This window comes from Phacochoerus africanus, chromosome 5 (assembly GCF_016906955.1).
Source record: "Phacochoerus africanus isolate WHEZ1 chromosome 5, ROS_Pafr_v1, whole genome shotgun sequence".
In the NCBI taxonomy this organism is placed as follows: Eukaryota; Metazoa; Chordata; class Mammalia; order Artiodactyla; family Suidae; genus Phacochoerus; species Phacochoerus africanus.
This window is the reverse complement of record NC_062548.1, coordinates 48,349,221-48,493,399: the sequence shown is the minus strand read 5'-3', so window position 1 is coordinate 48,493,399 and position 144,179 is coordinate 48,349,221. Positions and strand designations below refer to the sequence as shown.

The following is a 144,179-nucleotide window of genomic DNA, read 5'->3' as shown; positions in this document are numbered from 1 at the left end:
GTGTCGCACAGCTTAGGGACATGTGGTTACACCTTCAGGGAACTGGGCCTGGACCACAAGCCAGAGGCTGCCTTCACTGGGCTCGACTGCAGGTTGTAAGGTTGTCTGTTCCCCAGCACTTCCCCAGTTTGGGGTGGGGGGTGGGGTGGGCACTGGGATCCCTGACACATCAGAGTCTCCCTCCAGGGGCTGAAAAGAGCATGGAGGTCACAGCAAGGACAGAAGAGGGGACAGGCCCACCTCCACCTGCCCTCAGGCTGATTCCAGCTGTGGAAGGGCTGGAAGAAAGACCTCGGTCCTTGTCTTGTTTGAAGAAAGAAGTCAGCAAAGAGACCAAGATTGTGAAGGAGAGAGAGTGTTTATCAGAAGCAAAGTAGTGAGAAAGAGCACACAGGTGTGCATGGAGCGAGTCATGTGCAACAGGGGCCGTTTATGTTGCTAGCATGGGGGCAGTTTTCCAGGTTGTCTGGCCAGTCATCTCACTTGTAAACCAGCTGCAACTGCTTAGCCTGGGGCCCATCTCTCCCACCACAGGCCCAGCGCTGCCCTTGGGCCTCTAGACCTTCCACCTCTGGCCTTGCTGTGCCTATATCTGGCCAGGTCTGCCCCTCCCCAGCCTGCCTAGCCCTAGGGACCACCTCCACACCTGAAAGCTGACCCACGTCGCAGGGTGCCTCCAGGCCAATGTTGCGGCTGGAACTCAGAGAAGATGTGAAGGGGCGGCCTGGGGCCCCGGGGTGAGGAGGGACTGGGGGTCCAATGCCCACTTGTAAGGTTGTCTGTTTCCTCTGACTATGCTTGAGGAAAAGTATCTCCCCCAGAGGTCTCTCCATGTCCTGGGAACCCCACCATCAACTGCCATCTGACCCCCAAAGTGGGTCTAGGATGTTGCCTTTGCTTCTCTGTTGATGGGTCTGCAGGAAGAGTCACAAGAAAGGAAACACTCACCCAGCACTTTCTCAGTCTTTTCACTATATTCCCAATATAAGATCACAACCAACTTAAGAGACAGGAGGTTTAGCTCTGTTTAGGGATGAAGAAGCTGACACCGAGCGAGCTGATGTAAGGTGTTCGGGGCCACATAGGTGGCAGTTGGAGGCGCGGTCCAATCCATCATCATCAGATGCTGCAGCTGGTGTTCTGGGGGTCACATGCATGTGACAGGAGGAATGCATGGTTTCTCACTTTCCTGCCGCACCTGGAAGAGGCCAGTTCCCTGGAGAAAGAGGATCTGGAGGGGCTGATTGTAGACCCTCTGCCGCAGGGTGGTCCTTGGCACCAAGCGTCTCAGGGAAAAGAAGGGGGATTGGTCCAGAGGGGCTGTGCCCCTGAGAGCGTCTTTGGGCAACTTCACGGGGCGCCATCCTACATCTGGCAACAGCATCACAAACATTGGCTGGTGTACCCCTGGCTGCACAGGTCATGGTTTTAGCTAAGACATTGCTACAAATCTTTTTTATGAGTATTTAAAAAAAAGAACCTTAAACTGGAGAACCATCATATTTCACTTCTCCCACACTCAGAATCTATCACCCCTGAGGCTCTGAACCCAGCTATTAGCGGGGAAAAAAAGGTCCTCTGAATCAGAAAGAAAGAGAAAAATCACTTCAGAAAGCCAGGAACCCTTCTCTAGACACCCTCAAGACTGCCTCTTTCAGAGTCTACACACTTAGAACGGTGTGTCAAGTGACAATTTTGACATCCCTCAGAAGGGACCGTCCAGCCCGGCCCCAGATGCCCAGGATGGGCTGGCTGGTGATCAGAAACAGAGAAAAGCCAGAAGTAACAATGGCTGGTGTCCAGGGGTCTGCACGCCCACTAGACATGACTGTTTATCACAACTTGGGCAATTTAGATGACTTACCTAGACATACAAAGTCTTTAAAAGCTGGTTGTCCCTACAGGTAAAAATAATAAAGATTTTAGTGACAACTTAAGGAAGCCAAAAGAGTGTGTGGCGTATTCTAGAAAAGACTTCCTCCCCAAGCTTCCTAATTCTTCTTGCTGTTGTTTCCACAGGATGGGACACAAGGTAAATTCTTAGTATTCATTCATTTTCTTCCTCCTTTTTGGCCTCGAGCTGTTTAACTAACAAGTCAAATCTTGACCTGTCTTTGCCTCACAGGTGACAATAAGTAAAATGTGAAAGGGGCCCTTCTGACACCTCCACTGTCCCCTGCTGACATTGCTGCAAGCTTTGCCATCCACATTTGGAAGAACCGTTCTGGAAAGCAATTTGGCAATCTGCATTAAGAACCTTTTTTTTTTTTTTTAACAATGTTATTTTTATTTTTATTTATTTATTTATTTTTGTCTTTTTGCCATTTCTCGGGCCGCTCCGGCGGCATATGGAGGTTCCCAGGCTAGGGGTCGAATCGGAGCTGTAGCCACCGGCCTACGCCAGAGCCACAGCCACGCGGGATCTGAGCCGCATCTGCAGCCCACACCACAGCTCACGGCAACGCCGGATCGTCAACCCACGGAGCAAAGGCAGGGACCGAACCCGCAACCTCATGGTTCCCAGTCAGATTCGTTAACCACTGCGCCACGACGGGAACGCCTAAGAGCCTTTAAAAAGAAGCTTATACCCTTCCACCTGGCAGTGACTCTCTAGCTATCCGTTTGTAGGAACGAGTCAGAAACTTGGATTTATTTGCAAAGATGTTCACTGAAATTTTATATACAGTTGTAAAAAGTTGGCACCAATATATTGGTCTCATGACATGGGAATGGTTTAATAAATTATGGTATATCCATAAGATGGAAGAAATAGCAAGTCCAAGGCAATGTTTCTCAAGGCTCTTTAACGATGTGAAAATGTGGGTATGCTCTAATGTGAAGTGGAAAGCTCTAGTTATACAAAATTACATATGCAACAAACACCAAAAACAATAACTTATATATACATATAACTGGAAAGAAATATAACAAAATGTCAAGGGCGGGTATCTCTGTTATGGAGAGATGAGAGTCCATTTTTTATTTTCTCCTGTGTCCCTTCATTATTTCCTATACATTGCCTTTAGAATTTAAAAAAGCTATTGAAATTACCACCAAAAATGACAAGAAAAAATTTTCCATTGTCAACAGTGCAAGTTTGGAATAGAAAATTTTTCTACATGAAACTTCAGTTAAATATTGCCCAGTCAGAGTTCCCATTGTGGCTTAGCAAGTTAAGAACCCAATAGTATCTGTGAGGATGCAGGTTTGCTAAGGATCAGGCATTGCCGCAAGCTGCACTGTAGCTGGCAGGGGCAGCTCGGATCCGGCATTGCTGTGGCAGTGGTGTAGGCCGGGAGCTACAGTTTCAATTCAACCCTTAGCCCAGGAACTTACATATATGCCGCAAGTGTAGTCATGAAAATAAATAAATTATTAATTAAATAAATAAATACTGCCTCGGTCTGCCTTTGCCCTGCAGAGATGGGCTTGGCCTGCAGTGCTGTCCTCTTGTCCCCTGTTACCAAGAAGGAAGTGGCTGCAGAGCAAAGGCCAGGCAGAAATACTTGAAACTCACCACAAAATGTCTGGTACACCCGACCTAAAGCATTCAGGATTCTTTGCATTTTTTAGGACTTTTTTGATGCTAAAATGAGATGCAGGAGAAGTTATATAATTGTTTACATTGGGGAATCTTTTTTTTTTTTTAAAGAAAGATGTCAGGTGTAAGCCACAGGGTACATGAAGGTGCTAAAGACACTCAGTCCATTCCAGAGTGAGGCCTGACCACGGCCACAGCTGCACTTTCCCAGGACAGCTCTGATCAAGGGGTGGTCCACACAGGATGCTAGGGGATGGTGCCTAGGCTGCCCTAGCTGCACCAGACAGACAAGCCCACGTCCACAGAGACAGACAAGGCAAGTGTATGCTCCCTGTTAGGATGTGAGCAGCACTGAAGACCCGTACCTGAGGTGGCTGCACGAGACTCAGTGTAATCACCTGCAGGCCCCTGAGCCTCACATCTGGCTTCCTCCACTCCCCCTTCAAATGTTTAGATAATAAAATCTGCTTCTACAATATAGGCCGGAGAATTTGGCTTCAGAATCCTGCACACTCCCAACATCCTAAGAGACACCAATGCTCCCAATAGGAGGCCAAGTGTCCCAGGCAGGATGTTCTGCACCCTGCTCTCCCAAGCCTTTGGAACAGAGGACAGAACTTTGTGTGACCAGCCTGGGGGCCAGCCCCCAACAGGCAGTGGGGCCCAAGGGCAGCCTTCCAGCTGGCCTGGATGCTCCAGCCCTTGGAGTGGGCCACGTCGCTGAGGCACACGGGGCCTGAAGGAAGGCCATTCGGGACCCCTATCGCCTCCAGGACAGTGTGATGGACACCCTCAGGACCTTCTGCTCTCTGGCCTTCAGGGCCCTACAGACACATCTCTGATCACTGCCCTTCCAAACCTTTGGGTTTGAGACAAGCACAGGGACTCGGTAAGGTGCAAATCCTATATAAGTGCAAGTTTGTTGTTATTGTTTTATTTTAGGTTAAAAAAAACCCAAAACTTTGTTTAAGCCTATGTCAGGCAAGAGTTGGAAGGATGCTGCTTCAAGCTGAGGCTGCAGGATGGGGAAGCAAGCAAGACAGGCTCTTAGAGCAGGGCAGGCATGGGGGCGGGGAAGGGGGCGGGGAGAGGCTGGGGCCAGCCAATGATCTCCAGGGGGAGGGCAGAGGGGGCGGGGCCTACAAGGGCAGCTTTGTGGAGCCTGGCACTGAGGACCCAAGGTGGTGGGGAGCAGAGGGAGAAGGCAAAGGGCCGCTGGGCGTGCAAGTCTCCCTGACAGAGGAAATGACTGTAGGGGCTCTGCTTTCCGCCCCGCCCTCACCAGGGGCCTATAAGAACTTCAGGTGCTGGGTCTGAGCCTGGAGCTTCTCTGGATGCCAAGCTCTGGGAGGCTGGTGGGGGCGCTGAGCTACGTGACGCTACGTCACCACCACCACCCCAGCCAAGCCTTTCCTTCCTAAAGCAGGTGTGAGCAGAGGCATGCTCCAGGCCCTAGCATCAGTGTGCACTGTGCAGGCAACAATGTTTGCCAGTTTGAGAGCAGGCATTTCCTGATATTTCTCCCCATCACCACCATCACCACACAAAGGGGTTTTTGTGGTCCAAAGCCAGGGATAAACACCTGGGTAGTTAGTTTTCTTCCTGTAGCTATTTGCAAAGTCTGAAATAGGTTAACCAGTTTTGTAGCCGAAAGGATGGGAAAGTCAGTGCTTTTCACTCGCACTTGACCAAGGAAACTTCTCAATGAGACACCTACTAGCATCTGGAACACCGTTTACTGTTCCTCACATTATTTTTATTTATTTTTTAATTGTTCCATTTCTCAGGGTCTCGGGTACTTTTTAAATCTATTCATTGATTGATTTTGCATGTGGAAATTCCCTGGCCAGGAATCAAACTCGCACCACAGCGGCAACACAGAATCTTTAACCACTAGACTACCAGGGAACTCACTGTTCCTCATTTTAAAGAAGAAAGAGAAGCTAAGAGGTCGAGGACTCAGCTGAGGCCACACACAGCATGGAGTCAGAAGCTGCCCCGCATCTTCTACTTCCTCCCCTCAGATGTACCTAGCCCACGCTTCTTGTCCCCCTCAGGTGACCTCCCAACACTCCGCCATCTTCCCTTCATGCAACCTCCTTCCCTATCTCCCCAAACCAATACTATGAAGGTGAATTTCATAACTGAACCATAAACCATGTGTCCCAGTGCTAAATGTACGTTATATTGATCATGTACTGCTTGGAATCACACTGTTGCTCACTTTAGCATGAATTTATGTGAAGGGTCCACCCATTAGGAGCCGACAGAACAGGAACATCTAACCAAAACAGTGGGCTTTTAAAACCACGTGGCATCCCAGCTTATCCCACTGCAGAGAACTCTTCACTACTCACCCTCGATGGCTCACAGCAAGACTAGAGCAGAGGGACCCAGGACTAAACCCTGCCCTGGAAGAAAGTGTTTTGTTTTGCAGCCTTACAAGAAGGCTGGTGGGTGTGAGGGTTTTTTGGTTTTTTGTTTTTGTTTTAACTTGTCTGGGAAGTCTCACTGTGACTCAGCAGGTTAAGAACCCAACTAGTAACCATGAGGATGCGGGTTTGATCCCTGTCTTTGCTCAGTGGGTTAAGGATCCGGCATTGCCCCAAGCTGCGACACAGGCGGCAGATGCGGATCAGATCTGGCAATGCTGTGGCTGTGGTGTAGGCCTCAGCTGCAGCTCCAATTGGACTCCTAGCCTGGGAACTTCCATATGCTGCAGGTGTGGCCCTAAAAGGAAAAAAGAAAAAAAAAAAAAACCTTGTCTGGGTATAATTAAAGCACCATGCACCATGGGCCTCTCCCTACCTCTCCTTTCTTTTTTTTTTTTTTTGTCTCTTGTTGTTGTTATTGTTGTTGTTGTTGCTATTTCTTGGGCCGCTCCCGCGGCATATGGAGGTTCCCAGGCTAGGGGTTGAATCGGAGCTGTAGCCACCGGCCTACGCCAGAGCCACAGCAACGCGGGATCTGAGCCGCGTCTGCAACCTACACCACAGCTCACGGCAACGCCGGATCGTTAACCCACTGAGCAAGGGCAGGGACCGAACCCACAACCTCATGGTTCCTAGTCAGATTCGTTAACCACTGCGCCACGACGGGAACTCCCTTACCTCTCCTTTCTTGTCTCTGGACCAGAGAACGAAAGGAACCATGAGATTTCCTTGTTGAACAGATATCACCTTCTGAGCTCCCTGTTGCTTTCATGGTGGCCCTCAGCCTCAGGATCACCAGCCACTAAGATGAAGAACACAGGAGGGAGTTCCCGTTGTGGCTCAGCAGAAACAAATCTGACTAGCATCCATGAGGATGCAGGTTCAATCCCTGACCTTGCTCAGTGGGTTAGGGATCTGTCGTTGCTGTGAGCTGTGGTATAGGTCACAGACAGGGCTTGGATCCCACATTGCTGTGGCTGTGGTGTAGGCTGGCAGCTGTAGCTTTGATTCGACCCCTAGTCTGGGAACCTCCACATGCTGTGGGTGTGGCCCTAAAAAGACCAAAAAAAAAAAAAAAAAAGACCAGGAGGAGAGAGGAAAGGTCCATGGGACTGCTGGACTAGAGTCAGGGATGCAAAAATATGAGAGGAGGAAAGGCAGGGCCAAGAAAGAGCTCCCCACCAAGTGCATCCACCCCTACCACCTCCATGGGGGCTACAAAGGCCAAGACCAGGATGCCTGGAGCTTTCAGCCACAAATGGCCTCACCCCATCAGTGCCCCAGTGTGTGACACAAATGTGCTCTCTGTGTGGACCGGGAGGAGGTTGGTGACTCTTGCAGGGGATGTTCTCTGGCCCCTTAGGACTGGGTTAGCCTCCTTCCTCAGTTATTGCCAGTCAGATGCCCTGAGCTGACCTCTCCCCAACAGCCCTTCCTGGGCTGAGCTTGCAAGATGGGAGCTGCCGTAGGCCTCAGTCCCCACATGCCCAGGGCTTTCTGGTTAATAGAGTCAACACCACTCTCACCAGATGTTAGCTACATGTCAGGCACTGTTTAAAGCACAACGGAGCACTAGCCTAAATGCAAGGTGCAGGCACATGGTTAACCCCCATTTTAGAGAGGTGAGGAAACCGAGGCTCAGAGAGTTTATGTTACTTGCTCAGGATCAGACAGGTAGAGTCAGACTTCAACCCCAGGCAGTTTGGCTACAGAGGCTGTGTTCTCAAGGAATGTGTGCTGCATCATCAGTCAAGGCTATCAGTCAAGGCCATCAGTTAAGACGTGTCAGAAACCGCCTCTTGCCAAATATCATACTAGCTGTTTGGCCCCAGTGTCAAGACAGGAAAGTAGGAAGGAAAGAACCACGGTGCTGGGCAGTTCCCACAAAGTCATGGCTAGTATGACCGCATGTGAGCAACGAGCACGAAAACATTGCCTGCACAGCAAGCAGAGGGATGTTCCTGGAAGCGTGAGCAGTGCTTTTCTCTGGGGCTTTATCTCAGCTGAAGTGGACGTTCTTCCTTGCATTTTCCTGTTTGAATTATTTTCATTTATAGTGAGTATGGTTTCTGTTAAGGAGCTCCTTTGAAAAGGTCAGGGCTTGACCTGATCCAGTTGGGTCAATCTACCATAAGCTAATAAAAAGGAAGATGTTATGCACCCCAGTGTTCATAGCAGCACAGTTCACAGCAGCCAAGACATGGGAGCAATGTAAGTGTCCATCGACAGATGAATAGATAAAGAAAACGTGATACACACACACCACGGAATATCACTCAGCCATAAAAAAGAATGAAATAATGCCATTTACAAAAACATAGATGGACCTAGAGACTATCATAAGTCACAAAGAGAAAGGCAAGTATCATATGATATCACTTACATGTGAATCTAAAGTAGAGCACAAATGAACTTATCTATCTATGAAACAGAAACAGAATCACAAACGTTGAGAACAGACTTATGGTTGCCAAAGGGTAGGCGGTTGGGAGGGAGAGTTTGGGAGCTAGAGATTAGCAGATGCAAACTATTATATCCATTAGAATGGATAAACAACAGGGTCCTACTGTATAGCACAGGGAACTATATTCAATATCCTGTAATAAACCATAATGGAAAAGAATCTGAAAAAGAAAAGAAAAAAAATGGAGTTCCCATTGTGGCTCAGTGGTAATGAACCCATGAACCCAATAGTATCCATGAGGATGCAGGTTCAATCCCTGGACTCTATCAATGGGTTAAGGATCCAGTGTTGCTGTGGCTGTGGTGTAGGCTGGCAGCTGTATCTCCAATTGAACCCCTAGCCTGGGAACCTCCATATGCCACAGGTGTGGCCCTAAAAAGCAAAAAAGAAAAGAAAGAAAAATATATACATATATATGTCACTGTGCTGTATACCAGAAATCAACCCAACATTGTAAACCAAATATACTTCAAATTAAAAATTTTTTTTAAAAAAGGCTGTAAAATACTCATGACCAGTGTGGCGGGAAGCACTGTGGCCAGCGGCTTGGGGAGGACTCTTGAGCAGGGAAGGCCTGTGCCCAAGGCGAGTGTGAGCAGGGCTGTGTGCAGCACCTGGGGTCTAGGGCACCAGCTGTTTCTAGAAGGTGATTTCAGCCGAAGGTCCGTTCTACTGTGGCGGTGTTTTTATTCAATTAAAAATGTTCAAAATGAGGCAAAAGAGCACATGGCTCTCCTTTTCTCAACCGCTAGGAAACAGCACCCCCCACATCCAGAAGTTTTCCCTGGAAGGTCAGGGTGAGGTGAAGGGCCGGGCAGGGCCCACCCAGCTCCTCAGGAACCAAAACACCGCAGAGGAGCTTCTGGGAATGAAAACCACAGGTGAGTCAGCTCGGGGGAAACGTGGAGAGGCTTCATTCCACTCCCAGGACATGAAAAGAACTTTCCAAGGAAAGGAAAAGCTCCCCACCCCAACCAAGTGGGGTGGCCACAGGAGTCCTAGAGTCCGAATACGGTCCCTCTGCCACCTGCCGCCCCGGTCCCCACCCCCATGGGCTGACAAGGTCAAGTGAACCTCTCCCACTGGAAGGAACTTGCAAGAGGCATAGCCTGCTTCACCGCGGACCCTTCTAAGGCCTGGTGCCCACTCACTCATCCCTTCGGGAAGTGACTACAGAGTGACAGAGCGGCCACCACGACATCTGTCATCACTGGGTTTAATAAAGAGCTTTGTTGGTGCCTTGCACTTAATTCCTTATTAGGAAAAAGCACACTTCAGAGGTTTAAAGGAAAGGTCCATGTCTAGTGATGGGAGGGAAGGGGGCAAACTGAGAGGTAATTTTGCCCAGGGAAGTGGGTCAGAAACACACCTGATCCCGTCCTACCCTAAACCCACATGGGAGGGGATGACTCGAGTGCTTGTGCTGTAACAGCCATCTCCTCTTGTCCTTGGTGACCTGATGCCCCCGTACCCTAGCTTCTGCCATTACCCCGTTGTGCTGATAAGGAAACTGAGCGCCAGGGAGGTTAGGAAGTTGTGGGTGACCAGCTGGCAGGCGAATGGCAGAGCTGAAATGTTAGCACAGGCCTGGCTGAATCCAATTCCTGGGCTGCTGCCTGACCCGATCCCCATGAAATGTTGCAGCCTTGAAGTTCCCGTCGTGGCTCAGTGGTTAACGAATCCAACTAGGAACCATGAGGTTGAGGCTTTGATCCCTGACCTTGCTCAGTGGATTAAGGATCCGGCATTGCCATGAGCTTTGGTGTAGGTCGCAGATGTGGCTCAGATCCCGCGTTGCTGTGGCTCTGGCGTAGGCCGGCGGCTACAGCTTCGATTAGACCCCTAGCCTGGGAACCTCCCAGGCACCCGTGGCCCTAGAAAAGACAAAAAGACCAAAAAAAAAAAAAAAGTTGCAGCGACTGACAGATGCACAAGGACAGTCCAGAGGCCCAGGCTCAGCACAGAAAGAAGTCCAAGCTGGAGTGGCCGCCCACCAGTGGGTCCTGTCACTTCCAAGGCCAGCGGCCTGGCTGGGGAGAAAGGTGGGCTGTGCAAGGTGCCTTCCAGGCCCTTTCTGCCAAATGCTGACCCAACGCCTTCAAGAATTTCAGTACAAAACTGAGGGTATGTACAACTCCTGCGATGCAACAGCAACCTAGGCTGGAGAGGAAACGGGGGAGAGGGAGAAAAGGAGGTGAGGATGGGCAGACACTGTCGCCCAGAGTCTGGACGCAATGGTGAGGTGCCCTCCACAAGCCGATGAGTTGCTATCGGCAGGTTGGAAGTTTCAGCAGAAGCATCTAGCGTGTGTAGGAAATGCCTGGCCTCTCTCAGCCATCTCAGCTGGGTGTTCAGGGGGCCCTTCTCTGTGTTCTTGGCTCCCTGTAATTCTGCAGTCACCTGGGGCCCTGCCAGCAGTGGCCACCCAGCAGCCCATGCCAACTTTGGGGCCCAGGACCGCCTTCCCCCAAGCATTCCCGGTCCCACTTTCTCTTGCTGAGCATTCACAGGTCCATATGCCAGAAGGAGAACAGAGGGCAGGTGTCACTGCTCAGGGAGTAGACACTTCCCTAAGACACTGGCTCTTTACCCAGGCCCACAGGTCCAAGATGTCAGGCCAGCTGTGTAGACCCACTGCCCCTTCAATGGGAGCTGACCCAATGCTTTCCTTGGGTTCTCAGAAAAGCCACCAGGTTAGGTGGGTGAGTCTAGGAGGAGAGATCTTAAGGAACAACCTTCCTCTGGCTCCTCAGCCAGGTTCTGTGAGATCCAGGGCAGTACCAGCATCAGATTCTCAGCAGCTCTGAGCTCAACATCTCCAGCAGTGACTCAAGGCAAAGCAACCTTCTTAAGCACACAAGGCCAACTCCGAAAGGGGACCCATTCAGGGCCACTTGAACCTCTGCTGGGCCTGCTACATAACTCTCCCTTTATTCTTGTACTATTGTTTTCTTTTTGTGCAGTTATTAAATATTCAATATTCCCTAGCCCTTACTGTTGCAAACGTTTACAAAAGTCTGCAGAGCTGTGCTAGGTCACGTGCACACCCAAAATCGTGTGTGTGCTGTTGTTCTAGTTAATGCTGGCAGAGACCAAGCTGACCCCCAAGAGCCCAGCTGCCTGTAGACAGCGATGTCCAACAAACAGACAGAAGAAGAGGGAGGCCAGAGCCTGCCCAGGGCAGCCGGAGGGTGCCGAGGAAAGCCTGATGGCAGAGGCAGAGGATGCCGAGGACACATCCAGTCCCAGGCCCCTGAACACCCCCAGCCTGGCTGCACTGCAGAATTTCAGCCTCCATCACCCACTTAGCTTCTTAGGAATTAATTATCCTATTGCTCCAGGCAGAATCCAGGAGCTTGAAGGAGGCCGCGGGCGATTTGCAGAAGACTGCAGAGTGAGGGGAGCAGCGTTTTTGATGCCGAAGATCGGCAGGACCCTCAGAGGGTGGATTTTGCTACTTTAACATTTACTACAGCTCTGCCTGCATCTGAAGTTACAGTACTCTGATCAAAAAACTTGGTTGTGATAAGTTTGTCAATAGTGAACAGTTAAGAGACGAAACTACTTCAAGAGAACCTCTGTGTTCAGGGCAGTCATATCAATCTGGTAGCTTGATTTTTTTTAATCAAAGTTTATGTGAATAAGGCAATGCACAGATGAAAACAAAGGAAGCTTATCATGAAAAAGCATCGAAAAAGATGGGGAAAAAAATCAAAAGCCTCATAAGGCTCTAACTTTCTTTGCGTTTGTATTGATCTAGATCCTTTCCCGTGCATTGTGGACAGTGTCCTCCAAACTGCTCCACTAAAATGTAAAGGAAAGTTTTGCAACTTAAGAAAATTGCCAATGATAAAGTCCATGATGACAAAAGAAACTAGAAAATAATGTTGATAAGAATAAGGAATATTAGGCCTGGAAGTCTATAGAGGAAAAAAAACCAAAGTTTTCAGGATATGTGCTTTCTTCATGTCAGAGTCAACAGAAGTTTGGTTTTTTTGTTTGTTTTTTGTTTTTTTATTGTCTTTTTAGGGCCACACTGGCAGCATATGGAGGTTCCCATGCTAGGGGTCGAATTGGAGCTGTAGCTGCTGGCCTATGCCACAGCCATGCTGGATTCTTAGCCCACTGAGGGAGGCCAGGGATCGAACCTGCACTCTCACGGATACTAGTCAGATTCATTTCTGCTGCACCATGAAGGGAACTCCCTCAACAGAAGTTTTTGGTGTGGGTTGGTTCTATGTTTTCTGAGGCATTTCACATGGTAAGGAAAGTACATATTATATACGTATTATAAGTCATGTTTTTAAGAATATTGGAAACTTCCGGGCAAAAAAAAAAGTCTAGAGAGGAAAAAATTAGATTCTAACGCCCTTCAGGGCTGAGTTAAAGGCAGATGCCTCCAGATAGAGTCCAAACATTGTCCAAGGGGTTTCAGCCTTGAAGATCCCACCCAGACACAGAACTGGCAGTTGGAGCCCACAGCTGTGGCCAGGGCACTTCCAGATGGGAGGCCTCGCCCCTCGAATCTCACCTGCTCTGCATAGTGCACAAAGCTTTTCCCAAGTCTACCTCGGAAGGATTCTGCAGAACAGAAACAGACTCGGACTTTGAAAAACTTATGGTTACCAAAGGGAACAGGCTGGGGGGCATGGACTAGGGGGTTGGGATTGGCCTATGCACACTGAGGTATGAGAAATGACTGCCAGTGGGGACCTGCTGATAGCACAGGGAACTCTACCCAATATTCTGTGATGATCTGTGTGGGAAAAGAAGCTGAAAGAGAATGGATGTGTGTATATATATGACTGAATCACTTTGTTGTACAGCAGAAATTATCACAACCTTTTAAATCAACTACATGTCAATAAAAGTTAAAAAAAAAAAAGTACTCTGCTAGAAGGCTGATCCGGTCACTCATGAAATACAAAAGTCCCTTGAGACAAGAGAGGCAGGACTAGCTTTCTAGGACCCACCATGTATGACCCACAGAGTCAGATGACACAACTCAAAAAAACTAAGTAGATGGAAGACAGCATTAAAAAAAGAATATATATATATATATATATATATATATATATGAAAAATAAAAATAACTTCAAAAAAAGAATTATGTGTATGCATGACTGGGTCACTTCGGTATACAGCAGAAATTGAAGGAACACTGTAAATCAACTATACTTTAATAACAAAAATTTTAAAAACCAAAAACAACTAAGTAGTTCACTCACTGATTTCAAAACTCGAGGCAGCAGGGCCTGTGTTTCCCTCCCGCCCCCTCTTTTTATTCCAGCCTTTCCCCCTAGTCATCCTCCACCACAGAGTGGCTGCTCAATCCCGGGACCCTGACCAATCTGGAAAGAAGAGAGCACGCACATGCACCAGGCTCCCAGTCTCCGCTTCTCCCTGCTGAAGCAGAGGTTGGGAACACAGTTCCCTCCATGCAGCCTCAGTGCCAGGTCTTCCTCTGGGGCCTGCTGCACCTTGCAAACCATCCCCAAGCACATCTCGGGCAACACAATAGTCATGATCTCTGGCGACTAAATGCCCCTTCCCAGGAGCCAGACCCAGGGCTCAGGGCTTTCTTTGTGGAGCAACCAAGGGCCACAGGCATGGCCAGTGTTTCAGCTCATGCCAGCCTGACGTCCAAGTCTGGCCCTCCAACCACAGAACCTACAAAGTCAGCCAGCTCTCATCCTATGATGTTACTGCATTCCTTTCAAAAACAGGAGAGAAAAATGATCAAAACCCAGGGATGTGCCTTTTTCACTGAATCCACAGTTTCAACAACACGGCCTCCTGAGACTCACCAATAAAATGTAACTTAATAGAGTCCTAGAGGGATGGCGAGGTGGTGAAGGGCAGGAGTGGAGAGAAACACGCTAGGCTAAGGTCAGAGCAGCATTCCGTGTTCACAGTTCTATTTGGTGCAAACCTGTCTGGCTGGCCAGCCATGTCACCAGGCACTCTGCCACCAACAAGTGGGGAGGGGGTAACAGTCCATCTCTGTTACTGGCAGCTTGTCAAGCATCGGAGTCTAGATGGATTCACAGGACCATCCTTTACTTCATATAGGGCCATACGTTCCAGCACTTACAGAACCCACAGGGAAAGGGTTGGGGGCTGGAAGCAGTCATCGCCCCACCAGAGCCAGGCTCCTGTGGTCACCCTCTCATGGGTTATGGGGGAAAGCTCTTCTTTTGTTCCCCGTGGCCCCTTCCCCCACTTTGGTGTGGTCGGGTGGGAAGGGGGAGCCCTCACTGTGGTCTGGCTTCAGGGTAGAGTAACCACAAGACAATCAGGCTGCCAAAATTAAACTCACTGCAGCAGAGTTCCTGTGCACTCTTATGCTAAAAGGGTCTCTTTGTAGTGTTGAGTCGCAGTTAAAATCCTCTGTGTGTGCATTGTTGTTGTTGTAGATACATACACATAAATCCCAGGAAGGAATGGGGAAGAGGAGAGAAATCGTTGCCACTGCATTTATCACATTAGGTGTAAATTTTCAAAATCCATATGTGCTTAATATGGAAAACTGCATTCTACCTGAGCAGGGGAATCTATAGAGTTATTTCAAAAATGGCAGCCCTGTGTCCATCCCCACCAGGGTACTATTTTCCACCAAGCCAAGTCAGTTATGTAAAGGAAGCCCATTTTCCATGAGGGAAATAGCACAGCAGGTGAGAAACGCAGCATCCATGGATTTGGCTCCTAATAAAGGCACCTGATAAAAAGGAGCATTTCCATGAGACTCAGGAGGCAGATCCCATTAAAAGTTGCAATACTGAAACAGAGAAGGCGTCTGCGCAAAACAGCATGCTCCCCGCTTCCCCCAAATTTCAGGACCGACTGCTCTCAGAGCAGAGTCTGCCATGCACTCGCAGCGTGACCCCATCCACCCCGCCTGGTTCAGCCCTGCCAGCACCAGGCAGCAGCACTTCCCCACCAGGAACATCAGCTTCTGCCACCGCCCCTACCATCTTCAGGGCCAGAGAAACTTAAGCTCAAGGACAGAAAGCATAGCCCAGTCCCGTCAGTTTTTTCCCTATTTATTTTTTAATGTTTGGTAACTGGTTTTAGAAAAACAGAACCACTTTCAGAGGTTCTTAGAAGAGAAAGTTATTTCAACTTTAGACCCAAGCAGATATGAAACGGATCTGAGGAGATGCAAAATGAGGCAATTTCTGGAATGCGGTAGGCCCTCATCCTCCTGCTTCCCACCCACCTAAAGGTAAAAGGAAGGTCTTGCTGATGAGGACCCCAACACTGAAACACCATTATTCCTCCTGTCCAGAATAATGATACTTACAGAGCAAGTCTTTCTGGCAGGACATGGAAAGGTCATGGAGTCATCCTTTACCCTTATTTCCAACTTTGGGGTAATTTTTCAGTTTTTTCCACATAAGTTTTCTTTCCCTCATTTGTCTCCACACTTCCGGCAGGGAGATAAAGGCGGTAAGCTTTTCTTTCCATACTGGCCCTTACAGGGAGACTAAGGTTCACAGAGATAGGCAGTCATTTGCAGCCTTCCTGTGAACTGTAGACAAAGCTAGAGCTGGGGCAGAACTGAGATTCCTCTCCAGGGGGCGCCTATCCCAGAAATGGCGGGGTGTTTAGGATACAGGGTAGACCACTGCCTCTGCGCAGCTCTGCTGAGACCTGCCCTCCCCCCCGTGCTTAACTGACTGAAGATGGGAGGATTCAACACTCCTGGTTCCCAGCCCATCAGCTCTGCCCACAAGCAAACCCAAGATCTGGTTTGGAACCCACGGGCGGTGGTGGAGAGTGCATCCCAACCTCAATTACAGACAGACTTGGCAGAGCCCTCTGCTGGGCCACGTTCTTCATGTTTTTTGTTTGTTTTGCTTTTACTGAAGTACAGTTCATTTACAATGTTGTGTTAGTTGCAGGTGTACAGCAAAGTGATTCGGTTTTATATATATATATATATATTTAATATATATACGTTTCATAGTCTTTTCCATTATAGGTTAATACAAGACACAAATGATACAAACGAACTTATTTACAAAACAGAAACAGACTCACAGACATAGGAAACAAACTTATGGTTACCAAAGAGAGAAAGGGGGACATAAATTAGGAGTTTGGGATTAACAGACACACACTACTCTAAACAACAAGGTCCTGCTATACAGCACAGGGAACTACATTCAATATACCATGATCAACCATAATGGAAAAGAAAAAATAAAAGAATAAAGGAGACCCTTTCTCTGTTCATTCCTTCCTTTACATCCCTGAAGCCACCGCTCTAGCCTACATCTTTTTCATGCCACACGGAGATTAACACAATAGCAGACAATGTCTTTCCAAGTCAGTCTCCCCAACACCTCTGACAGATTCATTCATTCAGCAAATACTCACTGAATAGCTTCCAGATGCCAGAAGTATTCAAAGTCCCGGTGATAATCAGAAAATAAGACAGGTTAGGAGTACCCATGATGGCTCAGCAGTTAACAAACCTGACTAGTAACCATGAGGTTGCAGGCTCGATCCCTGGCCTCACTCTTTGGGTTAAGGATCTGGCATTGCTGTGAGCTGTGGTGTAGTTCGAAGATGCGGCTCTGATCCGGCGTTGCTGTGGCTGTGGTGTAGGCCCAAGGCTATAGCTCCAATTTGACCCCTAGCCTGAGAATCTCCATATGTCTTGGGTGCAGCCCTAAAATAGAAGAAAAAAAGAAAAGAAAAGAAGACAGGTGAAGTTCTTTGCTCTCACATTATTTCCTTAAGAGCAAAGAGACAAACAATTCACAAGAGTAATGTCAAGCGGTGATAAGTAAAACAGAAACAAGCAGGGTTAGTTAAGGAATAAAAGAATGATAAAGGGTTATTTCACCGCAAATGCTCACGAAATTTCTTAAATAGCAACTGGCCTCTTAAACTCATCACGACCAGTGAATCTGCAAAAGCAGATTAAATCCTTCTGTAGACTCATGTGAACTAGAAATTTATTTTCAATGCTTGAGCATGTCCCTGAAATAGAAATATTTTGTTAAAAGTTTTCTTATGTTTTTGTGTTTTAATAAATACCCCATGATATGAGCTTATTTCTTGGTTGTTAAAAGAAAAAAGAATGGGGAGTTCCCTGGTGATCTAGTGATTAGGACTCAGTGCTTTCACCGCTGGGGTGCAGGTTCACTCCCTGGTCTGAGAACTGAAATCCCACATTAAGCCACCGCATGCTACAGCCAGCTGGAAAAAAAAAAAAAAATGATGGGGGTGGAGCTACTTTCTTACACAGAGTGGCTCAGGAAAGCCTCTATGATAAGGGACCTGAAGGGGATGAAAAAGCTAGCCATGCAGATATCAGAAGGCAAGTGTTCCAGGTAGAGAAAACATCTGGTGCAAAGGCCTTGGGGCAGAGGCATGCTCGCTGATTAAGGGATGTTGAGGAGCTTGGTAAAGGACGAGAAAGGGAGCAGAGTGATCTGGATCAGAGATGAAAGTACAGAGGGACCACAGACCAGACCATGGAGAATCTTGTAGGCCAAGCAAACACCTGGAATATTATGCTTAGGGTAATGGGGAGCCATTCGATGGTTTTGAGCAGATGAGTAAAATGATCTGACTTGTTTTTAGAGGATGCTGAGGACAGCCTGCAGTGGGGGGAGGAGAGAAGCACAGAGTCCAGCTGGGCAGTGCTTGCAGTGGTCCAGATAGGGGGTGGTGGTGGCTGGGAGTGCCAGGTGGTAAAAAGTGAATGGATTCTAGATGTATTGGGGGGAGTGTCGGTGATGGGATCAATGATGGATAAGGTGTCAGATATGAAAGAAAAAATAAATCACCAATGGCTCCAGAGTTTTCACCTCGAGCATCTGGGAGGATGGAGTGCAGGGAGAGGGCCAGGGATAGAGCTCCATCAGGGGTGTGCTGCACTCACGATGACTGGGAGGATCTGCTAGAGGTGAGAAGCAGGTAGTTGGCTACATGTCTGGAGTTGAGAGACTCCAGACTGGAGACTGACACAGGACAGTGAAGAGCATGTAGTTGGCATCTGATGTATTTGCATGTGGGCGTGCACACACGCACACGCTACATATAGTACAGTTGACCCTTGAACCACACTGGTTTGAACTGCTTAGGTCCACTTATATGCAAATTTTTTCTAATAATTACATCCTACAGGATGACACCATCTGAGGTTGGTTGAATCTGAGGACACTGAGGGCCAAGTGTAAAGTTAAACATGGAGCCCCATCCCCTTGTCATTCCAGAGCCAACTGCATATGTGTTTGACATACAGACAGCTGACAGAACATCGATGTTGCTGGAGGACCTATGGAAGCCCACAGCCTATAGAAGGAATCTAAAGACAGACACAACCCTTCACTTAGGGGGTGAGCAGAGAAAGAGGAGAAAGTTCTGTGAATGAGCCTGGGACTCTCTAATGTGTTTGTCTAAAGCCAGGCTTCAGATAAACACCCTCCAGAACCAACTAAGACACCTTGTCCAAGAACCCACTGAATTGCATGGGGAACTAACTCGATATTTTATAATAACCCATAAAGGGAAAAAATCTAGAAAAGAATATATATATCAATATATATGTATGTATAACAGAATCACTTGGCTGTACACCTGAAACTAACATAACATTGTAAGTCAATTATACTTCAATTGGAGAAAAGACCCAAACGCTGTGAACTGATCTTCTCAGGGCAGAGTCTGGCCACCCTCCAGCCTCCCAAGTCCACTTCCATTCCTCCTTCATGGAGCCTCCGTCAAGACCAGTGGCAGCCTCACTGCTCTCCACACACCATGCGGCCCCCCACCCCAGGGTCTGACTCACACCATGTGCCTCTGAAGGGAGAGTCTACCCCAGCCCCTCTGTTCTGATAGACTCATTCCTACTAAACTATCTAAGGCTGGCTGTCTAAGCCCTATTCTTCCCAGAAGCATTTCTATAACCACTGCCCCAGGCAGCCCCCATGATACTCCCCCCTCCCAGCCAGGCCTAGATCTCCGACCTTGACCATGAACCAGGCACCAGTCCTATATCATCCAGTAACAGGGCCTTTCACTCTCTCCTAGCAAGGGAGCTGCCTCAGTCTGCATGGCTGCGTCCTGGCTTTCCTATAGCACTGGGACCTCGTGGCTTTCAGTAGACTTCGTTCCTCATGCCGGTGAGAGCTGGGTGGGCAGAGAGAAGGACATCCATCATGGCACCCTCAGTGATCCCCGCCCCAGTGTGGACCCACCCGTGGGCAGCCTTTCCTCAGCAGCCAGCTTCAGGGAAGCCTGCCGGCAGGGCGAGCTTTCTCCTGATAATATGTACACAGCCTGGCATCCTACTGCTTCTTATGAGAGAAAAAACAGGAGCCTTTTCCTCCCACGCTGTGACTTTCCACCCCACTTGGCCGCACTGGAGTTAGGAGAGAACAAGTTGGAAGGTTCACCTGGGGCCGCCTCCCCCTACTTCCCCACCCCCATCATGACCACCCTTCCAACCAGGAGAAGCGCTCCCCCCTCGGATGAAAGAGCCTTCTTCCAACTGCAAATTATTTCCAAATTGCATATCTTATTGAATGGGTTTCAAAATTCAAAAGAAAATACTTCTCCCACAATTATAGTCATTCGGTAACTAAACCCCACAGTTTCCCAGCTCCTTCCAAACCTACTTATTTTAAAAACAGAAAAATACTGCTGTTTCCCAACACGTTCTTTATTGAGTAAGCCTGGCCTGGCCACTTTCCTTTCCAGGACTATCCTAGGACTAGTGGATTAAAGACAAATTAGGTAGGAGTTCTCTTGTGACACAGCGGGTTAAGGAGCCAATGTTGTCAGTTGTCACTGCGGTGGCTCTGGTTGCTGCTGTGGCATGGGTTTGATCCCTGGCCCCAGAACTTCCACATGCCTCAGGCACAGCCAAAAAAGAAAAAGAAAAAGAAAAATTAGGTAATATTGCACATTGTTTTCTTTCAGAGAGATTTTGAAAGCCGGGTTTTCAGAGGTAGGGGGCACAGCAAAGCACAGACCAAGGTGGGCAGAGACCTTGTCACTGAGACCAGCAGAGGTGACAGGAGAAGCTGGCCCCCAGGAAAGACTTGGCACCTGAAGTTTGGAGAGCTGTGCATGCTGGTGACAGCCTCCCACTGGCCACAGGGCTGATGGGCCTCCAGGACCTCCCAACACTGGGAAAGGACCCCCTAGCCTCTCAAAAACAAGCTGTATTCCAGAGGTTCATGGTGTGACCTTTTCCAATATCTGGTCCCTGTTCTCAATGAAAAAAAAAAAAAATGGAGACACCCATCCCCCCAAACAAGGCTTCACATGGAGTGAACCTCACCTAAACCTGACCCTGGGCCTTACCCTCACCGCGTGCCCCCAAATAATGCCTGGATTCCCACTGCCAAGTCCTAAATAAATTAGGACTCTACAGCAACCCCAGCCTCAGAAACTGGTGAAAAAGCAGCATCATGAGAATTTAGGACAATGGGAAAGAGCCTTTTTTTTTTCCCTCCGGAGGCCGAATTTTACCTAGTGGTAAATAAGCAACACTGTCTAAATGCAGAAATCACATGAACTGGGGACATAATAGCACCATAGACACAGGACATGCCTGCCTTGAAATATGCAAGTTCAGACTGGCAAAACTGACTCCCTGAGGAGGCCAGAGGGTCCAAGAGAAGCAACCTCAGAAGGTACAGAGGCCCCAAGAGCAAGGGGCTTCCCCGTGACAGTGGGGACTCACTTGCTACCCCAACACACAAAAAGGACAAAGCTGAGTCAACACAACTCTTTTTTTTTCTTTTTTTCTTTTTATGTCAGCACCGGAGACATATTGAGGTTCCCAGGCTGTGGGTCAAATCAGAGCTGCAGCCGCCGGCCTATATCACAGCCACAGTGACACTGGATCCAAGCTGCATCTGTGAGCTACACCATAGCTCATGGCAATGCCAGATCCTTAACCCACTGAAGGAGGCCAGGGATCCAACCTGCGTCCTCATGGATACTAGTTGGGTTCTTAACCCGGTGGGCCACAATGGGAACTCAACACACCCTTTTTTTTCCAGGGATCCAACCCGAGTCCTCATAGATACTAGTTGGGTTCTTAACCCGGTGGGCCACAATGGGAACTCAACACACCCTTTTTTTTACTGGGAGTCAGTTTTCACCAGGTGTGAGACATTGACCCAGGCAGGCACTTAGCACAAATCTTGCTTAGCCTCAGACACTTGTCATCTTGGATTCCAGCTTGACCTGGCCTGCCCCTGCCGCATGTGAGATAAAGGTCAGTGAACGAAGCCGTTCAGTGTGCCACACAACCTCCTTGATTAATCACTTCCCACCTGACTTGACAGCCAGATTTTTTTTTTCTCTCGCCCTCAGGCATGATCTCAGCATAGGATGAACTTGAAACTTCCATTTGAGGCAAACATGCGGAACGGACACGTGACAGCTGGGAGGACCCTCAGGAGGCCTGACTCACACCCGGACAGGGATGGGACGAATTTGGTTTCCCCAGGGAGAACGACACAAACCTTTGGGCACCACTGGGAGTTCAAAACCAGGGTCATCTCATCCACAGATATGTAATCATCTTGTGCCTTAAAAGCCATATACCTTAATTACATGTGGGAACCAATATACTTCTCAAAAATCATTGCACAGAGACCTGTGGATGTCAGGAAGGTCACTTGTTATGTCCCGGACTAAAAGTCCCCATTTTGGAAACAAACTGCTACAGTCACCTTGAAATATAGGCAGGATCTTACAAAGCTGAACATACACCACCCAGCGGACCCAGAAGTGAAAACAGAAGTCGGCAGAAAGACCTGTACGTGAGTGCTCACAGCAGCTTCATTCGCAGTCGACCCAAGTAGAAGCACCTGGAGTGGCCATTGACTGCTGAGTCCCGTCAAACTGTGGCGCTTGCGTACAAGCCTCAGATAGACTGCTGCGTGAAAGAAGCCAGATGCAGAGACTATGCACTGATTCCATTTATCTGAAAGGCAAAGCCACGGTGATGGAAAACAGGTCCCTGGTTGCCTGGACCAAGGAAAGGGCGTGACTTCAAAGAGGTTCGAGGATGATGGAGGGTTCTGTATCTCGAAGGTGGTGGGGGTTACACAACTTCATGTAATCACCAACATTCATTAAGGGTGTCCTTGAAACGGGTTGATTTTCTTTTACATAAATTAAATCTCAATATGTTTTATTGAAGTATTGTTGATTTACAACATTGTGTTAATTTCTGCTGGATAGCAAAGTGATTCAAAGATATATATATACTTCTCTTTTATATATTCTTTTCCATTATGGTTTATCATAGGGGTTTGAATACAGTGCCCTTCAGTAGAACCTTGCTGTATATTCCCTTTGTGTAAAATATCTCAAAATTTTTTACAAAAAAAAAAAATGGAGTTCCCATCATGGCTCAGTGGTTAACGAATCCGACTAGGAACCATGAGGTTGTGGGTTTGATCCCTGGCCTTGTTCAGTGGGTTAAGGATCCAGCGTTGCCATGAGCTGTGGTGTAGGTCACAGACTCAGCTTGGATCCCGAGTTGCTGTGGCTCTGGCGTAGGCCGGCGGCTATAGCTCCAATTATACCCCTAGCCTGGGAACCTCCATATGCCGCGGGAGTGGCCCAAGAAATGGCAAAAAAGACACACAAAAAAAATTTAAGTCCCCTACCTCCATTCTCCAAAGCATCAGTGCACAGACTCTGTCCCTGAACTTCTCTACCAGCCTTGCCATTGGCACCTCTGTCCTGAGGGAAAGCTATGGTTACATGGAACAGGAAGCAGGGAGGGAATCCCTCATCCCACCCTTTCTAGAACAAGGTGATCTATGGCAGGACATGCCTTCAGGAAGCCAGCATGGGATCCAGGCTTAGCCACTGATATATCCCAAGAAAAGCAGGCAGACATAAAGTGTTCCACCCAGGGGCAATGCCTTTCAGCCCCCCAGAAAAGAGGGGCGTCCTGGGTGATGGAGCACAGGCAAGGTTGGAGGGGACCACCACCCCGAGGAGTAACTCTAAGTTCCTGGAGCACTAAAGAAAAGGCCAGCATGATCTTTAGAAATTTGCCAGGGGTTCCCATCTGGCTCAGCAGGTTAAGAATGCCACTAGTATCCGTGAGGACACAGGTTCAATCCCTGGCCTCGCTCAGTGAGTTAAGGATACGGGCTTGCCACAAGCTTTGGTGTAGGTCAAAGATACAGCTAGGATCCAGTGTTATTGCGCCTGTGGCTGCAGGCTGGCAGCTGCGGCTCCAATTCAACCCCTAGCCTGGGAATTTCCATATGCCACAGGTGCAGCCCTAGAAAGAAAAGAAAAAAGAAGAAAAAGAAATTTGCCATGAAGGATCCCAGGGTGTATTAGTCACAAGTATCTGCAGTTCAAAGCAATAAGATGAGTCTGTAAAAGTCAGAGGGACAGGAATCTAGCAAATGTAAGTGCTGAGACCCCTCACCCCCTAGAGCCCAGCCAGATTCTAGAGAACCCAAATTCTCTCTTTCTTCCTCACTACAAAACAGCCCATGAAGCTGCTCCTTGAGGGTCTAACGATGAAGGTCATCTGTGTTGTTTTTTCTCACTGACACACACCCTGAGCCTGGGAAAACTCTTGAACAGGCATGTGAGGCACCCACGGTTGGCATCTGCTGGTCAGCAAACTGACCACACTCCCTTCCCGCCCCTCACTGTCCTGGAAAGGTGTTGGGCAAACAGAATAACCAGCGCTACCACATGACATGCCAACCCATGGCCACCAATTTCTGTGAAATAACAAAGACATCATCACAGGTTTTCTTGAAGCCGAAACCCTGAAAAACACCAACAATACCACAAGAGTCCACAGATGAAAGGTTGCGAGGGCCGGGTGTGGAAGGAGGTTGGGGCGCCCCCGGCCAGGGCCCTGGGTCTCTGTTGAATGCTGCCCACATTCCCAATGTCAACAGCCACAAGAAGGCGTCAAGCCATTTGCAACCAAACTCCAATGAATGTGCAAAAATAGAGGTTGGCTGGCTGATGCCCCGACTCAGCAAAGAATCTGCAACCTTTGCGTTTCCAGCCCCAATGAGCTGACCCCACTTCCTCTCCTTCTTTCTCCCAAGAGCTGTGCTCCTCACCCTTGGAGAAAGGAGGGAGCTCTGCAGCTTCTCCAGAAGAAATGGCCCATCATATCCTGCCCTTGGTAACTTAACAGAGAAGCAGTGTGACAAGAGGAGAAATTTAAACTACAGGGAAGACATGAACAGTCAAGTGGGCCTGCACTCATAGACCTCCCGGGTTCCACATCCACAGATACAACTGGTTGTATTTTAAATCCCCTGCCCCAAAGCTGAGAAAAGTGAGCTTCTCTCCTGAAAAGTGAGCTGCTCAAACAAGTGGTAACTAAGAATTATAAAAAATAAACAGAAACCTGAATTAATTAGAAAAATTCTATTTAATATCTATTCTAAGAAAAATTGGATAATACAAATAAAAGAAGAATTTCTTTTTTTCTTTTTGGGCTGCTCCTGAGGCACATGGAAGTTCCCGAGCCAGGGACTGAATCTTAGCTAGAGCTGCGACCTATGCCACAGCTGCGGCAATGCTGGATCTTTCACCCACCACACCGGGCTAGGGATCAAACCAGCAGTGCCATAGAGACAAGTCAGATCATTAGCCCATTGCGCCACAGCAGAAACTCCAAAGAAGAATTTTTCATTGGGAGTTGCCATCGTGGCACAGTGGAAACAATCCAACTAGGAACCATGAGGTTGCAGGTTCAATCCCTGGTCTCACTCAGTGGGTTGAGGATCCGGTGTTGCCGTGAGCTATGGTGTAGGTCACTGATGCCGCTTGGATCTGGCATTGCTGTGGCTGTGGTATAGGCCAGCAGCTATAGCTCCAATTGGACCCCTAGCCTAGGAACTTCCATATGCCATGAGTGTGACCTTAAAAAGACAAAAAAAAAAAAAAGAATTTTTCATTACAAAAATACTCATAGAAAGAATACACATTAAAAACTCAGTCTAACCACACTTCAATATTCTTTGTGTCAGCCATAATACTTAAATAATTCTAGGCATTACTGCAGCTTTTCACTATGTATCTTTGTGATTATAGTCAAAAAATGTTTTCAACTTCAGGTAATCATGCCTCCCTCAAGGAAGACCACCGTTACATCAGACTGTTTCTCGAATCTTTCTAAGCCATTGTGTCATTTCACTAATACTTCTCAGATTTTATAGGGCAGCTGATTCTGAAGAATATTTGTAGGGAAGTTGACTAATTAAACAGGAACCTTGCAAGGTTTTCAATACTTTCTAATGATTAAAGTTAGAATTCTTTTTTTTAATGTTTTCATTGTAAATTTATCATAAAATATATTAAAAAAATTTTTTTTGCCAAAAAAAAAGAGAGAGAGTGAAAGAGAGAAAGTTGGAGACCAGAAGGGGGAGCTCTCACACCCTGTGACCAAAGCCTAGCCCAAAAGGAAGAACAAAGACTCCTCTTCTTTCCTGGAAAAGACTCAGCCAATGAAAAGCCCTGGACTGCTTGTTTACCACTGTCCTCCCCACTTCCTTTTCTCCTCTATAAAAGCATCCTCCTTCCTTTGCTGTGGGAGGACTTATATGTGGCTCACTATAGTTGCAGACAGATCCCAAATTGCAATTTTCTGCTGATTCCTAGTAAACCCATTTTTGCTGGGACACATCTGGCAGTCTGTTTATTTCAGATCAACAGAAGTACAGCCAAAGACAAAGGCCAATCAACCAGGGTTAGGGATGTGTGTGCTAGGGGAAGCCATGACCAAAATGAGCCTATTCTTGAGACCTTCTGGAGGTCCTCGATACCCCTGGCAGTCAGCTCCAGCCACCCCATTAGTGCCTTCCTCTGCCTCTAGCCTCAGCCTCCATCTCCCCATCTGGAAAACTGGACATGCTGCTGTCACATGGCTGTGTGGTAAATAAAGAAGGAGAGGAAGTCCTCGAAAAGCAAACTGTACACTATTAATCAAGGTGATTACTGGAACAACCTTCCAAAAGTTATAAGTTTCCATTTGATAAAAAGCCATTATCGATGAACAGCCCATTATATATCAGCCAGCAAATGTCTTAAAGCTTTCAATGCTCAATGAATGATGGGATTTTGGTTTTTAATAATAAAACTGGAATTCTCCTGCACTTGAATGTGTAGTACCTGCCTCTGGGCAGCGTGGCCGTTGGCTGACTTGCAGAAACAGCAGAAATCTGGGCAGAGCCTTCACTTGGAAATCTGAGTCCTTCTGAAGTCCAAACCCCAGTTTAACCAGAGGGTGGCACTTACTGTGAAGGGACTTATCCCTGACCAGGCAGGGGATGACAGAGAGGCCCTGGTGGCCTAGCAGTTAAGGATTCAGCATTGTTACTGCAGTGGCTCAGGTTCAGTCTGTGGCCTGGGAACTTCTGCATACTATGGGCGTGGCAAAAAAATAAAAAATAAAAATAGAACTGTTGCATAATTCAGCCATCCCACTTGTGAGTACATACCCAAAAGAACTGAAAGGGGGTCTCAAAGACATATTTGTCCACCCTTGTTCATAGCAACATTACTCACAATACCAAAAGGTGGAAGCAATCCAAGTATCCAACAACAGAGGAATGGATAAACAAAATGTTGGCTATACATACAATGGAATATCATTTACCCTTAAAGGGAAGGAAATTCTGACACCTGCTACAACATGGGTGAACCTTGAGGATGTTATGCTCAGTGAAACAAGCTAGATACACAAAGGAAAACTACTATGTGATTCTACTTATATGAGGTATTTAGAGTAATCAAATTCATAGGGATAGAAAGTGATGTGATGATTTGCAGGGAAAGGGCAATGAGGAGTTAGTGGGTTTTTTGGGTTTGGTTTTGTCTTTTTTAGGGCTGCACCCATGACATATTAAGATTCGCAGGCTAGGGGTCGAATCGGAGCTGTAGCTGCCAACCTATACCACAGCCATAGCAACACAGGATCCAAGCCGCGTCTGCGACCTACACCACAGCTCACAGAAACGGAAGTTAGTGTTTAATGGACATGGTGTTTCCATCTTACAAGAGGAAAACCTATGGAGATGGATGGTGGTGATGGCCACACCATATGAATGTATTAAATACCACTGAATATACACCTAAAATGGCTAAGATGTAAATTTTATGTTGTATATTTTGCCACAATTTTTTAACTTGCCACAGATGTTAAAAGCACCCAATCCTTACTGCCCCATCTCTGACTAGATCACACTTTGTTTTGCTGTGATGTGTCTGCTCTTCAGCTCCACATCCATCTGGTGCCAATTTTATTAATGGCAGAGTGAGATCAGATCAACTTTCCTCCAGGGAAAGAACAAACCCAAGAAACAGGCAACTTGCCAGGACAAAAGAATAGGAAAATAAGCCACCATTGGTTCAGAAGGTGCTGGCTCGGCCCTGTAGCCGGGACCTTCTGAAATCTACCATTTGGGGGGAGGGGGAGGGGGTAGGATGGAAGGAGAACCAGGTTACAATCCAAAAAATGTATGATCACTGTCCTTCCGGGTTCTAAACGTTTCTTTCGATGAGTCACAAAGGTTAGCTGAGAGGCTCTTAAATTAAAAACCCACAGGGTTTTCCTTTTATAGACTGTCCTCAGGAGACCTCTCACTGCATGTTCCCTCTGTCCTCAGCCCCAACTGGCAGCTGCTCTAAGCATGCATGTTTACAGAAATACCAGTAGTTATTGCATGTTCCCTTCCATGTGATTAAGCGTTGCCATAAAGCCCGGGCTGGATTAGAAATAGATCTTTTCCTTCTGAGAAAGGCTGAATGGGGCAAAGCCGGCAGCCATGGTGTGTGTCTTGTGCCACCTACTGGCCACTCATGGGATCACATAGAAAACGCCCAAACGGTGGACAGGGCTTGGCATATTATGGTGGTCTGTCCTAAAGAGAAAGAAGAGAAAACACAGTCTGATCTCACCGCTGCTCATGGCATTTCAGCATTTGGGTTTTGTTTTTTGGGTTTTTTTTTGTTTTTTTTTTTTTTTTTGGCTGCCCCCATGGCATGTGGAGGGTGGAGGTTCCCAGGCCAGGAATCAAACCCACACCACAGCAGCAACCTGAGCCACTGCAGTGGCAATGCCAGATCCTTGATCCACTGCACCACCACCAGAGAACTCCCGCCTCACCATATTTAAAAGCATGTCTTACTCCAAAGGAGAGCAGCCTCCTGTCTACTGTGAGGTTGGGTAGCATTGCCTCCTCATCACATGATTGATTTGACAAGGGCAGGGAGCTTAATGTAAGGGCAGCTGGGAGTGAAACCCAGATTTTGAGAGAGAATCAATTACTTGTTTTAGGTCTCCTTATCCTCAGATTACTTGTTTTAGGTCTCCTTATCCTCAGATTTTTCTTGGAGGCTATGGCCTGCCTGCTGCAAAGATTAAAAATAATACCCACATTAAAAAAAATGAAAAAATAATAATACCCACATATCTCTATTTAGCACTTTTGTCTTTCTAAGCTCTCTGGTAGCTGTTTTCCTGTCAGATCTCTGTTGCTAACCCCTGAAACAGAGGGTTTGGGCTGTTTCCCCCAAAGTCTGAGGCAGAATCGGGACAGAAATTCCATGTGCTGACACCCTTGTCATATACGCCCTTAGGAACTGAGCCACCTGAAAGAAAGAAGCTGGGGTTCACAGGAAGTTGGAAGCTGGGACTAATAAAAAGTTCTTGTGAATGGTCCCCATCCTGATAATTTCCTTTCTCTTTGACTTTAAAACAAATCTGGGAGTTCCCACTGTGGCTCAGCATGTTAAGAACCCAACATAGTGTCCAAAAGGATGTAGTTTTGATCCCTGGCCTTGCCTGGTGGGTTAAGTATCCAGCATTGCTGCAAGCTGAAGCATAGGTCATAGACGCTACACGGATCTGATGTTGCTGTGGCTGTGGTGTAGGCCAGCAGCTGCAGCTCTGATTCAGCCCCTTGCCTGGGAACTTCCATATGCCACAGGTACGTACCTAAAAAAAAAAAAAAGTGTTCCCAGCTGGTGCCTGATGGGGGAGAGGAGGTATTGGGAGGAGGACAAAGGCTTGAGATGGTGGCTTGAACGGAGTGGAGTAAACCCATCCAAGGATGACAGCATCTGGGGATGCCAGAGACCCACAGAGGAAGCACCACGGAACAGCACAGGTATTTGGAGTCTACACTGAAGCTCAAACAGAAGTCCCCGCAGTTCCTCCCTCAGTGTATCATCTATTCATTCACCAAATATTCATTGAGTGTCTGCTTGCTAGCAGCCCTATGGATTCACCAGTGTGAAGTCCCAGCCAGCCCTGGTGGCACTTGCAGTAAAGGGGGGGGGGGAGGGGTGCAGACATAAACATGACCAGGAAGCAACAATCAGAGTGCACTGATCAGCAGGGGTGCTTGGGCAGGAGGACGGGAGGTTCTTGGCAGAGGGGCCAGGCAAGAAGCAGCTCCAGGGAGAAGGCAAAGCCCTGAGTCTGAGGGATGCCGCTTATCAGCCATCGCGTGGCAGGCCAGGGTGGCTGGAACAGAAAGAGAGAAGGGGAAGGGGGCAGGGATGACCATCCCCATTATAGGTGTCACACTGACCTCAGAGCAATGGGAACTTGTCAAAGACACGATTGGATGTGAGCTTTGCAAATCCCATCCCCCCCAGCTTCAGGGTAGGGAGTAGTGCAGGGTGCATGAGGGAGTGAGGGGAGACCAGTGTAAGGAAATATTAGGAGTCAGGGTCAAGGGAATGTGCTGACAGTTTGGACATGAGGGGATATGATGGGCAGTATCAGGACTCCCTGTCCCCTGGGGGAGGGGGAGGGGAGGATGGTGGTGATGTGTCGTGAAACAGGAAACACCAGAAAATGGTACATTTGCTCTGGAAGGTGTGAGTACTGCTGGGGTGTATTAAGTTTGAGAAGCATGAGGCCACTAAGGAGGTAGAAAAATGGTGTCCTCAGCATGTCCTCACCATAAATAGCCAACAGAGATGTAGGAAAGAATGAAATTGAAGGAAAAGAGAACACAGCAGGAAAATAAAGCTCTCTAGTCCCCAGGACATTCGGTGTCTGGATCAGGGAATGGGAGGAATGGAGAGGGGTGAGCAGGGAGGTGGGGGAGCCAGCAGAGCCTGGGGTCATCAAGGACAAGGGCATGATGGTCACAAATGACAGAGGCTAAGAGGTGTCCAGGGGATTTTGCAGGATAGCCTCAGAGGGCCCTTCGCTGACCACTCCTCCAAGTCAACAAGTTAAACACAACTGAAAAAAAACTAACCAGCAGACTAGACAAATTATGATCTGTGCACCATTCTGTGGATATGTTTTACATCAATAAAAAACATAAAAACCAATTTTTAAGAACCCTCATCTGTACTTCTCTGTGTTTCCATAAGAACTTTTTCCTGGAGTTCCTGCTGTGGCGCAACAGGACTAGCAGCATCTCTGGAGCGAGCTGGGATGAAGGTTCGATATCTGGCCTGGCACAATGAATTAAAGATCCAACGTTGCTGCATCTGCAGTGTAGGTCACAACTGCAGCTCAGATCTGATTCCTGGCTGGGGAACTCCATATGCCACTGGGCAGCCAAAAAAGAAGCAACAACAACAGCAAATTATTCCTTCCCAAGATTGCCACTTTCTGAAGAAATTGAGCAGTTAATTTTTTCTGGTGGCTTTATATGGTTAAGAAGGCTGAGGATCCATTCATTCATTTATTCACAAACTATCTACTGGGGTCCTATTAGGTGCCAGGAACTGTTCTAGGCAAGGATACCTCAGTGAACAAGAGAGATGAAGATGCTTGCTGTTGAGGAGTACCTATTTCAGAAGAGGGAGATGGAGCATAAGCCATAAACATTACATAGCAGAGTAGAAACAAAAAGCGTATGGAGGAAGAAAAAGTAGAACAAAGAGAATCAATCTGGAAGGGGGGGGCTCTGATTCAATTTTGCATAAATTGATCAGGATTGGCATCATTGAGAAGGTAACATTTGAGCAGAGAAGGGCCTGGGGAATGCTGGGCCATGCAGGGCACAAGGGAAGCAGAAGAACAGAAAAGTTGGAGGAGCCAGAAGATTCTATCAACAGGATTTCTTATGAATTCATCAACAGAGTTGGGCACAAATTTAGGAAGGGTGACCAGCAAGCTCCCCAAGATGTGAGACTTTTTAACCAAACATGATTGTGATGAAACAAGGAACCTGCACCGGGGGTCCCACAGGATTAGGCTTTTGAGTGGCTTTAACCAAAGCTGGGAAGGTAACAATTCATGACCAAGTAAAACACCACAAGTGGTGTCAAGCCCCAACTGGCAGAAACCTACAAAGCTTCAACAGCAGCCTCTGGGTCATGTCCACATGCAGTGATGGAGGAAGAGGGGGAGTGCTGCTCCTACCAAAGTGGGGCTACTGCCATGTGATAGAAAGGAGAAACCCTTCAGAGTCTAATTCTCCTTTGGGCTGTTTCTCACTGATGTGAAAAGGGCGAGCCTGATTCCAAGAAGCCAGCTCCTCTGAACAAGTCCATATGTCCTGGCCAAGTGAGCTCCATCCCTGGCCAACCTCAGAACCCACTGAGCACCATGAAGACAAGACTGCAGGTGAGGAAATGTCGTTCCAGACTGCACCAAAGAAGGTATAGAACAGGAGTAGAAGGTGGAAGGACCTGGCTCCTTCACCATGCTCTTCTGCTGAACCGCAGGCCCTGGGCCACCTCCTCTGGGCCTCCTGTGCTTTCCAGGCTTCTTGATGTGGAGGTTTTCCTTTCCTACAGCTAAAAGCCAATGCACTGGTCAGGGCTCTAGTTAGAGACACTCGAATCCCCACTGGCTAGTTTAAGGAGTAAACAGTTTATTACAGGTAAAGACAGCACACCAGATGATTGAGTGCTGAGAGAGACCCAGCAACGCCCTGTCATAGAACTGACCCAGCCAAGGGCAGCCCCTCTGACACCATCTCAAATCAGAAAACCACTGTACAGGGACAGCCCCGTTCCTCTCTACCACTGTTCACACGGGCATCTCACACCCCTATGGCTTCATATTCAGGTCCTCTCCACGGCCCCGTGGTGAGAGGAGGGTGTTTCTGGTACTGGAAATGTGGTGATGGCCTGAGACGTGCAGCCTTGACAGAGCCAAGGATCGCCATGGGCCTCCACAGACTCTGCAGAACACACTCTGCTCTGCCCTGAGGGGCGTTTTCTACAAAGGGTTGTGGTCATCACTGCATCTGGGAGCTCAGGGCCATCGTCATTCAGAGCAAGTTTGGGTTCAGAGATTGAGTGTGACTGGGCACAAACGCACTGCTCTAAGTAAAAAATTTAAAGATAATTTTGTGCTGGTCTGAGCACTTTGGCCACAGCAGCAGAAGTTGAAATTCAAGTAGGATACAACCTGTCTCCCTGTTTCAAGAAGAAACAGTTGTAGAAAAAATCAGGAGTCCCTCACTGAGAAAATGAACATCCTCAAGTAAGGCCCTGAGAGAAGCAGGCCAACCTCTCCTATGTGACCACCTGGAGGGGAGAGCCAGGGCCAGAGCCCAGGGAAGCACAGGCTTCCTGGGGTGGTAGAGAGTGGAAAGATTTCAGCCCAGGTCCTGAGATAGGATGGTGCTGGCACCATCATCCTGCTGGGCTGATATCCTGAAATCCAGCAAGACCCTGGGACTTCCAACCAGGGGAAAAACACATGATGGGGCCCTGGAGTCACCAGCCTCCATCTGCGCAGCCACAGAGACCCCAGGCAAGGCTGCACAGACCCTGCCCAGGGCAGAGGATGCTGAGAGGAAGGAGTCTCGGGAGGAGGGGGTCAGGGGGTGTGTGAATGGGGGGGTTGCTCTCATTTTCTCCCCGCACCTCCAGGCCCACAAGAGGCCACTTTGCTGCCTTCTCAAGAGCCAGGCACGGGGATGTTTGATCAGCCCCAGGGCCAGGCCCGGGAGGATGAGGACAGCTGCCCTCACCCGCAGCCCAGCTCTCGGGCCCTGGCCACCTCTGACGGCCCGAGCCTCCCGTAACCTGCCTCCCACCCCATTCCTCCCCCCAGAGCCCTGGCAGCCCTGCTGTGTTCTGGGCCATCTCTACCTTCACCTGGCAGTTCCCTTCCTTCCCCACCCTCACAGATCTCAGTGTCCTGTCATCCACCCCAGAGGTCTGCACCTGCCTCATTTTATCTGCACAGATCCCGTGCTTACTACCTTTTTATTCCCTATTCCACATACTTGAGGCCCCTCGTGGGAACTCATGCTAAAAGCCATCTTGAGGATGGTGATTTGTTTGTGTGGGGGCTTCTGTGTGCCTGCCTAAGTTCTCTTTTTCTTTTCTAAGAACCCAGCATGGAGGAACTGAATTTATTTCATTCATCCCAGGAACTTGACTAAATTATTGTGATGAATAACAGAACAGAGAAAAATAAGAAAATGGAAAATGAGATCAACTCCTCAAACAAATGTGTTCTTTGCAGGGGTGGATTGTTTGTTTGTTTTGGCTGCACCCGAGGTATGCAGAAGTTCTCAGGCCAGGGATCAAACCTGAGCCACAGCAGTGACAACATGGAGTCCCTAACTGCTAGGCCACCAGGGAACTCCAACAAGTGTTTTCTTAATTTAATAAATAAAGGACAAAATAAACTAGAACTTTGGTTTTCCTGTCTCATCATTGCTAAACAGTAGCCAGAGAGAAAACAATTTTGTATTTCAGAGAGTGACGTCCTTTTTGGCCATAGAACTTCCAGCCACAACCATGACTGTCAATGGCCCTTTCTTTGGCCCTGCTCACTGACCCAATAACTAACTCACTGACCCTCTGAACTTCTGCACCCACTATGCAGGAATGCTGGACTGCATGGCCCAGTCAGTGCAATCCAGCAAAACATCATGTAAGTTAAAAGCACACTGAAGAGGGAATATTAGCATGGACCCAACCTCTATTAACAGGATAAAGAATATTTAACTTCTCTGAAAGAGAAATGGCCCCTAGATTAATTAACATCCATCCATATATTTGAGCTTCCTAATAAGTTATCCTACAAATACTGCACATTAATTCTAATTAAAACAGTCTGGAGTTCCTGTCGTGGTGCAGTGGTTAACGAATCCGACTAGGAACCATGAGGTTGTGGGTTCGATCCCTGGCCTTGCTCAGTGGGTTAAGGATCTGGTGTTGCTGTGAGCTGTGGTGTAGGTCGCAGACACAGCTCGGATCCTGTGTTGCTGTGCTCTGGTGTAGGCCAGTGGCTACAGCTCCAATTTGACCCCCAGCCTGGGAACCTCCATATGCCGAGGGAGCAGCCCTAGAAAAGGCAAAAAGACAAAAAAAAAAAAATTCTAGGAGTTCCCATCATGTCTCAGTGGTTGACAAATTCGACTAGGAACCATGAGGTTTCGGGTTTGATTCCTGGCCTTGCTCAGTGGGTTAAGAATCCAGCATTGCCGTGACCTGTGGTGTAGGTCACAGACACGGCTGGGATCCTGCATTGCTGTGGCTCTGGTGTAGGCTAACGCCTACAGCTCCGATTAGACCCCTAGCCTGGGAATCTCCATGTGCCATGGGAGTGGCCCTAGAAAAGGCAAAAAGACAAAAAAACCAAAAACATTCTAAATTCCTCACACTCAGGTAACCCTCTACACTGTCAAAACACCCTCCATATCATGGCAGCCCCTTGAGAACCACATGCAATCTCTAAGCTAGTAGCTTATTTTACAATGATAATAAATACAATTCCTATATATTAACAATTTAAGATGATGATATTTTCACAATAGTATTAAAGTACAAATCCCCTAAAGCATACATGTCCTCCCTCTGAAGCCACTGAGTACACTGTCCCAGAGACTGGGATGCTCTGTGTTGCTGTTCAGGCATCCTTCACTAGGGGGCACTGTAAGCCCACCTAAGCACGTCCACTAGGCAGTCTCAGTGCTTAACACACCCTAATGGTTTACAAACCCATCACACATCAGCCAGTCCTCCCAGCATCCCAGAAGGCAGGGATTGGACAGGCTGGCCATGATCCTATATTCAGTGCCAAAGTGTCCATAAGGTTACATCCTAGAACAGGAGACCATATTTGGAACAATGCTTTCTCCCTAAGGCGCTCTCCAGCCCTCAAAGCCCTTCAACCCCAAACCAAGGAACACATCAGTTTTGTTTCCCTCTCACAGACTTATGAGGGGAAAAGGAGAGGAGGCCTCAGTAAGACCAGGCCTGTTCCCTGTGCTGGGGAGACCAGCCAGCCTGTGGTCACAGAAACAGAGGGAGAAAGGCCTTGGTGGTCTGCGGGGGTCCTCAGACAAGCTGCTTGCTGTGGGCACTTCTCAGCCTCCTTTGAGAAAGAACAAGCAGCTGTTCCTAGAAGCACGATCAAGGGGCAACAGAAGTCTCCCCCAGCTGCCATGACCTCCAGCACCTTGGCCCTCCAGTGCACCACACCTCTCAGTGTCAATAAGACACACCTTCGTGTGAGCTCTCTCCCACACTGACTCTGGGGGCATGGCTATGTTTTTCCTTTTCCACTCTTTTTTTTAATGGCTGCACTGATGGCATATGGAAGTTCCCAGGCTAGGGATTGAATCTGAGCTGCAACTCGACCTATTCTGAAGCTGCAGCAACTGCTGGATCCTTTAACCCACTGGAGGGATTGAACCCCCGCCTCCACAGCAACCAAAGCCATTGCAGTCAGATTCTTAACCCACTGAATTACAGCAAGAACTCTCTTTCCCATTCTTTTATTTATGTAATGTTGTGTACACTCAGTGTGTATGTTATGCATGCTCTTACATACAGAATGGATGCTCAATGGGGATCTGCCATATAGCACAGAGAAATCTACTCAATGCTCTGTGATCACCTATATGGGAATGGATATACGGATATGCACAAATGAATCACTTTGCTGGACAGCAGAAATTAACACAACATTGAAAGCCAATTAAATTAGACTGATAAAATTTTTAAAAATGAAAAATAATAAAATGTATATTAAAGCATGTCTTATTTTTTTACACAATCTGGCAATTTCTCCTTTGAATTTCTACCATACCACTTTACACCTAATGTAAGAAACTCAAGTGGCCCAGTCACAGCCCCCTACCCTGCTGCCGTTAAGGGACTGATTGTTTCCTTGTGATGGGCAGGAGAGAGGGGTGAGTGTGGGCTCACCTGTACAGTCACCTCCTGCAGGGCTTGGAACCTAAGCATCGCAGGAATGGATATTCTCTCTGCTGACCAGCCCCTTCTCCAATCCTACCTTTCCAGCAAAATTCCAGGGAAGGGGAGCAAGCTGTTGGCCTGTTTTCTTCCTCAATGTCTTCCACGAAGTAGAACTTTCAGACCCTGCTCTCTCCCCAACACCCAGGATGCTTCTTTTTAGCCTGTGAGCACCCAGGCACCTGTACCCGGGGAACTCTAGGGCTCTCTGCTCACCTGCAGAGGGGGTGTCTCTCTGAAGACCAGCCCATCAAGTCTTCCTTACATCTACCCATTGTAGAAAGTCCCCCAGAAACGTATGCTTTTTTTTTTTTTTTCTATGTAGTTAATTCTTATTACCTACAAGGGAAGAAAGTGTTTATATCTTTCTACATCGGAACTGGAAGCCAACAACCCTATCTTACCTAAGCCACTGATATTTGTGTTTTCAGTATACACAACCAAGCTTAATTCTTGGTTCATGATATAGAAAAGTCAATCACAACTAGTACTGAAGGTGTCCAGACAGCAGGGGCTTTCAAGGACACAGACACCATCTCCCTGGAATTGTCCCACATGTCTGCAAGCAGCTGCTGGCCAGCACAAGGCTCAAAAATTGAATTTGAAATTATTTGTACTGAGTCCAAGGTCTCTAGTGTGTTGGCAATACCCCACCCCTCCTATTATTATTTATCCACTTACTTCCTATATTTTTCTTCTGGCCCTTATTGGCATTTGAGTTTGAAGGCCCTGATACTCAATGAACACTGAGAAATGCCAAGAATTTCCCCTGGCAATCATGCCTACTCTGCACTAAAATACATACGTGAGGGTATTTTCTCTGCTTTCCATGCAGATATTTTGCACCTCAAGGCAAAGTTCCCATAAGGTCATTCATTTTCTTGCAACTCAGTTTCTACAAATACATCAGTTCCTATTAAAATCAGATGATACCATTCAGTAACCAGAGCTACCTAACCCAGCAGGTAGACCCATAGCTGACCTTTAGAGTTGGAAGAGTGCTCAGAACAGCATGAAGCATCTCACAGATCTAGGCTCTAACTTCATTCTCTTCCTCAAAGTCATGAATGTTGTCTAGCTCATGGGCACCTCTCTTGCCCCTGGCATCACAAGAGAAACCTTGAGGCCTCGTCTGCCTGCAACAATGTCTTCCATGAAGACTCAAATGTCTTCTGCTCTCCACTAGCAGGAGGGGCCACCGAGGCCACTGGGAGGGTGGTAGCCTTTAGCATCTTTGTGCAGAGCCAGTCTCAGGGGACGGAGCCTCAGGACTGCACAGAGGGAGTATGTGAGCTGTTCAGGAGGGCCTGAAGAACACAAAGAAAAGAACAGCTATGCCTGCAGAGGTCAGTCCTCAATCCTAACTCCACCTCACCCCATCAAAACCCAAACAACAGCTCATCAGGAAACACAACCTGCCCTCACGCTGATGCGAAAATGGGGTTTTTATGCACATTAGAGACCACCAAGCAGAAACCAAATTAAGCCATCCATCTCTTCTTTGCTTGTGTCACAAAAGGAGAGGGTAGTCTGCACAGGAAGAACATACGAAATAGCACAATTTCTTTGCTTTCTTAAATTTTTTATTTTGAAACTATCGTAGATTCACATGCAACTGTAGGAAATAATACAGAAAGCTCGTATGTCCTTCACCCAGCTCCCCCTGGTAACAGTTTACAAAACAACAGCACAATATCCTCAGCAGGAGAGGGGTGTGGAGGTCTCTGGGTAGTATCCGGCCTCAGCCACAAAGTAGCCTTAACACAATCCATCCACTTTTACACTTCACCGCTTTTACATTCACTGAGGGGTGTGTGTGTGTGTGTGTGTGTGTGGTTCTCTGCAATTTTATCACATGTGTAGATTTGTGCACTCTCCCCCAGTCAAGAGACACAACAGTCCTATCACAGGATGCCTCATGTGATCTAACAGTCATGGCCACCTCACTCCCTATCCGTATCCATAATCTCTAGCAACTACTAATCTATTCTCCATCACAGCCAGAATGGTGTCAGACAAGGCTGACAGGGAGCCCAGGATTTTCATCCACACCTAGTAATAAGAGGCATGCCCTATCACTTGCAGTGCCAGAGGAAGCCACGTGGCGATTCTGGACCCTTAGCCCCTCCCAAAAGAGCAACCACCAAACATCTGATTCAAATACACTTACAAGCACTGTAAGCCAAAATGGAATTATAAAATATATTCAAGCAACTCACAGGAAGGCAGGAAAAAGAAAACAGGGAAAAAAACAAAACAGAGAGAACAAAAAGAAAGTCAAAGAGAAAATGGCAGGCTTAGCCCTAACATATAAATACTGACATTAAATGTAAATAGTCTAAATATACCTACTAAAAGACCGAGATTGGTAGAGTGGATTAGAAAACATAACCCAGTAATATGCCATCTACATGAAATTCACTTCATATAACAGAAGAGGTAGGCTAAGCATAAAAGAATGGAAAAAGATATGCCATGTAAACAGCAGTCAAAAGAAGAATGGCTACATTTATATCAAATAAAGTAGATTTCAGAGCAAAGAAAATTTCTCAAGAGATATATACAACATTTAGATATTATCTAAGTGTTCCTAAAATATCCCGAGCAACTGCAGGTTCTTTCTCAAAGCCAACTCCATGATAATGCTACTTGGGTATTTCCTCTAACTGCCCAACTGAAATTTTGTAATGGTGATGTAAGGGATTAAGCTTACTTGCTCTTCTCCCCTAAATGGAAGTATGTGAGCACCCAGTGCACAGAAGCAGCTCTTTGAGGAAAAAGGGCTGGCAGCAGATTTGTCTCACCAAGAACCCCAGCCAGACTCCAGCTAAGTGAAGAAGCAAGACATGGGGTGAAAGGGAGTGCCCCTCTAGGCTCCCCCCCTGCCCCCCGGGGGTCATACATTGAGAGATGTTGGTCTCAGGTGCACCAAGATAGGGGGCAGAGGGAAATGGGGAGGGTTTAGTTAAGACTTGAGAATAAACAGAGGTTTCCCCAAATCTGTCACAAGCTCCTCCATCAGCTCTGGTCATCCTGGGGCAGCCTGTTGGGAGTGCCCGGCACGGGGAGAGACCAGACTGTGTAATTGGGATCTCTTCCTTGACTGCAATAACATCCAGGCGGATCCAATATATCTCCATTCACAATCTAAAACAGTCTCCAAAAAAAAAAAAAAAAAAGAGTTCCCGTAGTGGCGCAGCGGAAACGAATCCCACTAGGAACCATGAGGTTGTGGGTTCAATCCCTGGCCTCGCCCAGTGGGTTAAGGATCCGGTGTTGCCACGTGCTGTGGTGTAGGTTGTGGACAAGGCTTGGATCCCACATTGCTACGGCTATGGTGTAGGCCAGCAGCTATAGCTCCGATTGGACCCCTAGCCTGGGAACCTCCATATGCCGCGGGTATGGCTCTAAAAAGCAAAAAAAAAAAAAAAAAAAAAAAAACCCAAGTCTCCAAGTCTTGCCAAAGCACCTGGCTTACCCCACCTATGTACTGTAAGGAATGAATTTACAGTATTGTAGTGGGTTCCCAGCCACATTCCAGAGTGAGATGTTACTCAGCTTTAAGGCAAAGGAATAAATTTTACCCTCCTGGTCTGAGCTGTGGCTTCTACCTTTGTTCTGCATCTTTATTCAAAGTCATTAAGACATCTGTCCCTGCTGGGAATGGTACATCCATGCACTGCTATGTGGTTCACAAAGGTATCTTCATGGTTACTATAGTCCTGTACCCTCAGAATCACAGGCATTACCAAACCCATGCAGAGCTACTCAGACTAGTCAGAACGGCTTGTCTCTAGGACCCCTACCCCTTTTCACTCTGGGAAAAATGGCAAGTCCCAAGGGTTCTGTTCCCATTCACCCTCTGATGCACCTATGGGAGGGCGTGGTTTTTTCCTCTGTTGCTGATGGTGTAACCCTAACAAAGGCTTCCTCTATTTCCAGTAATCAAATACGACCTGGCCGGCCGAGAACATGGTGGGGATGTGCTCACAACCCCTGACAGTACGTCTCAGGAAAGTTGGCTGCCTTCTCAACATGCGGCAGGAGCAATAACCTCTATCTAACATGAATGCTGGCATCCATTCCACAAGCAACTGTTAAGAGTCCCTACTGTGCTCTCCAATCAGCCACGCAAGAGTCATCCTCCTGACCTCTGGATTCACAGCAGCAAACCCCCAGGGGGAAGAACGCCTAACATCCTACTGCCCACACCCACACCCACAGGGAAAGCCAGGTGCATTCACAGCTCACACCCTATCAATGATCAGGGAGTGGGGGAACCCACAGACACCTTCCCAGGATCAACAGCCAAAGACAGTCCAGCTGCTTTAAGAAAGAAGGGAACAGAGAGGTTGGTACCATCACCACCACCACCATTGCCACCACACAGAGAAAGAAGCGCATTTCCAACCCAGGAGGAGTGAAGATGGAAGTGACAGCTTAAGTGACAGACCAAGATAGTGTCTTCCCCCTTCAAGTAGGAGAGCAGACATCAGGGAGGGAGGGTACAGTTCACCAGAATGATCATAAAAAGCCATCACTGCCCTGCTTAACACCTAAGTCACTGAGAGGTAATGTTTTAAAGGAAAAGCATGAAAGCATCTTCGACTTAGGCCTGCATAGACACAGCCTGATGAAGAAAAAGAAGAAAACAGTTCTTGTCAAGCCCCTCATCACCCCGCCACCCTGGAATCCCCTGCTAGTGGTTCTTGGATTTAAATCTGAAGAGCACAGAGACCCTGGCCAGGCCCAGGGTGTGTGCTCTCTACACGGGCACCCTTAATTTTTTTTTAATTTGTTGCCATTGTTTAAAATTTGGAAGATTTCACATAAAGAAATCTGGATTTCTGGCTTCCTTTGAAATATCACAAGGCATAGACCCCCTATGAATCCATTGCCTAAGCCAACATGTGGAACTGGGGTGGGTGACAGCCGCTCCCCTTGGAGCCCTCTAGCCTCCAGGTCTGCGCTGGCTTCACCGTGGTGGTGCTGACTAGTCCCAGAAGACATCTGTTATGGAGTCGAGGCAAGTGACAATGCCAAATAAAGACTTGATAAAGAAGCTCCTGCTCCCCTCTCCCTTCACCACCTCCACCCCCCAAAAAATTGCCCTCCAAGAGTCTTATCTCATTGGAGAAGACTTACCTGGTACAAAATCTGAGGAATGTGGAAGGAGGAACTCAGCCAACAAGCTGAAAGGCAGCCCTGGTTTCAGTGATAACCCGCAGTGGGCTAGAACTAGAGACAAAGACCACAGACCCAACCTGAGTTGGGAACAGCATCTAGGAGGGAGAAGGGAAGATGCTGCCCCCCCTCCACCCTGTCTCCCTCAGCTCTGGACGCCACAGGGCACTTCCCATGAGACACCAATCAGAGGGAACCAAGGCAGAACATGTGGCTTACTCCACACTAAAGCTTGGCAACCAGGTCAGCAGTGGAAAGAATTCTTCTCAAGGGACCTGGCCTCTGCCTTGTAGTGCACGTGTGTGGTCTTGAGCTAGACCCTGGTGCTTTCAGGGCTACTGTTTTCTCATTTATCAACAAAGGGCTTAGGACTTCCCTGGTGGCTCAGTGGGTTAAGGACTCAGCATTGTCACAGTTGTGGTGCAGGTTCAATCCCTGGTTTGGGATGTTCAACTCTGTAAATACACTAAAATTCATTGAACTGTATGTTTTAAATGAGTGAATTTTATGCTATGTAACACACGCCAATAAAGCTGTTTAAAAATAGATGGGTTGAGGGAGTTCCCACTGTGGCACAGCAGAAATGAACCCGACTAGTATCCAGAAGGATGTGGGTTCCATCCCTGGCCTTGCTCAGTGGGTCAAAGGATCCAGCATTGCTGTGAGCTGCAGTGTAGACTGCAGATGTGGCTCGGATCCCAAGTTGCTATGGCTGTGGTGTAGGCTGGCAGATGTAGCTCCGATTCAATCCCTAGCCTGGGAACTTCCATATATTGCAGGCACAGCCCTAAAAAGCAAAAAAAAAAAAAAAAAAAAATGGATTGAAGAATGGACAGAGGGAAGGAAAGATAAACAGAAATGTATAATAAAGCATAAAAACAAATAGAAATGTAAAGGTAAAATGTTCCTTATAAAGTCTAGGTCATGTGCACACAGGTGTTTATTGTACAGTTCTTTCATCTTTACTGGATATTTGAAAGTTTCTGCAATACAATAGTAGGAAAATATTTTGGTGGTTTGTTTTTTTTTTAATTTTCTTCTGAGAAAGAATCAGATCCTTTAACATCTCCCCACCAAGTTTAGTTTTGGCTCCTCTTCCTCCAGCACATTTTCAAATATTTCCACTGTGGTGCAGTGGGTTAAGAATTCGACTGCAGCAGCTCAGTTCACTGTGGAGGCTCTGGCTCAATCCCTGGCCCAGCACAGTGGGTTAAAAGGATCTGGCACTGACAAAGCTGTAGGTCACAAATGTGGCTCAGATTCAATCCCTGGCCCCAGATCTTCCACAACGCCACATGCTGTAGTGCACCTACAACAATGAAAATAAAAAACGGGGAGGGGACTTCTTTAGTCTCCATTAGGTCTTGTAGTTTTCAGGCTGAAGGTATTTCATTAGCACAAATTACTACACTTTCTTCATTCTGACCCTTCATCATCTGTCCATCTGTGGCAGGACATTCCAGTTTGTCAAAACACTTCCCGGAACCGCAAAGGGATACACATTTTGGGTGTTTGTTTGTTTTGGATACCCCCTGTTACATGGAGCTCCCTGGCCACAGATCAGATCTGAGCCACATGTGACCCACTCTGCAGTTGCGGCAATGCCAAATCCTTTAGCCCACTGTGTTGGGTCAGAGATCGAACCTGCGTCCTAGAGCTGCAGAGATGCTGATCCCGTTTCGCCATTGTGGGAACTCCAGGATACATATTTTGCAAGGTGGCTCTTGGGCATATATCTGGACAAAACTCTACTTAAAAGAGACACATGCACCCGCATGTTCATTGCAGCACTATTCACAATAGCCAAGACATGGAAACAACCCAAATGTCCATCGACAGATGAATGGATTAAGAAGATGTGGTATATACACAATGGAATACTACTCAGCCATAAAAAAGAATCACATGCCATTTGCAGCAACATGGATGGAACTAGAGAATCTCATACTGAGTGAAATGAGCCAGAAAGACAGAGACAAATACCATATGATATCACTTATAACTGGAATCTGATATCCAGCACAAATGAACATCTCCTCAGAAAAGAAAATCATGGACTTGCAGAAAAGACTTGTGGCTGCCTGATGGGAAGGGGAGGGAGTGGGAGGGATCGGGAGCTTGGGCTTATCAGACACAACTTAGAATAGATTTACAAGGAGATCCTGCTGAATAGCATTGAGAACTTTGTCTAGATACTCATGTTGCAACAGAACAAAGGGTGGGGAAAAAAATGTAATTGTAATGTATACATGTAAGGATAACTTGATCCCCTTGCTGTACAGTGGGAAAATAAAAAAAAAAAATACATTTGTCTGTGTAACACTAAAAAAAAAAAAAAAAAAACTCCATAAACTGAAAAGGACTGAAATCATACAGAGTAAGTTTTCTGATCCTGTGGAATCAAACAAGAAATCAACAACAAAAAGAGAAAAACCTTCACACACTTGGAAAGTAAACAGTATAATTCTATATATTCCATAGGTCAAAAAGAAGTCTCAAATTTAAAAAATACATAGAACTGAATGAAAATGAAAACACAAGATATCAAAATATGTGGGATGTAACTAAAGCAGTGCCGAGGAGGAAATTTATAGCACTAATGCTCATATTATGAAAGAGGAAAGGTCTAAAATAAATTACCTAAGTACTTACCTCAGGAAACTAGAAAAAAAAGAACAAAGTCACTTGATGCAAGCAAGAGGGCAAATAGTTAAGATACAAGCAGAAATCAGTAAAACTGAAAATAAGAAAACAACTAAAGAGATCGATGAGAGAAAAAGCTGATTCTTTGAAACAAATCAATAAAATTGGTAAATTTCTAGTTAGACTGACAAAGAAAAAGGGAGAAGGCACGAATCATCAATACCAAGAATGAAGAGGGGAATGTCACTACAAACCCTACAGCCAGTACAAGGATAATAGCGAATACTATGTACAAGCTCAATAACTTAGAAGAAATGTACCAATTTTTCAGAACCACAAACTATCAGAACTCAACCAAGATGGAAAAAATCCATTAATCATCAAAGAAATCAAATTCATAATTTAAAAGCTCCTAAAAAAGAAAGAAATCTCTAGGTCCAAATGACTTCACTGGCAGGACCTCTACCAAACATCTAAAGAATTAACACATATTTTTAAAATTCTTTTCCAGAAAACATGAGGAGAAACATTTCTCAATGCATTTTATAAGGCTAGTACACCCTGATTTTAAAACCAGACAAAAACAGTACAAAAAAGAAAACTACCACATCATAGTAAATCAAATATACTTTAATTAAAAAAAGAGAGAAAAATAGGAATCTAATTTAAAAAAAAAACCTACACGTCAATATTTCTTATGAACTTAGATGTAAAAATCCTCAACAGTATGTCAGCAATAAATTATACATCATGACTCAGGGAGAATTTATTCCAGGGATATAGATCTGTTTCAAAATTTAAAAATCAATTATACCCACAGCCAATATAATATTCAATGGAAAAAAGTACTCAATGGAGTGAAAGCCTTCCCACTAAAATCTAGAACAAGACAAAGATGCCCACTCTCACCACTTTTTTTCAACATAGTATTGGAAGTCCTAGTCAGAGCAATCAGTCGAAAGAAATAAAAGGTATCCAATTAGACCCCTACCCTGGGAAACCTCCATATGCCACGGGTGAGGTCCTGGAAAGAAAAAAAAAAAAAAACAAATTTTGTCAAAGATGCAACATCATTTCAGTAAAGGAAAGAAATACTTTTCAACACATGGTAGTGGAGCAATAATACATTGCAGTCAAAAAACTGAACCTCTACCAAAACCTCACACTTCACACAAATTTCACATAATTAAAGTAGATAACAGACGCAAATGTAAAATGTACAATGATAAAACTTTTAGAAAATAAACATAGGAGAAATATTTGAAACCCTGGGGTAGGTGAAGAGCTTTTAGATTGACACCAAAAATACATTTTTAAAAAGGAAAAAAATAACAAACCTGATATCATCAGAACTTAAAACTTTTGCTCTGTGAAAGACCCTGTTAAGGGGATTAAAAGACACGCTATAGACAGGGAGAAAATATTTGCAAAGCACTTATCTTACAAAGCACTTTTTATCTGGGATATATATAAAAAGCTCCTAAAACTCCACAGTAAAAAAGTTAATTCAACTAAGAAAAACATGAACAGACATTTCATAAAGAGGATATAGAGATGGCAAATCAACACATGGAAAGATGTTCATCATTAGGGAAATGCCAATTAAAATCACAATGAGATATGGTTAAAATAAAAAACAGCAACAAACCAAATGCTGGTAATGTGGAGCAAGTGGATTACTCACACATTCTTAGTGGGGATGTCAAACGCTTGGGCCACTGAAGAGCATGGCAGATTCTTACAGAACTAAGCATGTAGGTTACCGCATAATCATGGATCATTACTAACAATAAAAAGGAATAAACTAGTGATTCATGCAACAAATTAAATAGTCCTCAAGGGAAATATGCAAAGTAAAAAAAGTCAAATCAGAGTATGATATACTGTTTCCATTTATATATTTTTTTGAAATAACGAAATTATATAGATGAGAATGGTGATTGCCAGGGGTTGTGGGTGGGGACACTATAAAACAGTAGCAGGAGGAATCCTGATAACAGAACTGCTCTGTATCTTGGTGGTGGTACACCAGAGCGTACACATGTGATAAAATTGTAAAAAAAAAACAAAAAACAAAGACAAAACAAAACAAACAAAAAAAACAACACACACATAAGTGACTGCATACAAAACTGGTAAAATCTGAATAATGTCAATGGATCATACCAATGTCAATTTCCTATTGTGAGACTGTGCTATTGTTATGCAAATATGTACCATTGGAGGAAATCTGATGAAAGGTATATAGGATTTTACATCATTTCTTACATCTGCATGTGAATCTACAACTATCTTAACATTAAAGTTATTTTTTATCTTAATACTAGCATGGCTAAACACAAATCAGACGAAACACAGTAAAAATAAACCACATTAATAACTTTATTATAAGATATTAATCTTTTTTTAAGGGCCACACCAGCAGCATATGGAGGTTCCCAGGCTAGGAGTACAATCAGAGCTGCAGCTACAGGCCTACACCACAGTCACGGCAACACCAGATCCAAGCCTCATCTGCCAGCTACCCCACAGCTTGCAGCAACACCAGATCCTTAACCCACTTAGTGAGGGCAGGAATCAAACACACATTCTCACATCAGGTCCTTAACCTGCAGAGCCACAACAGGAACTCTGGATATCAATCAACTTTTAATTTTGTATTTTCTCAACTTTCTGATATGTGGATATATCACTTTTATTAACTGATTAAACAAACACATGATGAGGTTCAGAGGTACTATTGGAATAAGAAGTGATCCCAGGGTAGAAGCTGGGACACTAACTCCCTCCCCCATGAATGGAATGGTGTGATGTCATCAGTGATTCACAGCAACGGCTCCAGAATCTTGGAAACCATTTGATCCTAACACTTGGCTACGGTCAGTGCTCTCTTCACGCTGTTGTGAAGCTGCATTCTGGGCAAGCTCAAGGGCCTAGACCTTGAAGGAGCCTTGAGGGCGTCATTCATTTCTGTACCAGTCTCGCATCCTGAAATAGGTTTCTCCAAGGAGTCCCTGGTATGTGGAAGGATCACCTGTGAATCTCCAAATGAGTGACTGGGATGCAGTAGGAATAAAAATAATTTTCTTGAGTTCGGGGCAAGGGAGACAGACTAGGAAGGGATGTGGGCAAAGGAGAGAACAAAGCAAATACGGGGAAGGAGGAGAGTAAAGCCACTGTGTAGAAAACTCGCCCTCGAGGACCAGGAGCAGGAGGAGCGAGGAGGGGGAGCTTCATCTCCAGTGGGGAAGCACTGCCCCTCATCAGCTTCCAGGGCCGCTTCAACAGGCATGGGCCACTCTGGTCAGATATCTGCCGGGCTTGACAGCCCCTAATTTTATAGTGCTTCCCAGGGATGTTTAGGCAGAGCTGATGACATAAGCACGTAAGGTCATCCAGCTCAACCCTGATGAAATGTGACTGAGGCTCAACTGTCGCTGCCACCAGCCATCGGCCATCCTTCCCTTGAGCACTGGTCAGACCCAAGTTCTAGTCTCAAGTCCAAAGAGCTCTACCTTGTTCAAGGTTTTCCAATTTGTAAACAAGGCAAGTCATACACCTCACCTCACAGATCACTACAAGGATTGAATGAGGATTCTTAATGCACCGACCAGTAACAGAAGTTCAATAAGCAGTCAATAACTGTTAGCCACTACCATCGCCATTTTAATTATGAGGTTTCACAAGAAGCAGGTAAAGTAAAAAGAAAGAGTCCGGCCAGAATCAAGTTATGTTTCCTTCCATTTTTTAACACCCAGAGAAGGCCGGATCCCTCTGAGCCCCTATCAGCTGCCTCAGAAACCGGTCCAGCCAGCAGGACCCAGCACAGAGGAGTCAGAAGAAAAGGGCGTGCATGGAGGGGAAGGCAGGTGTGTGTGGGCATTCGCCTTAATCCTGGGCTCTGCATGAATGAAGGTGATAGATCACCGTGCCTACAGCCTCTCTTCTCCCCTCAACTCGAGTGTGGGTCCGCAGGGCGGGGGCGGGGGGAAAGGGTGTCCAGGGCGAGACAGGAGGCCACTCTCTTGTTCACTTCCATAGTTATTAAAGTCACCCAGAGAACTTCACATGTCTCCACAGAGGTGTCCCCAGGGCAGAAAGATCCATGGAAAGAGGCAGAGGAGAGCAGCTTTTGCCTGGCAAATAAAGGTAAATTTCAAATCAGTTCCTATGCTCCTTCACAGACACAGGCAAAGGGTGGGTGGGGGGGTCATTCTTCTCCTCTCCCTTCAGAGTCAGTGTGCAAAGTCCTCACGGTGAGTGAGAAGGGAAGAGCCCAGTATTTCCCAGTTGGGTCCCTGCCTGGATCACAGAGGGTCCTTCCTCCCTCCACAGCTGCTCAAAAAGGGAGCCCCCTGGCCTCCAGTTCTGCCCCTCCAGAGGCTGTCCCTGAGCAGAGAACCAGGAAGACGAGAGGCCAGAAGAGGAAGAGAATGGTGGACGTCAGGGCCGGTACGTATGTATTGTCCTCGGGCTCCCTTTAGTACCCCTGGCCCTGGACGAAACATCCATGACTACTGGATGGTCATCTTGTCCTCACAAGGCAGGGCCCAAGGTCCAGTCTTCAGGCTGAGCTGCAGGGGAAGGACCCAGGACTTCCCAGGTGGCTCAGGTCCCTGCTCACACGGACTCTTGCTCCTGCAGCTGCCCCTGAGAGCAGCCCCCTGCCCTCCAACTCCTCCTCTGAAGCTGTCTCCAAGCTGAAGTCCTGGAAGAAGAGGGGGCAGAAGAGGAACATATGGACAGTCAATCATGTTGAGGGAACGAAACTCAGGATGAACAAGAGGAGAAGACCTAGTTACCGTCCAGAAGATCAAGAAGCATTCTACCGACTTCTGGGTGTGTGATCTGAGCTGTAGGGTCTCGGGCCCTTTAACTGAGGACCCCAGTGGCTCTGGGCTCATGCCCCAACCTCCCAAGGGGCTCGAAACTATAAGGAGTTGAGGCGGCACAGCCGTAGATCCATCTGCTTCCATGTGCTGGTTCGACTGTGGTGCTGACGGGTTTTTCTTCTGAGACAAGTTCTCGGAGGGAGAAGGGAAAAAGAGGCTCCCAGCTGAGTTCCGTCATCAAGACATTTCAGAACAAATCATGGGGGAATCCTCTGTCCACATTTACTTCCTCCAGTTAAGATTTTAGAGCTCAGTGATGAAAGGACAAACCAGGTATTCTGTCTTTATGCTCAAAATGGGAGGAGACCCATAAAATGTATAGAAATATAAGTTGCTCTCAGCCAGTGGCAAGCGCAGAGAAGGAACTTTTAAAAAGGCAATGACACCTAGAGGTGAGGTGTGAGCAAGAGCAGGAGTGCCTTTCCTGGGATACTCAGGAAAGTCTGCCGAGAATGTGGCATTGGGACCAGAGGCAGGACCCTGTGGGGCAGATTTGAGGACGACACAGAGCTAACACTGTCCACTAGCCACACAGAGCTTTTCAAATTTAATTCTAAATGGGTTCATCAACTTTTCAGATTCAGGCCTCAGTCTCACTAGCCATAACTAGACAGATGCTCAGGAGGCACACATGGCTAACAGCTACCGTGCTAGACAGCACAGTTTTTATCATCACAGAAAGCTCTATGAGATGGCACTCTTTCAAGAACCAGGCGACGGGCCTGGGAGGGCAAAATGATCCTCCTCTGTCCTCCCATCTGGACAGATGTCATTGTCCGGGACAAGGACAGGCAGGACCTGGCACTCTCGGGTAAACACTGGAAAATGGCACCTCCAGGGGACAGCTCTAATTCCAGATGAACCTGCTGGGGGCAGGCGAGGCCAGGTCATCACCTACAAGAAGTGAGAGGGTCCAGAAAAGGAGGGTAGGATGCCCAGTGTTGTGGGGCAGGGGTGGATAAATTCTCTCCGCACCCCCCCCCCCCGCCCCCAGAGTGCTCAGTTATCGGATGGGGAAGAAAAACTTTGCAGTCACAGCACAATTTAGTGACAAGGATGTGATGTCCAGAGGCCCAGGAGCCACATGTAAGCTTTGGCTTGAGGCAAATATGTTAAACATTGAGAACCAGGTCACATCTCTGCATGAAACACGCTGACCACCTCCCAAGTGTTGAAGATTAAATAACAGCAAAACTGAAGCCCCACAGCTGAGACTCAGGTATCTGTGCCAATGCAAAGAACAGCCTTTGTTACTGATGTTAAGGCTCTGAGCCCTGGTGGAAGAAGGGGTGTGGCCTCCACTTCCTGAGACTGAGGAACCGTTTTCCTCTTCCCTGTGAAACGTCCCACAGCCCCAGGTTCACCGCCCCCCCAGAAGGGCTGCTCCAAGGCCCTCATCACTGCTCCCTTCCTTTGCAGAGGATCCTGTTATCCAGAGCTTCTTGGAAGCTGACATTTTTCTGAAAGTGTCTGACAAGGTACCTGCAGCACTAAAACGATGGGGGATGGAGGGGTCTTCAGTGTCCCCACTCCATGGGGGTGGGGATGAGAACACACTGTCTGCACCCACCCTTGATGCCAGGAACAAAGGGCACAGTGCCAGTGCCCTGCCCTAGCCATCTCCTCCCTGGCCTTTTGTCAACTCATCACCACATGTCAAAGGGCCACCTTGGCTGGTCTGACCAGCTGGCCTTGGATGGGGGCGGGACACGACGGTCCCCTCACAACCCTCCCCTCCATCACACCCTGGCCACCCCTCCCTGCCCTGTCTCCACACAGTACCTGCTCGCCATGGTGGTGGAGTACTTCGGCCGTGTTGGGCTCCCTGGTCACCTCTACAACAGGATCCACTTCTTCCTGGCCCTGTGAGTGCTGCCTTAGGGCCCTGCTTTCACTTCTGCCCCGATCCCGCTTCCCTGCCCCATCAGACAGTGTGACCCAGGCACCCAAGGGCCCCCAGTGGTGATGCAAGGCCCTCAGGGCCCACGTGGTCAGAGGAGGGGAGGCGATGCATTAAGATCCTGGGACAAGTAGCATAGCCAGGAATCATCACTTGCTGCCCAGGAACTGAGGTGGAGAGCCCCAGGCTTGGTGCTAATGGCAGTTCTGCCCCCGCTGGACCCAGGGTCCCTAGCAGGTGGGGCTTCCCAGACCCTCTCCTGGACACACAGCCCCAGGCCCTGGTCCCTTCTGGTGACCTCTTCAGTGTCTCCGCATCGTCCCACCTCAGGCTGGGAGTCCTTCTCAGGGCTGGGACAAGCTTGTCCTCTTTCCTGGTGGCAGCTACATCGCCTCTGACATGGAGGAAGACAACCCTATGTCCAAGAGGAGCATCTTCCAATTCCTGCTAGGCAGGGAGCAGTGGCCAGACCTCTACAAGGAGTTCCTCAAGTTGAAGGTGGAATTCTTCAATGCAATGGGGCACCGAGCCTGGGTCACGCCAGAGCTGTGTGAGGAGGTCTGTCGGGGAGGAGGGTAGGGGGGCACCCCAGAGGTGGGGGGCTGGGCCCTTCCTCCAGGTGCCACCCTTCTGTGATTCTCTTTCAGATCCAGGCTCAGAACCCACATCATTGGGTCTGGAGTCGGGTGCGCCAGTGCGCCCCCTAGGTCCCCAAGGCATGGAGCAGGGGCTCCAGGTGGTCCAGGTGAGTGGGGGGAGCCTCCAGGGGCTGCAGGGTGAGAACAGATCCACCCTCTGAGTCCCCTAATACATTTTTAGCATAGTAAGGTCTCTGAGCACTCCCATGGTACAGAAAGTAATGACTGTGTTTACATCAAAATTCATCCGAGAGATCTGATTATGAATCATGCACAATGCTAGACAAAGCCCCAACCTGCGTATCAATTTCCTTCTTTTTTTTTTAAAGGAAAACTCTTGGAGATGCTGATCTAAGTAATGAAAACCTCTGCAGGGTTTTGACCTGAGTTAAAAATTTTAAATATGAACATATGAAAAACACTGAGGTCATCCTTTCTGGAAAAGGAACTGTTACCATGGTGGCTCTTGGGGAAAAAAAGAGAAAGATTAATTCCAACATGTCATCGAAAGTTCTGAGTGTTCTGCTCCCACCTGACACAAGCTATCCTGAGCTGGGTCCCTGAGGAAGGTGTCAGGGTCTAGCCTCACACAGACAGAAGGAGCTCCTAGGGCTCTCTAGGCCAAACAAATAAGACTGCTGGAAAATAAAGGAAACAAGCACACATAATGACTGTTCTCCTTTGTACAGGAGGGTTCATACGTATGCAAATAAGTCATTCTTCAATCAGAGAAAAGCTTACAAATTATACACAATTGAGAGTGAAGGGAACAACAGCCACCTACATACCACGTTCTTCATATCCTGATTCAAATCCACCATTTTATTCTTTTCCTTTTAATTAGAAGAAAAACTCTTTAAAGTGTGAAGGGGAGCACATTTCTCCCTCCTAGTGAGCCACCTTGGCCCTGCTTCGCAGGCAGGTGAACAGGGAAAGTGAGGAGAACCACTGCCTGCACACACCCTCAGACGCTAGCCTCCTCTGCAGAAACGGACGCCACGTGGGTTGTTGTCCAGATCCCAATGGAAACATTTCTATTTGCTTTAAGTGTTCTTTTAAAGCTAAACCCCACAATTCAGGATGTGGAAACGTGAAATCCCTGTGGACAGACCTTGCTGCTCCTACCAGTTTACGGTTCCACTGGCCTCTAGGAAGCAGGGAGCGCACCCACACTTGGACAGCAGGGAGCCGTCTTCTTCCTGCACTGGAGACACCTTCCTAGCAATACTTTTCATGATCATCTAGTTCAGAAACCCATACAGACATACGTTCTCTAAAGCCTGGGTGGAAATGAACTGTCTTTTGTTTTAAAATACAATTTCCAAAGGCCTCTCTACAGTGGAAACCCCTTGCTTTTTCTATTTAGAGCAAGCTTCGTGTTGCACACTTCTTCACCAGGGTCTAAGTCTCCTCCTGTTCAAGATGACTGATCAAACTACGAAGACGCCTGGCACATCACAGGATGTACAAACCTCCTTCCGCCAAGCCAACGGTCACACCTTAGGGAACGCTAAGAGCCTTTTTGTTACTGTAGAAAGTAAAACTTTATGACAGAACTTCTTTAAAAAACTTTGCGTTTTCGAGCATAGTCATGTCACCTGAACCACCACAGCTGAAAGACTTCAAAAACCAATATGCACCCCAGCCCCCACTGCTCTACTCCATGAAACCCCAAACTAATCAGAAAGAGTTCTGAAAACAAACCAAAAAATTTTATTTACAAAAGTAAATTTTAACTCACTTTTATGTATCCTATAATGTTAATGCCAAGAGCAAGAGTCTCTGGGATATTTAAATCACTTTGATTTTAAAATACACTGAAGTTTGTGTAGCTCGTTTCTTCCTAGTTATGTTATAAAATTTATAAATGTTGCTTTAACTTTGTTGTTTGGTCACATTTTTGTGCAGAAGTCACGTTTCAGGGCAGGCTTACCACCAGACATGATCACATAACCATTGGCTGTGGGTTTCCAAGAAGCAAAGGAGCCAATCTCAGCAAAGCTCGTACTGGCATCTTGAGCTGTTTAAATTTGAAAAGGAGTTCTGCAAAGCTCGTGCTCCCTGAAGAAATGGAATTGGAGGGAAAAGGTCACATCTCTAAATAAAGTCTGTCATACATCCTTTCCCAAGGAAACTTCAGACCCACAACCACACTTAAAACTGGCAGTCCTCCCTTTGAAAACAATTACCAAAAAACAATATTTAGTTATGAATTCCCTGAATGCAATGTAAAATATGACTTGGTATAAAATTTTAATTTATCTGTTCAGTACTTCATAAAGTGACCTTCATAAAGTAACTGTATGTGAAACTATCAATACTGTTTAAATACATATATTATTTAAATATCATTGATAAGTGCACTCATCTATCTTCAATCACCATAATCCATGCACTCATTACTTAATCTAAAAAAAAAAAAAAAAAAGCCAGGCTCAAAATGACTAACAGAAAAGTTAATCCAATGCCTCTTTCTCTAAGAAGCAATAGTTCTCAGCCTTGGTCCAACAGAGATTATGATTTAATTTACATAGAGAACAGCCTGGGCGTCTGGAGTTTTGAAAGCTGCCCAGGTGATTCTGATGTGCAGCCTAGGTCAAGAACCACTGCTCCAAGGGGAAGCAGGAAGTGTATTACCTACAAATTCTATTAGGCATCATTTTCCTTTTTGCCTCCATCCCCACTACATGCAACTGTCCACAGTTCCTTTCCTCAGCACCAACATATACACATACATGATCCCTATGAGTCTCTGAGCCCAACAAGCATCCTAGCAGTGTAGACAGCAAAGGCACAGGTGGGTGATACAAACCCACTTAGATGGACAGAGAAGAGTCTCATGTTATGAACTGAGTGACTTGCTGATAAAGACATAACAAGAAAGTGTTGTAATGCTGCATAGAATACAAAGAAGTATTTCTCCTAAATATTTCCTTATATCAGCTCTACCAGTCAGCTGTAAATTAAATCTTTAATAAACCTCAACAGAAATTAAGACAAATTTCCTATTTAATTGTTACTCTAGAGTGCTCCCAAGACCTGCTAAAACCCAAGCCTAGAGAACAACAAATACATATGAGCTATGAAAACATCTCCAATGTTCTGATATACTGTGGAATCCAACAGAACACCGAGACTCGATGTGACTATGGCTGTGGTTAGGTTTAAACTAAACACATCATCTTGCTACTTGTTTTCTATTTGCTCCATATGTTCTCTGTTCCCGCTTTCCTCTTTTTCTCTCTTGGACTGAGTATGATTCCATTACAGATCATTTCCTGCTTATTAGCTTTCTTTTCTTATTTTAGTGGCTGCTTTGTGATTTATAGTATCTTTATCACAGATTACCTTCAAGTAATCTTCACATGTAGTACAACAGCAGCATTTCCATTTTCCCTGGCAGTCTCTGAACTATTGCTGTTACACATTTTACTTTTCAGATTTTACAAAAAACATAGTAGACTGATATTATTCTTATAAGTCAATTGTTTACAAGGTATTTTTTAAAAGAAACAAACTTTAACGTATATACCCATGTAGTTACCATTTCCAATGTTCTTCATACCTTTGTGTAGATCCATATTTCCACCTGACATTATTTCCTTCTGCCTCAAGGACTTACCGTAACATTCCTAGTAGTTGGGTCTGCTGGTAACTAATTCTTTCAGCTTTGATTTGTCTGAAAAAGGCTTTATGTTCATTTCTTTCTTTTGAAAGACATTTTTGCTGGGTATAAAATTCTAACTAGATGGTGTTTTTTCTTTGCGTTCTTTACAGATGTTACTCAATTTATCACTTGCATTGTTTGCTATGAGAAATACACCTCCGTTCTTATTTTTGTTTCTCTGTAACAGGTCTCTTTCCTCTCACTGCTTTTAAGACTTTTTATCACTAGTTTTGAGCTATTTGGTTATAACATGCTTTGGTGTAACTTTCTTCATATTTCTCAGGCTTGGGATTCACTGAACTTTTTCAAACTGTGGACTGAGAGTTTTCATCAAATTTGGAAATTTCCCAGCCATTATTTCTTCAAATTTTTTTTCCTGTCCTTCCCACTCATTTTTCTCTTCTTCAGGGACTCCAATCTCATGTAAATTGGGTGCTTTAAGTCCCAGAGCTTACTCTATTTTTAATGCTGTTACTTTTTTTAATTCTTTTTTCTTTTTGCATTTCATTTTTGATAGTTTCTATTGTTATGTCTTCAAACTCACTAATTTCTTATTCTGCAACATATAATCTGCCATTAATCCCAGTCAAAGTATTTTTCATCTCAGAATTATTAGAACTTTTCATTTCTAAAAGTTCAATTAGATTTTCTACATTTTCTGTATCTCTTAATATTTTGAAATACGGGTGGAATAGTTATAATAACTTTTAATGTCCTTGTCTGAAAACTAACATCCATGTCAATTCCAGGTCAGTTGTAATTGATTTCTCACCTCCCTCATTATGGGTTCAATTTTGTCATATTTTTCAGTTCGAGAATTTCCATTTAACTATTTTTTTACTGATTCCAGACTTCTGGTGAAATTCTCTATCTTTTCCTCTATTTTCTTGAGAACATTAGTCATAGTTATTTTAAGTCTGAACTCCAATATCAGGATCATATATAAGCCTGGTTCTATTACCTTTTTTCCCATTCTATCCTGTAATTTTTGCCGCAATGCCAATACTACGCATTAAAAATTATAGAGGTTCAAGATATATTTTTTTCCTCCTATGAAGGTTAAATTTTCTTCTATCAAGCAGGTAGAATGCAAGCAGATGTCCTCAATACTGTTCAAGGTTAATTTTAGGTCTGGTCTGTTTCAGTTTGACCTTTACTTGTAGGGCTTGGTTCTGCTATCACTTCATCTGAATGGCTGGGATGCTTACCAGAGCCCATCCACCTTGGTAGGCCTTGAGCACCACTCTTGTCTCCTTGGCACTACTCTGCTGCTGAAATCTTTGCTCACATTTTTACCCTCCTGGCTTTTGCTAGATTTCTTGTTTTACCTGGTGCATATGCAGGTTAAGATTTGGTAAATACCTCAAGAGAATAGTGCATTCAGGTGTTTGAGTTATAATCCCTTTGGTTCCCTTCTATGTGAGATTTTGAGGCTCAAGTTCTAGGCCTGAGCAATCATGTACCCACCGTCTCCCCCATCTGCCCAGTGGGACTGCTGTTTCTTGCTGGGACTCTGCATCCTGTGCCACAAATTGACAAATGCCTTTGGGAGGAAGCCAGCATAAATACAGAGCTCCTCACCATACTTCCATTCTCTCAGAGACTGCTGCCCCTCAGTCAAGTCTAGCAAGGATGGTTGCTACCATCCTTTAGTTCCTTTAAACTATATGTAGTTTGTCCACTTTTATGTTTGTTTTTATGGAAGAGTCAATCCAATACAAGCAATTCCATTGTGGCCATAACTAGAAGTTTCTAAATAGACATTTTTATCTGAGGTTTTCAAAACAGCAATAAACTAGTAATGTCATTAAACTTTAAGTTTAAATGAAGAAACAGAGCAATCTTTGCCCTTCTCAAAAATATCTTTCACCCTCAATTAGGGGGCAATAGAAAGTGATATAAATAAAGGTGCTCAGAATTGATTATATTTTATTATTCAGCTTACTGAACAAACTTTGTATCTGATTCCATATTCTGAAAAATATAAACTGTATTAGGAAAACAGTCAAATACATACAAAATTGTTCATTTTTAATCCTCATAATATTTGGAATTAATATTATGTGATTGAAAAAAAAAATCCCAACTAAAAACTCAGAAAATAAAGAAAAACATAACAACACCCAAATATGAACGAAGCCAAAATCCTAACTAGAGAAAATAACTCATTAGAAATGCCTCCTACCAAGAAACTAAACCCATCAGTGGGTAATACAGATACTAAAGAGAGGATCTAGCCATGGGATTACCTTCTAGTCCTATAGCTGGCAGGTGCCGTGGGGCTGGTACTGAGTGGTAGACAAGGAAACAGGCCAGCATGCTCAGCTGCGACTCCTCACAGGGCTGCCCACTGAGGTAGGTATGCACACACACATCACCCCCAGCTGCAAGAGACACAAATGAACAGATCAACTGACTACAGAACTAAGAGGCACAAGGAATGCCCTCTTTTCATTATCTTCTCATAAGGAACTCCCTGAGCACTTACCATACAGGTCCTACGCTGGGCATTAAGGCTACCAAACAGAGCACCTGTCACTGTAGTTTAGTGTTGTAGGGACAGAGATATATGTACCTAATGATGCAAACAAATGCTAATCATGAATTACAACGAGCGCCCCAACAGTGCAGTGGTCACCGTAGTCCATTTAAAATGGGTCACCCCAAACCCCCACTTACCAACCTTCCCTCCAATCTGTAACATTTGAGGGGACTGATTTCAGTTCCAGGACTGGATCCTGATTAGTCTTGACTAGAGGTTCACAAAAATAACAGGCATCAGAATCACTTGGTGGACTCCCACCATTTCATGGATAAGGCCAGAAAACCTACATCACTTAAAGGTTCCCAAGTGATCCTGCTGCTGCTGCTGTTCCAGAGACCACACTGTGAGAACCACTGGTCTGGGGCAATCAATGCAATCCCATCCCCAACACGGTTCAGGGTCAGGCAGGCCTCTGCCACTCAGGAGACACTCTCTGCCACAGGGACTAGCTGAGGAATGTGCCTGAGTTCCAATTCAAGCCAGAGACGTGAGATGATACTGAAGACCATGGTTGCCAGAGGCTTCTGGGAAAGAAATTTCCTCAGTCTTAGGGCAAAGTTTCTAGAAGTAACTCTATACTTCCTCTGAGCAAAATGCTGAGCTTGAGGCAAGGAACTGTTACAGCTTACTGCCATCAGAAAAAAGTACTCTGAGGATAATAAAGCCATGGCCCATAGTGTCACTGATGGAACCTCAGAGAAATGGAGCTGAAGCTACAAGAAAAAGATGACCCTTCAGCCTGCTGTAACCATGGAATCCCAATTATATAAGCTTACGTGTGTCCTTACGGTTTGAATCATGCTGACTCAGGCCTTCTGTTACTTGCAGGCAAAGGCATTTTAATATAGAGGAAAAGGTTGAGAGAGAAATAAAGACAGCAGGAAAGCTGCCTGAGGTAGTGTGTATCAGAAGGCCTGTGAGGAAAGGGAATTTAATGGAGGCTGCAAGAGTGACTATGAGTTGAGCAGGTAAAGAAAGAGAGGAAAAGGTTCTTGGGAGGAGAAGCAGCATATTCAACAGTCCTGTGCTGAGAAGGAGTTCCGTGCTCTGGAGGGAATGGAAGAGCCCAGGGTGCCTGAGTGGAGTTTGTGGGGCTCAAGTGGTATAGAAAGGGGCTGTAGAGGGAGACTGGGACCTTGCTGGCCATGAAAGGCATTGTGGCCACACAGTACAGATTTTTTCACAACTGAGTCAGCAGCCTTTGAAAGGAATGCAGGAATGTTAGTTTACTCATTCTGTCAGTTGATTAGAGATGGTGAGAGAGAGAGAGATAAGAATAAAAATTAGGAAGACGTGCAGGAGGCTACAACAGTTGTCCAGGCAAGAAATAATCATGGTTTGTTCCAGGATAGAAGCAGCAAAATGTGGACAGATTTAATAGCTAATTAAGAGTCAGGATTAGAAAAAAGAATATATATGTATTTGTATAACTGATTCACTTTGCTATAAACCTAAAGGTAATACAACACTGTAAATAAACCATACCCCAATAAATACTTAAAAAAGAGGACTGAAAGGCTATGGCAATGGACTGGCTACCAAAGAAGAGAGGGAAGGGAGGGAGAGGAAGAATCAAGGGTGACGCCCAGAAAAACTAGTGGAGGACTGACAGAGAAACAGTGATGAAACAGAAAAAATGGCCAGAGGGTTTAAAAAAAAAAAAAAACTGAGAAAGTGGGATAAAATGCACTGGCACAGACACCAAGAGGGCCTGTTTCCCTAATAATGAGATGGAGTGACAAGAGCATCATCAGGAGTCCACTGGGCCTGCTGTGAGGATGTCAGTCTGGTGCGAGGTGGGACACTGGGGGTGGCAGCAGGAGGAGTGATAAAGGAGGCTAGAGACCCTGCTGTGACAGCCTGTCACAGGAAGGGCAGAACACAGTCGCCACAGTTCCTTATCGATGACTTGCTCACGCCTACTGGCTTTTTGTTTTACTGATTTTCCCTACTGTTTTTGTTTTCACTTTCATTGATTTCTGCTCTTACATGCTTGTTTTGGGTTTATTTTGCTTTTTTCCCCTAGTTTCTTGAAGTAAGAACTTAGTGATTTGAGACTGTCCTAGTAGAAGCCTTTAGCACTATAAATTTCCCTCTCAATACTGCTTTAGCTGGGGTACTCACACTACAAAACTTCCAAATTTACTCTAAACCAAAGTGGTTAGGAAAAGTGTAGTACTGGCCTCAAAGATTGACAAACAGATCAACGGTACAGAGAGACACACTTATACAGACCACTAATTTTCAACAAAGGCCCCAAAGCAATTCAATAAGAAAAAAGTCTTTGCACGAATGGTCCTTAAACAATTAGCTATCCATATTTAAAGTTAAAAAAAAAGAAAAGAAAGGAGTTCCTGTCGCGGCTCAGTGGTTAGTGAACCAGACTAGCATCCACGAGGACGTGGGTTGGATCCTTGGCCTCGCTCAGTGGGTTAAGGATCCGGTGTTGCTGTCAGCTGTGGTGTAGGTCACAGACACAGCTTGGAGCCTGTGTTGCTGTGGCTGTGGTAAAGGCTGGCAGCTGTAGCTCCTACTGGACCCCTAGCCTAGGAACCTCCATATGCCATGGGTGCAGCCCTAAAAAGACCAAAAAAAAAAAAAAAAAGGGACAACTCCTGCCTAATACCACATAAAAAGTTAGAGATGAATCATACAACTAAATATAAAAAATAAAACTACAGCGCTTTTAAATAGAAATCTTAAACAAAAACCTTCATGACCTGGGGTAGGAAAGAGTTCTTTGCACTCAGAAAGCAATAACCCTAAATTAAATCGATACATTTGACTTCATCAAAACTAAAAACTTCTGTTTATCAAAAACACTCTGAAGAAAATAGGCCAGGCATGAAATAGGAGAATATATCTGCAAACACACATCTAACAAAGAACTTGAAGCCAGAATACGGAAAAACTCCTACAACTCAATAATCAAAAGATAGCCAACTTAAAAACTCAGTAAAGTTATGAAAAGACACTTCGCAAAGAGTATATGAAAAACCAATAAAGACATGCAAAAATAATCAACATGACGAGTCATCAAGGAAATGCAAATTAAAGCTACAAAGAGACACCACTACGTACTCAGTAGACTCTAAAACTACAGATACCAAAAACTGCACAGCATTCCACTGCCAGCAGGAATGTAAAATGGCACAATCTGGAAAATAACTGAGCATGGCAATGAGTGAAGATACAGATGATACAAGAATGGCAGGATGCTGATACTCCTGAAGCTGCGTGATAGAATGTATTACATTATTATGTTCACTCTGTGCTATGCTTTAAATTTTATACAATAAAATATAAAAGTAAATTAAACTTTAAGTTCTTAAACTTTGAACCTGTTTTCTTTGTTCAAGATTAAAATCTAATTGAGGAGATAAATCACAAAATGACTATACAATATAATAATTCTACTGCATTTTCAGATTTCATGATTATAGTTTGGCTTACTACTGAGAGGCCCTAAAAATCCACATGTGTATCCACAATTTCCCTGAGACACAAATATAAAGGACATTCTCCAATGCTGCCACATAGCCTCTGCATCTTCAGTTAATTTATTGTTCTCCTTCCCAAAGGTAACAGTATCCATGAGAGAGGAGACCACATATTTAAGAGTTTTTTAAAGTGATGGTTCTTTTTAAATAAAACCATAAATACACATTTTTGTCAACCAGAGCAGCAAGTCAAATCTGGTGGAGGCTCAGAACAATGCTGTAAACCAGTGAATGCCCTAAAGAGCAGTGAGGAGACAGCAGTTCAGGCACTGTTTTAGAGAATGCTCCAGTCACTGCCAACGTTTCATTACATCACACAAAATATGCAAGTCAGAGAGTCTGCAAAGGTGTGAGGACTTATTTCTTATCAATAATAGCAAGGGTCTGCTATGAGTGATCAAATGCTAAACTAAATAAAAAGAAAATACTGACACCTATAAAATAATTTGTCTTTTTCCTCACACATGAAAACAAAAATGATGACCACATTTTTAGAAATTGCAACATTATATTACCTGGCATTCAAATTCCAAGAGGAAATAATAGAGCAGATGCAGGAGTTAAACACAAACACTGGGAGTCTGGAATTGCTACATGTATATTCTCTCCCTGGCTTATAAAGTATAGAGTTAAATGTAATTGTTAAAGAAGTTAAAGCTGCTACTCAGAGTCTAGTTTACCTAACTAGAAATATTAATCTATAGCCATTCTGGATTATACTCAGATTTATCTTGCTTACCAATTAAAAAATAGGTTAAAATAGAAACACCTGAGTCCCAACATGGCTTAAAAACACAAAGGGCACAGTGCTGTTGTTACCTTGTAGCCACTGGTCCAGAGTATTATCAATAGTGCATTTGACAACAGGGAGGAATTCTGAGTTCATAAAGAGCCCTCGCTTGGGGTGGTTCTGCAGCCTCTCCTGGTGGCTTCTCGAGCTGAAAAACTCTAACACCAACTTTATCTGCCAAAGTTCAGATGTCTCAGACATTTCTCTTCTCCCCAGTCTTCTTACAGCCTTGCAAAGAAAAGAGGAACAGCAATGCACTTAATGAAAGTGTGAAGGTGCTGTCACCTCCTCAGAGTTGTACACTTGAGGATTTTTTGTTTGTTTGTTTGTTTTGCCACTTTCTTGGGCCGCTCCCATGGCACATGGAGGTTCCCAGGCTAGGGGTCGAATCGGAGCCGTAGCCGCCAGCCTACACCAGAGCCACAGCAACGTGGGATCCAAGCCACGTCTTCGACCTACATCACAGCTCACAGCAACGCCAGATCCTTAACCCACTGAGCAAGGCCAGGGATTAAACCGGCAACCTCACGGTTCCTAGTTGGATTCGTTAACCACTGAGCCACGACGGGAACTCCCGTACACTTGAGGATTTTTTAAATGTGGTTCATTAGATTGATAAAAGGCAGAGGGGAACCTGTTCTGTGTTCTGATGCAGTTTACCACAGAGGGGCCCTTTATTGGCTCTAGATACATGGCCCACTCTCTTCAAAATGAACAAGAACAACCTTCAGGTAAAAGGCAGCAAAGGCAAATGATTCAATCTTGGTTCAATGGTTCTGAACAATGAAGACCCAATAGGTCTACAGCCAATCACCTCTGGGAATCCCACATGGGGTACAATGACATGGCCAGGATCAAAAGGCAAAAGCAGTTATTATTGATAATGCTGTTCTTGGGACCCATGTGCAAAGTTACCATGGCTGCAACCAGAGAGGATCATAATCCACAGATACCTGCCCATGACTGCCAAGGCGAAGGTTCAGAGTGTAAAAAGAGGACACACTCAGCCAGCAACTGAAAGATACAACTCATTACTGGGCTGCTGTACATAGAAGCAGTACCAGTATGGACCTCATGTGAGTGTACATACCATTCAAAAAAGGTAGATAACTGGAGTTCCCATTGTGGCTCAGCAGTAAGAAACTCAGCTAGTGTCCATGAGGACTTGGGTTCGATCCTTGGCCTCACTCAATGTGTTAAGGATTCACCGTTGCCATGAGCTGTGGTATAGCTTGTAGACAGCTCAGATCCTGCATTGCTGTGGCGGTGGCATAGGCTGGCAGCTACAGCTCCAATTCAACCCCTAGTCTGGGAACTTCCATGTGCCACAGGTGCAGCCCTAAAAAAAACAAAAAAAAAGAGAAAGAGAAAGAGAATATTACTTAACACAGATTTGGGGGAATTACCTTCTGCATTTTCCCACTCAGCTTTTTATTTTATTTTCGTCTTTTTGCCTTTTTCTAGGGCCGCTTCCTGCGGCATATGGAGGTTCCCAGGCTAGGGGTCGAATCGGAGCTGTAGCTGCCAGCCTATGCCAGAGCCACAGCAACTGCAGGATCCGAGCCGCGTCTGTGACCTACACCACAGCTCACGGCAACGCCGGATCCTTAACCCACTGAGCAAGGCCAGGGATCGAACCCACAACCTCATGGTTCCTAGTCGGATTCATTAACCACTGCGCCGCAATGGGAACTCCCTCCACTCAGCTTTTTAGCAGAGATCAGTTTCTCATTAGAGATTACTTCCTTTGTCTTTAGACACTGAATCCCAAATTCTTATCTGTGAACTCATTATATCATATTCACTCAAAAAGACGTTTAAAATTACAGGTCCTAGGCTTCACCTCAGAAATTCTGGCTCAGAGATGGGATTAAGATGGCGGAATAGAAGGACTGGAGCTCAACTTCTCTCCTAAAATCAACAAAATTCACAACTAAAGGCTGAGCAATCTTCAACCAAATGGACCAGAAACCTTAAAAAAGATACCCTACTCCAGAAGACAAAGAGGAGGCCACATCAAGAGGTAGGAGGAGCGATTACACAATATAAACAACCCCATACCTCCCCAGGTGGGAAGCCCCACAGACTGTAACTGGTTCACAGAGACTCACCTACAGGAGTGAGAGTTCGGAGCCCCACATCAAACTCCCACGTTTGGGGATCTGGCACTGGGAGAAAGAGCCCCCAGAGCATCTGGCCTTGAAGGCCAGTGGGGCTTGTGCACAGGAGCTCCATAGGACTGGGGGAAACAGAGACCCCATTCTTAAAAGGCGCACACAGACTTTCATGTGCACTGGGTCCCAGGGCAAAGCAAAGTCTTCATAGAAATTCTAATTCAGTCATTATGGAAATGGGACTCGTGGATCTGTATTGTTAAAATATCCCAGATAAATTTTAGCCAAATTAGAAAACTACTGGCTTAGTTTAACTGCAAATTTGAGTCTGAAAAATATGAAAATATCATTAAAAAGCCAGAAGTAATAACCTAAAGTGAACAAGTGAGTCCCATTCTTTAGGAAAGCCGCTATGCATTTTCTTCTGCATTACCCCCTTTCAGGCTCTTTTAAAATAGCATTAACACAAAAGAATTTTAAAATGAACTCCAGCTCCCTAAGTCCCTATATACTGACGCTGTGACCTCCACAAGCTTAACCATGCAGGTGTAAGTACACACCACCGCATCGCCAGGGCACTGTTCCTTCACTTAACTGCTCATACGCATAATCTTTGCCATGAAGAGGCTTTGCTGAGGGGGAGGTAAGAGCTCACATAAGGAGCTCAGGGAGAAAGGGAGGGACCAGTCAGAGGAAAAGGCCACAAGGGGAGTGTAGAAACCCTTGGAGTCAGACAGCCCACCAAGGTGCACTCCTGTCAGCATAAACTCTACACTTTTGGTAACTAAAGCACTTTCAACTTTGATAGGAATTCCCTTTTTATTTTTAGAGCTACACCTGCAGCACATGGAAGTTCCCAGACTACATACAGGGTGAATCAGAGTTGCAGCTGCCGGCCTACAGCACAGTGAGGCTAGGGATCAAACCCACAACTTCATGGATACTAACCATGTTTTTAACCCACTGAGCCACGATGGGAACTCCAGGAATTTCATTTTTGAAACCAAGAAATAAGAAACTAAATAGATGGACACGTAAGGAACCATAACTCATTGACCGGTATGTTACTTGAAATACAGGATAAATCTCATCAGAACTGGAATAGGTTTTTTGAGCCATACCTGATCCATGGCTATGTATGCAGGCAACATCTCTGGGGTCTCCTGAGTCACACATTCATAGAGAATTGAAGAAAAGAGATCCAGAATTTCCTGTTTCTGTGGAAAGTCAAAATCTTTTTGTAGCACCTTAATGTATATTCCAAAATCAATTCAAAAACAACTGTATAGCAACTATCATGGCCCATTCTTAAGTTCTGTAGTGAATGATATAAAAGGGTAAAATAGCTAAGTCTTTAAAAAATCATAGTGCATGTAACGCTAAACATCAATTTAAAAAAAAATCAAAATTAAGTCCCAATGAACAGTTAAGGATATAAATGCTGTGGGAGAAAGGAATGAACCAAGCCAGCAAAATCAGCAGACAGGACAACACAGCCATATGCCTTGGGTTGGGCTGGCAAGAAAAGGATTCAGAAAGGACACCCAGAATCCGCAAAGATGCAGTAGAACAGGTGGGAGAGGTAGCCTGGCCAAGCACTGCTGGGGTTAAGGCTTTCACCAGAGACCTGAGGCCTTGAGCGCAGGCCCCAGCTCTTACTGGCTGTGTGATCTTGGGCGTGTGCCATCTCTAAGAGGCAGTATCCTCGTCTGTAAAACTGGAACAATAAAGTTCCTACCCTCGGAGTCAGAATGAAATGAAAAAATTACAAAGAACACTGAGCAGAGTGCCTGATACAAAGTGAAGATTCAATAAATAAGGCAGGAAGGTTATTTCACTTAACTCTCAAGATAATAATGTAAGGTAGGTTCTATTATAATCCCACTTTCAGAAATAAGGAAACTACATCTCAAAGAGGTTGGAAATTTCTCCCAAGGCCACACACACATGCAGGCAACAGGGTATGTTTAATTCCTATATCCAATCCTAGCCATCTGAAATGATGTGCCTGAGGCATGTCATCAAATCAAAGATAAATATGAATATTAAAGATTCTTTTGGTGTCCACAGATAGAAAAAACAAACTCTAGTCCTAGAACTGAGCAAACCATATAATATATACCTGCCCCATGTTCACAGTTGGTTTGCAGAAATATTCGGCAAATGAAAGAAGTGCTGGATCAGAAGTGAATGCTGAAATTGTTTCAGGCTAAAAAATAAACAAACAACAAGTCTAAGTGAGATAATAAAGTTTGTCTGTTTTTCGCTTTTTAGGGCCACACCCACAGCACATGGAGGTTCCAACTAGGGGTCGAATCAGAGCTACAGCTGCCGGCCTACACCACAGCCACAGCAATGCGGGATCCAAGCCACATCTGCAACCTACACCACAGCTCAGGGTAACAAAGGATCCTTAACCCACTGAGCAAGGCCAGGGATCAAACCCGCAACCCCATGGTTCCTAGTCGGATTCATTTCCACTGCGCCACAACGGGAACTCTGAGATAGTAAAGATTCTTTTCCCTACTACAAGTTATAATACATGCAACTGTAAAAAATCTACCTTACTTTTTTCACCCAATGTTCCCACACAACCCAAGGTTATAAAACTTGCTAGTTTCATCAACCTGTTCTGCTGAGAAGCTTTAAGAAACTTTTTGCACAAGTTACCATGAGCTACTGATTTATCAAAATGCAGATGAAAACAGGTGTTTCTTAATACAACTAATTCAAAAAAGGCCCCCTCCCAGCTTAACGAAATGAAAGGCAAACTAGAAACTAGAATTTTACTCAAAAGATAAGGAAAAAATATTATCACCTTAATAAGCCATTCACAAAAAGACAAATGCAGTCTTAAAGTCATTAGAGTCATCACAGTCATAGAGAAATCAGCATGGTGGTTGCCAGGGGGTCAGTATGTACTAACGGGAAAGACTAATGAAAAGAGTTATGGAGACAGACGGTGGTGATGGCAGCACAACATGAATGATTTAACACCAGTGAACTACACACTTAAAAGAGTTAAGCCAGTTAATTTTATGTTTCATGTATTTTACCACAATTTTAAAAACTGGAAAAAAGAGTGGAGAGGAATATCACTCAAGGTTCAAGACTGGAAACAGAATATAAAGCTATTACTATTTTCCACTGAGGTTTACATTTTAATTCTGAACTCCCAGCAGGCAGGAAATTGAGATGTCTTTTAATTTTTACATACTTCCCCCCATTCAAACTTGAGTCTAAACTTATTTATTTTCTTTAAAAACTGGATGAGAGTCTTTGAGATGGGCTCTAATTTATATAAAAGCAAGAGTGCTAATCCAAGATAAACTGTCCAAAAATCCTTCAAAAGTATTTCACAGAGACCCTATTGAATACTGACAAAATTCACTGATGTCAACTACATCTAGTTATTCACTGGAAACAATTACAAAGGCTCAGTCATGAGAACTAATAAGTGCTACCTTGCAAAAATCTTTTTTAAATTTTGCCATGAGTTAAGTAAATCCTGATAGATATGAGGATTAATAAATTTATGATTATTAAGCTAATTTTTTTGTGTGTTAAGATATAGTCTGACTGTCCCTGTCAATAAATGTAAATCATCCTTAAGAGTCCTGGCAGATAGCCCATATTTTATAACGCTGTCACTTAAAACAGCCAACAGGCCCAAGGTCATTCAGTACTTAAAATCTGCAGTGATCAGAGAGAGCAGATCTACCTAAACGGTACCATAAATGTCCTCACTGAGGTACATGCTTTGCATGGACTAGTGGGATTGGAACCTATTCCCTCTCATGGTTCAATTTTTTTTTTAAATTGAGGTATAAGCAACATACAACATTTTATTAGTTGCAGGTGTACAACATAATGATTTGTATATATTGCAAAATGACAACCATAAGAAGTCTGGTTAACATCAGCATCCATAGTTATAAAGACATTTTTTTCTTGTGAGAATATCATTCAGCTTTTACCCATCAATGCTACCTTGAAAGCCCGAGCTTCAGAGTTTCTGTTAGCCACAGTCTGGGCCAACAAACTTTGCCATCCCATTGGATCCTCCTTGTAGGAGAGCTGACCTGCTCTGAGCTTAACATATAAAACTCCATCCTTGGCAAGAATTGACCTGACAGAAAAAGAGAATGAATTTTACATGAGGTATTACCGGCAGCTGTTGGCTGGATATGAAGTGTTTCCCAATTCTATGTTCACAGGAGATGAGGTCTTAACAGCTTTCCACTAAAAGCTTCCATTTACCATGTCTAAACTAAATCATGCCGTATAAGAAAATCGTAATAAAGCTGTTTTTTTCTGCTGTCTAGATTCATGGAACCTCTTCGATAAGGAGGCATTCTGACTATCTGCTCCAGTGCGAACTTCAAAGGAAGTATTTTATCCAACACTTCTTCATATTCCCTATAAATATCTATTGATTGGTTTAGAGCCAAACAGAAAATACTGCCGCAAATCTTAAGATAGAATAATATAGAAAACAGCTATTATATAGATAGTTTGGGAGAAAGAGGAATAAGGACTATACTATAAAAACTGTTACAAGCTTGTTAAATTTTCTGGAAACATAAATACTTAATTTACACAGTAAGTGAGGTATGAAATTATTAACACTCTCTGCTCATCAAAGTAATTACTTGCATATGATTATGCAAAAGCAATCTACCATAATCTTAGTTTTATGAGAACAATCTAACAAGAGAAAGATAAAAAGGTACAACAGAAGATGTGGTCTGACAAACACCAACTGTTACAAGTTCCCTTTGTGGACATATAAATCAGCCTCATTTTCTTAAACTAAATCTTTCATTATTGCTCCAAAAGACAATTTCAGGAGTTCCCATGTGGCTCAGTGGCTTAAGGATCTGGTGTTGTCAATGCTGTGGCTCAGGTCACTGCTGTGGCATGGGTTCAATCTCTGGCCCAGGAACTTCCACATGCCACAGGTACAGCTGAAAAAAAAAAAAAAAAAAAGACAATTCCATTACTGTCTAAATATAAGTCACTTCAAGTTTCTCAGTGAATTAATATAAATATTTAGGGTTTTATTTCTAAATTTAAAATTTAATTTTCTGTTTCAAGACACAGACCACTTTATTTAATATACACTCTACATATTGTCCTGGGTGAGATTAAAGGATGAGAAGGAGCATTCTAGAAAATTATCTATAATTTAAACCTTCCCTTGGAGTTCCCATTGTGGCGCAGTGGTTAACGAATCTGACTAGGAACCATGAGGTTGCGGGTTTGGTCCCTGCCCTTGCTCAGTGGGTTAACGATCCGGCGTTGCCGTGAGCTGTGGTGTAGGTTGCAGACGCGGCTCGGATCCTGCGTTGCTGTGGCTCTGGCGTAGGCTGGTGGCTGCAGCTTTGATTCGACCCCTAGCCTGGAAACCTCCATATGCTGGGAGCGGCCCAAGAAATGGCAAAAAAAGACCAAAAAAATAAATAAATAAATAAATAAATAAATATAATTTAAACCTTCCCGTACATTTCTATTCCCTTCACAGACACACCTAAGAAATTCAACATACTTACTTCAAGTGTTGTGTTCCCTTGCTCAAATCTATGAGCAGTTCCCAGTATCGTGGACCTTTAACTTTAATCTGCCAAGATAAATATAATCAGTCAATCCAATTCTGGGAAAGTGCTAGTTTGACAAAATGAAACCCATGCTTCTTAGAGGAAATAAAAATAACTGGGCTGGAAAGAGACATGGAGAGGTTAACAAGCTCCATTTCCAGAGGAACATGTGTGCGAATCACATTCTCCAGCCATCTACCATCAGGGAAGAGCTCCCGGCAAAGACCTCTGCTCCTCCTGCTGCAGCTTTCCTACCTTTAATGCTACACTACTCTGGCTGAAGGTAACCCCGGATAAATCCCCCTAAAACACATCCTACTCACCTGCTTTAAAAGGTGGAGTTCTGGAAGAAGGGTGGGAGCCATCAATTCTTCTTTGGTTTGTTCATACCACTGAGTGCCCTTTACAAATGTAAAAGAACAGCCACAGTTCACTGCATAGTCAGGGAAAGTACAAAAAAAGACATGGTTCTACACTTCCAACTCCCTGCAGTTTGTAGACAGACTGTCAAACAGCATAAAGTCCTCCGACTCTCAAGTCTGAAAGGGCTCCCATTTACAATCCTGGGCAGAGCAGGCACCACCATCTACACTCCAAGCCCTGCACCAGCCAGCAGTACTGAGGCCTCTGGATCTCTGCCCACGTGTCTTCTCTGCTGAGAACATGAGAATGTGCCTGGCTCAGCCGGCACACCTCAGCCCAGACATCAGGTCTAGTGTGAAGGCCCCCTTATGATGGCTTGATGGGAACACTTTCTGCACCCCCTGCATCCCACACAAACCTCCAATTATCACACGCTACTCTTACTGCATCCATGCCTGACTCCCCAAAGGACAGAAGCTTCCGAAGGAAAACGACAATGTCATTTCAGCTTGGTACCCCAGAGCCTAGCAGAGCTTCAATATACCAAAGGTCCCTAACAATTTCACAAAGGAAGGATATATGACTTAGAATCTATCTGTGGATCTAAATCAAAGATCGCTCATCACGTACACAACCTTGGGTTTTAAAAGCACTGCTAAAAAATCTAAGAATCACTATAACTCAATTCATTTTTTAGAAACTACTACCAGCTATGTAAACAGGGGCATTTTCAAACTACACACTCTAAAGACAAAAGAGCCGCTGACAATCTCTAAAATACCACACCTAGAGAAGACAAAGGAGCCTGAATGGCCTGGCAGGGTATACAAGAACTTCGGAAGTGTCAACTTTTATCAGAGTTCAACTCACTATTGCCACCTTTTAGAACAACACTTTCAAGATATTTTGACTTGCAAAGATGGGGGAGTGGCAATAAGGTTACAAATGGGAGGGGAGTGTTACCTTATAGGTCACTTCTAACAGGGCGTAGCACGGCGTGTTTGTATCCACATCCACAGGAACCAGAAGCCTCGGTTCCGCAGCTAGCACATACAGGTGCCGGAGAGCCTGGAGATGGTACCTGTTCACAGAACACAGACAGGTGGTAACAGGCATGGGCTCTTCCGACTGCTGTGGCCTACAAGCAGAACCAAGTCAGAGCCAGAGTGGCAGCTTCCCAGGCCATCTCCTAAAGGAAGATGATGTGATTCAACTAAAATGTAAAGGAGAAATTCTCTTTAAAAAAAGTCTGGACAGGAGAGCCTTGATTCAAGCATTCTTTACTTGAGTTTTCAGTTAAGAGGTTTTAGAGGGAAGTAAAAATTATCTAAACATGAACATGTTTAGTTATGAAGTGATCACTTATAACATCAGTTTTCAAATATCCTTTTCTGTTCAAAACAGGCATCTCTTTCACCTCCTAAGGGGTTTACTTCCAGGTCTTTTTTTTTTTTTTTTTTAAAGGGCTGGTAGGGAGGAGGGAAAAGAAAGGGTAACAGTTCTTCTTAGATGGCAAAGCATTTCTACACAAACATCCCTGAACACAAATACATTCATAAACACCCAGAACACAGTACACCAAAAATTAATGGGTGAGGTATTTTCTTGCTGCCTGTGTGCTTTTCTGAGTTTTCAAAAAAAAAATTTTTTTCCCCTTTTTAGGGCCACACCTGTGGCATATGGAAGTTTTCAGGCTAGGGGTCAAATCAGAGCTGCAGCCGCCAGCCTACGCCACAGCCACAGCAATGAGGGATCTGAGCTGTGTCTTTGACCTATACCACAGCTCACGGCAATGCTGGATCCTTAACCCACTGAGCAAGGCCAGGGATGGAACCTGCATCCTCATGTATACTAGCCAAGTTCGTAACCCACTGAGCCACAACAGGAACTCCCTCAAAATTTTTTTTAAACTTTAAAATTTCTATTTTAGATTTTAAACACATAAAGATGTTTTACATTTTTAAGATCCCATTAATAAGGATAAAGCAAGACTTCAAATGTGGCCACTGGTCATGTGGCCTCCAGAATATAAGGGGTTCAAGTGTCCAGAGGAAGAGGAAGTAGAAACATTTGGTCATCAGCACTTGGGAAGACCACAGTGGACTTTGCAGACCCAGGAACGGTGGCAGCTACTAAAGGGCTGATTCAAAGGACTAATAAAGGGAAATTATAGTTTATTCAAGGAGCCACTTGACTGAGCCACTGAGCCACACAACTGCTAGCCTCAAACTTGAATCTTGCCCACAGAAAGCTTTTTAGTGTAGTAAGTTGGCAAAGTAAGTAATTTAATTTAGTTGTATCACACATAATTTAATTTTAGTTATATCAATACCCTCCCTCTTCTCACCCAAATTTACCCACCCCGTAAATCTATCAGAAATAAAATCAATCAAGGCTAGAAAAAAAACTGATACATATAATGTTCTTGGTGCTTATCACCAAATTGTTTTAAAACAGCTGATACTTTGACCAGCAACATGTGAAAGAGGCTCTCCCATGTTCTCTATACCACAGCGACTTCAATAACTCAAAACAATCTTCCCTAAACTGACCAGTGAGAGACCACTTTGCCGAAAGTTACATTAATTTAACAAGAATATTCCTATGTACCACCTACCACTAAAGTTTGGACTTTATATCAGGCTACTTTTGTAAAACATTCTTCTCTCCTTCATTACTGGTGGTACACTGGATTATAGTTTTAAATGATGGCTTAGTCACTACAATGAGTGCTCCCTCTCCTGATCCTTCTCTGGACAGAGAGGACACGTTGTGGGGGACAGGGGCTCAGCTGAGCTCACTGGTGATAGCAAGATATCACTGGGATACAAGGAGACATTTTCTTCCCTTCTTACACAAACAGCAGAGATTGGCTTTGCCTGAAACTTCTAGAGAAACTGAAGTGTTGGTGGCTCTTTGTGCGCTTATACGCAGAGCTGTGGCATCATCAGATGCTTCTTCAGACTGTCCGAGGGTCTGCGGCTCGCTGCCACTTCTAAACTGCAGGATGCTTTGCTGCACTTCCCTCTTCACTCCCCTCTTTGTCATTTATACAAAAGTTCTCAGCATTCATGTAAAAGAGGGAAAAAGCAGAATTCATACAGACACTGCCACTAAATCGGACAAATTCCTCTCTTGGAATTAAACAAGTTGCCAAGACACATACAGCTTCTTTTAGCTGCTATCTTTTTGCACGATGAGCTCTTCCCTAAAGGGAACCTGTCCTACTGACTGGAGAATGGTGGAAGGCTGATCATCCATCAGATGCCCAAAGTTCTCTTCTGGCTTAATATTCTGAGAGAGAAGCTTTTCAAAAGATTTACCCAGGAAGATAACTAAGTTCAACAACAGAATAAAGCTAATCTGGAAATGAGTTTATGGAACCAAAACACACTCAAACTATTTCCTTAGAGAACTTGAGAAAATCACCAGACTCACCGGTTGTCTGTGCTGTGAGCTGGGAAGTGTGGGTAGAGGGCACAGAGGAGAGCAGCGATGGAAGAGTTCGATGTGCTCAAAGAGTACCTGCAAAACAAACCAGGAGGGACACATTCATTAACCTACAGTGTGAACCTTCACGGCATTCTTGAGAATCAGAAAATTGGGGTGTTGTGGCAAGGCACACTGCTGAGACTAACACCTTGATCAATACAGGTGTGTCAACACTGTGAACATTTTACTTTACAGTTAGTTCTTAAGCCATGTCAACATCATCTACCATTTAAAGCAGAAGCAACATCTCATTAACAAATGATATATTTTTTTTTGTCTTTTTTCTTTTTAGGGCCTAACCCATGGCATGGAGGTTCCCAGGCTAGGAGTCCAATCAGAGCTACAGCCACCAGCTACACCACAGCCACAGCAACACCAGAGCCTAGCTGCGTCTGCGACCTACACCACAGCTCACGGCAACGCCAGATCCTTAACCCACTGAGCAAGGCCAGGGAATCGAACCCGCAACCTTATGGTTCCTAGACAGATTCGGTTCCGCTGAGCCACAATGGAAACTCCCCATTTAACAAATGTTAAATTTCAAAACTTGAATTAGTAAGCAAAGTTTTAAACTAAAAGAGTGTAGTAGTGAGCACCGTGAATGCAATCCTAAACCCCAGATACTTAAAACTGGAAACAACTTCTTCTGTTTTATTTTTGGCTGCACCTGCAGCATAAGTCGCTCTTAGAGATCTTGCTCATGAGATCCTTTTCACTGAGAGGGGAAAAAAAAATACACACACACACACACACACACACACACACATTCATTTACCTTCCTCCTCCCAAAAACAGAAGTCCAAGGGCCATGTGATGGGCTAAATGGAAACCATAGTTCATTTCACCACCTGTTTTCATGTGCAAGAAGCGACAAAGCTGCAAAACCTTCAAGTTCCCCGAGCCAGCCATCACCATGGCCAGAGAGAGCAGCACCGCACTCAGGCAAGTCTCCAGGTTGTAAGGACCTGTCTAGAGACGAGAAAGGTAACATACTACAACCCTGGTGCAACATTTTCTTTCTTTCTTTTTTTTTATTTTTTTGGCCACCACTAGGCATAGTGAGGTCCCAGGCCAGAGATCAGATCCGAGCTGCAGTTGCAGTCTAATACCGACCGGATGGTTAACCCACCGTGCCAGGCTAGGGATCAAACCTGCGGTCCAGCACTGCAGATGCTTCTGATCCCACTGCGCCCCAGGGGGAAGCCCTGCATTTTCTTTTATCAAAACTCAATCGGCCATCATTACACTACAAATGTTTACAACTTTTAAAAACCTGAAAAAACAAATATTTTCCCAGATGATGGAGTTTAAGTTCAGTGTCAAAAATTCAGAAGAGAAAGCATCAAAAAGGAAATAAGAATCAGTTGGAATACTAACAGCTATACACATCTGGCTTTCTTTTTTCTCCACATCTTTTCCAGTATCTTTTTTCTTTTTTTAATGAAACAGATATTACTACACACAATATTTTTAAGCTTTCGAATCTATTATATTATAAGCAATCTCCACTCAAAAAATTCTTACAGAACCTGATTTTGATATAGCTCCTCTATACAACAATGTAAATATACCATAGTTCATTTTTTGATTACCTTTAGGACTTTTTATGTTTCCAATTTTCTAATATTATAAATAATGTTGACTAAATCTGTGTGGGGTTGGGGTTTTTTTTTTTTTTTTTTTGGCCAGGAAATAAATTTGCAGTCTTACTATCATCAGAGCAGTAATCCTCAAAAGCAACTGCATTTTGACTAAGAACTAATCTTTTCAAAAAGCAATTACCAGCATTCAGTACTGAGAATGGAGTAAGGCAACACAGAAGTAATTGAATTATCAGTGAGTTTTCTTCAAGTTTAATTTTATTCCCAAGGAGAATCATCATAAAAAGACTTACTACAGAAGCATTAGGTGCAGACAAATAAGTCATAAAATCTTTTGCAAATTTATGCTGGGAAAACAAAAGAAAAAAATTTAAGGTTAAAAGAAGCATACTAAGGCTCTGTAAAAAATAAAATAGAACAGAGTAAATGAAGATATTTCTTACCAAACAGTTAAATGCCGATAAGTTTTCTGAGCCAGCGAATCGAAAACCCAGAGACAAACAAGCTCCTGCAATTATGTAGACATGTGCTTGCCTGGAAACAGACCACAAGAAATTTAAATATTGTCCCTGTTTTGCTTTAAAATTTATTATTACTATTATTTGGGGGTAAAAATAATAAATATTCCTGTTCTCTATCCTTCTGGGAACGCTCAATTGTGCCTCTGCTCAATCAACAGATTTCTGTCTACTGTTCTTCAGCAGAGGCATCATCTATTTGGCTCTGAGAGTGTGCCTCCTGCCTGCACTGTTTCATATGCAGCAAAATATAATTTCTAACAATCACTGCCATTTTTTTTTAAACAGGAAGGATAAAAGAGCAATTTAACACAAATTAAAATCTCCAGCATTGTTTTTTGAGGATATAAACTCTACACTTTAGAAAGCTAAACAAAAATCGAACTTGTGAACATCAGATAAACAATGGTTAGAAACGTGGCAGATTCAGAATCATTCAAACCAAAACAGTATTACTCCTATACAGTATATTTCAATTCATTTATCTGACAGATGCTAGAGTAGCTAGTTTGTATTATACAATTCATGACTTACGACAAAGTTTCCAAATTCAAATCCTCTGAGCAAGGCAACTCAATTTCACTGAGAGAGATACTATTTTCTCTTATAATCTGTCGAGATAAAAACAAGAACATGTGGACATTAAATTCAAGTTACAGGTATTTAATAATTTGAAGAATACATACTGCTTATTATGGCTGTATTTACATAAAATAAGCTTTATCAAAGCATTTTATTCAGAGGCCTATATTGAATGCAATCACATTTCTCATTGAATGAAATCCAATTTCAAATCTAAGATGGGCCAAATAACAGGACTAAATGAATATAAATGAATATAAACTGGAGGACTTTAGTACATTCTGAATCAATAACAGAGTAATAATATTTCACACCAGTCAACTAAAATAAAAAGATGATGACCACAGGAGTTCCCGTCGTGGTGCCACAGAAACGAATCTGACTAGCAACCATGAGGTTGCAGGTTTGATCCCTGGCCTCGCTCAGAGGGTTAAGGATATAGCCATTGCCGTGAGCTGTGGTGTAGGTTGCAGATGTGGCTACTAGAAGGTAGGCTTCTAGTATTAAGCCTACCTACCTACCAAAGGTGAAGTTAGTTACTAGATTCACTACCCAAGCTGAACTAAACCATCTACGTTAATCTATAACTAGGGTTTACAAACACTTCCCTTTCAGCATAGGTAGTGAATAAGAATGTTTTAAAAAAAAAACACAGATTATCTAGCTTTAACAAACAAGAACTTACTTGATTCACTTCACTTAAAAAATACAAATTAGGAGTTCCCGTCGTGGCGCAGTGGTTAACGAATCCGACTAGGAACCATGAGGTTGTGGGTTCGACCCCTGCCCTGCTCAGTGGGTTAAGGATCCGGCATTGCCGTGAGCTGTGGTGTAGGTTGCAGACGCGGCTCGGATCCCGCGTTGCTGTAGCTCCGGCGTAGGCCAGCAGCTACAGCTCCAATTCGACCCCTAGGCTGGGAACCTCCATATGCCGCAGGAGCGGTCCAAAGAAATAGCAAAAAGACAAAAAAAAAAAAATACAAATTAAAAAAAAGGTGGAGTTCCCATCGTGACTCAGTGGTAATGAACCCGACTAGGATCCATGAGGATGCGGGTTCGCTCCCTGGCCTTGCTCAGTGTGTTACGGATACGGCGTTGCTGCGAGCTGGGGTGGAAGTCCAAGATGCAGCTTGGATCCCACGTGGCTATGGCTGTGGCATAGGCCAGCAGCTGAAGCTCTGATTTGACCCCTGGGAACTTCCATATGGTGCAGTTACAGAACCCCTCCCCCCAAAAAAAGATAAAGGTATGTATTTTCTAAACGTATGCATATAAGTACACAGAAGTAAAACTTTTAATATTTATTACTATACTTTCTTTTTTTTTAAACAGCCACACCTGCAGCACCTGGGAGCTCCCAGGTTAGGGTTCCAATCAGAGCTACAGCTGCTAGCCCATGCCACACCCATTGCAATGTGGGATCCAAGCCATATGCGTGACCCACATGACAGCTTGCAGCAACACCAGATCCTTCGCCCACTGAGGGAGGCCAGGGATCAAACCCGCATCCTTATGGACACTATGTCAGGTTCCCGACCCACTGAGCCACAAGAGGAACTCCTATTCCTATAATTCTTTTTAGAAGACTGTTCAGAAAGCATCATTTCAGGATGCTTTCTATAATAAACCAATAAGTATTCAGAAGATGCTTAGATAAAATCTTCTTATGTACTGCAAATCATCAAATCATAAACACCAAGTCCATTAAGTAACTGAAAACACTTATTATATACAACATAAAAAATTATCACAGGGTAAAACAGTACCTTAAATAAATATGTACCTAATTAGGATAAAAACGTCAGAATACTTTTTTAGGGTTCTTTGAGACGTTTAGTTTTTAAAAAAATCACAGTTTCTAGGGCTCTGTAACTGAAAAAGGAAAGTACGGTCTGTGCTCAGCACACAATCTTAAAATGAAAGTTCCTATGTTTTCAAGAAAAACATCAATACTGCCTTCAAGAGAAAAAGTACTTTCAGGGTTTTGGAAATCCCACAAGAAATCATAATTTCACGTGATTAAAGATATAATACTTATTATATATACATACTTGAGGAACGTTGCTATCAACCCACTTGGAGTTTGGTAAAATATCATCCCATAAAATCAGGCATCGAGCAAGTGTCTTAAAAATACAGAAAAATTAGTTACAGCAGATAAAGTTCATAGATTTTGTAACAAAGTCAATATCATAAACAGAACAATTAAGAATTAGTTCTGAACTGATGAACATTTTGAAAAATAAGGTATATAGTATCAACCTAAGCTAACACATTAAAATAAACTGAAGATTTACATTTTACCACAAGAAGACCCCCTAAAATTGAGTTCATCATCATCCAAGTTTGGATAACTTGGAAGAAGTTTTTAAAACTTGTTCCATAAAAGAAAAAGCATACAGCTCTGTCACCATAATTTAAAGCCTTTCATATGCTAAGTACATTTAACCATCAAGGCAGAGGAAAAATTTGAAGCAATTATGTCAAACAATTTCTGTTACTAATAATGCCTTTAATAGTATGATTGCATCCTTAATAACAAAAGAGTGCAAAATAAAGAGGTAATGAAGCCCTAGTCAATTATTGCTTAGTAGGAAGTTTTGAATAATAATGTGAGAAGCTGAAATGTCACTCCAAGTTTTACATATCAATGCGGTTGCCTTTCTTGGCAATTTCTACAGTTATACCAGGGGAATTTCAAAAGAATACTACCAATTTTACACACACGCGCGCGCGCGCACACACACACACACACACACACACACGATGGATCTACAGTAAAATGCTCTCTTAGAGAGACATTTATATTTGCAAGCTAAACTTAAGAATCACAATAGACTCCTCATGTTAACAGAAAGGAAAAATAGCAAAGTATCATACCCTAAGTAAGAGAAATTCTGGCTTCACAAAGTCCAGCAAATACATGGTGTCAGGAGCTCGGAGCCAATCTGCAATGGATCTGTTGGTGGAGGATATCAGTAAACATTATTGCTCAAAAAGAGGGCAAGATAATCAAGAATCCCAAGACAAATTTCAAGAATTTTCTCTCCACTCCAACAACTGCCCTATCTTTTTGCCATAGTATTTTACATTCTCCAATGTAAAATTTATTAGGTATGTATGTATGCCTTACTACAAGCTTCCTAAGGACAGATATCTTTAGTTTTGTTTCTTCAGTGAAATATCTCCAGTGCCCAGGAAGCAATGACATATGCCTTTATGAAAACAATGAATAAATCTGGTTTTAGCCACCCTGTTAATTTTGCAAATACTCACTTTTTCTAAAAAAGGAATTTACAACTTTGAAAAATTTCTTGACTCTTAGAATGTTTTTTAAATTAAGACTTTTAGAACATAGTTTACTGTCTCCTGTCCAACTTACTCTTCTATGCAAAATGTCAAAGAATAAACACCAAAAGTCTACTTTCAGGTGTCAGCACTATTTACTAGGGGTTGGGGAGGCAGAAGGTATGGTCATTAGGCAAGCTCTTGAACTAAGAGCTTAGAAACCACTTTTTATGAATGGTAACCAGGAATATAAGAATGTTAAGTATTTCTAATTTAACAAGTCCTCACAACAAACAACCTACAAAATTAATGGAAAGGAATTTGGACACTGCTTGATTGCCAGTGACAACTATAAAACAAAAGTGGCTAGAAACTGGCAACTATATTATCAAATATCATTAAAATAACAAAATGTATGGTTTTTGGATAAAAATCTATATAACTTGCATTTGACAGCACTAAAACCAGGCTGATCTAGCACAGGGGAGATAAACACAGTAAGACTATTTAGTGTTCCTAGTGAGGTCAGAAAAGAAGTCACACCATCACCGCAAGGGATGCAGTACCTGTTGTTGGTTTTTAGGTAGATCATTGCCAAGGCAAGAGTGGCACCCGGACAAGTTACATCCACATTTATGGTATCTCCTTCCTATCGAAAGAAAATCTTATTTGCATAAAAGAGTTCTGAATTATTTTAAATTCTTCTGAATACTAGCCTATGCTTAAAATTAACATGTTTACAAATGTTGGCATGAAAACTACTATTTTCATATTAACTTCCTAGCTTCCACAATGTTGATCTATTGCTTGATCTGGACTTACTTTGATTTGGTAACTTGGAGATTTGTGTTTCTCCCTGTGCATCCCTGCTTGAAAGCGCCGATGGCCTCCAACCATGTACTGATAAAGCTGCTCAGGCACATTGAGATCAGACATGCCTATCAAATTACTACCATGCTGGAAAGCAAAATCATACACATGTGAAAGGAGGTCTTACGGAATGAGATCCGTAACACATACTAATGACAAAGAAAAGAAACTATCTTCAATGCCAGGTATCTGAGGTTTTTTATCAATTAAAATACTTTATTAAAAATCATTATACGGAGTTCCCGTCGTGGCGCAGTGGTTAACGAATCCGACTAGGAACCATGAGGTTGCAGGTTCAGTCCCTGCCCTTGCTCAGTGGGTTAATGATCCGGCGTTGCCGTGAGCTGTGGTGTAGGTTGCAGACGCGGCTCGGATCCTGCGTTGCTGTGGCTCTGGTGTAGGCCGGTTGACTACAGCTCCAATTCAACCCCTAGCCTGGGAACCTCCATATGCCGCAGGAGCGGCCCAAGAAATAGCAACAACAACAACAACAAAAAGACAAAAAAAAAAATCATTATACATATAATGCAAGTGAATACTTTCATTTCATAAAATACACAAAGGTTTCAAAATACAGTTAACTGCATTAAGAGTTAAAAAAATACTAGGTAGGTAAATGAAATCTGAACTATGAATATGTGAATCCTTTCACTACTATGAACTATTCAGGCAATAGTAACTATAATAATAACTTACTGAACACTTAACTCTCTTCCAGGGAAATTCTGGGTGTTTAACATGGATTAACTTACTTAATATAATTCTATTAAAAAGTTCAGTTTTAAAGGTGAGAAAAGGGAGGCACAGAGAGATTACACTCAAGGCTACATAGTTATTAGCATGGGGCTACATAGTTAATGCATATAAAACAAGGCAATTTGGCTCCAGTCTATCAAGTTGCTTAACCATCAGACATGACTGCAGTTAAATGGCACTACTCACTGGTCATGACCAGAATTCAGGTCCCAATTCCCAGTATGATGCTTTTGCACTGTATCATCTGTCTCTTTAGTTCACGCATCAAATGTGAAGAATCATAAACCTAATAGTCAATTTTCTTTATATAATTCAGTTTCACTGTAATAATGTATTGGCAGTTCTTCAAAGACCTAGATTCTAGCTGACAAACTCATTTAATGAAATGTTTCTGTTAACTCAACACTATGTCTCTTGGATGGGGTTAAAGATGGGTCAGGGTGATTCTGCATTCTGTCACAAAGCAGCTGCAATTGTGGCTAAATTCTGGGGTACTGAGTGAACACCAAGGCTCCAAAAGAAGGTTACAATTTATTTCTAATAATGACTACAGACCCTTAAGGGTTCCCATCATACACACATTTTCACCGTTTTCTGACTGAGTGGCTTGTCACTTCTTCATCTTATGTCTTGAGCTCTTTTTGAAAAACGTCATTCCCTTAGTTCATTCATAAACACTTACATCTAAGCCAGGGGAAAGAAACCTTAAAGCCCCACTCTTCACTACAATTTCTCTCCCTTCCCAAAGCTGGCACTTTGAGAAATATCCAGAAAAGAAGGAAGAGCTGAGAATCAGGGTAAGTTAAGTCACAATAAGGCAGAGTGGTCTTCAGAGTAAAGTGCCAAGGTTATTGTCTTAACAAGCAGACGTCGTAACTGATGACAGACTGTGCTCACCCCCAAGCAGACCATGCCCAGGGCCAAGCCAGCCGCTAAAGAGTAGGACTCTCTGTCCGTGCAGTATTCCATTTCAGGACCAGGGGGCCGTCCTATAAAACAGAAAGCAGCACAATTCAAGCTGGCCTCTTAAAATCCTAGTTCATAAAACTTTTAGAATTAACTTTCTAATAAGTCTTCTAAGAACTGTGGATTCAATATAACCCCACTCAGAAAGATCTGATGTTATCCCAAATGGTGTCCACAACTACAGTCTGCTACAAAATAAAGCCCCAAAGTGGTTCTTCTAATTTGCCAATTTTTTTTTTCCATTTCTTGGGCCGCTCCTGTGGCATATGGAGGTTCCCAGGCTAGGGGTCCAATCGGAGCTGTAGCCACCGGCCTACACCAGAGCTCTACACCACACTCATGGCAACGCCAGATCCTTAACCCACTGAGCAAGGCCAGGGATCGAACCTGCAACCTCATGGTTCCTAGTCCGATTCGTTAACCACTGAGCCATGATGGGAACTCCTAATTTGCCAATTTGAAAGCAATGACTTTAAAATACTGCCAAACTTCGGGTTTCATTTTAAAAAAAAGAGCAGGAAAAAAAATTTTTTTAAGGGGCATGGTGCTCAAAAAAAGCTTCAATTTGTAATTTCTCTCCTTTTGTTCTTGTTATTTTCAAATTCGTTCGTTAGATGTAGTGAAAAAATATTCAAATACTGATAACAAACAGAAACGACACTTCCTTTAAATTTTTAAGAACGTTAAACATGATGCATCCAGACACTTACTCTGAATCTAAATTAGTACTGAGCCCTGCTATGATAGAACTTCTCTGTACTGATGCTAAATGTCTGACTGGATATAAAATTCATACTTAAAAAAAAAAGTACCCCCTAACTCTAACTCCACGCTTTTTGGGCAGCAAAACATATTATACATAGACACGTTCCCCCGCAAAAAATAGCTTGCATTCCTGGAATTACAGCCACAGGAAAACATTTTAAAAAAAAAAAATTTGGAGTTCCCGTTGTGGCGCAGTGGTTAACGAATCCGACTAGGAACCATGAGGTTGCGGGTTCGATCCCTGCCCTTGCTCAGTGGGTTAACGATCTGGCGTTGCCGTGAGCTGTGGCGTAGGTCACAGACGCGGCTCGGATCCCGAGTTGCTGTGGCTCTGGTGTAGGCCGGTGGCTACAGCTCCGATTCGACCCCTAGCCTGGGAACCTCCATATGCCGCGGGAGCGGCCCAAGAAATGCAAAAAGACCAAAAAAAAAAAAAATTTACACAAGTAATCAGTGTAATGTTTATTGCTTAATACCAAAGAATTTTTAAAAAACCTAAAGTCCTGAAAAATAAGAAAATGATTAGGCAATTTATAGAATACCAACTCAGTGAGCTAGTACACAATACAAAATTAAATTTAAAAGCATTTATGACAATGACATATGAAAAGGGCAGTATAAAAACAGGTATATTTTGATTATAATTATGATGATTAATAAATATATTATGTAATTATGCATACAAATCCAGCTAAAATCCTCTGTATACAACATGAAAGTGATGTGCTATGGCTGTGAGATGTGTGTAATGCTGGCACCATTAGAAATCATTACGATACAGCCAAAGAATATTAAATTACCTAGTAGATGAACAAGCTTTAAAAGTCAGTCTTGAGAATCTTTTGAGTAAACGTTTCTCAGACCAATCATTTATGCTAGTACATATTCTGTTAACAGGAAAATTTCAGTTTTGTGAACAATTTATTTCATCACTGTAGTAGACAGAACTGTTGCTCCCAACTCCTTACTGCCCTACATGGCTCATAAATATACATCCACATTCTCAACAGTCTCCCATTTCACCGAACATGTGACTGGCTTTGACCTGGATCCTAACGTAAGCAAAGGCCTGAAATGTGCTTCCATTATGCAGTTCTCCCTCTTGCCTTTCTGTCACCACCATGAAAGCCCACCCTCCAGCCTTGGGTCCCACAACATGACGTCTGGAGGAAAGCCATAGATCTACAGACTGAAGCAGAAATGCTCAGGCCAATTTTGGGGCTACCCTCAAATATATATATAGAAAAGATCCTCAATAGGGATAGAACAAGATTTTAAGTATGTATCTAAATGACTGAAGATACTAATAACGCCAATAGCATTTCCATTTGTCAGGAAAAGGTGACAACACGTAAGACACATTTCCAAAAAATGAAAAGACAAAAAATGCATTTCATCACTAATACACCCACCAGTATGTAAAGGAGGAAAGCAGGAGACAATCACTTCTATTCTTAGAAGTGCTATTGTCCAACAGAAAAAACACTCTGCTTTTAGGGATCAAAACATTAAGTGCAGGCCACTGCCAGACATTGCCTGGTAAAGACAGCAGGACAACCAGTACACTCATACATGATTAAGGCCAAAGGCTACTGCGTTAAATGGGAGCACTGGAGCTCAGTGATGGGCTGGCCAAGTAAGTATGCAGACTAATAACCTGCACAGTAACATCAGCCTTGAAAAACACTACTTGCAGTTTTTTCTTTATTGGTATAAATCATTCTATGTTCATAAAAGCTATCATTTTTTCCTCAATTGTTAGAATCTTACTATCGTTTTTACTTTGGTGGAATGGGAAATGTGTGCTTCTGAGACCACAGCATTACTGACACCATACCTATTTCAGCCAGCAGGACCTCTGCAGTGTGCCTGTGAGCTGTCCCTTGATAGACGAGGCCGATGCCAACCACCGCAGCCACTTGGACGTTATGAGGAACATCAAGCTCCGTGGACGTTGGGGGCAGGAGAGCAGGAATGTGAATGCTAAGAAGCCGTGTAATCGACATATCCATGGTACCTAGTTTAGCAGCAGAAACACCAAGGAGCAGCCCAATGCTTGTCATTTCATGACCCTAAGATAGAAAATAGAATGAGACTTAAGTCATATCATCTTAAATAAAATACTGCCTCCCAGTACTTTTTAATAAGTACTCTGATGTGACAGCCATAGTGAGAGGTTCCAAGAATATAAGAACAAACTAAATAGACAATAGACATGGTCTTTGCTCTCATGAAGTTAGTGCCCCTGAAGGGGCAAAGTGTTAAACGAAAATATATATCATTAAAAACTCATACAATGAAAAAGTATAAAGGTTATGAAGGACTATTTTAACAAAGCCTAAAAAGGACTAGGAGGAACTGGAGAATTATCAGGAATCTCTAAACAGTGAAATTTACAATAGGACCTGAAGAATGAGTACAAATTAGCTAAGGAAAGTGGTACAGGGCTGGGGCGGGGGGCGGGGGAGAAGACACAACAACTTCAAATTTAGAAAGTGAGAGAAAATGATGTCACATGAGGGACCAAACAAATGACTGTGATGATTTAAAAATAAACCCTCACATTGATATCCAATTGACTACAAGGGTGCTGACACAATTTAATGGGAAAAGAAGAGATTTTTCAAAAACAGTGCTGTGATAACTGTAAAGTCACTTGCAAAAGAATGAAACTGGACCCCTTCCTTACATCAAACATAAAACAACTCCAAATGGATCTGAGATTTAAAGATACAACTAAAACTAAAAAAGCTTTTAGTAGAAAACATAGGTATAGATCTTTGCAAACTTGGGCTAAGTAATAACTTCTTAAGATATGACACCAAATGCACAGCAACCAAAAGAAAATTACATGATTTGGACTTCATCAACATTTAAAACTTTTGTGCTTCAAAGACACCAAGTGAAAAGAAAACCCAAAAGACAATACAATGGGAGAACATTTTTGTAAATCATTTCTCTCTTAATGGACTGGTATCCAGAATATATAAAGAATTCTTGTAACTCAACAATAAAAAGACAACCAATTGAAAAATAAACAAAAGATTAGAATAGACATTTCTCCAAAAATGACATACTAATGACACATGAGCAGCACATGTAAAGATATTCAATAGCCTTAGCTATCAGGGAAACCAGTGCAAACCAAAAACAAGGAGATATTACTTCATACTTACTAGGATGACTGTAATTTAAAAGAGGTAATAATAATTGTTGGCAAGAATGCAGAGAAACTGGAATCATTATATATTGCTGGTGGGATTATAAAATGATGCAGCCATTCTGGAAAAGTTTGGAGTTCCTCAAAAATTTAAACCACCAGCTACCATATGATCCAGCAATTCCACTCCGAGGAATATAACCAAGACAAATGAAAACATTTATCCACACACAAATGTGTACATAAATGTTTATAGTAGCCTTATTCATGATTGTCAAAAAGTAGAAATAACTCAAATATCCATCAACTAATGAGTGAATAAACAAAATATGGTATAGCTATACAATAAAGTATCTATTCAGCAATAAAAAGTAATGAAGTGATGATACACGGTACAACACGGACAAACCTTGAAAACGTTACAAGTAAAAGAAGTCAGTCATAAAAGACCCCATATTGTTTGCTTCCATTTATATGAAAGTCCATAATAGGCAAATGCATAGAGACAGGAAACAGAACTGTGGTTCACCAGGGGCTGGAGGGAGAGGGAAACAGCGTGCCTGCTACTAGGTAAGAAGTTCCTTCACAGGATGATGAAGATATTCTAAACTTAACAACAGGAGACACAAGTGTGAACATAATAAAAACCACTGAAGTGTATACTTTACATGGGTATGCTTTTCTGGCATGCAAGTGGAAGAGAAAGCCAAGAAAAAGAGTTTGGTTTAACAAGGAGCTAAAATAGTCTCCATCGTTAGAGTACAGGGAACAAGGGAAAATAAGCAGGGAGTAAGGCTGGAGAAGTGAGCAGGATCACATAGGCTTCTAGAACATGCATTAAGAGCAATGGAAGATCACTAAACAGTCTGAGCAGGGAAGCGATCTATTCCAATTTAACTTTGAGAAAGATTACTCTGCCTGCTAGGAGAAGAATGGACCAAGAGGTACAAGACTGAAGAAAAGCAAACACAACCATTTGGAGCTATGGCAACAGCCCAGTGGTGGCACAGTGCAGGGACCGGTAGCACAAGCGCTCACCTTGGTCAAGTAGTCGTGGATATTGAGAGTAGCCAGCTTGGTAAGGTGCCCATTCAGACCCAGGGCCATGAGAAAGCCAGCATACTCGTTGGCTAACTCGGCGTGCTTGGGCTTATTGTACACAATCCAGGCAGAGTCGATCTGGGAGGCAGGGGCTATCTTCAGGCCAGCAGCCACACCATTGTGGAAGCTGGCCCAGCTGGTCATGTTGGGAGGCACATCAATGTTGCCACTGTTCAGGTCTACTGTGGTGTTCCGAGGAGGGGCCCGCCCTGATCAGGCAAACAAAATTTACAATTGAGTGACGAAAAATCCACAAAACCAAAATTGTTACATTTATGTTTTTGAGAACGGAGATGACTTTTCCTACATTCAAAACCCATAATCCCATAATCCTTGGAATGGTATTAGGTTATGTGTACTTAAACTCTTACACATGTGAGTCAAACTTGATGGAAGGTGGAAAAATCTTAACTGTGTAAAATAATTCACTGTCCTTTCTGCTAAAATACATGAGACTATACTATGACAACTGATAACAATTTAACCTTATACAGATCTGATTAGGATATCTGTCCACTGCTTCAAAATCTTTTTTTCACACAGCAGGAAGCTTATTAAAAAAATAAAATAAAAATTAACATCACAAACTACATGAATAATAAATTCCAAAATGTGATTGATGACAATGATGTTAATTAGCCATCCCATCTTTTTTCTCTGAGCATTAAGGAAAAATGGTATTGAAAAAGGGACAAAGAGGAGTTCCCGTAGTGGCACAGTGGTTAATGAATCTGACTAGGAACCATGAGGTTGTAGGTTCGATCCCTGGCCTTGCTCAGTGGGTTAACGAGTTGCCGTGAGCTGTGGTTCAGGTTGCAGATGCGGCTCGGATCCTGCGTTGCTGTGGCTCTGGTGTAGGCCGGTGGCTACAGCTCCGATTCAACCCCTAGCCTGGGAACCTCCATATGCTGCGGGAGCGGCCCTAGAAAAGGCAAAAAAGATAAAAAGAAAAACGGACAAAGAACTTGCTCTTATGTGTGTGTATATATATATGTATATATATATGTGTGTGTGTATATATATATATATATATATATGTACATATGTACATATGTGTCTCTGTATAGAAATCTAACCATATACTATTGTTAAAAAGGCCAAAATGCATTCAAAAATACATTTAAAAACATCATTTTATACATCTGAGTTACCCAGGGAACCACTAAATTTACATTTATGGTCAATTTATTAGGAGCAACATAAATAAAATGTTCATGATGCTATGTTCTCTTTGAATTCCTTGTCTTGAGTGTTCTGATATTGATCTACATGGTGTACAAATAAATACTGAATTCTCTTTATATTCTTAATATTCTATATTAGCTGAAGTCATGGGTGAATATTTAAAATAAATATTCCAAATAGTACATGAAGTTATACAGTACACTAGAGGTTTGAAGTGTGGTTTTAAAGGAGTTCTGAAAGTTATATAAATTTTAAATAGATGCACAGTATCTTATTTGTAATAATACACACAAACAAGCATAAAATAAAATATATTTATATTTACCATTTGCTTTTTGTGCCTAAAAGCTAACTCAAATGTTGGTCTGTGACAGTACCACAGTAATGACAAGTTCATAAGTTTAACTTTCTCAAAAAGGACAGAGAAAATAATAATAAAAAAGTGAAGCAAATTTTCTAAAACAGGAGTTCCTGCTGTGGTGCAGTGGTTAAGAATCTGACTGCAGCAGCTGGATTCACTGCAGGGGGCGCAGGTTCTATCCTCCACCTGGCACAGTGGGTTAAAGGATCTCACGTTGCCACAGCTGCAGCATGGGTCGCAGATGTGGCTCAGATTCAATTCCTGGCATGGGAACTTTCATTCATTGCAGGTTCGGCCCTTAAAAAAAGAAAGCTAAACAAAGTATTTCTTTCCCTAAATGAATTTATCATTAAAACAATATCTTGGTGGAGGGCTGGTCTGGGAGGAGACTCTACCAGAATTGACTAATAGAATAAAACTTTGGGATCAATGTGATAAATACGTTTTATTTATTTATTCATTCATTCATTTATTTACTTTTTAGGGCCATACCCACAGCATATGGAAGTTTCCAGGCTACGGGTCCAATCAAAGCTATAGCTGCCAGCCTACGCATAGCCACAGCAACGCCAGATCCTTAGTCCACTGAGTGAGGCCAGGGATCAAACCCACATTCTCATGTATCCTAGTTGGGTTTGTTACCACTGAAGCACGATGGGAACTCCCATAAATACATTTTAAATCATTCAGATTTAACTAAATGTATCAGCAAAAAAGGAGACAATGACTTAGGTATTTATTTTTTCACGCCCACTCAGCATTAGTGCCTAGATTTAACACAGTTTAACATATACCAATGAGATTTTCTTTATAACCCAAACTTTTAAATGAAAGCATTCAAACAGCTGAAAGATTAATAAAATAAACACCTATACATAATGCTGCCATCAAGATTCAATAGTTGTTCAGATTCTGCCATGGTTGTTTTATCTCTAAGAGACAGAACAATTAAAATACTGAAGGTAATCTCACAATCAATGAGATTATGGCTCCAAAGCAGGCATGACACAGGACATGGGAATGTGTTCTTCACTTAGCTCATCTCATTTTCTGCATGCTGCTAGAAACACAAGCTCTTTACAAATCTGAGTGGGTCCCTGGTTTTTTAATTATGCAACTGAGAATATGGTGGAATTACATTTGCATATATTATATCCTATATATTATTGTATGCATTATATATAGTTTTTGTACAGGTCTCATAAAATCATATTTACTATGTACTTCGAGGGATTTTTCAATAACAATTTCAACTGTATAGAAATGCGCACATTTATATCTGGCAGAAGAAAAAACACATGCAACCAACCAGAAAGGAAATTTGACAATATGTTATGTTAAAGCCTTAAAATCTTGCTGTCCTAGAAGTTCTAATTCTAAGCAATTATCCTAAATAAACTTTAAGATAAATACATCCCAACAATATGATGGCAAAAAACAATTTCCAACAATATCAGGTTGCTTATATAAACTATCTTCCATTAAAAGAAATACTCTGAAAAAAATTAAAAAAAAAAATACTCTGGAGCAAATAAAAATGAAGCTGATTTAAAATGCATATACAATACATATACATAAATATACACATATATAGATATAGAAGGATGCTCACTTGCTATATAGTACATTTTTAAAACAATTTCTAAAACAGGTTTAAAATTTTGATAATGAAACAAATACAAACGTATAAAATGGTGAAATAAAATTGGGAAACAAATAAACCAAATGCTAACACTAGTAAACTGCAGCAAAAGGAACTACTATGAGTGGCCCTTTTTGCTTAGTACATTTTCTTGTTTTTGTACAGGATCATCTATTCACACTAAGACATAACAAGACATTTTGAAACTAAGCATTTTTATGTACTATACTTCAAGTTTATTTAAAGTTCAATAATTTCATCATTATGAATATCATCTTCCTGAACTTTCCCAGCTGCCTTTTTTAATATTTTGAAAGGGATCTCATCAGAAGCAAAATTAGTAATGGGCTATATTCTACTTCCCTCAATGTTTAGTTTGATTTGCTATCTGAGCTGTGATAACCACTACAGTAGCTATGAACAATATTTAAAATCACTAAGAATAGAAAGAGCATTTCTGCCCTCTCTCGTTCAGCCATCTTGGAGCCCGTGGAGGCCTGCTAGGAAGAGGACTTCTAAAACAACACATAGGTCAGGAAGGTTTTGGTCCAAGGCCATTTTTGCTGGTTATAAGCGGGGTCTCTGGAACCAGAGGGAGCACACAGCTCTTCTTAAAATTGAAGGTGTTTATGCCCGAGATGAAACTGAATTTTATCTAGGCAAGAAGTGTGTTCATGTGTACAAAGCAAAGAATAACACAGTGAGTCCTGGCAGAAAACCTAACAAACCAGAGTAATCTGGGGAAAGGTAACTCATGCTTATGGCAACAGTGGCAGGGTTCATGCCAAATTCCAAAGCAACCTTTCTACTAAGGCCACTGGACACAGAATCCTCATGATGCTGTACCCTTCAAGGATTTAAACTTATTGTAAATTAAATAAATAAAAGTGGATTTGTTCTCTTGGGGAAAAAAAAAAAAAAAGAAAGAGCATGCCTTTGGTTTTAACTAAAATAATTCAAAAGAACTCCACTAAACATATCTTAATCATTTTCCTTTCTCGCTGAGCCCAAAATTTAACATACCAGTCAAATTCAACTTAGGAATAGGCAATGGTTCTGTCGGAACAGGATGGTATGAAAACAAGGTAAACATTCCTCGTCCTACTGGAAGAGCCATAGTTCGCTGACACAACTGGAGCAACCTATAATAAAAATAAAACCAACATGTAAAAAAATTTTAAACAAAAACAAAAAAACTGGGAATGTAACCTGTTGCGAAGTATTTCAAAAGCAGCAGTGCTGTGTAAGAGGAAGGCACAGTAAAGTAAATCCATATTAAGATGTGGATGAATCATCCAAACATCATTATTCTCATTTTTAATACTCTTACTCCCATAAGAAACTCTAAGGGAAAGACATAATTCCTTTTTCTGTCATATTTGCTTTGAATTAAATACCAGCTATTCCATAAACTAAGTCAACTTCCCTAGGGATCCAAAAAGGAAAATCTAAAATTCCACTTAATTTAAATATTCTAAATAGCTTCCCCCTCAGAGGAAAATACGATATTTCTTGAGTTTCCTCACTGTGCTCTTTTTCTGTTTAATTGCCCTAGTACATCTGGATCCTTCCTTTATTCTTTTTGTCAATAAGAAGTGCCACCACTATGGCCTGGTTGCAAGGGGGAAAAAGGAAGTCCCTATTCTGTGGGTCAGTGGATTTCGTGGTGTCTCTAAGAAAGACAAAGTCGGTTTCATTTACTCAATGGCTAGGATTTACAGGACTAACAGCGCTATATATCAATTATGCTCAAGGTTGAAAATGGCTTCTATAGGTCATGCTTTGACACTAGTACACTACTCTTTAGTTTGCACACTACTCCTTAACTTCTGTTTTAACTTGTAAAATATGAAAAAGCCCCTTAAAACAAAATCAAACAAACTGTGGAAGGAGGAGCATTTACAACCAGGAAACACTTAACAGAAGTTATATCTGAAGACAGAGAGATATCCCTTCCAAGGCTAAAAAGCAGCTAAAATTCTCTCTGCAGACAAAGCTATTCACAAGCACCCTCCCTCCTAACTGTACATATAGTTGCTTTTGTAGTTCATTAGGGAGGAAAATTTTGCAGCCCTAAGATTCTTTGGGAACACTGCCCCACATTAATTTAGAATCACGGAAATTCAGGGAAGTTTAGAATGAGGCCAGGAGGCTACATTCCATAGATTTTTTTAGTAGAAACATTATACATAATCCACAAGATTATAATAATGAAAACAATAAGTATATCCCTTCACTTAAGATGTTATTGATTTTAAGATGCATCACTGGAGTTCCCGTCATGGCTCAGTGGTTAACGAACCCAACTAGTATCTGTGAGGATGTGGGTTCGATCTCTGGCCTCACTCAGTGGGTTAAGGATCCGGCATTGCTATGAGCTGTGGTGCAGGTCACAGATGTGGCTCAGATCCCGTGATGCTATGGCTGTGGTGAGGTCAGTGGCTACAGCTGTAATTTGACCCCTAGCCTGGGAACCTCCACATGCTATGGGTGCGGCCCTAAAAAGACAAAAGACAAAAAAAAAAAGATGCATCACTATTTCATGAGATACTAAGAAAGAAGAAACACTGCCAATTAAGCTAATAACACCTAAAAATGCTTAGGGATTCAAAGACATAATCTGATTCTAAAAATATTAAAAAGTTAAGGAGTTTCTGTGATGGCTCAGCAAAAACAAACCAGAATAGTATCCATGAGGATGTGGGTTCAATCCCTGGCCTCGATCAGAGAGTTAAGGATCCAGCATTGCCCTGAGCTGTGATGTAGCTGTGATCCCATGCTACTGTGGCTGTGGTTTGGCCAGCAGCTGCAGCTCCAATTCGACCCCTAGCCTGGGAACTTCCATATGCCGCAGGTGCGGCCCTAAAAAGGAAAGAAGGAAGGGAGGGAGGGAAGAAAAGAAGGAAGGAAGGAATATTAAAAATTAAGAAAAAAATCAGCATCACCCAATCAATGAACTCTTACATTAATGGCTGAGTACACTCAGCATTACTATGTACCAGGCAGTGTTCTGAGCACTACGTAGAAATGACCAACTTGATACACAGAGCAAACTGTGAGGGTGACTGCTACAGTCATGCCTACTCCTATAGCTGAACTAAGTGAGGCAGCAGGACGTTAGGTAATTTCTCCAGTCGCCCAGCAGTCAGTGGCCAAGCAGTGTTTCAGAGCCCATGTCAAGTACTGTGTTCTCACTTCTCTCTCATAAACCTCCTCCTTTAGGTGACTACCTGGGTACTAAAGAGGAAACAGTGTTAGGGAGATTATGACTAACTCCGATCCTCAACAGCCTGTGGTTCAGTGTAGTTAGTCCTTACCCCAAAGCAATGCAGTACGGTAAGTAAAGTAAGAAGAACAAAAAAACACTGGGGGAGTTCCCGTCGTGGCTCAGTGGTTAACGAATCTGACTAGGAACCATGAGGTTGTAGGTTCGATCCCTGGCCTTGCTCAGTGGGTTAAGGATCTAGCATTGCCGTGAACTGTGGTGTAGGTCGCAGACGAGGCTCGGATCCCAAGTTGCTGTGGCTGTGGCATAGGTCGGTGGCTACAGCTCCAGTTCGACCCCTAGCCTGGGAAACTCCATACGTCACAGCAGCAGCCCAAGAAACGGCAAAAAAGACAAACAACAACAACAACAAACAAACAAACAAACAAAAACACTGGGACTGACAGGTGATAGAGACAAGGGAGATAAAAGAACAGGAGAGAAGTTTAAAATATAAGTTGAACTGTCCCAAAGCAATAGCTCTGGAATGTCAGAAGCATGTGACACTGGTTGCTACTGAGTCTTACAACTTATCAAGGGCTCCATGTTAGAGAGTGGCAGGAGAGAAGGCTTACTGAGTATTACCTATCACATCAGAAGAAAAACAAATACTAGTGTTAAGTTTAAACTACACTAAAGAAGCAAACAAAAAAAACCAAAATATTTTACCTTCCTGGTCAAGATACAGAAGAATGAGAGAATGAGTTTAGCATCTTGCTTTGTTTGTAAATTCTTAAGGTAACTATCAGCAAAATGGTATTCGATTCACCGTTTCTAATGAGCACGCAGCTCTATTTCAAGAGGAAGAGGAGGGTCTGAAATACAACATGTCATCAAATGCCAAAATATTTTGAAAACATGCATGGCTTACTAAAGTTGAATGAAAACTTAAAATACATGGTACTTTTATCTTTTCAGTGGCTTTAGAGATGCCAACGTGTCTTGCATTACCTGTTTTCTTTTTCCTCAATGAACTCATGGTCGCTGAGCTCTGGGTACTGCACCACGTTGACGCGGACAGGGTGTGCACTCTGAAGAAGCCGTCGCACGTCCTGCACCCTTAAGTCTTCACTCCAGATCAGTGACATCACCTCCTGATTCATGTCATTCATGCCATCATCTTCCTCCTCAGTTTCTGTTCCTGAAGGAACATCTGATGAGAGCACCTGAGTAACAGACTGGGTTGTAATACTAATTTAAAAACCAGTCAACATTCAGGTATTGAATATGAGCATACACAGGATGATCCATCAAGGCTGCTTCAGTGCAGAGACAAAATATACCCCAAGCAGCGTAGGACTGGGTTCCCAATGTACACTGGGAATCTAACCTAGACATCTGTTTTTTAAGTATAATTAGAGTGCCCACTTGCAAACGCTCTTTACTAAGCCAAGGATATAGTCACGTATACTAGCTATATCCTAAATATTCCGAAAAGGAAACAAATTACTGCAAATGGAAATATTAACCCCACTCACTGTCACTGAAGAGCCAACACTAATTTAAATATTCTGTTGATTAGTAGAAGCAAAAGCAAACAACTGGGAGGATATAAACCCAGGGCGAGAGGAGCTCAGATAATACTTTCTCACTTTAAACAGAATGGATCATGGTTGGTTTTCACCTTTATTTTTCACTAAGAATATTCCAAATAAAATTTCCTAAAAGGAAAGGGACTGAATGCAGCAAAACAAGTGAGAAGAGTTATTCCTTGGTTATCATTCTGCCCTCATAAGCTCAGTATGTCCTTATATTAATATGAGCCTTCCCAGTCCAAATAATTCAATTAGACTTCAAGACAGATGTGAATAGCAGAAATCATCACTTCTTTCAATGAGTTTTATACTCCTTCTTATAAAACATTAATTTCTACGTGAAATGCTAAAGTTCTGCAACATTTAATGTGAAAGGTAAAAAAAAAAAAAAAGGCCTGAAAAAAATGCTAAATACGACTTTATATGATTCCTATGGAATACCTAAGTTCAAAAAAAACCTACATTCTAATAGGTCAGTTGGATATAAAATACAGACCCAAATAGCTGATAAATTTATAGCTTTATAAAATGTAGCCTCAAATAACTAAACGAACTGAATTTAGATAGAATTCCCTAAAATGACATTTAAATACAGATGAATGATTATCAATACCATTTGGTTTCAGTGCTAATGATGCTAAACTGTTCTCACTCATAGCAACAAAAGAGGTTGTGCTAAAGACCTACATTGGTCAAGGGAGGGATATTATTATTGCTAGCAAAACACATTTGATTTTCTGTTTAAAATAAGACAAATGCAAATTCAACTATGAGTTGTTATTTAAGTGCAGAATGAAAGACAGATATGCTGGGAGTTCCCGTCGTGGCTCAGAGGTTAACAAATCTGACTAGGCACCATGAGGTCGCAGGTTCAATCCCTGGCCTTGCTCAGTGGGTTAGGGATCCGGCATTGCCGTGAGCTGTGGTGTAGGTTGCAGATGTGGCTCTGGCATAGGCCGGTGGCTATGGCTCCGATTCAACCCCTAGCCTGGGAACCTCCATATGCCACGGAAGCGGCCCAAGAAATGGCAAAAAGTCAAAAAGTCAAAAAAAAAAAAAGAAAAAAAAAGACAGATATGCTGTATGACCCTGCTGGGGACAGGATCCTCATGGAAACTGCTTCTGTTACAGACCCATTACCAACTCTGATGTTAGGAGTCAACTGTAGATGTCAGAAATAAATGTTTCAGTCTCTGAAGAAGCATTAACAGCATACGGTCTAATGTGGATTTTTATGTGTTGGTTCAAAGGCTAATAAGAGATGAGCCAAATGTGCAGTTTTCTCAGAGACATAAAATAACCACCCCAAATTCTCCTCAATCCTCAGGGTAACGCAATGCCACCATTTTTTTTTTTAAATTGACTAGAGTTCTAGAAGTTTTAAAAGTTCCACTTTTAAGTTTTAAAGGAGGCTCATTTTAAAAAAGAGATGACTAAAAAGTAATGATGGACTTCACTTTCTATTTTTTAAAAGAACAGATTTGAGGGAGGGATAAATTAGGAGTTTGGGATTAACAGATAAACACTACAGATATAAAAGATGTAAGATATAAAACAGATAATCAACAAGGACCTACTGTTATAAAACAGGGAAATCTACTCAGTATTCTGTTAATAACCTATATGGGAAAAGAATCTGAGAAAGAATGGATATATGTATATGTACAACTGATTCATTTTGCTATCACCTGAAACTAACACAGCATTGTAAGTCAACTATACTCCAATAAAACTAAAAAAAAAAAAAAAAAGATTTGAAGGTTGATGAAGGGCAATATTTGAGGAGAGGTAAAATTAAGACAGCATCTAAACAACATTAGTGCCCCTTCAAAAAAACTTTTATACGTTAAATCCAGGATATTTCCATGTCGCAATTAGGAAGTTAATGATGGATATGGTACCAGCAAGGAATCAGTCGTGGTTGCTGCTCCACTAACTCAGCGCTTGTCCTGACTCAGGGCAAAGATAGGCCCAGGAAAGACAGAGCATTCACAAAATCTCCCTTTCCTGTGTTCAATTTACAATTAATAAGATTTGTCCAATTTTAAACTCTATCTAGCTTATAATATAAAAGATCATCTGATATATACATTTGCAAATAGACTTAAAGGAAAACAAGAACATTTCCACTTTGATTTTATGGAGGGTAAAACTGAACTTCGACTTTCTATGTGGACACTCACAGATTTTCCTTTGGGCAGGTTTCCTTCACAGGCCTGCTTGGAAAGATCCTGACGTCCAATCAAGAGACAGACAGCTTCTGGCCAGTCAGAAGCGGGCTGCTCCCGACAGTGATAAATTGCATCTCGGATGGGAAGAGCAATTCCAAAGGGAAGAGTTTCCAAGTCTCTTAAAGTGAAACCTGAAGGTGAAAGGAAGGGAGAACATTTTTCTCTTAGACTTACCAATGTCCCAATTATCCTCTAAGTGTGTAAACTCTATCTTAATGAATAAGAAACTGATTTATTCATCTTACTGAGACCAGAGTCTTGACATCAGAGATTAGTATGAAAGTTTTCTTTAAAAAAAAAAAAACAAAACTGCTGGAGTTTCCGTTGTGGCACAGCGGAAATGAATCTGACTAGTATCCATAAGGATGCAGGTTCGATCCCTGGCCTCACTCAGTAGGTTAAGGATCTGGCGCTGCTGTGGCTGTGGCTTAGGCCGGCAGCTGTAGCTCCAATTCGACCCCTAGCCTAGGAAATTCCATGTGCCACAGGTATGGCCTTAAAAAAAGATAAAAAGGGGAGCGGAAAAAAAAAGACATTTCCCTAAGAGAAAACACAAATGGTCAATAAACATATAAAAAGATGCTCTAGGAGTTCCCATCGTGGCGCAGTGGTTAACAAATCCGACTAGGAACCATGAGGTTGCGGGTTCAGTCCCTGCCCTTGCTCAGTGGGTTAACAATCCGGCGTTGCCATGAGCTGTGGTGTAGGTCGCAGACGCGGCTCGGATCCCGCGTTGCTGTGGCTCTGGTGTAGGCCAGTGGCTACAGCTTCGATTCAACCCCTAGCCTGGGAACCTCCATATGCCGCGGGAGCAGCCCAAGAAATAGCAACAACAACAACAACAACAACAACAACAAAAAAAAGACAAAAAGATAAAAAGATGCTCTATCCAATGAGTGGTCAGGAATGCAAATTTAAAACACCAAGAAATAAAATTTATCGCTGACTGACAGACACATACTAAAGTCAGCACACATGCACCCGCATGTTCACTGCAGCACTATTCACAATAGCCAGGACATGGAAACAACCCAAATGTCCATTGACAGATGGTTGGATTCGGAAGATGTGGTATATATACACAATGGAATACTACTCAGCCATAAAAAAGAATCACATAATGCCATTTGCAGCAACATGGATGGAACTAGAGACTCTCATCCTGAGTGAAATGAGCCAGAAAGACAAAGACAAATACCATATGATATCACTTATAACTGGAATCTAATATCCAGCACAAATGAACATCTCCTCAGAAAAGAAAATCATAGACTTGGAGAAAAGACTTGTGGCTGCCTGATGGGAGGGGGAGGGAGTGGGAGGGATCGGGAGCTTGGGCTTATCAGACACAACTTAGAATAGATTTACAAGGAGATCCTGCTGAGTAGCATTGAGAACTTTGTCTAGATACTCATGTTGCAACAGAACCAAGGGTGGGGAAAAAAAATGTAATGTATACATGTAAGGATAACCTGATCCCCTTGCTGTACAGTGGGAAAATAAAAAAAAATAAAATAAAATAAAGTCATCATCGCCAAGTGTTGGCAATAATGTAGAGTAATAATAACTGACTTCTATACACAGTGGTGGTATGTATTGGTCCAACCACTTTGGAAAATTCCACACACGCAACTAGGTCCAACCCCACAGTCTATCAACTGCCATGCAGAAACTTGTGCACATGTGCACCAGGATGTAAGTATTAAAATATTCATCAGCAACATTTCATTATGGCAAAAAAAAAAAAAAAAAGGAAGGAGGAAAGAGTCCAACTGCTGTCATTAGCAGAATGGATAAACTGTGATATAATCAAGCCATGGATTATAGAGAGGTGAAAATGAATGACCTATTGCTACATGAGTCAACATGGATAATTTTTGTTTGTTTTGAACCATGCCCGTGGCATGCACAAGTTCCCAGGCCAGGGATCAAACCCACACCACAACAGTGACTTGAGCCACAGCAGTGACAATGTCAGATCCTTTAACAGAACTCCAACATGGATGAATCTTTCAATAATAACGCTAATCAAATAAAATAAGATAGTAAAAAACACATTTATATCTATATTCATTAAAATTAAAAGACAAACAATATTAAGCAATATATAAAGATAAGAAAACTTTGAAAGGTAATACAAAATTGAGGTAAGAGTAGTAGTTACCTGTAGCGGGTGTATGAGAAAAAGATACTGTGCAGGAGCAGATCCACAGGGCCTTCTACTGCACTGGCAGCATTTTATTTCTAATGCTGGGTAACTGGTGCATCAGTGTTCACTAACTATTCTTTAAACATACACATTTTATATGCTTTTTTGTAAGTATATCATATTTCATTAAAAATTTTTTCAGATTCTCTAATTAAAATTTTATTTAAATGATTTTCTAAATTTTATTATATTATGCATTACTCACTAACACAGAAAGTTGACTAACTATTGAGATAAAAATGTTTCCTTAAATGAGAATAACATTTGTATTAAATATTATATAGTATATAAGTGAATAGAACCCATCTAATATTTCTCAGCATAGGTATCTTATCTCACTTATATGACAATTACCAGGATTTTCAAGGAAGCATACAAAAAAGAGTGTGAAAAATGAAGTCATTTAGAATGTTCTTTAAATAAGAATTCTGAAACATCCTGTAATGCTCACTGAAGCATTGATTTCTAACATACTATACTTTAACATCCTCATTTTTAATATTTTCTTATCAGCAATTTTTTTAAATTTTTGTCCATTTTTATAAAAAATTTCCTTTTATTCTGTTTAGAACCTGGGGGCACAGGCTTTAGAAGAGAAAATAAACTCCTTCTCTTCCTTTCCCTCGTCCCAAACTGCCTCTCAGTGCATAAAATCCCTGGCCTGTATCATCCAAAAGTATATCCTGAAAGGTTTACACATCACTTTTAGATTGTGCCAGAAATACTCACTTCTGAACTCTGGGTATCATAATGGCTTCAAGTTTGAATGTGTTGTGATTAGTGTTCTCCATTCTGAGGCCACAGCTTCAGGTGATCTCAGAGGAAGGACAGATTTTTTACCCAGAGATAGAGAAAGAGCTGGTATATCCCAGGTAGTGGTATAGGGAGGCTGTGAGACTGTCAAGGCAAGAAGAGGGGATGGATGGGCCATCATCTCCATCCTGTGGGATCCCCCCATATGAGAGGCTCTCCCTTCTCACGAGAGGGCCCAGCTCTGGTGAGTTCTGAGGAAGCAGGTTAGCAAGAAGGTGACCTGGGACAGTATTTCACAGACAAGTGAAAAGGAACAAAGACCACCTTACCTACATTAGTCATCCAGACAACTAATCTCTCAGCTAGACTTGAAACTGAAGTAGAATGCTTGAAACTAAACCTGTAAGAGAAGAAGCATGATGTTACTAAACAGAACAGTAAAACACAATAGTGTTTTATGTCTTTAATGTAAAAGCACAATCTGGGTAAGTCACCTGTTCTCCTCTTGTTCTGCTTGGGACTTCTGGGGAGCTAAAAAGTAACAAAATGACTTTATTTTGATAGTTATCCTGGTAAATAAAACACATAACATGGAGAAAACGTTTGGAAATTAAAATTGATTAATAAGCAACTCCTAAAAAATAATAAAATAAGCAGTACTCTGGCAGGCTGGAAAGTATAATCACTTCTCTGGTGCTAAAATAGTCCGTTTTAGGCTTACTGAGAATACAACATTTGTTAGATTTTAAGTAATCCTGGTCTCTAAAAGTCAGTTGTGGACCCCAGACTATAATAGTGCAATTATGTCACATCTAAAATGAAGCAAGACATGGAGTTCCCATCATGGCTCAACAGTAACAAAACTGACTAGCATCCATAAGTATGCAGGTTTGATCCCTGGCCTCGCTCACTGGGTTAAGGATCAAGCATTGCTACGGCTGTGGTGTAGACTAGTAGCTGCAGCTCCAATTCGACTCCTAGCTTGAGAACCTCGATGTGCCAAAGGTGAATCCCTGAAAAGTAAAAAATTAAAGTAAAATAAAATAATTTTAAAAATTAAATTTTTAAAAAATTTAATTTAAAATAAAATAAAATGAAGCAAAACATGGTCTCGAACATACCTAGGAAATTTAAAAAATATTTTTAAATTTCAACTGACATCGACATCTATGACAATCTGTTTGGGGAAACCATAACATTAGACTGACTTACCTATACTTATTCTGGATAAATACTGTGAGGATTCATCAGAAACAGAGCTTTCATCACCAAGTATGTAGAGCGCAATACTCTGCAGAAGGAGAAAGGTAACATTCTGGTTTAAACTATTGAGGCATAATTACATATAGGTAAAATCACCCACTTTAGACGTACAGCTGTTTCAACAGAAGTTATACAAACGTGTAACCACTACCACGATTATGACACAGAAAACTTGCATCACACTAGAAAGTTCCCTGGTGCCCTTGTAGTCAATCCACTCCCTCTTCCACATCCAGCACCTCGAACGACACGTCATCTTTTTCTCATTATTTTGCCTATTCTACAACATCACGCACGTGGAGTCATGTAGTCTTCTGTGGCCTACTTCTTTGCTTAATCTAGCACACCTTTGAGGGCCACTGACGTTACCGTATGTGACTCACTCTTTTTCCTGCTGAGGGGTACTCTACTCTACAGATGTGCCAACCCTGGTTTACCTACTTCCCCACTTCAGCCCTCTAAGTTCTCAACTGAATATCTGCTACTACTGCCAAGATCTGCACCTACAGTTCTTTTGGGCTTTTTGTGGAGGTTTTTTGTTTTGTTTTGATTTGTTTTGGGGTTATTTGAGAGAAAGAAGTATAGCATGATCTTATCGAAATTTCAGCCCGATCTGGAGGACCTTAAAGTCCTACACTCTAAACCAACACAAGCAGCGCAAATGATACAGCCCTGAAGCTAGCTGACATCATACCTAACAAAGGAATGTTACAACATGAATATCTGTAAGTTGACTAAGTTGGAGGCTGAACAACTCTGGTTTATTCACATTTCTCTGGCTCCCCTTTTTGGGTAGATTTAACACTGAGTCTACCCTGTTTTGGCAGTGTTGGATAGGATCAATGTCCTTGGTGATTTCACTAAATGTTTCCATATAAGCAGCAAAGAATGAGAAAGTTCTGGGATTAAGCTGCTCTTAGTACACTGTGAATATATTTAATGACACTGAATTGTACTCTTAAAATAGTTAAAATAATAAATATGTTATGTATATTTTATCAGTATTATTTTTAAAAACAGAATCACCATCTTGCATGCCTATTTCAGAGCCACAGGGGACTCTGAAGCCTTTCTCGACATGAAGCCAAGCAGAATGTATAACAAAGGGAAAGACGGGTTGGGGGCAAATAAATATAGTCCAGTGATATCCAGAAGAAGAGACAAAAGATCTAGTTCTCCTATAAGTCTGAAAAGGTCCACAGAAGACCTGAAGGCACGCCGCTCTAGTATGGGGGCACCGAGGGACAGGGCATGAAGAAACTCACCTTTTACCAACATGCTTTGGTTCTATTTGAAAGTTTGATCTTCAAAATTTACTGTTAACTATCAGTATTAACTTTTTTTTTTTTTTTTGCTTTTTAGAGCTACACTTGTGACATATGGAAGATCTCAGGCTAGGGGTCAAATCAGAGTTACAGCTGCCAGCCACAGCCACAGCCACAGCCACAGCAACTTAGTAGCCAAGCCGAATCTGCGACCTACACCACAGTTCACAGCAACACCAGATCTTTAACCCACTGAGCGAGGCCAGGGATCGAACCCGCACCCTCATGGATCCTAGTGGGGTTTGTTAACTACTTAGTCATGAAAAGAATGCCATATTAACTATTTAAAATGAATTAATTTTTAAAAAATAATTGTTTCTCTAGGAAAAAAAGTAGGATTTTTTTTGTAGCTATAGACAGCTGACTATATAATGTAAATGAAAAGGCAAAGGAACTAAAATAACTAAAAAACAATTTTGAAAAGAAAAGTAATGGAAGGAAGAGCCATGCTAACCAATTTTAAGACTTATTACAAAGCTACAGTAATCAAGAGAGTATAGACCACAACACAGATCAATAGCCCAGAACAGAAAGTCCAGAGACCAACCCATAAGAAAATGGTCAACTGATTTTTGGCAAAAATGCAAAAGAGAAAGAATAGTGCTTTTAACAAACGGTGTTAAAAGACTGGGCCATCCAAAATCTCAACATAAACTTCACATCTTATAAAAAATTAACAAAATGGATCAGAGATCTAAATGTAAAACATAAAACTGTAAAATTTCTAGAAGAAAACAGGAGAAAATCTTTGTGACCTGAAGTTAAAGAATTCATAGACATGACACCAAAAATCACTATCCATAAAAGAAAAAAAATGGATAAATTGGCTTTTCCACAATTAAACATTTTTGGGAGCTCCTATTGTAGCTCAGCGGGTTCAATCCCTGGCTTCGCTCAGTGGGTAAAGGAGCCGGTGTTGCCACAAGCTGTGGTGTAGGTCACAGATACAGTTCAGATCTGGCATTGCTGTGGCTCTGGTGAGGGCAGCAGCTGCAGCTCCAATTCAACCCCTAGCCTGAGAACTTCCACATGCTACAGGTATGGCCCTCGAAAGACCATAGGGAAAAAAAAAAAAAAAAACACCCACTATAGGAAAAAAAAAAACCCACTATGAAATATTACTACACATCTACCAGAATGACAAAAATAAGTCATGACAATACTGAACAGTGACCAGGATGCAGGGAAACTGAAACTCTCACACACTTATAGTGGAAATGTTAAATGGTACAGATGCTCTGAAAAACAGTTTATAGTTTCTTGAATATAAACACATTAATCTTAAATATATACTTACTATATGACCATCGATTCCACCTCTGAGAATATACCCTAGAGAAGTGAAAACTTACATTCAAACAGACAACTGGACATGAATGTTTACAGCAGTTGTATTCATAACTGTTAAAAATGGAGCCATGACCCAAATATCTTCAATGGGTGAATGGATAAACCAATGTGATATATCCACACAATGAACTAGCTGGAACTCAGCAATTACACGCAATGAACTGCTGATACAGCAACACTTGGATCAATCTCAAAAGCATGAGGGGATTTTTTGAGGGGGGGTGATAGAATTATTCAGAATCCTAATTATGGCAGTGATTACATGAATCCATAGAGCTATACACAAAATGAAAAAGAAGTTAATTTTACTGTGATAATTTTTTAAATTATATTGAAAAATTAAAAAATAAACAAGTTTAGCAACACTTTGAATACATACCAAGACTACAAGTCTGCTTCTTTCGCAGATCCCAGGAAGATAAGGGTAGGGTGGCATTCCTTCACCCTTCAGACAAGAACTCACCCACTGATAAATACTTGGTGGCTCAGAAGTAAAAAATGATGGATGATGCATAAATCCTGTTTGACCTTTAGAATCAGATAAATGCTTATAAAGATACAAGAATACATAGTGGCAATACTATTTTATTCTAAAAGAAAAATAACAACACCTGTCCTTTGAACACAATTACAATAATACTTCTCCATATTCTTCAAAATGCTTCATGTTTTTTGCCACAGAAAATAACTGACCATATTACAATGTGTAGAATTTAATTTTTATTTTTTTTGTCTTTTTGTCTTTCTAGGGCCACACCTGAGGCATATGGAGGTCCCCAGGCTAGGGGTCAAATCAGAGCTGTTGCTGCTGGCCTGTGCCACAGCAACAGCAATGCCAGATCCAAGCTGCATCTGTGACCTACACCACAGCTCAAGGCAACACCAGATCCTTAACCCACTGAGCAAGGCCAGGGATTGAACCTGCAACCTCATGGTTTTTAGTCAGATTCATTTCCGCTCCACCATGAAGGGAACTTCATAATGTGTAGAATTTAAATGACTACTATTTGATCCAATCCAGGAAGGAAATTTAGCAAATTCTTATGTTCAAGGCTTACAAAGAATCTAACCAGGAGTTCCCGTTGTGGCACAGTAGAAACAAATCCGACTAGGAACCATTAGGTTGTGGGTTCAATCCCTGGCCTCGCTCAGTGGGTTAAGGATCCAGCATTGCCAAAGGGAATCTAACCAAAAACATCTGCCCTAACACTAAAGATGAGAAAACAGAAGAGACACCCAAGATTCTGCTGTTTTAACAACTGGGCCCCAGTCCTAGGTCTCTTTAACTCAGAGTCTAAGGCAATACAGGTTATGAAATATTCTATACCTATACTGTCCAACATGGCCACCACTAGCCCCACTCGAAATGCGGCTGAGGAATTGAATTTTTAACGTAATTAACTTAAATAGCATATGGCGGTGGCTACTAATTGGACAACACAGGTCTAGGGCAAAGCATCCTTGGCACTGGAAGCTCTAAGCTTTTACAAGTCAGAAGCCTAGGGATGAGTCAAAATTTCCCCCCACACAAGAAATTAGAGCTTACTGCAAGTCAGAGATCAAGCACCACAAATTAAAATCTTCCTGGTGGAAGATACTGCCCCTGACTTAGAGGCAAGAAATAATAGATCCTCTGCGCTTTACCAAGAAGAATATAAGCAAATGTCATTACATTGTTCAGAAAATCTTTAATGACACAAACACTTACCTTGATCAATTGTGCACACCTGTCCAGTGGTTCTGACAAGTGTTGGGTAATCTCTGTAGTAATGGTCTATATAAGGTTCCAATTTTAAGTCCCTATAACAATAAGAGCATATTAAAAAGAAACAACAAGGGAAGTATTACAGCATTTTCCTCCAATAGAGCTAAAAGGATTCCTCAGGTGAACTTAGAAATTTAAAAAATTTACTTATGAGAAAGAAGACAATCAAATCTGGAGTCTCTGTATTCTATTTCTGGACTTTAAAGTGCCCAGTATAGGAGCTCCCGTCGTGGCTCAGTGGTTGTCAAACCTGACTAGCATCCATTAGGACGCGGGTTCAATCCTGGGCCTTGCTTGGTGGGTTAAGGATCTGGCATTGCCATGAGCTGTGGTGTAGGTCACAGACGCAGCTCAGATCCCGGGCTGCTGTGGCTGTGGTACAGGCCGGAGACTGCACCTCCGATTCGACCCCTAGCCTGGGAACCTCCATGTGCCACGGGTGCGGGCCTAAAAAGACCAAAAAAAAAAGAAAGAAAGAAAGAAAAATCTTTTCATTACAAAATTATTTTCATCACAGTAATGATTAATCATTGAGAAACTAACCATCAATTAAGACTGTCTTGTCTCAGAAAAGAATTTCAGTTTCTCAAGGAAGACAACAGAAATTTTAAAAGGCATTACGACCTTAATTCAGAGGTGAGCATTTTGATTCAAATATAACTTTATCACCAAGGGTCACAAATGCTCAAATAACACATAAGGATGACCTTTCGAATTCAATGCCAAACCTAAGGTGCTAGAAAGGCCTGCTAAAAATATTATCAGAACAATCTCATTGCTGATTCACTACAAGAACCTGAAAGACAAGGAGACCACAGACCACAACAAAAAAGGGGCAGCAGACAGCCCACAACTAGCAAATGACACTTGTTCTTAGAAACAAACTTGAGGGAATTCCCGTCATGGTGCAGTGGTTAATGAATCCGACTAGGAGCCATGAGGTTGAGGGTTCGATCCCTGGCCTTGATCAGTGGGTTAAGGATCCGGTGTTGCCGTGAGCTGTGGTGTAGGTCGCAGACGAGGCTCAGATCCCGAGTGTCTGTGGCTCTGCTGTAGGACGGCGGCTACAGCTTCAATTAGACCCCTAGCCTGGGAACCTCCATATGCCGCAGAAGCAGCCCTAGAAAAGACAAAAAAGAAAAGAAAAGAAACAAACTTGAGCAAGTTTCCCCATCACTGAAACAGGGATCGCAATACCAACTTTGACAATTTACATATGTAAACTATGATTCTGTTAGTTGTGAACACTACTTGAATGTTAGGAATTATTACAAAAACAACAGGTGTCACTACACACCTTCCACCACAGGGGAACCAATCATCGCATCAAAATGAAAGCCGAGGAGGTCATCCCCTCTGTGCAGCACACTTTCATGCCTGCCCACTGCACTTAGGACTAAAAGACCAGCAACCCCAGCATGACCCACAAGCCACACATAGCGCACACCTTCAAATGATCCTATGGTTTACTGCAAATACTCTGGTTTGTTGAGAAGGTAGATTTCAGAAATGCACTTATTACAAGGTTCCAATATGATATTCCCCACTAAGATGAAGTCATCTAATGACCTCTTAGAAGTTTCCAACCTCATAAACAATATTTACCTTGCCAACTGAACAAGCAGTTCCACAAGTGAACGAATACCTTCTCCCATCAGAGTGTTCAACTTGAGCTCCTCATAGACGAGGTGAAGAACAAAAAAAATTGCAGGTATGTGAGTGAAGAGAAGTGTGGAGGAGTCCAAACTGAGATTCTGTGAAAAATCCTCATCTCTCGTCTGTGAAACTTCCAATGGACTCAAACATAAAGATTTATTCAAAAGATGAGACTCAACATTCCGGTGGTACTCTGAACTCAGTAAATATTCCCAGTCCTGAGAGGAATAAAATGGCTATTAACTGTTAAAATAATCCTTCCTTGTACTGTTATCATTAATAAAGAAAACCTAATTCACTCAAAGGAACTTATATTTCAGTTTCACATTACATTGTTAAGAATATGAAAAAAATCACAATGCTGAAAAATTTGAACCAATACCTAAATAGCTAAGCAATTTCCAGGTGCCAGCAATAAATATTAAGACAAGTCACCTTTAAAAACCACCTGAAAAAGGTACTCATACCCTTTTAGGGAAGAAACTTTGGGAGAAGAATTCCACTACATAGGTAGAGATTGAAAGAGAAAGCTTTCAAGATAATCTCAGGCAATGTCTTATAAGCCAAAAGTAAAGATGGAAAGGTGGGAAGTGTAGACAGGAAGATGTAAGGACCACTACACTGATGTGAATTTTGGTAAAAGGAGCACACTTGCATTCAGCTGGTATATTTATCTTTCTATGTTTGTAAGAGGCTAAGGCTAGTAATACAACCTAATAATCAACTGAAGGTTTTCCCTTATTTTTCCAAGGGCCATACCTGAGGCATATGGAAGTTCCTAGGCTAGGGGCCAAATCAGAGCTGCAGTTGCCAGCCTACACTGCACCTAGTGGCAACACCGGATCCTTAACCACATCCAGGGACTGAACCCACATCCTCATGGACACTAGTCGCATTCTTACCGCTGAGCCACAACAGGGAACTCCCTCAACTGAGTTTTATATTCAGATTGTACTACAAGTATTGAGTTTGTTATAGTTTCTACTTGTGATTTATTATATTGTGCTGAGAGAATGCGGTCTAAGATTTCTTCAGAACTTGGAATTTATTGTTATATTTGTAAGGCTTAACAGAGTATTATTCTAACTTAAAAACTCTTGAACAAATATAGAACCAACCATAAAAGTAAAACACTAGTAAGCTGGACAACAAAAATAAAAAATTCTGCTCACCAAAAGATACTGTTAAACAGCCACATACTAGGAGAAAATATCCCCAAAACACACATACACATGACATATTTAAAATTGTATAAAGCACTTCTACAGCTCAATATTTTTTAAATCCAATTAAAAAACAGGTAAAACACTTGAACAGAAACTTTATAAGGAATATGTGGGTAGCTAATAAGCAGATGAAAAACAGTGCCTAACAATAGTCATTAGGGAAATGCGAAATAAACCACCCAAAGAAACTACTGGAGTTCCCATTGTGACTCAGCGGTAACAAACCTGACTAGTATCCATGAGGGCACAGGTTCATTCCCTGGCCTTGCTCAGGAGCTCTGACCTTGCTGTGAGCTGCGGTGTAGATATTAGACACAGCTCGGATCCAGAATTGCTGTGACTGTGGTGTAGGCCGGCAGCTACAGCTCTGATTCAACCCCTAGCCCAGAAACCTCAATGTGCCATGGTTGTGGGAAGGGAAGGGAACGGAAGGGAGGGGAGGGGAGGGGGGGGGGAGGGGGGGGGGGAGGGGAGGGGAGGGGAGGGGAGGGGAGGGGAGGGGAGGGGAGGGAGGGAAGGGAAGGGAAGGGGAAGGGAAGGGAAGGGAAGGGAAGGGAAGGGAAGGGAAGGAAGGAAGGAAGGAAGAAAGAAAGAAAAAAAGAAACTACTTCAGGAGTTCCCTGGTGGCCCAGAGGATTAATGATCAGGCATAGTCACTGCTGGTCACTGTTATTTTTTATTTTTTTTTGTCTTTTGTCTTTTTTGTTGTTGTTGTTGTTGCTATTTCTTGGGCCGCTCCCACGGCACATGGAGGTTCCCAGGCTAGGGGTTGAATCAGAGCTGCAGCCACTGGCCTATGCCAGAGCCACAGCAACACTGGATCCGAGCCGCGTCTGCAACCTACACCACAGCTCACGGCAACGCCGGATTGTTAGCCAATGAGCAAGGGCAGGGACCGAACCCGCAACCTCATGGTTCCTAGTCGGATTCGTTAACCACTGCGCCACGACAGGAACTCCCTGGTCACTGTTATGACACGGGTTTGACTCCTGTCCAAATGCCACAGGTGTGGACCAAAAAAAAAAAAAAAAGTATCCACGCACACTTAAATGGTTAAAATGAAAGACTGAGAACAGCAAATGGTGGCCAAGATATAGAACAAGAGGAGCTCACATGTTACTAGTCAGTGTATAATACAATACAAGTGGTTTGAGAACCCACAATGACCCAACAAATTCACTGCAAGGTATTTGGCCAAGAAAAATGAAAACACATGCCCACAAGACTTGTTACTGAATGTTGGCAACACTTTTATTCATAATAGTCAATAATGAAAATAGGGTAGATATCTATCAGAAGACTGAGATACTCACCAATAAAAAGGCACAAACTGATAATCTGCAATAATACGGTGATCTTAAAAGCCTTAGTGCTGAATGAAAGAAACCTTATACGACAAAGACTACACACTCTATTATTCATTTATATCAAGTTTTAGGTCTTCAAATCAGTGAACACTTTGAGAAGAAAAAAACTTAAAAAGGCAGAAGGGAACTTTATGGAATGATGGAAATGTTTTGTTCTTGAGTGGGATGTGGGTTATATGAGTGTGCATTTGTCAAAACTAATCACTGTAAATTCAAGATCTGAGCATTTCATTTATATAAATTATATTTCAATTTTTAAAAGTGTTTTGAAACACAAGAATATATTCATGGAATTTGATATGTTTGAAAATCTAAATTAGAGAAACTCTGCATAAACAGGTAAACATTGTCACTTTATCAACTGGCAATAAAACATCACTTTATCAACTGACAACATAACCCAAATTTAAATCACACAGCATTATGTATATTTAGTAATTTTTAAATGATCATTAAAGACAAATAATCACAGAAAATACAACAGGTTCTATCTTTCAAAATAATTGTCGTTCAGTATTAAAATAAGCAAAAGGTGTTAGAAATACAGACAAATCAACAGGAATACCACAAATGTCGGGGGCTAGTATAAGCACCCAAAAATTAATTTATATTAGCAAGAAAAAAAACGCTTACATCATCAGATCCCGTCTCAGAAGGCCTTGCTTTTTTGGGTGCAATGACTGGGGAAAGTGATCCTTCAAAGTCAAACTGGAAGATAACCCCAAAAGAGAAGTCAAAATCATGAACCCCTTTCTTCTACAGTCATTGTGAAGATGAAACTAAATCATGTTTATAAAACACCTAGTCCAGTGCCTGGACTAGGTACTGCTGCAGGAACTTCTTTTCCTCCTCTACTTCTCTGATGACACAGATCTTCACTCCTTAGGTAGAACAAGGACCATTAGCCATGTCCAAAATATGCCAAGTCTCAAAGAATCAACCCAGTGATCGCCAAATGTCAGAACTAAGCAGACACTTGGAGTCTGTTCACAGTGGACAGTCTGACAATCCTATGGCAGAGATGGTAAATACTCTCCAAAACCTGTGTTCTCCTCCTTCTCCTGGACCCACAGTCAGGCTATGTATTCCTGCTCCTCACAGTTAGGTGTGGCCCTGGTGACAGTGTGACTACGAATGAAAGCGGATGTCATCATTACCAGGCCCGGTTCATGAAGACCTCCCATGCTCTTTCCCTTGCACCAGATTAGATGGAGTCAACTCTAAGGCAATCTTTGAAGCCTCATGTTGAAGATGACAGATGCTCCATTGGCCTGGGTCCCTAATAATCATGTGACCTATTTACCTGCTAAGTACTATTATATGAACAAGATATACATCTTTATTGTGTGTGAGCCATTACATCTCTTGAGGACTTTCTGTTATAATAGTTGGCCTATCCTTATATAGTTACATAAAAAAAGCAATTTTCCAAAAGTTCGGTCTTTTTCAATTCCCTCTGGCATAACCTTTGCCATCTCTGCCAATTCACATCAGCAGTGAACTATCAAATTAGTCAACTATAACTCTATATGTCGCAATGGCTATTTTCCTATGCTATAAAAATTTCCATATCTATCAATTAACCTCATTCAACTAAAAGCTGATTTCTTTATAAAAACTAAAAATAGAAAACTAATTTTCAAAAATGAGTGTTTAAAAACTGAATAAAGTATTTTAACTGAATAATTTTTAAAACTGATTAAGAGAAAAGGTTTGCTTATGAAGAATTCAAATAAAACACAGCCCAACCTACACACATTATCAAAAACCAAAAATGACAAGAGCAAAATCAAAGCAACAAAGGAAATGATGACAGCTATCTTACTAAAACTTCAACCAAATATATAGGACATACATGTACACACACACACATACACACACACACACAGAGTCTAATGTTCCTCCTTTGGTTATCAGATTCATTAAGACTTGGAGTTATGGAAAAGGACAGTGGAAATTGTCTGACAAAGATGCCTCCTGTGACATATATAGATCTGTTTTATTTTCATTATTCTACTATATCACAGGTTAGCCTATCCTGTTATATAATCCTGTAGACCCCCAACCTTGATTTATCATAACCTGGATATAACATATTTATCTGCCTTCCCCTGGGACAGTCAATTCCATGAGAAGAACTATTTCTTGCCTAATGCATATGTGAAAAGCCTGGTTTCATGCCTGGTCCACAGCAGATGCTCCATACCTATCTAATGAAAATACAAGCATCCCAAAGGACACAACAGTCAACCTCAGATTCAACCATTCACAGGAGGTAAGGACCAAAAAGAAACATGATCTGGCCCAGTGCTCTCATTTACTATACCAGTAAATTAAGGAAGGCATAAGATTACATAACCAGTCATTGACAGAAATTCTGCACTCTCTACTCTCCACTCTATTATTTAAATGAAAACAAAAAAGAGGATATATCTAGACAAAGCAAAATGAAAACCATTTGCCACTAAGGACCATTTCATCCTGAGCTTTGACTGCAAGCACAAAAGACAGCAAGGGTTTAACTACACAGTCCTGCAAATAAATGTCAAAGCAGCTTCAGAACTAATTTCCTCATCCCTTCTTTTAGGCCTATTATGCAATAAGTAAATCAAAGAGTCATGTGCGTCTTTACAAAAAAAAAATTTAAAAAAACCAAACAAACAGAGAGTGCTCAGTCTTCCCCACAACAGGGAATCGTGAGGGGGCACTGGTTCTCCACTAGAGAATGGGACACAGTGATCTGCATTCATCAACGAGTTCCACTGGACAGTAACACACAAAAACTACAGGAAGTGGAAGTAAACTTATTCATATTGCAAAAATCCTCGGTTTCTAGAAGGCTCCATTCTCTCATATTTAATAAAGGATGGGAAAATCTGGAATGAAGTAGCATTCATCCAATTGTTTGGAATAAGAAAACTGTCCCTATTTTCCCCATAGGATTCTTCCCAAGAAACTACAGAGGGCAATTCTTTCATATGCTACAACAGACACAAACTCTTAAAAATACTACCTCCTCATTCAGATAGAAAGGGTATCCATTCCAAAGGTACTCACTGAGCATCCATCTCCACCAGGCACTACTGTTGGCCCTGGACACAGAGAAGTGAACAACACCCCAAAAAAATCCCTGACAACAAAGAATTTACCTTTCAGTGAGAGGAGGAGGAAACACACATACAAAATAAATAGGTAAAATATGTAGACTATTTAATTAGTTCTAAGGGAAAAAATAAAGCAGGTAATGGGGATAAAAAGTACAGGGGGTGGGGGACCAGGGGTAGGGGACTGGGGGTACAATTCTACACAGAATGGATAGGGCAGGCTGCACTGAGGTGACATCTGGAAAAGGTCTCAGCTTGTCTTGTCTGAAGGAAGGCATTTTCTCCAGTGTAAGAGCAAGTGCAAAGACCCTGGGGCAGGAATATGCTTGTTGTGTTCAGGAGAAACACTGGAAGCCAGAATGGTAGGGATAATGTAAGCAAGGCAGGGATGAGGAAGAGGGAAAACCAGGGGTCAGAGAGGCCAGGGTCACATGGTGTGGCAGGCCTTCGGCTTTTACTGAGTATCATTGGAAGGTATTGGAGGGTTCTAGCTAAGGAGCGACTTGACCTGACTTTATCACACAGGATTACTCTGACCACTGGCTGGAGAGGAGAATGAAACAGGCAAGGACATGAAATGAGATTCAAAAAATAGAAACTGTAAATGACCAATAAGAATATGAAAAAAAATTCCCATTTACTTATACATAAGATAAAACTTCTCCTAAGTTGGCAAAGGTTCACCACATCACAAAAAATCAATGTGGTGAAGTGGGCACTTTCAAATGACACTGGTGAGAAAGCTGGTTGAACATTATTTGATCTAATAATCTCTCTTTTAAAGTTCATTTCTTGGGAAATTACTAGAGGTATAAAGATTTGCAAATTATTCATAAGCTGAAAACTGATTCAACAAAGTTCAATTATTAGCTATTGGTTAATTATTACAACACCACATGGAAGCCTGTTATGAAGATGATAAAATGAAGGAGGTTTTTTTGAAGAATTTTTAATGTATGGGAAATTTTCATTGATATCGTGCTTATGAGGCAAAAGCAAAAATGTTTACAGTGGGGGAGTTCCCATGGTGGCTCAGCAGAAACAAATCTGACTAGGAACCATGAGGTTGTGGGTTCGATCCCTGGCCTCACTCAGTGGGTTAAGGATCTAGTGGCACTGCCGTGAGCTGTGGTGTACGTCACAGACATGGCTTGGATCCCACGTTGCTGTGGCTGTGGCGTAGGCCGGCAGCTGCAGCTCCAATTGGACGCCAAGGCTGGGAACCTCCATATGCCGCAGGTAAGGCCCTGAAAAGCAAAAAAAAAAAAAATGTTTACAGTGGTTATCTCTTATTATTACTTTTCTCTTAATGCCTCCATTTTGCAAATACTCCTTAGTAAGCATGTATACTTACATAATGAAGAAAAAATTGATTTTTTAAAAATAGATTTGCTCGCACAAAACTAAAATGTATAGACAGGTAAAGCTAAGTGACCTGGACAAAAGTAAGTGTGTTCTAGAGTGACTTCTTCAGAGAGACCCAAGGAAGGCTGTCCTGGGAGTGATCTCCAGAGGCAAAAAGGAAATCACCATTATTAAAGACACTATCCTGCTGATTTGGTCAATAACCTATTAAGAGCCTATAAGAAAGTTTCTGTAATACAGCTTTGTATCATTAACAGACTAGATCCTTCGACTATCGCACTTTAAATTCCCCTCAAATCAAATCTTCCTCCTCACAGGCCAAGCAACTGTGTGTGAAAAGAGAGCCTGGGCTTCAGAAAAGAACATGAAGCCAGGAGTCAGAAGACACAGTGTAGGCCCAGTTTCAAGCAAATCTCTCTAGGCAGCAATCTCTTTGTGACTCAGTTTCTTCATTAATAAAATCAAAACTACTTACTATTAATCCTAGCATAAAAATCCAATTCTAATTACTAGTAAAATATTATTAAATAACAATATTTGATTTACAACACATAGATACAACAAGGCTTAGCATCATTTCATTTTGTTGAATAAGGAATGCCTACCAAAAAACTGATCTGTTATACACTCTGAATGTTGTTTTCCAATGCTCCAACATTATATTGGTAACAATGGAATCACTCAGGGACAAAAACAATTGCATGTACTTACGTTTCTTGTCCATGCTAAGCGGTCCGTGTTATAACCCATCATGTTCATGAGACAAGTCACAAATAAATTCCACTCTGAGTGATAACTGGGTCCTCCCGGAGCACTGTGGACACTGTACCACTTCACAAGCATCTGAACAGCTACTTCTTTGGGCAGGATGAACTTAATTGCTTGCAAACAAGTTTGTACTATTAAAAGCAAAGATTATTTTTAGTATGCTTCCTATGCATGCTTTTCTTTTCCTCTTTTAATAAGAACGCTTTTACACTACTTCTATGTAAATGCCCAGTCCTATGAAAAGAGAACTGTCACTGAAGAGCCAATGGCATGCAAACCTGCCCTAGCCTATCATCTGACAGCGAATTTAACAGGGCTTGAGACAGGTCTCAGGGCAGCTTCTCAATCATTAGTTTTGGATCAGAAATAAAGTAACCAAATAGCCCAGATTACATGAGACAGAAATGATTGACACCCACTGGCCCAACAACTAGTAAAGCTCCTCATTTCACTCTCAGAAATGGCCCAGTTTGGACAATTAATTAAAGGTCATTCTATCAAAAACACACAATTTCTACATGAATAAATTCACCTAAAATATTACGTAAATACTTCAGTGAATATATAATAATCATATATATGTACATCTTCAAACAGCAGTGCTTACCTAGCCTAACATCCATGGTTTTCTTTACTACTCTATGTTCAGAAATCTTCTTCACCTAGTATTTTCCAAATTGCATTGCAATAACTCAAGCAATAATAAATCAAGCAGATCCTTAACCCACTGAGCTAATTTTATTAAAATACTTCTGATATATTTTTACTATAATGTTAGGTTTTATTTAGTTAGAGCAACTATGTTAATTTATCAATTTATCTCACAATTGAGAGATTTGTTTGGGGAATAAAAACCATTAAATACACCAAAAACTATTTTAGTTGGTTGGGCTTGCTTGTTTTTCCAATTGTCTTGCAGGGGCACATCCATGTACTGTCATCTCACTGCGAGACATTCTTCACCTTAAGAAATCTCACAGAAGCAGAACCAGCACATCCTTGAAGGTAGCTCCAGCCCCAGAGAACACACAAAGTAGACAGCACAGTGCTCCCCAGCTCTTTATAGCTTCTCTAAACAGTAGAAAAAGCCTCACCCTATGCCCTCAAAAATAGCAAAATTTTTACAACCCCAATTATTGATGCAAATCAGCAATTCGTCCATATCTTTTAAATCAAAGTAAGAACACACAAAAGTGATGTTTGATCCTCAATCATACCTAATTCAGAGGTGGCAATTTCAGGAATAGTGATCCTAACCATGGAACCATTACTCAGTTCCTAAGGAAAAGAACAGAAACAAACAAGAGCAAGTAAATAGAATCCATGTATTCTAAGTCTTTGAATGTCTTAAAAATTGTTGATGCTTTCTAAGATTGTTTGCCTGTCAAAGCAAAATTCAATAAAATAAATGAAAAACAAGCAGTATTTTTCTAATAGAACTGAATACTTTAAAATTTCAGAAATAACTAATAATTTTGTCTTATTACAATTATTTATAATTTTTTACATAATTATATAATTATTTATAATCATGTATTATATCCTCATATTATAACATAACCATTTATAATTATAATAGTTATAACTAATTATGATCATATAATATTGTAATCATTTATAATTATAATAAATATGCATTAGTATGTAATTACATATAATCTGCATAATTATTTATAATCTTGTCTTTAATGAAGTGTTTAATTTTCATACAGACACTAAGAGTCAAAATCACCAAAAAGAGAGGCTTACTTTTAATGAAAAGACAAAAATCATGTCCATAAAAATTTCAACTGATTGAACACTTCTGTTTTCAATCAATTTTTTTGGCCACACTCACAGCTTGAAGAAGTTCCAAGGCCAGGGATGGAACCCGAGCCACAGCAGCAACCTGAGCCACACAGTGACAACACCAGATACTTAACCTGCTAAGCCACCAGAGAACTCCATTTTCAATGGAAAAAAAAATTTTTAATAGCCAAAACCACAATATATGGAAATTCCCAGGCCAGGACTGAACTTGAGCTGCAGCTGCAATCTACATCACAGCTGCGGCAACATCAGACCCTTTAACCAGGCACTGGGCTGAGGATCAAACCTACGCCTCTGAAGCAACTCAAGCTGCTACAGTCTCAGAGTTTTCATCCACTGTGCAGAGCGGGAACTCCTCAATAAATGCTGTATAAACTCTGGAAAAGTTAGGCAGAACTACTTAGAGTAAAATAATGCCCCAAAATGACCCATCACAAAAGGGTTTTTTGGTTTGTTTTTGTTTTTTCATTTGCTTTTTATGGCCGAACCTATGGGGCATATCAGACTTCCCAGGTTAGGAGTCGAATCAAAGCTGCAGCTACCAGCCTACACCACAGCTCATGGCAATGCCAGTTTCTTAGCCCACTGAGCAAGGCCAGGGTTCAAACATGCATCTTCATAGATACCAGTCAGGTTCATCACCCTCTGAGCCACAATGGGAACTCCCCCACTACAAGAGATTTTAAAAATCACAAATTTTTTTTTATTTTTGGATCAAAATTCTGCATTCTGACAAATTTTAAATGACAGCCGTAATTCTTGGAAAGCTACCTAATGTTTTAAAAATAGATACACATACTTACTAGTGTTACTCTGTTATGGACAGGGTCTCTTATAGAATGAATGTAAGTTCCAAGCTGTTGGAAAGTACAATCCTCATTATAGAGAGAATCATGAAGCTTTGAAGAATCCCTTAGTTCTGGAACTGGGGACAATAGAACAACCTATAAAAAGTCATAAATGCAACACATATGAAGCATTTTTGAGAAATTAAGCATGAAGAAACTTTGTCTTTTTTGCTTACAGTCTAACTAACAGTTGCCAATAATGATTTAAAACCATTCTGCTCTAAGTATGATGAAGTACTCTAGAGCAGATCAAGGACCTCACCAAAAGCAACTAGAAAAAGTAGATAAAAATAGCAAACCATCTGATCGGTGGCACTGGAGAGCTGTGGAGACAACCCGGACTTGAGAACCAAGATAAGGAAAAAAAGAAGGAAACCGGAAGGAGGTGGCCCCAGAGTCTCACACCACTTGGGATCTAATTGGTGTCCCTATCTTCAGTCCCAAGATAAACCAATCTCAACCACAAATCCAACACTCCTAACTCCACCGTCCCCAAACCTACAGTGCTTTGGTGACTGTACTCCTAATAAAAACCTTTTCATTCTTCCTTCTTTAGAAGCATGTTAGGAAGAGTATAAATCCTAACTCTACCACTTGTTAGCTATGTTTTGAGACAAGTACTATCTCTGTACCTCCATGTACCCATTCATAAAGCAAGGATTATTTTCCTAATAAAGCTATTAGACGGGACTTAATGAGTTAACATATATGAAACACTCAGAACAGTGCCTAGTACATAGATAACACCAGAAAACAGCTTATTATTATCCCATCCTTTGCCCTGCCTCACCCAACACTCTACATGGACTTTCATAAGCATTCACTCATTCCACAGATGTGCTGAGTCTTACTGTATGCTAGGAGATGGAGACACAATTACACCTTAAAAACGTTCCACACTCTGGGGCCTCTGAGCCCACACCGGTGATCTCTCTTTACCCCAATGCCCCTTTCCACCTATACATACCTACTTACCCTTAGGTCCAAACCAGGTCAGAGTCTCTCAGAGAGGAGGCTCTGCTTCTGCCATATCACCCCATCAGGACAGAACTTCCAATCAATGAATATCCTATGGTACTCTTTGCTCCTTATTCATAAGCCTTAGTAGTCTTTTTTTTTTTTTTTGTCTTTTTAAGGCCACACCTGCGGCATATGGAGGTTCCCAGGCTAGGGGTCCAATCGGAGATGTACCCACTGGCCTACGCCACAGCCACGTCTGCCAGATCTGAGCCACATCTGCAACCTGCACCATAGCCCATGGCAAAACCAGATCCTTAACCCACTGAGCAAGGCCAGGGATTGAACTCGCAACCTCATGGTACCTAGTTGGATTTGTTTCTGCTGCACCACAACGGGAACTCCCCTTAGTAGTCTATCTTAAATTATAATTTCTTAAAACACACAGCATATTGGTTCCACCCAAGTAAACTGGGAGAGCCCTAGATGAAAAAGAATGCATCACTTTCCTCATTGTAGCACCTTCAAAAAGTACCTTACACATCATGAGGAAAGTCAATGTATGTTTACTGAATCACTTGTGTTTGAAAATATTTATATTCTACAAGCATTAGCTAAAATTCCAATTGTCATTTTTAAAACAGAAAAAAAGTTAACCACGGAAAAAAACGAGTATTTGACCAAACTTCTTTAAAACACAACTAATTTGCGACACCTAAACCCTTTCTTACCTCATCCAAGGGTCCAAGCAGCTTACTCAGAGGATTAGGAGTACTAACGCTGTCAAGCGGCGTGCTGGGCCGAGGCATCGTGTTGGACACTGTCAGGGAGGGAGCTGGCAGTCCAGGAATAAAAACCTTTCCCACCTTTGAACAATAAAATACATGCCAAAAGACATTAGCTTTAATGTATCATATTCTTAAATAAAACAGTGCAGCATGTAAGCATATTATTTCTTTTAATATTTCAAAGTTTATGCTCACCAAATGCAACTAAAAAATAAACAGATTTAAAATTTTAATAATGTATCAGTCCACCATCCAACTACAAATATCTTACCATAAATTCTCTTAGCCTGATTCCTTCTTTTCATTATTAAGGACCTTTTTTTGGCAGGTCCTTTTCATTATTAAGGACCTTCTTTTGCATTTTTCTACCCTATTGATGATAAAGGCAGCAGGGACACTAAGCTTTCAGAGACTATAAGCATCAATCTTATTAACTAGTCTCCTGGCAGAAAGAAAGAACACCAATTACTTCTTCAGGGTCAAAAAAATCAGGCTGAAGTGATACTCAAGAAATTAAATCCAACCTAATTCAAATTGTGCTCTCTAGCTCACAACCTGCCTTCCGTCATAAACTCTCAAAGGCTTCCTCCTCCATATAGCTATCCATAGGGTTCTCAGGAAAAATACAATAGAAATTCACACCCATACAGGCTGAAAACTAAAAAGACTAATAGGAGATAAAGACTAAAAGGACTAAAAGGAGATACTCAGAACTAAAGTGAAATTTTAGCAATATACATACTTATGTCAATATACTCCCTGAAAGCTAATAAAATTACAAAAGTTGTCCAAATAAAATCCTTAGGATTAAAGAACAAAAATGACAGAACTAGTAAATGTAAGATTTTGAAAAGCCATCAGAGACACCTCTGGGTCATAAAAATATGGAGTAAGCATATCCCATGCTATTCCTCCCACTAATTACCACTACCACAAAACATATGAATTGATGATGAAACTAACAGAAGACTCTATGTGGTAGGGAAAAAAGACTGACTGGCTAAGGACCTGAGAACCAGGAATGACCTATGGAATTCCTGAGCTTTTTGTCTGTGTTTCTCTAACTCCCTCATAACCAGGCCTTGGCCTCTCAAAGGTCCTGCAACCCAGAAATGCCCACAGGCACAGAACAAAAGGACCCAGGGAAACCTTACTCTTTTTGCCAAAATTTGGTTGGGAAGCGTGAAGAAGCAGGGAAGAAACATTTTCCCCATGCCTGCCCCACTTCAGGCAAACACATGGAAAAAGCCACGGCCCTCAGTGCCCCCCCCCCCCCCCCCCCCCCCCCCCCCGTTCATGAGTCATGGATAGAGACAGAGGGCAGGGTCCTGTCATCCCACCTGCGAGGACTAGGTGGCGCCCTGGTCCACACAGAGAGGGGCAGGCCTATCCTACATTCCAGCTCTGCAGGCACTGCAGCCACAGACTGTGGACAAAGCCCTGCTTTCATCATCACCAGGCAGCCCTTCTCCACCTCCCCACGGTGCGCAGCCCCTGCCCAGGGGAAGAGAGTCTGGCTTTCACCCAGGCTCTACAATAATAAAGCACCTACCTCTTCCCTTCTCTTCCAGAGTCTGGGTGGAGCACTATATTCTATCCCCACCCTGCAATAACAAGGCAGTAACCCCTCTCTGTCCCAACTGGGGAATGAGGGGAGGAATGGAGTGAAAGGAAATAGACAAAAGAATTTTCTAAATATGTATATGAAATTCTGGGCAGGCCTCTGAGAGACTCATGTGTGAAACTCACCAAAAATGACACAGTAAAAGATGTGAGAACTAAACAATGGTCTGTAACACCATTCAGTTCAGAAACTGGCCTCTAGGCAGTGTGGAAGTTGAGGCAGACCCCAATCTCACTATGGGAGCAGATAAGAAAAAGAGCCAAGAAATCCTGCTCTCCTTGACCAAAGAATCAGGAAAGGAATGGCCTGGCAAGATAGAAAACTTCTAGACAATAACCAACCTACTCCAGACAAACATCAAGGGAAAATACTGCACCCCACCCCTCAGGCCTGTCAGTAAAGGCCAGGTGGGGAGCCTTCCAGTCTTACTTGGCTGTAATGAGGCACAAATATGGGAGAAAAAAATTAACAGCACTCTGGATTAGCAAGACTATAAAAAAGCTTTGAGAACTCTCATACACTGCTGGAGGCAAGGAGTACAACCTTGCAACCCTGATACGATTTGGCACCACATGGCTAAGCTGAATATGAATATATTCTAAAGGCTAGAAGACATGTATCTTAAAAAAAAAAAACTTTTTAAAGCATTATTAGAGAAAACAGCAGAAACAACAAAACAACCATAGTGGCTGGTAAAGTTTTGGTATAATCATACAATGGAAAACTATGTAACAGTGAACAGGTCTACAAGAGCTACACATTGACATATGCAAATCTAAAAATAATAGAATGTTGAGCAAAATGGTCTCGTCAGAGAAGAGTATATGGTATGTTTCCTTTACATGAAAATTCAAAAACAAAGAAAAACTAAGCAATTTACTACTTAGTGATACACAATTGTGAAAAACAATTAATTTTTAAAAAGGGGGACTGAAGAGTTTCCTGTTGGCTCAGAGGGTTAAGAATCCACCCTTCACTGCTGTGGCTTATGTTCGATCCCTGGCCCAGGAACTTCTGCGTGCCAATGGCAAGGCTATAAAAGGGTGGAGGGAGAGGGGATTGATTGCAAGTAAGGGTACTGTCCACCTCTGGGTGGTGAGGGCACAATGTGGAAAGCACACTCAGGAAACTGTAGAGATATTGGCAACATTCCGCTTCTTAACCTGGGTAGTGGTTATACGAATGTTTGCCTCATTCTTCAAGTTGAATTTAAATTTCATAATTTAAATTTGCAAAATTTACATTATTCTGTATATAAACTTCACAACTATTTAAAATAATACAGCCAACATAAACACCATATTTTTTTTTGGCCGCCCCACTGCATATGGAGTTCCCAGGCCAGGGATCAGATCCGAGCTATAGCTGTGACTCAAGCCACAGCTGCAGCAACACCAGATCTGTGCCAGGTCAGGGATCGAACCTGTGTCTCAGCGCTCCCAAGGCACTGCCAATCCCGCTGCACAACCACAGGAACTCCTACTATACATTTAACATAATGCAACTTTACTAAAACTTTGAGACTTAACAAATCTACCCAGACATTAATATTAAAACTATATTCCTTATAAAACTTCAGTTAATTTCTCTTCCTTTTTATTTAATAATCCATCTATACTCATTAAAGGTTTCCCAACTGCACTGTGTTCACAGTGCCAATCCATCTGATAGTGAATCCTAGACTCCAAATTAGACCCAACCTAAATTGAAGACTTTATTTTCAACTCTTACAAGAATCTTCTGCTAAATCCTGCAGACAGAGCTAACAAATTTTAAATATCACACTAAAGTAACATTAAAAAATAATAATTAAGGAAGTAGTCCTACTGAAGCACAAAATGCTGTTTATTACTTACCCGAACCACTCCTGTATACAGCACCAGGTTTCCACAGCCCTCCAGGACCAGCATAGTATCTATCTTCTAAAAAAAAGGGGGGGGGCCAAAACTTTTATTTTCCAATTGGTGTAAATTGTAAAGCACAATGATTTTCAACTTCTCAAGAAATGCATCTGCATTTACCTCCACTGGCGCCGCATCCTTTGCCTGAATGTTGGTGATGGAGCCAAAGATGAGCTGGGTTTTATCATTGCTCTCTTGAAACTTTACACATCTAAATATTGAAATTTAAAAAGAGATACACTATTGACACATGCAACAACCTGTACTGATCTCAAGGGTTTTATGCTGACGCTAAAAAGCCAATTTCTGGAGGTTACTTACTGTATGATTCCATCTCTACAACATTTTCAAAGGACAGAATTACAGAGACGGAGAATAGATTAGTGGTTGCCAGAGATAGTGACAGGTGGGTTTGGTGTATGTAACTCTAAAGAGGGAGCAGGAGGGAGATCTGTGAGGTAATAAAAAAGAGTTCTGAATCTTGATTACAGTGTTTGCAAAATCTATACATGAGAAAAATTCATGAAATCCTATAAACACCCAAATGAACACATGTAAGACTGATGAACTTTGAATAAGGTCTGTGGATTGTACTGATGTCAATTTCTTAGTTTTGACTATACACTATAGTTACATAAGACGTTACCTCTGGAGGCGGGGGGGGGAAACTGCAAGGTACACAGGACCCCTACTGTTTTACAACTTCCTGTCATCTATAATAATCTCAAAATTAAAAGGTCCATAAATGGGCAAATATATGAATACACATTTCACCTAAGAAGATAAATAAACAGCTAATAAGCACATCAGAATATACTTGACATCATAAGTCACTGGAAAAATGCAAATTAAAACCACTTCACACCCACCAGAATGGCTACAATGAAAGCAAATGACAATATCAAATGTTTTCAAGGGTGAAGAAAGTAGAACATTCAAAAACTACTTGTGGGGAGTTCCCGTCGTGGCGCAGTGGTTAACAAATCCGACTAGGAACCATGAGACTGTGGGTTCGATCCCTGTCTTTGTTCAGTGGGTTAAGGATCCGGCATTGCCGTGAGCTGTGGTGTGGGTTGCAGACACAGCTCGGATCCCGAGTTGCTGTGGCTCTGGGGTAAGCCGGTAGCTGCGGCTCTGAGTGGACCCCTAGCCTGAGAACCTCCATATGCCGCAGGAAGCGGACCTAGAAAAGGCAAAAAGACAAAAAAAAAAAAAAAAACAACTACTTGTGGGAATGTAAAATGGTACAGCCTATTTGAAAAACAAATTTAGCAATTTCTTAAAAAGTTTACACTGAGAAGTTCCCTGATGGTGCAGCAGGTTAAGGATCCTATGTTGTCACTGCTGTGGCTCCAGTCAAAGCTATGGCTCAGGTTTGATCCCTGGCCCTGGAACTTCCTCATGTCACAGAAAAACGTTTACAATGAATTTATCATTTGATCCTCTGCTAGGTATCTACCCAAGAAAAATGAAATCATGAATGTCCACCTAAAGACTTCTGCTCCAATCATAGCAACATAATTCACAATGGTCAAAACAGTGGAAACAAACCAAATGTCCATCAACTAATGAACAGATAAACAAAATAGGGCATATCCATACATTACTACAAATAAGATATTTATACATATTACGACATGGCAGGTCCTAAAAAACACGCTAAGTAAAAGAAGTTAGACACAAAAAAACCCACAAATTGTATGATTCTATTTATATAAAACATCCAAAAAAGGCAAATCTGCAGATGCTAAAAGCCTATATACTGGCTGCCTAAAGTTGGGAATGAGAACAGAGACTGACTGCAAGTCAAACACAAGGGATCTTTTTAAAATAGTAGAAGTGTTTTATGGAGTTCCCGTCATGGCACAGCGGAGACGAATCCGACTAGGAACCACGAGGTTTTGGGTTCAATCCCTGGACTCGCTCAGTGGGTTAGGGATCCATTGTTGCCATGAACTGTGGTAAAGGATCCCCCATTGCTATGGCTGTGATGTAGGCCAGCAGCTGCAGCTCCAATTCTACTCCTAGCCTGGGAACCTCCATATGCCGCTGGTGTAGTCCTAAATTAATTAATTAATTAAATAGTAGAAACGTTTTAAAACTGGACTGTGGTGGTAGATGCCTAACTCTATAAATTTACCAAAAATCATTTTAATTGTAAATTTAAAACATTACTTTTATGGTATGTAAATTACATCAATAAAGCTACTTAAGCCAAAAAAAGAAAAAGTAGCCCTAAGTTTATTTACACAGAATCAAAGGGATATATATATACATACACACACTTACCGTAACTGGAGCTGGGACTCTACTAAAAAGCACAAGAACTTTTGCCCACAAAGGTCAGTTGTAATAAAGACTTTTGAGGCCTGTGAATTTTTCTCCCTGTGATAGATATATTAATAAAGAAATTGTTAGCACAGGCTCAAAAATCTACCAAGTAACTATTAGAAGTCTTTGAAAATATTCTGCAAGAAATACTACTTGGACCAAGCAAAAACCTTGAAGACACAAAAGTACATCTAACTATTGAACTTCATGATCTCTTAGATCCCTTTCAGTTCCACTATATAGCTTTTTGGGGAATTTAAATAAACATAATCATTACCAAAGACTTTTTAATTCCAGTGTACAAGCCGCCTACTGCAAAAGTAATGCAAGCTTGAATTCCTATCTCTGACAGGCTCTGAGGGGTCAGGCTTTTTATAACATGACCTCTCCAATCTATCCTTGCTCCATTTCTCAGATTAGGCTCCACTTCATCCCTTTTTTAAACCATCCTCAAAAATTCTCAATTCTTGGAGTTCCCATTGCGGCTCAGTGGTTAACGAATCCGACTAGGAACCATGAGGTTGCGGGTTCGATCCCTGGCCTTGCTCAGTGGGTGAAGGATCCGGCATTGCCGTGAGTTGTGGTGTAGGTCGCAGACTCGGCTTGGATCCTACGTTGCTGCGGCTTTGGTGTTGGCCAGCGGCTACGGCTCTGATTGGACCCCTAGCCTGGGAACCTCCATATGCCGCGGGAGTGGCCCAAGAAATATATAAAAGACAAAAATAAATAAATAAATAAAAATAAAATTCTCAATTCTCAAAAATTCCTTTGTAGACTGGCACAGAAGACCATTACCTCTGTAAAATAAGGATATGTAATATATTCAACTTACCAATAAGGTATTTAAAGACAAATGATTTTTAAACACAAGAAATTTTTATTTTCTATAAAAGGAACAAAAATAGAACCTCCTTCAACTGGGCTCACATCTTTACTTTCCTCCAACCACTTATCCCCAACCCGCCAGCATAAGAACACACGTTTGCCCTCTGTTTCACAGGGCCCCACTCCTGCCCTACCCAATAACCATCACCTTCTTTCTCCCCAAGGTTAATCTCTCCTTGTGCTCATTCTGGTTCCTTGTTTCATCAATCATTTCTTCTCCTCCATATTTTCAATGTTTTCCCTGCTCTGGGTATAGGCCTTGTAGCCTACTCTCTCATATTAAAATAAAACTTCAAATACAAAGATGGACTAAATATTAGATTATATAAAGGACTTACTGTTAATTTGGCTGGGAATAAAAACGGCATTGTGGTAAAAAAATGCCCTTACTTTTTAGAGACACACACTAAGATACTTCAGGCAAAAATGAACACTAATTTTCTTTAACATAATTCAGCAAAAACACAACTCTCCCTTGACCCTGAGATTCCCTCTAGCTGGTTTTGTACCCTCATTCCCATTCAAAGGCCAATTCCTTGGATCTAAGTTCACCTCCTCAGTCCCCATTTACTTTTTCCACTCCACTCTAACCTGTCCCCCAGGTGCCCTGTCCAAGGTCAGCAGTGAACTTACTGCCATCCAGGCACCACCTCCTAGTGCCACGCTTCACCAGCACTGGCAAGACTGGCATCTCCTTCTTAAAAGCTTCTTTTCTTGTGTTCCATGACTTTTCCTGCATGCTTCTCCCACCTGACTGCTCTTGCTTTGTCCCTCTGCCTCAGCTTTATTTCTTTCACCCCCAAATTTTACATTTCCAGGACTTGAGTCTGTGGCTCTCTTCTGATTCTACACAACCTGGCTTCAATTACTTGGAGGTCTCAGACGCTGTCTGAGAACCTAATGAATATAAAACCCTCTCCTTAAGAAGCCTATATACTGCACATACACACAATTACTATTTTTGATTCCAGAGGGTTACCAGAACTCCACAACTGCAAGCTCATACACAGGCCCTCCAAGAACAAGAGCTCTACACACTCTGGATATTCCAATCCACCCATCTCGCCTCAATCACCACTGATAAGTAACTGCTCTTTCCCCTGAGTTTATGACTCACATCTAAAGCACCTTCTTACAGCAGCACTCATCAAACACAACAGCCCTAGGGCAATCTCTCTCAACCTCCTCCCTCTCAGCCCTTTCCCTTCCTCCTGCACAAACAAGGTTTTTGATAGTAGCTGTAATTTCCTGAACATACCACACATCACACTTCTGAACTTTTGTTCTGATCCCCTCTAACCACCTACTGTGTCCTGCCCCATTTACCCAGCCAGCTAATACCGAGTCACCTTGCCAAAGCCCTACCAGCAGACACAGCAGTGCCTCCTGTGTCACCATCCACCAGCTATCTCTTTTTGGGGACAGGGATGGTGACTTACTTGACTAATAACCTACAGTCGCTAGCACACACACGGGCACTCACAAAGAGAAAATAAAAGGAGAAAGGTCACACAGGAAAGAGATCTGAGTTTGTTTCCACTAACATGAGGACAAAACTTAAGAAAAAATGCTATAAAATCCAAGTTTCCTAATCTACAGAAAACAGTTGTTTCGCCCTAAAACATCAAACACTTCAAATGTGAGAGATTACTACTACTAACTTAAGGAAGAAATAGCAAATGGCAAAAGAATATTAAGATATCACCTTAATATAATTAATATGCTCTACTGAAACTGAGGTACACTTAATATATATCTCCATGTATTTCTTAAGTATTAATGATGGCTTATATTCAAAGGAAGCTTTAAGCAAAACTTTTAGCATCATTTTTCATTGAATACGAAAATACATACTGCAAACCTTGTATTAGTAATTGTTTCTGTCCACAAATGGTCAATACAAAGTTCAGGAACAATTGGCTCTGTTTCTGGTGCAAGAAAGGAGCCATTAGAATTACTATTTGGAGAATGAGAAATACTGTGTCTCTTTGGAGATTGATTATGGCTTGAAAGGTTGAACCTTTGCACCCCTGAAAAAGAGTGCACTCCTAAGGCAGGAGAATGAGCACGACTGCAAACAGAGAAGAGAGCATCACAATTAATAATGCAGGCTGATAGCACATACTTTCCAATAACACATTCCAACTTCTATGTACAGAGTATTCATGGCATCAACCCAGTCAGAAACAAATTTTTTTTAAAAAGCAGTAGCTACTTAAACGGTGTGTCAACATGCGTTAGTATATTCCATAGATTTAGAATCCCTGTTAGAATTCATTTTTTAAAAAACTGAAAATTAGTCATTTTCTGCCTCAGAAAATGGTTTATATTATTCAAAAAAGTCTAAACTATGTTCCTGTACATTCAGATGTATACATACCAACAAAACCATGTCTCTATAGCACCAGACAGATATTAATGAAAACAAAAGCTAATGCAAATTAAGACAAAAGAAAATAGTACCAAAATATTTTTTGCAATTAATACCCATTAAACTTCTGCCACTTAGTGGTAAAAATGAGGCAATCTTTTAGTTGATTTTTAGTACAGCTGATCTACAATGTTGTGTGAGGCAATCTCATAACAAGCACCCTTGGTTTCTAAACATGACTCATTGAAAAAGTAACACAGCAGGCCTGGAAGTCTTAGTAAAGCTAGCACAACTGGAATAATGCTGTTTTTCCTAAAGGATACTCAGAAACTGTCAAGAGAAATTTTAAATCCTTCAAATCACAAGAGGAGTTTAAAAAGAAGGGATCTTTTTCCTGGGGTGTCTGGTTTAGAACAAGGAAAGGCTTCCACACTTAGGTCGCACCTGAGAGCTGCCATGTTGGAAATGGAAGGTGAGCGGGAGTGTAGGCTGGGAGAGGAGGTTGAGCGGCTCTGGCTGTGAATGGAGGAGTAGTTCTGGAAAGGGGAGGCCACGGGGGAATCTCCCTTGGAGAGGCTTCTGAGGTGCGCTGTGAGGGAGCTGCTAGTGGCCACATGCTGCGGGGTTCCTCCCTGTTCCGAGAACTTTAAAACAACATTCTCTTCCTTAGATCAAAAGAGAAGGGGGGAGGAGACAAAAACTGGATTAAAAGGGCAATTTCTTGTGAGAATACAGGGTAGTTACCAGTTACTAAAAATATAATTTTTTTTTCTAAGATACTCAACATATTTCACAAACGATTCTTCCAAAAACATGCAAAGTTTTTAGCACTAACTAACCTTTCATATTAAGAAATGACTTGCCTTTTTTTTTTTTTTTAAGGGTAGCGCTTGCGGCATATGGAGATTCTCAGGCTAGGGGTCGAACTGGAGCTACAGCTACCAGCCTACACCACTGTCACAGCAACGCCAGATCCAAGTCATGTCTGCGACCTACACCACAGCTCATGGCAACACCAGATCCTCAACCCACTGAGCGGGGCCAGGGATCAAACCCGAGTCCTCATGGATACTAGTCGGACTCATTACTGCCAAGCCACAATGAGAACTCCAAGAAGTGACTTGCCTGTATCCTTACCTCTGTTTTGACTCTCCGGAGATTCCACACAGAATGCAAACCGTGAACAGTGTCATAGGTCATTACAATGGAGGGATCAGTGCTGAGAAAAACAATTTTCATTGCATGATCTACAACATATTGTACCCGTGATGAACCAAAAAGACCTTAAAGATAAAATAGAAATGATCAGGTACAGAACAATGGACTTTGTAAGACTGTTTATGAAGTTCAATTTCTAAAGATGAAGATGCCAAGGCAATTAAAGCACAAAAAGCCCTGCTGATACATAATTAACCCTCAATTTTTAACAAATTTACTTTGGGCATCAATTTCCTTAAAACATATTAAAGGTGAGAGTGCTACAAGTCTTGATTTCACACATATTCAATTAAATGTTGAAGATCTGTGCTGGCTAAACCATTAAATTCATCAGCCAAAGGTAAAAGGTCCATGACTCCTTTAACAACAACTTATTCAAAAATTGCCGTCAATTACCCTGCCAAGTTTGACTTCCTTACTGGTACTTTTCTTCTATGTGAAATCTGTCCTTTATGGTTAACTATTCAAACAATGCTGAACAGTACACTGCTGTTTCTGCTTTAACTGGGTACACACGCAAAGTAAGTTTTTTCCTAGTGAGTTTAGCTTTTACATCTATAGTACCATAAATTGTTTTCAATACGCTTATTTGACAGCTTCCTAAATGCTTCCCTCTCAGTTCAAATAGAAAATTAAAAAAGCAGAATTATTTTATAAAAGTACTTTATTTAAAAAGAAATAAAAATCACTCCTAATTCCACTCAAAATAACTTCTAATATATTTGGAAGCATCCCTCCCAGTTCTTTTCTTCCTATACAAATATACTTTTTTTTGTTTTTACAAAATTTGAATATTTATTTTTGCGCTTTATCTAACATTATGAATAAGCAATTCCTAAGGTCATTAAATATTATTCAAAAACACGATCAATACTGGCTGTATACCATTCAGTCACAGACTCTGACATGTTTACCTAGGCTGTCTGTGGTTGTTAGCAGTATAATATAGAACTATCAAACTCTTTCTGTAAAAGGCCGAAGAGTGAATAGTTTAGGCTTTGTGGACAACATACTGACTCTCCTGCATAACTGTGTTTTCTTCTACAATCTTTAAAAAAGGTAAAAACCATTCTTAGCTCATAAGTCTTACAAAAACAAGCTAGACTTAGCCCACCAGCTGCGGTTTGCCTGGCCCTGGTACGGAAGATAAAAATCTCAGTGGTATTTCAGAATATGTACTTGGGATGACGTCCTTCAAGTTAAATTGGTCAAAGACTATAAATATTTTTTTAGCCTTCAAGTCCTCATTATTCATAATTACCTACCATGTTTGGTCACACTTAAAATTTTCAAATAACCATCTAGAAATACCTCTAGGAAATAGTAAAAGTCAGAGCTCCAGCATATTATGTTATTATGAGCAGGGGAAATGAAATATTAAAGTTTACACAGTAAAGATCTAAAGCCATATAGTTCTTTTCCAAAACAAAAAACAAGTTTAGTTTATCTATGTATTGTTAATTTACTTATTAATTACTGAGGAACAGAGTCCGGAATCATCTACAGGTTACTCAGAAAATATATCAGTATTCCTGGTTTTTGTATAGGCTCTGTTTTTACTAAAAGAACAGCTGTTAAGTAGGTAATACAAGAGTACTCAAGTTTTGCATTAATATGAATTAAGTGCTTAAGTTATATTTTTTAATAAAACAAATCAAATTTTCATAAGCTCCTTTACCACTTCCCCACCCCAAACTCAAAAAACAGCTCATGTGAAAGAATTTATAAAAATACACTTACTTCCAGATTTACAAACCAGTGGCGTTATTTCATCTAGTGGATGCAGCATGCTGAACATAGTAGGTAAAGGTTCTCTAGTAACGAACAAATAAATAGTGTATCACCAACACAAGATGACTCCATTTGTGCACAAATTTTCCACCCTCCTTACAAAGAAATATCTTCTGCAGATTACACTAGCAACTAGAAACCTACCATCTCAAAAAGCAACCCTCTCTGGGGTTCCCGTTGTGGCGCAGTGGTTAATGAATCTGACTAGGAACCATGAGGTTGCGGGTTCGGTCCCTGCCCTTGCTCAGGGGGTTAACGATCCGGCGTTGCCGTGAGCTGTGGGGTAGGTTGCAGACACGGCTCGGATCCCGAGTTGCTGTGGCTCTGGCGTAGGCCGGTGGCTACAGCTCCGATTCAACCCCTAGCCTGGGAACCTCCATATGCCGAGGGAGCGGCCCAAGAAATAGCAAAAAGACAAAAAAAAAAAAAGCAACCCTCTGAACTTGTGACATACTGTTTTTCACCCTCTACTCCATTCCTAGAAATCGCTCCTCTCATGCACACACACACACAGAGGGAACTCAACACAGCCCAGGGAATATCTGCAAGCAGCAGTCATCACACTACAGAACCAACAGAGTAACTGGCATGAGGCATTTTCTTAGCTTTCTTTCTGATAGCTAAGAGAGAATTTAGTCTCCTAGACCTATTTAAAAAGGAGTGCACTTATAAAAAAAAAAAAAGAAAGAAAGAAAGAAAGAAAGAAAACCTTCAAGTAAATAAAATGGCTCCATTTTTAAGGAGTTACTGAGAAAAAGAGGAAAAAAACAGGCCTTCTGTCTAAACACAGAACGAGATTAATCTATAAGCCATTTTCTTAACACTCAGGGTCTACTAGTTGCACCACACTGTGACAGGGACCGTATGATCCTGCCCTCCAATGAGCTCACAGCTGATGGGGGAGATAAGGTGAACACACTACCATTTATTGTGCATCTGAGGGGTATGAAGCCCTGTGTCAAAGATTATATACACTAGCTTGCTAAAGTTTTGCAGAAATCTTGAGAAGAAAGTGATAGCATCCTTCCTGTAACAGACAAGGAAACTAAAGTCAAGCTAATGACTGGCCCAAAGTAACACAATGGAAAAAATGGCAGAGCTAAGAATTGACTCTTGTTACCTTTTGAGCCAAGTGTTTGCCCAATTTTACTACTTGGGGAAGAAAACTGTAGATAATTAAGCGCCAAGTGAGAAGTCATACTCACAAGTGTACAGTACTGAGATGAGAGAAAGAGGTATACATCTGCACTGATAGCATGAAAATTATCATCATCCTAAACTTTTAGGTAAACAATTTTACCTCAGAACCAACAACAAAAGCCCAAGTAATTATATTCTGACCTGCATACCTGGGTGGGCCCGGAGGAACCTCATGTGAAAAGCTGCTTCGTTCGAACAACAATCCATATTTGGTAGGCCAAACATTTGCAACCTATTGGGTAGAAGGATGAGAAAAAAAAACAGAAGAAAAATAAACTATTCTTTTATAACATGCTCTTACGAAATATTACAGAACATTAGCTTTTCTTCCAATTTAATAAGAGGTTTGCAAAGTAACGAGCGTTAACTATAATTTTTTTCCTTCTTCCAAAAGTTCCTGGGCCAGGGATCAAATCCAAGCCACAGCTGTAACCACAGCCACAGCAATGACAACACCAGATCCTTAACCCACCGAGCCACAAGAGAACTACTAAAATTTTTTTAGGTAATTCTAACAAGCAGGTCTGAGACAAAGAGAAGCCAAGTTCAATCTGAAATTCCTGCCAATGGCTAATATCAGTACCAAAATGACAATGTGATAAAAGTGTAACAACAGCATTAGGGCATGAAAAAGATGATGAGAAATAGGAAAAAGACTAATATTGCTCATGTGCTTGAATATAACCAAAATGATTTCTTTTTTTTTTTTGGTCTTTTTTGTTGTTGTTGTTGTTGCTATTTCTTGGGCCGCTCCCGTGGCATATGGAGGTTCCCAGGCTAGGGGTTGAATCGGAGCTGTAGCCACCGGCCCACGCCAGAGCCACAGCAACGCGGGATCCGAGGCGTGTCTGCAACCTACCCCACAGCTCACGGCAACGCCGGATTGTTAACCCCCTGAGCAAGGGCAGGGACCGAACCCGCAACCTCATGGTTCCTAGTCGGATTCGTTAACCACTGCGCCACAACGGGAACTCCCAAAATGATTTCTTATATATCACTTAAACTGGAAAAAAAGCTCTCAGAAAAGATTTCATAAATCACTAGGGAATTTCTTTTGCATGCAAAGGATAGAAACAGTAAGCCTCTATTCAGTAAAAATAATGTTTTTGATTACAACACTAAAACTAATTAACTGAAGAATATTCTCCAATAAAACAAAAACATTGACATTTACCTGAAACGGTAGAGAAGCTATGTAATCCTTTCCTTCTATGCTATGCATGTTAATACATGAGCTTTGCAATATACATATGCATTTTTCTACTTCATCACTACCTGAAAAGAGAGTACAAGACATATGCATTTTTTTCCTCAAAAAAATAAAAATCCCAACAATCACAAATTGCAATTCCCAACAGCACAAATTCTTTAATACACAATATAAAAATGCTTAAGCTAAACCACTGTTATTAGTGGCTACTTATCTTGAATGAAAAGAGATAAACATCTGAAATCATCATAAGATCAAATAAAATTTCAAAAAGAAACTTACTGTAGGTCTTTTCAGACTTATCCTGCGATATAATGAAGTCACACCACAACGCCTAAAATCAAAACAAAATGCTTACCTAAGAAAACTGCATCTAAACAATAACTGATTAACTAATAGTATCTAAATAATAGTGTCATCTACATAATTACTGTCCCTCCACATCAGCTCAACATATATACCATCGGGACAAAAAATAATAAGACAAAATAAAATTAGACTAGTTAATGACAACTACTTTAAGGAAAGATAAACTATGTTTGCAAATAAGTTTTATGAAAAAAGAAAGGACAAAAAACCAAGACACCTACTAGACAGAAGCTTTGCAGCAAAAGTGCATTCAACAAATTTAATACAGTGGCTCAACCTGTATTAGACCCTATATCCATACAAAGCTAAAGATCATAAGAAGAGATGAAAATTGCCAAGCTATTTTATAATCTCCAGACTTAATCATTCTTTGACTTGACTAGAAAAAATATCTAGAAAACCCACTTCCTTTCTTAAGGGCCGATCTTAAAAATTATACATAAACTAGGAAAAGCCATTAAACTTTAACTGGCATGTTTGACAATCACTTATCAAAATTATTTAATGGCATTTTTGTGTAAAATGCACATAACATAAAATCTACCATTTTAACCATTTTTCAGTGGCATTAAGTACATTCACAATTTGTGCAACCTCACAGCTATCCATTTCTAGAACTTTTTCATCATCCCAAATAGAAACTGTGCACATTCAACAATAACTTCCCACTCCCCCTTCCCCCCAGTCCCTGGTAACTTCTATCCTGCTCTCTGTCTCTATGAATTTGCCTGTCCTAAGTACCTCATGAAAGTAGAATCATACAGTACTTGTCCTTTTCTGTCTGGCTTACAACACTTAGCATAATGTTCTTAAGGTTCATCCATGTTGTGGCATCCATTTTGTGGCAGAAATTCCTTCCTTTTAAGGCTGAATAATATTCCACTGTATGCATATACCACATATGGTTTATCGACTCATCTGTCAATGGATACCTGGGCTGCTTCCCAAGTGAACAGTGCTGCTATAAACACTGGAATACAAGAATCTGAGCATCTGCTCTCAATTCTTTGGAATCGCTGGATCACACGGTAATCCTATGTTTAACTTCTTAAGGAACCCCCAAACCGTTTTCCACATTCCCACCAACACTTGTTATTTTTCACTTTTTGTCAATAATAGCCATCCTCCTCATAGGTGTGAAGTGGTATCTCAGTGCAGTTTTGCTTCGCATTTTGCCTAACGATGTTGAATCTTTTCATGTGCTTATCGGTCATTTGCATATCTTCAGACAAATACCTATTCAAGTCCTTTGCATATTTTTGAACTTGCTTGGTTGTTCTGTTGATTTGTTTTTAATGTCATTCTAGCAAATGAAAATTCATGGAGGAAACATGTATCAGAGCTGCAGCCCAATCTGAAATGTCAAAAATCTACACTATACAGTCTCAACTCTCTTTTATGAAATCCTATCTTCTCATTCTCTAAAACTATATATTTCAGCATTCTCCTTTATCCCTTATATCTAAGGGACTACGAGCCCCTTTCCTATTTCCCTCAGCTTTGTCTCTCACTCCGCCTCCCCTTTCTTCAAAGCACCAATCTCTTTCATCTAAACTACCACAAAATAGTAGCCCTGACAACAGACTCTCTACCTTCCAGTCAATCCCCTGTATTGCCACCAAAATAATCTCTTCTCAAAACAGAACACTGACGATGGACTTGATGATGGACTTCCCACTTTAAAATCCTTGCTAGGCTCCCTTCTACACACTGCTTAAAATCCAAATTCCTTGGTTCACATACAAAGCCCTTCAGTCTGGATCCATCCAGCAGCGACTAGCATCTCTCCAAACCAGACTGTGTACAGCCATTCTGAAGCTAGAAAACATCAGGTTTTTCCATAATCATTTTTCCTGCAATTCTCTCTGCCTAGAATGCCCTTCTTTTAGCAACCACCAATTCAAATAACATCTTCTCCGTGAAATCCTCCTTGCAAAGCTCAGTGCTCCAGGCTTTGACCACACTGTGGACACACAGCTATGATACAGACTTTAGCTTATCGAATGCAGCATTTAGTTTCTTTATTCATCTTTCTAGACTACAAGTCCTTCAATGGCAGAAGCTGTACATTCACGTTTGTCACTCCTGCACCCACTAATACTGTCTGAAACAGAGTGACACTAAATGCTTGCAGAATGAAGGAAGGAATACACTAAGTCTGAGTCATACACCTAATATCATTTCTTAACCAAAATATAAAATAATCTTTCTCCAGATTAGCAAGAAAACAATAACAGTAATGTTTTCCAGACCAGAAAGACTACAACTACAAATTTTATGTCTCCACTTGCAAAAGACTTTTTTTTTTTTGTCTTTTCTAGGGCCACTCCTGTGGCATATGGAGGTTCCCAGGCTAGGGGTTGAATTGGAGCTGTAGCTGCCGGCCTGTGCCACAGCCACAGCAATGCAGGATCCGGGCCATGTCTGTGACCTATACCACAGCTCACGGCAACGCCGGATCATTAACCCACTGAGCAAGGCCAGGGATCGAACCCACAACCTCGTGGTTTCTAGTCGGATTCGTTAACCACTGCGCCACGATGGGAACTCCACAAAAGATCTTAAAAGAAACAAGAGAAAGGAGCCTGTACATCTAACTGCTTATCCTTGGGATCTAGTAAACAGGCAATTTTTCCTCAGAGAAATTAAGGTGGAAACATAGAAACAAAGAACTATGTGGATATAATTAAATCCACTTTTCATGTCTACCCTCAAACATATGGGTTACATGAAGGGAACTTATCAAAAAGATCACCAGCTTCAACACTCCTGAAGAGAAATGCTTTCACACATGCCCTCGAATTTGGGAATAATTCAGTTTATCCTTTCTAATAAATTGTCAGGAGAGAAGAACACTCATAAGAACACTTAATCTAAAACCTCTTGTCAATAGCCTACCCATTAATTCAACTACCATAATGTTTTCATTTCTCCCCCCCAACTTGATATTCTAAAAATTTGCAGTAAGAAAAGATGAGATAGTACAGTGAACATCTGTTTCACCTAAATCTGACAGTTATTAACCTTTTGCTGTATCTGTTTATGGATGCATTCGTGTATCTGTGGAATGGGGCGGGGGTTGCTAACTATTTGATAGCTGCACACACCACGACACTTCACGCCTAAACACCTCATCTGCATTTCCTAAAACTAAAGATGTTCTCCTATATAACCACAAAATTACTATGCCACCTAAGTAAAAAAAATACATAATTTTCTACTAGCACCTAACATCCAGTCCATTTTCAACTATTTCAGATTTTCCCAAAAATGTTTTTAGTTGGTTTTCAAAACCAAGATTCAAAGTTCATTAAGTTCATTTAACAACATTAAATGGTCCTTTAGTCTCTTTTAATCTAGAAGAGCTCCCATCTTCTTTCCTTCTCCATGACTGATTTTTTAAAATCTCATTAGCCAGCTTCAATAATTATCAACCTCTAGCCATTCTTTTTTTTTTCTTTCTTTCTTTTTTGGGACGCACCTGTGGCATACAGAGGTTCCAAGGCCAGGGGTCAAATCAGAGCTGCATCTGAGGCCTACCCCACAGCCTGCTGGCAATGCTGGATCCTTTACCCGCTGAGCAAGGCCAGGGATCAAACCTGTGGTCTCATGGATATTAGTCAGGTTCTTAACCTGCTGAACCCACAACAGAACTCCCAACCTCTAGCCATTCTTGTCATCTATACCTCCAACCCACTCCTCATCTCATGATAGTTTAAAAGTTGACCCTTGGGAGTTCCTGGCGGTCTAGTTGTTAGGATTTCATGCTTTCACCACTGCGGCCCATGGTCAGTCCCTGGTCTGGTAACTAAGATCCCACATCAAGGTGCTGCACACTAAAATTAAAAAATAAAAAAATAATAAAACCTGACCCTCTAGTACTTTTATTTCCTCCAATTAGATGTTAGCACTAGATGTTCTCATTAAATACCTTTTGGAAAAAAACTTAGTAGATGACAACATGTACTTCATCCCGAGTTATAGCTGGAGTACAGTAATCCCTTGCACATTATTAGCAATAGCAAACTCAATCACTTGGTTGAGATGGAGACCAATAGTTAATCTCCAAAGGAGAGAGACATTTTTTCCTTCATATTTAGTAAGTAAACCACAGGGTAATACCTTGGTGCATGATAATATTCTTTCACTCAAGAGTGTTAATACCCATTACCAATCCTTTTCTGAATCAGTCATTACATTGGAAATTACAAAAATGGTGATTTTTTAAATTCTACCTTTCTTCCTATATATATTATTGGCATTCTTTCATAAAATAAGGGTTTTCCTTCATTAACTGGAGATGAACTGCATGTCTTCCTAAAAAGGCAGGGCAAATGCTTCTTTCCCTTCAATTACCAATTTTCAGAGCAGAGTTAGGTATAATATCCAGCTGCAATAATAGCAAGTTATTCTTTTTCTTTTTTTCTCTTTCTAATTATCACTAGGAACCAGATTTTTATTCATTGAATGCTCAGCAATTACAATCATCATGTGTTAAAGTACCCTTTATACCCTCAATGCCTGAGAAATTTGTATTGGGAATAACAAAACAAGTAACTTATTCAAGGACAGTGTTCAAAGACTATCATTAAGTTGATAAAGTGTGTAAAAAAAAAAAGTGATGATACAGAAAACAAGTGAAATTTGTAAAATGTACACCCAGCTGCTGAGATCATTATGCTATGTTTTTATCATTTCTGTTCAATTTTATAACAAAAAAATTTTTAAGTGTTAAATAGTCAGTCAAATGCTAAAATTCAAATCAACTCACCTGTTGAACAGGACTGTCAACTGTAAACGCTTTATAAACAGCCAACGCCTGGCTTTTACTTCCTTTGCTCCAGATAACCATATTTCCAGCCACATAGAGTTCCTCATCGTAATCTACTTCTTCTCCAATTTCACTTACACCTTTCCTTAATTGCCAGCTCTCCTTAAAAGTTAACATATGTAAGACATGTTCAAGCACTTTTTCCAAAAGTATGGAGCCAAATTTATTAATGAAATCAAATTAATCATTCAGACACAAGTCTCCTACTCTCTCTTTGCCTGTGGAGGAAGATTTAATCCAAGCCCAACTCTTAGAAGGTTTAGTGACACTGATTAACAAAGTGAGGTGTGTGAGGATGCCTATTACACATCTCACAGGATGTTTTATGTTATATTAATGTACTACTCTGCCCAAAATGTAAAGAAACAAATATTATACCATATCTATACACCCAATATTGAAACCAATGTGCTCAGGAGACTAAGAAGGTATATGAAGTGCACAGAGAAGAGATGGAGAGGGGGCCGTGAGGTACACACGGAATCAGTGGGGATATTCCTTGCTTCACGACAACTTACACACTCACCTTTCTTCCTTCATCCCACTCATCAAAATAAATGGGAGAGACAAAGGTATAGACTTCTAACAACACAGACTTCCTCTCCCTGATACTTTGATGTCCCAAATGGTATGAAAGTGGAATAAGGCAGGAAAGGTTGATTTTCTTATGCACACTAACATTTCCTTCTCCTATTTAAGAACGACTACTCTGTCTACAATGGTATTTCTTTTCTCCTCTAGAAACACGTAAGTTTTTTGCAGCAGGGACCATTTCTAACTCTACCATCTAATCATCAAACAACATGAAATCTGGTCCCCCACATACTAAGTAAAAAGAAAGAGATTTAGCATGGACCATAGTCACAGTACTGAACTTGACTCTCACTATAAAAGTTTAGGCATGAGTTACATGCCTAAACAAAGAGTTATGACATACACAATAAGGTCTTCATTTTAGTCTTTGGTTGAAATCACCAAATCTTAACCACTACCCTAGAAGTGGTGCCATACTCATTTCTCAGGTGCAGGTAACCTTAAATTACAAGTAGATCACATTGCTCTCTGTTTCCAAAAAACAATGAGAAACTTAATGGACCTTCTGTTTCTCGTGGATTGTAACTTCCTGAAGGGATCCCACCAAGCCAGCAGCACCATCAGAAGACCATAACTCGGAGGCTGGCTGCAGCTGGCGAAGCTGGAGGTTCAAAGCATTAGGGTGGTGCTTGCAGTGGTCTCGACCAAATGGAACAAATTCCTGCAAATCCCCGGCTGCAATCATTGTTGCCCTTTCTTCATAGACGTTCGACATGGGTTCCAAATATCAACATTATTTCTGTATGAATTCAAACACATTCTGGTCAGCTTTCAGAGTCAAAACCCAAATAAAAATATCATAAAAGTTAACAGAAGAGTCATTAATGAGTGCCACATAATCCTACTATGTTGTAGGTGAGTGTTACATAATCCCATTACACAGTAGAGGTACAAGTAATTGTAACTCCAAAAGTCGTTCCAGATCTGATGCTCAGATGATTACAGTTAACACCACAATTTTTTTTTTGTCTTTTTGTCTTTTTCTAGGGTCACATCTGAGGCATATGGAGGTTCCCAGGCTAGGGGTCTAATCGGAGCTGAAGCTGCCAGCCTACACCACAGCCACAGCAATGCCAGCTCTGAGTCTGCAACCTACACCACAGCTCATGGCAACACCAGATCCTTAACCCACTGAGCAAGGCCAGGGATCGAACCCGAACTTAATGGTTCCTTGTCGGATTTGTCTCCGCTCTGCCACTGACGGGAACTCCACATTTTAATTACAGACTGACCGACAGACAGTTATCACTGAAGGAAACCACTGAGTTGAGACAGGCATTTATGTTCCATAACAGCTACCCCACGTTTTCTGCTACTACATAGTTTCTCCACACTTCACATAGGAAGTATTTAGACAAGTTGTACTTTATAGTCCCATCACTGCCCGGCTTCTCAACATTTAAGGTCATTTCTGTTCAGATGCCAGAACCTCATGTGAAAAGCACACCTCAAGGATCACTAGCATATAAGAATGAAACAAGAAAACAAACACATCTTACTCTAATTCGTCACAAGTTGAGCTACTCCTTTCAGCTAATTCACAAAAGAGCTAGTAAACTGTCAAATGTCATCAGTACTGACCCTTCGATCCACATAAACATAAAACTACAATCAATTCCAAATTTGGGGTCCAAACACAGGAAACCAAGGCATGAAGAACTCTGCCATGGGACAGCCATGCCTGTAGCAAATTTGATCCCTAACTTTTATTTAACATAATTTATTGAAGGACAGTTTATCACTACAAAGATATGGCTGAGCTGTGAGTGGAATCACGACCCTTTACTTCCAAAACATTTCTACATACAGTAATTAACAGCTAGTAAAATTCACACCATATAATGTGGTACATAAGGCGGATGCCAGGTCTGTCTCCAAGACACTACCTACACTAAAAATGGGTTTTGTGGCATCACATTTAAGCTGCAATCCTCACAGAAACCAAAGCCAACATTTGATGTCAGTACCACAACCTTCAGTGTTTAAAACAGAACCCACAATTAAAACAGTTTAATTAAATTTGACTTAGATTTCTCATTGAGGTCTTATTGGCATCAGTAAGTTTTTATAACTACAAAATCTCCAAGCCCCTTTAGTTCCTATGCAGCTCCTCTAGAGCCAAAGTTATTTTGCTGTGAATTAAGTTATTTCTGACATAACTGTTACATTACAATCAAAACACTTTTATTTCCCTCCTGCCAAAATTGAGAATTGAGAAGACTTGAACTTGGGATATAACTAAAACAGTACCTTGTAAGACTTACAAGAAAACAACAAAATTCAGCTGGTCCTCCTATATTCTAGTCAACAGGATAACCAACACTAAAGAACTTGCGAGTTCATCCGACTTCAGTTGTGCAATTTTGAAATGTTATTCTATTAAAACTTTGAGAGAAAATTACAAAAGTATTAATTATAGAGTTATTTTCATGGTACAATATCTTTTTGTACTAATTAAACCAACACATACTTTCACAATACCTCAAGTTTCTGTGTTTTTACAGGGCCACCATCAAGAGCTACAGATAAAAGTACTATATTGAACTGATGTTATAAATCAAGATATCATCATTGCTTACTAGGAACAAAAACTACCCTCCAAGAAAGGATAACCACAAAGCTACTACTTCAAGAGTAAACACACAGAGTTGAGGCTCCGAAAAAAAAAGAAAAAAAGGCAAAGGTGAAATAAGCAAGCTAAGGGCCTGGGCCTCAGAAAACTCCGTCTGAGGGGCGAAGAGCAAGGGGCCGATCTAGAAGCTGAGGCCCACAAGGGTCACGACATGGAGCTCAGGAAGGAGATGGGCAAAGAGTGCAGCCGGAAGGCGCACCCAGGAAAGCCCAGCCCGCAAGCTGGGGCGCTCTTGGCTCCTGCGCGCGCTCGGGGCCAGCCCCTGGGCTCCCCGCCCTCGGCTCACCAGGCATGGGTGGGCCTCGGAGCGGGCAAGAGGGCCATGGGCCACGCGTTGAACCACCCAGTGCTGCAGGCCCGGGCCCGCACCCGCACCTGTGTAACTCGGGACGCGTCAGGCGCGGCGAGCCCCGGCTGCTCCCCGGAGGCGCAGGGGCCGAGAGGGCCCGAGGGTAGCGGCAGGGTCAGTCACTGTGACTCCTCGGCCGCTGCAGCTTCTCATTCCCTCTCCCTCCGCTATTCCGGAGGAAGACGGGGAAGCAGCTAGAGAAACGAATGCAAACGCCAGGCAGGCGTGTGAGAGAGGTCCTCACGAGAGACGTTCAAACGGACGCGTCCATCTTGGCTCTCCCGTCCTGCCTCGCGCGGGGGCGGGGCACCGCGGGGAGCGCGCCGCGCTGCCGCGGTCCTAGCGCCTGCGCAGTTCCGAGAAGAATGAGCCAGGCAAAATTGGCTGGGTACCCACTACCTTGTTTAGCGCAGCGCGGAGTTCCGCAGCAGGGCTTCCAGTGCCGGAGTCTGCACTGGGGTAGGCCCTTCCCAACGTCCATATCGTCTCCAGGTCATGTCAGAACGGGCCTGAATTGCCTCCTAACTATGAATTAGAAGATTTTCTG

At 42.2% G+C, this 144,179-nt stretch overlaps 1 protein-coding gene and 1 pseudogene across 8 annotated transcripts; one reads left to right on the top strand and one right to left on the bottom strand.

The window, feature by feature from the left end:
* Positions 1-48,092: 48,092 nt before the first annotated feature.
* On the bottom strand, positions 48,093-143,927 carry ANAPC1 (anaphase promoting complex subunit 1). Of its 7 annotated transcripts, XM_047781193.1 has the most exons (50): positions 143,659-143,913; positions 142,916-143,036; positions 141,154-141,390; positions 139,998-140,159; positions 135,140-135,191; positions 134,822-134,922; positions 133,797-133,879; positions 132,397-132,470; positions 130,576-130,721; positions 129,883-130,103; positions 128,929-129,138; positions 126,141-126,236; positions 123,972-124,062; positions 123,807-123,872; positions 120,270-120,404; positions 118,537-118,677; positions 117,142-117,202; positions 115,868-116,055; positions 111,321-111,395; positions 108,044-108,312; positions 106,382-106,473; positions 105,053-105,201; positions 101,948-102,026; positions 101,230-101,266; positions 101,065-101,135; positions 97,726-97,904; positions 94,959-95,185; positions 91,766-91,884; positions 87,492-87,763; positions 85,131-85,365; positions 82,460-82,551; positions 80,759-80,893; positions 80,503-80,585; positions 79,529-79,607; positions 78,700-78,774; positions 76,601-76,677; positions 75,992-76,082; positions 75,842-75,895; positions 74,723-74,916; positions 73,894-73,980; positions 71,419-71,536; positions 70,416-70,493; positions 70,048-70,115; positions 68,486-68,624; positions 66,618-66,704; positions 65,617-65,712; positions 62,411-62,609; positions 57,796-57,930; positions 51,124-53,940; positions 48,093-49,157 (listed from the first exon to the last, which is right to left on the bottom strand). In XM_047781193.1, exons 3-49 carry the CDS (start codon positions 141,364-141,366, stop codon positions 53,825-53,827), a joined length of 5,847 nt encoding a protein of 1,948 aa, XP_047637149.1. In that variant the 5' UTR covers positions 141,367-141,390; positions 142,916-143,036; positions 143,659-143,913; the 3' UTR covers positions 48,093-49,157; positions 51,124-53,824. The 7 variants fall into 7 exon arrangements, with proteins under 7 accessions (XP_047637149.1, XP_047637151.1, XP_047637148.1 ...); XM_047781195.1 differs by lacking the exon at positions 142,916-143,036 and having other exon boundaries at positions 94,959-95,173; positions 143,659-143,927; XM_047781192.1 differs by lacking the exon at positions 142,916-143,036.
* LOC125126904 (60S ribosomal protein L35a-like) lies at positions 87,848-91,646 on the top strand (annotated as a pseudogene). Its single transcript, XR_007134831.1, has 2 exons — positions 87,848-87,895; positions 91,218-91,646. The product of XR_007134831.1 is annotated as a 60S ribosomal protein L35a-like (transcript).
* Positions 143,928-144,179: the final 252 nt, after the last annotated feature.

Excerpts from the sequence above, each read along its gene's own strand:
- ANAPC1 (XM_047781193.1), bottom strand. The coding sequence starts at position 141,366 with ATGTCGAACGTCTATGAAGAAAGGGCAACAATGATTGCAGCCGGGGAT. Across the intron at positions 71,537-73,893 it reads GCTCACAGCACAGACAACCG|GTACCATCTCCAGGCTCTCC; the intron begins GTGAGTCTGGTG and ends TTCTGTGAACAG. Across the intron at positions 62,610-65,616 it reads CATACATAGCCATGGATCAG|GCTGTAAGAAGACTGGGGAG; the intron begins GTATGGCTCAAA and ends TTTCTTTGCAAG.